We start from the raw sequence: 143,055 nt of genomic DNA, 5'->3' as shown, positions 1-143,055 counted from the left end.
TTTGTTGCCCACTGTATTATTCTTATTTTCTTCCAAGGAACAATGCCTCTCATAATCGTTGAAATTGAAAGGGCAAAGTTCTGGAGTGTTCTGCAGAGTCTTCCTTCTTTGTCCACATGTGGCAGCCTTGCATATTTTCTGCACAGTGCTATGCTATGTCTGGATTGCCAAGACTCTGACAATACTACCACGCAATCTCTATTCAGTCTACTTCAATCTGTTATTTAATCTCTACTCAATATCTACACATTTAGAGAGAAATGTCAGGGCTGCTTGTATGTCCCTGGTAATGACAAATGATTCTAAATGAATGTCTTAAGTCAGTATGCTGGTCATTACACAGTTAATAGAATAGGAGCACGTAATATTGAGACAGACATCAAGATTGCGCATTGTATCAACCACCACCTTCAGATACACTGTTTATTGTTTGTATTTGATGGAAGGTGTTGTTACTGCTCTCAGGAGGAGAAATGCTCTTGGGGAAAACGTGGCGGGTAATTATCGTTGTGCTTCAGATGTGATTGCTTCAGTTCCTTTTTCACATTCTCAGCATATCATATCCTGCCTCGCCTCATCTTGCTTTCACGCCCGCACGTAGAATCCCTTGGAATTGTGGGAGTGGAATTTTACCAGAGGGAGGCCTTGTTGCAGCCTTCAGCCACAAGGGGTCTCCCTCCGCTCAGGTTTACTCAGGCAGGCAGGAGGAAGCAGCATTCTTTCACTTCCTCTTTGTTTCTGCACTGAAAAGATTGTTTCATCACAAGAGGAAGAGACACCCATACTTGCTGTATTCTGATAAAGTTAGATGGCCTAACTGAGAAATGCTCTTTTGCAGAACTTGCTGCTCGTGCTACCCTCCTTTTACCCTCCATCTTGCTGCAAGTGCATAAAGCCCGACTAGGAATGATTTATTTATTGTTATTTTTGTTATTTATCAGTTAAGTGGAATGAGGAAGCTCATTTTTACTTTGAATCTTCCTTGCAGTGATAGAATATTGTGTTTTACCAGCCTTACCAGACAGTTTTACCAGGGAAATCCCTTTTTGTGTCTTAATTTCAAAGTGTTCTTGCAGATTAGATTTGCATTTTGTGATTTTACGAATGACTGATAAAGACTTCTATGCCAAAAAAAAACACACATATATACATAACTCTGTTGGCCAAATACTCTCAAACTGTGGCCTGGACTTTTAAAATTCTTGTTGTACACATCATAAAAGCTTTTATTTGCTTTACAGAATCATGCTGTTTGGTTGCCCCATTTGTAGTCTCAAAATGTGAGCATGGCAGAATTTGCAGGTATTTCTCATTTCAGAGGAAGTAGCAGACTTTGACTATAAAAGGAAATGGGAGACTGTTGAAGGAGTTATTTTGAAAGTGCCGTCCACGCAACCACATCCTGCCCTGAGTAGGAGGTGAACAGCGTGTGTCACCATGACAATGTCTACAGTCACTGCAGAAAGCAGTGAGCAGGGCGGCATCGTGTGGGCCTATGGGCTGTACTCACTGTGACCAGCACACACAGGGACAAGCAGTGGACAAGCAGCGCTACACAACAAACGCAAACCCAAACGCAAACCCAAACGCAAACTAAATGCAAAAGAAGCCTAAGTACCCGTGTATTTAGGGTAACCCCTTTCACCGTTTATTTATGTTCATGTGTATTCCAGACAGAAGTGTGAAACAGAGGTTAAAGAAAGCGCTCTTGCGAGAATTAATTGTACCACACCGAACATCCTCCATGCTAAAAATGTCAGCATTTTTTTAGTCTCACGTCACAGCACCATGACATGGCTGCCCTGGCACTGAAACTCTGGAGATAAGGCGTAGCAGAGATGTCTGGGCCGAAGCCGCACTTTCCGTCCTTTCTGCATGCGAGAGCAATGGAGCTAATGTCCCCGTGGGGGGAATGTGCCCAGCTAACCGTCGCTTCAACAGCTGTGACCTTGTACACACCCTGAGCTGCTGGACTGCAGCTGTATCTGGCCCAACAGGACTGCATCTAACACCAGTCGCATCTTACATACGACATCTGTGCCTAGGCCTGCGCTTTGAAATTCTATTGTCAAAATTAAGTCAAGATTTGCTCATTTTGGAGGGGGGGGGGGTCTGTTTTTTTCCATTTTCCTTATCCACACAACATGTGTGAGTGCTAATGAGACATCTCATAAAATGTAGATTTATTTAGGTTTATTCCTTAGTTATTATTATTAACACAAAAAGTGTTTTCTAAGCGGTCCACAGTTGTGATCACTTCTCAGTTACTTAACTGAGAAGTGTCCAGCTAGCTCAGCATTTTGTTCACGAAAATAGCTCACTTGAAAATTCAGATTATATGAATGTTCTCTGAAAGATGGTCACACTTTAGTTTCTCTATGTACTGTACATAGCAAACTGCTCAGCCTACTCTAATAGAACACATGTGGACCCAGATTCACAGTCAAGCTAACAGGGAATGTTAAGTCACAGAACTATCTTTGATTTCTAAGTTCAACCCACACACAACTAACATGCTTGGACCTGATTCAAGTAATATTATATCCTGCTCAGGGAAAGTGTATTCTCCCAGCATTCCCTTCCTTTACATTCCTGCTCCTGTTTACTTCCTCACATATTGGTCTCCTGAGCATTTTTATTGATTTAATAGCTCGCCATTACAGACATTTTGCGAGGGAAGACGTAATTATCCTTGGCCGCGCAGACGCAAAGCGGCCAGTATTTACCATTAATCTGACCCGGTGAGTCACAGCATTCTTCTCCCATGATCCCGATTAAGCGTGCTCTCTGAGGTGCGCGCCCCCCCTCCCCCCCCCTGCGCGCGACTGAGCGCGCACGGCAACGGGCTTTCGAACCCGCCCCCCTCCTTTCCCATTTCACGGAAAAAACCCTCGCAAACAACGTAGGCCCGATTAATCAGCCGCGCCGTCTGTCTGTGTGTTTGAGAACGGAACAGATTTATCTGCTTGCGCAGGTGATTTGTTGAGCCTGGTGGGGGGATAAATTTGGTTCTGGTTTATGATTCAGACATTTCTGTGACATAATGGACAAACAGGTGTACCGGTACCCTTGGGGTGGCGTAAAACTCAACTAAAGGAATGCCCTCCCAAAATAATGCAGAAAATGTTGCATTCTTTCCTTTCCTAAAGGCCTCTCCTCGTACACAAACATTCCCCACTCTGTGCCAGTGCAGACATGGTTAGACTTTGAAATACTGCAGGCTATGTGTTTGAGTTCAGTGAAGAATGCAGACATCTAAGGAACTATGTAAGCATGTGATGGGTATGGTCATTAACACAGTATACGCCATTTAAATTATTTTTTACTGTGTGCAGGCAGCTTCACATTAAACCAGGTGTCACATCGTTTGTGACTATTGCGTTTCTGCCAGGTGGCTGCATAAATCATAAACACATATGCGTGCAGACTAGTTAAAGAAGGCTGAATACTCTGAGAGTAAAGCCATTTCATGCTCTGGCCTCTGAACATTTTACTGTGAACTCCTCGTGAAAATGAGTTCATTGAACTCTAACAGAAAAATAAAGAGTATTTTAGAGTTCATTAACAATGAGCATTTCACTATGCGGCAAATATGCTGTGAGAAAGAAAAAGACAACAAACCCCCCCAGTGTATTTTTATATTATATTATATTATATTATATTATATTATATTATATTATATTATATTATATTATATTATATTATATTATATTACATTCATATTGTATTCATTAAATAGGTCATGGAATAGCATTTTCACATCTTACTGGATAGATTTGATAGGAGTCACACAGGAGCATGTAAGCATGTATGCGAGCAAGCTTGCATCATGCGGGTATAGGCAGTGCACACACTGACTGTAATCTGTGTGTGTTTCTCAGTTTCTCAGTTTCTCCATTGGAATGGTAAACAGAGGCGAGACATGGGTGACAGGGTGGGGGCGTGGTTCAGAGGTGACTGGAACACAATCAGGGTTGAATGTCTACAAATGCCTGTTTACACAGGTGTGTCACAGAACAGAGCAGAGCTAAGCCCTGATCACACCAAGCACAGAGAGCGATGGAAGCATGCCTAATTTTGTGAACACTGGACCCCAAACAATGTCCAAGTCATGCAAAGATATTGAATATCTAAAAACAAAGAATACTTTGAACAGCAAGATAGCTGCTTCCTTTCTGCAAATTAAGATTAAGGCTTAGTCATGTGCGTTTCAAACAACTTTATCAGCTCAGCGACAAAACATTGACAGTACATATATTTTTGGTGAGAACTTGAAGTGTTCATCTCAAAAATGTAGAATAGCAAAAAAAAAAAGGAGATGCAAAGTTTTTTTCTTGACACCAGTGAGACTGGAATGAGACTGGAATTTCAAAATGAGCACCTTATAGAATAAGTTCACACATTCTGTACTTATATGTAAATGTGTGTTCATGGGCATTATGCAGTAAAGAGGAAGGTACTTTCTGAGACCTATAATGGTGCAAGAGAAAGTTATTCAGTTGTAGCTACAAGTCAGTGAATGTGCAGTCTGTTCTTTCCGATGTGGGATTCAGAGATATTTCCTGGGGGCATGGTTTTTGCATGTGTGCTACAGTTCAACAGAGATGCCAGTTCTTTATTGCAAGGAACCACTCCTGACTATCAGAGCTCTTGAAACTAACACCACCCTGGGACCACACCTTGACTGCAGGTCACTCCTGTCCACAGAACCACACTCGCTTACTGATAAACACCAACCCCCCCCACCCTCCCCACCCCTCCAGCATTCAGGAATGTAGCCTGTTGTAACATGCCCATGATTTTTTTAAGGAAGTGAAAAGGAGAAGAAGAGAAGAAGTACCTTATTTTACATTAAAATCCACGGCATGAAATTTGCGCGCCATCCCCGTCAACTGTATCGGCATCAACACCACGTTCAGCACAGACAAAATAATACCCTTTACCTCCAGTCCTGAAGGGGTCTGCTTTGATCTGTGTTTAGTGAAGTGTGTGCCTCGAATAACTGAAGCCGGCTTGACCTCGTCTCCAGGCCCCTTAATGGCCGACGCTTGGTGCTTGTGTCCAGTGGTGCCGTATGGGGCGGGTGGGGGTGGGTAGTCGATTCCAAACACCCCTGCCCCCTCCCCAAAAAAAGAGCATGTGAATAATTACTTTCTATTGATCATTTATTACAATTGATGTACTGTAGGCATATTTTATTTACAATGTACGAAAATAACTGATGATTTATTTTTCATTGGGTACACTGTGAGATCTTTCCATGGGGCCCAAAGTCTCTGAGCAGCATGCTAACTCAGATAGCAAAAGCACAAATAGCTCAATACAGCCATGGGAAGACACTGGACTTTGCTTTGATACATTTTCTTCATGAAGTCAAACACAGCAGTGTAGCAGTAGGGGAAGTCATTCTTTGCTCTAGCTCGAGTGACACATGGCTCTCATAGTAATTGGTTACCAATTTTCCCTTTCTCAACTAATAAATGCATCCCAAACATACTATGTCAGATGAATTAGATCACATGCCATACAATCTGTATTATATACTGTATATAATGTTCTTAGTGATGCACATTTCTATTAGTTTACAATATATGTATATAATTTAAGCAAAGTTTTATAAATTATATGAGCACTGCATGATTTGCTTGAGGGGGAGAAAGCTATGATGAATTCATAGACTCTAGAAAACATAAGGATGACCAAGTGTCTGTGACCAAATTACTTTCCATGGGCTTGTAAAAAATGTCTTGAGACAGCAGAAGTGGAGTTTTTGGGCACCATAATGTTGTAAAAATTGGAAGAGAAAATAATCATCCATAAGCCTTTAACTATAGTGACATATTTGACATATACATACAATTCTTATGACCTCAATATAAAATTCAATTGGCAAGTGCCTTATGTTGAAAAAAACTATTGAATATCATGTAAGAATTATACTCAGTCACCACCACAGTAGGTATGTATTATGTATTTTTATTTGGCTACTGCTGCTGTAGCCAATCCACTTCAAGGTTCGACATGTTGACATGAGATGCTTTGCTGCATACCACTGTTGTAACACTTGATTATTAGAGTTACTGACAGCTTCCTGTCAGCTTGAACCAGTTTGGCCATTCTCCTCTCATTAACAAGGTATTTTTGCCCACAGAACTACCACTCACTGGTTGTTTTTTGTTTTTTTCAGCATTCTCCGTAAGTTACAATGTGACCATTAACATACATTCAATTCATATAACAATGACACAGTATGGTGCCAAGAAGTAATGATTTTCAGGGAGTCATATGATTTAGTCTGACTCATAAACTGACAATACAATTGGACTACTTATCTGAACTGAGTCAAATACTGCATGCCTGCAGATTGGTGGGGTGTTGCAGACAAGTAAACATTCTTTGATCCCAGCACAAACTTTGCCCTTGGTAAGAGCCATACAGTCAAGGGCAGATGCTTAACTGAAGCCACACTGAATGAGGCCATGGCAGCCCAGGTACTGAGCAAACAATAGAATAAGACTTGCTGTGTGCTGCACAGAGCTTACTTCATACTGCTTCATACTTCACTTCATGTGCTCTAGCTTCCTGCTTCCTCTGTTCTGGTGACCTGCCCGGATAGAGGAAGCGTACAACTGCAAAGGGAACAGAAATAGAGCAGACAAACATCAGGAGACAAAAGTTATGGCGGCACACGCTCCCCACAGACCTGGTTTGAATCTCTTTCGCAGGCTAGCGAACAGGAGGCTTGACTGATTTATGTGTCTCAGGGAGGAAGACGGCTGACCCGCTACATGTGCTCGGATACCAACACGTGTACCTGTATGTTGCTTCACACGCACAGTCACGGATGCAGACACACAAACACAGACATTTACAATATGAACACACGTGTATGAACACATTGTTATTATTGCATTGTCTCATTGTACTGCTAACAGGAGCCCTATTTCACAAACTCTCACCTCGGTCCTCAGAAGTTGCATTTCATAATATGACCATTTTAACTACGTAACTATGAATTGATATACTTTAAGAACATTTTTCATATTGTATGTCAAATATGTATTTATACCCTCCCTGGTCATGTAATCATCCATCTTACAATTATGCCTGGTAAAGTTTGCACTTTAACGCCTTCAATTTCCCAATAGTTGAAAAGTGATTTCTGTCAAATGTGGTTGAAAAAAAGAGGTAGGGACATGCAGAGAAATGGTGCAATATTACTTATATTGTGTAAAATAAATGTTGTCAGGCCTGTTTCACAAAGCATGGATACTGAGTTAGCCCAATAACTGTGAGTAAACCCTCCTCCACCCAACAATGTAGAACATGGACTGAAGTAAAAAGAGCTGATCCTCTGGGTTGAACTTGCAGTTATCTGGCTAACTCTGTAATCCTAGAGGCATGTTAGAAGAAACATGTGTATTACATAACACATACGGTTACATGCAGCTCCACAGAGCCTTGAGAATATTCCATCACATCATGTTTCATTTGATGGCAGACAAGCCATATTTGGAATTTGGCATTGATTCTGAGAGAAATAACACTGAGGCAAATTCCACAGAAGGTTCTGATCAAGTGCGTCTAATCTGCTGGAAGATACAGAGTCTCCATTAGCAAAAGCCCTGACCGAATAACTCAGTGCCTGCCTGGGAAGAGAACATAAACATTGCAGTATTGTCTGGATTTACAACATAGTAGTACAATATTACTTTTTGTTTTCATTTCATTGCAATGATATAACATAGCGTTCTGGGCACACAGTGCGTCGAAATAAGACTGACCTTATCTGGTCATAAAGAATTAGCAATGGAGTGACTGCTAATGCTACCCTTGGAACAGCGTTAATGTCTGTGCCGTCTTGGCTGCTCTGAACAGGCGTTCAGTCATATTGGATGAAACATTCTGCATGCTAAGCGCATCAGTTTGCTTCTACACTCTCAACCAATGCTATTAGCTGAAAAGCGCGAAACAGGAGACCTCCCTCAAAATGGAAGGGAGGTTGCGTTCAAATGTGAATTGACTTCATCTTGCGCCGCATTCTGCTGGAGGAGAAAGGCGTGTGTAAATGTGAGTCTGCAGTCTGGCTATCGTGCGTTTCACAGCTCTGTTTCTGCTTCTCACCACATCCTCTTTCTGCAGGGCTGGCCCTGTTTTCTGCATTAGGCTCTTGCTTATCTTGACAAGGAAGTGGGGATAACCAGACCGAGCACAGCAATCAGACAGGCACCATGCTGCTGTGAGTGAGCGCTTTTCTTTACTGTCACAAAAACACTATAAAAGAGTCACTGGAACAGCCTGAGCCCAGAGAGCTGATTGGTAAATGCTTGGGCTTCTGTGGAGCTAAGTGAAACCGCAAAATAAGTTTGTAGAGGAAACAGGAAGTGGCATGAGGCCAATGGTGTAAATGAGCGTTTGCACCATTTTGAATCATCAGACCTTTTTTGATCATTTGTACATAAAATGGCCCCTGACAGAGACTTGCCTAGTTTTCCAGGCCAGTAACTGTTTAAAGAAAAAGGTAATTTTCCATATAAAGATGTTTAATTATTCATTGCAGACTGATGTAATGATGAAAATGAAATCTGACACTTGCATGATCACATATTACATATCACATATTATCTTGAGCAAGCCAAATAAATTATGTTTAATGGTGTCTAGCTGTATTTTGTACTTCTAAATGGAAATGCAAAAGAACTACAATATTTCAGAATGGTATTGCAAATTGCACAAAATTGCAAGTATTTACTCAATCAAGTGCTGTAAACATACGATACTGTAATGATGCTGTTTCATTGTTCTAATAAAGTGAGGGGGATGTGGGGTAAAAAAATAAGATTTCTTATTTTGTTTCATTATTCAACGTTAGAAGATTTGTTTACCAAAACAGAGTGCTCATGCATTGACTTCATGGTCCTTCAGTAAATCACTAGCATGCTGGGACAAAAAAATTATACAGTACATACTTTATTTAGGAAATATAAGTGAATGTCTTCTGCTTTCTTCTGTCCACAGACCAGAACGGGTAGTAAATGTCTTCGGCATCAGGTGTCGCTACCCGCACATGACCGTTAGGTCATTTATTTTTTCAATTCATTATAAATCGAGGAGGCATACTTCTTGATGTTATCTAGTTGGCCGTGAAAGAATATTTCACTATATATTGCAAGTGTGATGCTGGGCATGATGTGAACCACAATCTTGCAACCTTCACTCCCAGCTCTATTCACCCAACAGGAAAACCACTTTTCTTGGCATTCAACAAAAGCTTTGTAAATACTGTTTCATTCAAATTTCCATACACATGCTTCCATAGACATTCCCATGTGATGCATACATATCTGCTGTGAGCCTATAACCCCAAGAACATTTTTATACAAAAAACCCTAAAATATTTACATCCTGTGATTGTTCAAGAATGAATGTCAATTTCTGAATTTAAAATATGGTCTGGAAAACACTCATCCATTTTAATCGTACTGGGATGAATGTTGCAGAAAAAACAGACAGTTTTGACCTGTTGTTTGAAATAGCTGCATAATTCAACACAGTGAGCTAGTGGGCTAGTACTGTGCACTCTGCCTCACTTCAACAGGAAGCCTGCACTTACATTTCCTTATACCAGTTCATAATGAAGAAGTGATTGGTATTCTCTGTTATAATACATGGCTATAGCAGAGGAACTTCTTTATGCATGTGCTTACTTTAATTTCATATGGAAATTAAAACTATACAATATAATTCAGAATTAAATATATAGATAAAGTGAAATTTCATGCATACACTTTTTCAGTCAAATGTACTGTATGCTGTAATTCAATAACTAAATAACCCTCTGTGGTCAGAGGAGCAGTTCTTTCTCACAAACCAATGATCACACAGCAAGAGATTCCCAGAAAAAGGAAGAGAAATAAACAAAACAAAAGGATAATAGCCAGAGAACTTTTCTTGGGTCAGTGAAGCAGTATTTCAAGTAGTACCAAGAGTTGTGAAATTCACAAGCAGGAAACATGACATGTTCGAGCTGTTGGAGAAGGGTTGATAGAAAAAAAGGAAATATATTGCTAGCCTCTTTCTGATCCTCTGTTGGCATGGCAACACTAACAGTGTCCTCATGGAGGTTAGATTTTGTGATGCGTTTATTTTGGAGTACTGCCCACATTCTTTCGAGATGAGATCATCATTTTGACTTAATAATCGTAACAGTTTCAACTTGAGCACCAATACAAATACATACAGTTACATGCAAAAGTGTTGGGCTGTGACAGAGTTTTTTGTTGTTTTGTTGCTGAACTCAGCACATTGGATTTGAACTATTTGCATCCATATTGGGTGATTCGTGTAGGAATTTCATTTTGTTCAGACACGTAGTCCACTGTAATAACATAACATGTTGTTTTTTAAACTTTTCTGATTCACATTTTTAAATGAAAATAAATTATCTATAAATTAATGGTTTTATAGATAAACTTTTATTTCCTGGAAATGGCCCTTGAAAAGATCTGCTGGAAGACTGTATGCCTGACTGTAGTACATCAGTCATTATACATTGCCTGAATCTATAAAGCATGGTTTAATGTTTAATAATTCAAGATACAAGTTATGTTTAATGTTAAAGATGTCTTCAATTTTCTAGGTGCACATAAAAAAAAAAAGATTATATATAGTCTTTCTCAGGAAGTTTAAATCTCTTTAAAAGGTTGTTAATAACATTATTTAAAGGTAGTCATTGGCTTTCTAATATGTAGCAAAGGATAAGTACCAAAACAAGGGTCAAAAAGCGAATTCAGGGAGGTAATGTGACAACAGAACTGCAGTATCTCACTCTGGGCTAACTATGCCTTTATTAGGATGTGGGAAAAACAGATGTGAGACAGAGTGAAAGAGAGAATGTATTACTGCAGGCACTATATATATCATTTCTGCATAATGCACAAATGTACAACTGTTTTATTTCATACATAAAGCATATGTATTTCATTTCATGAAGCAAACTGCTTTGGACTGAAATCAAAATGTAAGTTATTTTTAGTCTGTTTTTTGAGTTACATCTTTATTTTCTTACAGGAATTCCTAACGTGGCCTGGCTATAGACCAGGCTCTGAATTGCCCTTTATTTTCAGTTTCTTCGAAAGAATAACATTCTTCATGAGCCTATTTCTCTGGCTACCTCTAGAAGAGGTAAACATGACACAACCAGCCCATAGGCCAATTAGGAGGATGCTACTTCTCTGAATTGCCGTCACCAATTAACTATTTCTGTGCATGTGGCCAAACCGCGCTGTGTTTCTCTGAAGACAGTAGCGCCTGTCGCTCTGCCGGAACATTCCCTACAGATCTAATTTTGTTTGGAACGTTCCCTGCAGGAGAAATTTTCTAGGTGCAGTGAGGGAGACTGAGACAAACGCAACGTGACAAATGCATGTGACCTTTCATTAGGAGGAAACGGTCCCCGCTGAGAAGAGTGGTCCTCCTGCTGAGAGCCTGGCTCGGTCCTGTACAGACACTATGCCATACAGTATACACACAATTTTTTTACTGAATGCATACATTCACCCTGCTGCTGCAAACAAACAAAGTACAAATTCAAACCGGCAAACACACACGCACATATGCACACGAATGTGAACGTGCACAAAGGCACGGACAACCACACACACATACACACAGAATGTAGCCAATAGACGCTGGCCTCTAGCAACATGCAGTACAGTGCCGTGAAAAATGTGGCCCTTCCTCATTTCATCTATCATTGCATATTTCTCACACTGAATGGTTTCAGATCTTTAATTTCAAATTTATGGCAATGGGAACCTAAGTAAACAAAATACATTTTTAAAATTATTATTTCATTTATTTAAGGAAAATAAGTTATCAAACACCCATATTACCCAGTAATTGGGTAATTTCCTGCTTAAAGTTAATAATTGGTTGTACCACCTTTAGCAGAAATAATTTCAGCTAAATGCTTCCAATAATTTGAAGTCAGTCAGCATTTTGCCCCCTCTTCTTGACAGAACTTCTTTAATGCAAATTATTTTTGAACATGAACAGTTTCAGGTCCTGCCACAGTTTATATACATATATATATATATATATATATATATATATATATATATATATATATATATATATATATATATATATATATATACAGGAATTGAGTAAAGACTTTGAAAAGGCCACTTGTTTGTAAGCATTTGTTATTAAATACATGAAGTAATTGTGTTTTATGTTTACTCAGGTTCCCTTCTCTAATATTACATATTGTCTAAAGAATGGGCCTGGGTTTTCAGTTTTCAGATGAAGACTTCCACTCGGAAAAATGTTGATTTGTCATGTGAGGCGACTGTGTCCTGGTGTGTTCATTGGTTGGTTGTCACCCTTTGCCATCGTCCTTTTCCAACCAGACAATAGCAGGAGCGGCTTTCCCACCGTAGCTATGCTAATGAAGGGAGAGAAGAATGGCTCCCTCACTGGTGGTCAGGAAACAAAGGCTGGGATGACCAAAGCTTCTCACGAGCATCGTCCAGACTCCCACCCAGAGGAACCCAGTTAAAAAACACCTCCGCAGTCTGTCCTGTAGTCTCCCTGCCCTGCGCTTATGCTGCTGCCTCCACTACTGTACATGATAATGTTCCAGTTAGTTATTGGACATAGAATTACATATAGGATTGCAATGCTCATTCAAAATGAATCTTAAATAAATCAGCAATTTCTTTTTCACCACATTAAGAGGACTGATTATTCCGTGTTAGCGGACCAGTTATCCGTTACCATGGCAGTGCAGTTGGATCACTTCTGATAGGCTGAAGGAAGCGTGTTATCTTTCACACAGTCACACCTAAGCAGTGTGACTGCAGAAAAGCATGTCAGACAGATGCCTCAGGCAGTCTTTCTAAAAACCAGTCATCAACCTGTTCGTTTTGTTTTCACTTTGGTACCATACTCTAATTCATTACTATTTTAATTTGTGCATTTTCTCACAGCTTGAACCGTTAGAAGATAATATTATATATATGCTCAGTGAGCATTTTATTAGGTATTAATTTTTTAGACTTATTAAGTCTTCTGCTGCTGTAGCCTATCCACTTAGAGGTTTGATGCATTGTGTGTACAGAGATGCTCTTCTGCATACCAGTGTTGTAATGTAAGAGGGCCAGACTAGTCAAAGCTGACAGGAAGGTGACTGTAACACAAATAACCACACATTACAGTGGTATGCAGAAGAGCATCTCTGAACACGCAACGTGTCAAATCTGGCTAGGCTACAGTAGCAGAAGAGCAATAAGTCTAATAAATAAGTCTAATAAATACCTAATAAAGTGCTCACTGAGTGTGGATATTACACTATAGTGCATTACACATGGTAAATAAACAGTTTACCATGTGAAATGCACTAAAAGAGTTAGAGGTATAGTTACAATCATACTGTAAATATGCCACCATCACAGTGCTTTCCATAACACCTGTGTGATAATGGGATATGTAATAGGGTATAATAGGGTACTTTTATCATTCAATTTCTCCTTTAATATAATTTCAAAGGCAAGCTATGTTAACAATAACAAGGTATAAAATGGCACTATATTATAAGGGAATATAAGTAGGAATAATTTTACTTTAGCAAAGCAAATTCGCCTTTCAGTGCTAGTGGGAAAAAAAATCTGCCAATGTCTTCTCTGGAATATTGACACACTACACATTTCTTGACATGAACAAAGTGAAGTGAGGTATTGTAATGTTTTGTAATGTTCATATTGCATGGCAATTCACTATAAAAAAACATATATGTTTATCCATGGTACTGATTGAGATATTACTTAATATGTGTTGACAAGCCTGTGAATCACAGAGAAGAAGACATTGTGGAAGTTTAAGATCTGCCGATCGATTAAAAAGCTTTTTCGTTAGGCTATATTTTGCGTGGTTAAGAAGCTCTTTTCTTGCTGAGACTTAAAGTACTGTCTGGCTGGCAGCCATAGGTTACAACATGTTCCCAGAGCATCCTGGAAGAAGACAAGTACCGGAAAATCATCTCAGAGTACTCAATTTCCTCAGAGGAGGTGGACATTGGGAGTTCGCCTTAGTTTGCACTTCAGAGCAGATACATGTAGTTCACGAAAATGATTTTTAAAGAAGCTGGAAGCCAATTTTTGCATTTTTGAGGAAAGGAGGAATCAAAATCTTATCAATTCTAACTTTAAAAAATAACTGACATTGAAATATAACTGACATTCAATATATTATAGCAGAACTAAACTAACTATAACCCCTTGCTTTATAGGCCATATATGGATTTCCACATAAAAAAATTGATGAAAAACATAATTATTTCACATACAAACAAATGTCCAAATGTCATAATTTATTTTAAATGATTTAAAAAAAACATACATTCATTTCTTGCATAGATTTTTTGATCCGGAAGACTAGAAAATGCTAACGAACCATAGATATCTCTGAAAGGAATGACGACACGGCTTCTGAGGCCTATGACTGTACACTATAAAACATACAGTATGTATAAAATGATAATCAGATTTCTTACACATGGACCAGTACATTGTAAGAAAGTGAAATCAGTAAATATATGAATTATACAATTGTGGACAACTTTAAGATGTACATAAAACAGACTAGCTGGCTAGCCTGGCCAGTGGCACGTCCTGCTAAAATGCCACAGGATGGCACATACTGGGCCAAAGCATGACCCTGGGACATAGACTTCCAATCATCTGCAGGGTATCCCTCACCTCTTAAGTGAAAATCAAACCTTCTGGTCGATTGGGATCTCCTGGTCTGCTGTCAGCCAGGGTTGACAACAGTCCTGTCCTGTCACAGCTGGGACATCATATTTTATACCACAGTGTTTATCCTTTATCCCTTTGGAGAATAACTTCCTGTTCCTTGGTTACTATGTTCAGTTAAATACAATACCCCACCCCCCAGTGCACAATTTGATACACAATAAGTCACCTTACTGTGTATCAAAAAAAGCAAAAGGCCTCTAGTCAAACTCCAGTCCTGGAGGGCCGCAGTGTGTGCTTGCGTTTAAGGTGTTCTTAGCACCAGTTGTTCCATTAAGTCATTAAAATTTGCGAAAGAATCCAGGCACCTTGTTCTCAAGGCCATCATTGTTAGCTGATTAAAAGGAAACCACGAAAACCTGCAGACATGGTGGTCCCCTGGGAATTTAGTTTGACACCCCTGGTTTAGAGGATGATTCGGTGGAGCACACTTTACAGTCCTGAAAGAAAAATAATTGTAAATAAATAGGCTTGCCGAGGGTCTCAGCTTCTTCCGTTCTATATTCAGCCTTATAAGTGCAAACATAAGAGCATACCAGTACATTTAAAGGTGTCTTCAACACCTGCCTTGTAGTTATAAAGTAACTTTGTTCCTGCTGTCTTATCATCAAGCTCTAAATGAATTAACTGTCTACATATCGTTCTGCTAGTTCGTTTACAAATGGAAATTGGCAAAAGGTTTTCAAGACCAGGTTTTATACGGTGTTAGATACTGCCAACCATACTATTTAGCTTTTAGGCAAACTAGGCAGTAGGTATAGTCAGGGGTAAGAAAAAGGGGAGCATTGCTGGGCTGAATGACCTGTTCTCACCAATACCTTATGTTATGTTATGTTAAATAGAATAGCATTTCTATATATGTTCAGTTTATGTAATTCATAATTAAAATAATTAGCTAAGATTTAGGTACTATAATTAGATCTTCCCAAGAGCATTCCTGTGATAGCAATGATCTAGTTCAGTCAGTGCTTGAGAACTCACTCCATAAACCTGCCCCAAAATGCACTTTTGCTATGCTATCATTGTATGGAAACAAATGTAGAAAATTTCAGCACTCATAAATGTGCTTTAATCGGCCAACTTTGATTTCAAAGCCCTGACAGATTATATTACCTACAGTCGTGTATGTTCACCTTTCGTACTGTTTACAGCTGCCAGCCACACTGACGTAAATCTTTAGTGATAGCTCACTCTGGTACTGTAGGATGTAGAGAAGGGGCTTTTCTTTTTCATGATGCAGTCTCACATCTGTTTCTGATTTAAACTAACTCCCAAAAAGGGCAAACACACTTGTGCTGAGTGTGTGATGTCACCCAGTCCTGACATCACACACTCAACATTATTGCCTCAGCAGAGCTCTAAGGCCACATTCCACACCAAAAATATTTTTTTTACAGTGAAACGGGATCTAAATGGAATGCCCATATATCAGGAAATGCACCACAGTTTCCTACTAAATTCCCCATGGAGATACCAGTGTATTCTTGCACAGAATGACAAGAACTCAGAATGCTGAAAGATTTTTTGAAATACGAACTGAAACTAAAACTAAAATTTCTGGTAGCACTATACTCATATGCTGTTTCAAAGCTTTGGAAGCATTTATAATGAATTAGAAAGGGCATCTGACCACAACAAATTGAGCATTATTCAAAATTGAGTGCTTCCAGTACATCAGCTGTGCAAAAGTATACATAGTAAGCCACTACAAAATACTAGAGGCACATATTCAATTACAATTATGTATTATGAATTGCACTTGGACAGCTTATTATTTTCTCCATTAACAGAAATGAATGAAAATTTAATTACGGGATATTGACACTGGAATTACTGGAATGTTATTGGGAGAGATTAGAACTCCCAGCACCAAATCAGGAACAATAATCAAACTGGACAAATCAGGTGTGAGTGAATGGAAGTGGAGGGACACGTCAGATCATCGCTGGCCTAAAGAAGCTCTGATCGTACCCCATTCCAAACAGGAAGAGGGGGCCCCAGGGAATGTTTTAGAAGGCTTTTATTCCGGCTGTCTTTCTCCGCCTTAATTCACTGGCATTTCCTTTCAAATTATTCTTTAGACCCGTCTCCTCAAGAGTTAGAACACATATGATTCTCCGGTATCTTTCATTTTTAAGATCTTAAGATGACTGAGAAAATAGAACTTTGCTTGCAAATACTACATAAACTAATTTTGGGAATTGTAAAATATATTGTTCTAGAGAAAATCGCTGTGTCAGTTCAGGTCTCATTTTATTAATGCTCTTGTAGATAAAACCTTCAATGTCTAAGATAGGTTACTATCAGTGTTACGTGTACTCTTATCAGAGTTGATTTTACATTGAACTGTCTGCAAGAAAAAAAGAGTAGAGATAAAACAGATGCTCCTCCACTCAACATAAAGTGTGCAGTTTACTGTGAAGATTATGTGGTTTTCAGTTTATTGCTTTCATTGTAACCGTTTTTAATTTTAGAAATGTATTAGATGCTGCCTATCCTTGCAATTACTCCCCACAACATTTTACTGGTATTGCAGCTCTATATAAAATGTGTGCACGGAGAGCATTACTATGGATTATGGAAGAAAATTTTATATAAAATCCCATTCCAAATCCGATGTCATTCCAAATCTCAGGTTATTCTCACAGATGGCAGAACCTGCTCCAAGCTCAAATCCCTGTCTTGTTTAACATCAGTCAGGAAAGCTTATCTGACAAGCAGTATAGGCTATCCGTTGAATGAGTTAATAGCAAGTAATCTAAACCCAAAAGTAAAGGTTTAATCTTCATCATAGTGAAATAAATTCATCATCATTAAATTCAACATCATTAAATCAGTTTGATTATCAAAACAAGGCACAAAAATCTGTAGTACTTGTCATGTTTTGATTCCACCTGAAGGATACCCATAGGAATATAAAATGTGCATGTCTATAAGAAGAAATTTAATTCAGTAAAAAGCTTGTATTATCAGTCTCCATATTCTATTGTTAATCTCGTATAAGTAGAAGTAATACAAGACATAACAGTACTATTTGAGAATTAAATTCAAGTGATGATGCTGGATTAACCCTCTATATCACAGGTGTCAGAATCCAGTCCTGGATCAGGACCAGTGTCTGCAGGATTTTGATGTTTCAGCATCAGTGATTTGTTCAAATCTACTCTGTTCTCCAGGCCTGGATTGGCTGCTCCAGGACCCCTTTTTGGGACCCAGAAGATTGGTGGTTCAAGCCCTGGTGTAGCCACAATAAGATCTATGCAGCCTTGAGCAAGGCTCTTAACCCCACATTGCTCCACGCAGGATTGTCCTGTTTAGTCTAATGAACCTTAAGTTGCTTTGCATAACAGTGTCAGTTCCATCCATCCATCCATTATCTGAACCCGCTTATCCTGAACAGGGTCGCAGGGGGGCTGGAGCCAATCCCAGCATACATTGGGTGAAAGGCAGGAATACACCCTGGACAGGTCGCCAGTCCATCGCAGACAGTGTCAGTTAATAACTGTAATGTATTGCTCGTACTTTCTGAAGACCAGTAGTATTTATCAGTACACATGCATCAACATGCATTTTTTGGATAGGAGTATTGTAATACTTACTTGGTGAGCAGTCAAAGTGTAGTGTGTTGCTTTAAACGTATTGGTTTCATTGGTTTAAATACACTGTATTTTCTGTGATATATCAGAGCACCAGCTACAGCTAATGATTAATTATTAAGCAGGAAATGGCTCAACCTGCTGGGAACATCTGCACATCCCCCCATTGAAAGCATCACAGAAGCTGAGGAAAGCCTCCAGTCATCTTAAGACCCAGAAGTGCTGACGGGAAAGGCCGTCTGGTACTGACCAGCAAATACTAATTTTGCAGATCTGCAAAGCAGGTGTGCAAAGTAAAAAACACTATGTCCATGGGCAGGCAATTCCTCCCTGAAATTACCAATGATTTTTGTGTGCTAACATGCTTCACTTGCTCTAAGTGAAACTATGCTTTTTGTTACACATGGAATAGTGTAGATATACAAATTGCCTTTTTCAAATTCCCAAACATTTCAGTAGAGAAGATAATAGGCAGTGAGTATTGTGAAAGACAATGAAAAGTGAAACAGCACATCCTGACTTTTACAATGGTGTGCAGTATGTGCATCTGTGTATCTGTCCATAATTTGTTGAATGCATTTGCATTGTAGGCACACTGTGCATGAGTGTGTGCTTGTGATGTAGTTGTATGTGTGTACTATATGTGGATGTACACATAAAATAAGTACACAATTATTTGGTTTTCCTATGCAATTCATGGACATAACTTTTCAGGACACAATCAGAAAAGCAGATTTTACCTGCTGGCCAGACCAAAAAGGCAAACAGGAAGTGTTTTCAGCTTGGCGGAAACAACTTCCTGATACTGAAACAAGTGAACACACATCATGTGACTTTTAAAACAGATGCTTCTCTGTTTTGAAGGCTGTAAATTTTGTACGAGGTCACAGCGACCTTTATCAGTAAGCCCTTAATTATCCAGCTAAACCTAATGCCTCAAATCCACCACAACATAATAACAGTAAGGGCTATCTTTTACATTGTATTGCTAATCTAAAAGAATAGCTAATTATGTGATCATAAGCCAAGGAATAGTATAAAATATTGCATGCTTGAACGCACACACGTGTACAGTATGCATGCATGCATGCATGCACGGACACACACACACACACACACACACACGTTAAACTGCTGTTGTGTAATCCCCGGTCGCTGCTGCATTACCACATTATTCTAGCACTATTAATTCAGCAAGATCTGAAATCCAGCAAATGCACTGTCAACTCAAAAGTTACATGGACTGCATTTATAGTTTAGACAATTCACCAGTTACAGTTTAACTTTTCTTTAGATGTTTTGTATTGTATTGATATTGTATTGTATTGTATTGATCTGCAATTTATATGAATTGGCAATTATTAAAGTAAAGCATTCATTTTAAATTGTGGGCGTATCCCTTGTAGGTAAACACATGATACAAAGCTCATAGTGTGTTTTTCAGGCTTACACTTCCTTATTATTATAATATGATACACCAGCCTGCGTATCATAAATGCTATCTAACCTACAAAATCACAGAGGCAAGATGCAGTGCTTTGATGTCGTTATTTTTCTGTGGAACACAAATCACACATTTTGTGATGTTCATGAGAAGCGCTATCATAATATTTTGCATTGAACACACAATAGAGAATTCTAGAGCTTCAGCAATACTTGAACTGAGCCTAAATCTTCTCCGAGGGCACACCGTTGTTATGTCTGCTAACAGTGTTGTTCTGAACCAGCAGCTCCAAGACAAGTGCTGTTCTGGCCTTGCTGACAGACATGGGCAGACATGGGCCTTGGAGGAAATGGACCAGGTATAAAACATGGAGGGAGAGACCCATACTACAACAATTGACCGAAAAGTACAAAGTCTTTCTGAGTAAATTTGCTCATTCCTCTTTTACATTACATTACATTACATTACATTACAGGCATTTAGCACATGCTCTAATCCAGAGCGACGTACAATGAAGAGCAAATTGAACACAGGGACATGATGAGGACCCTAGAGGAAAGTACCAAGGAGTCCTAGCGTGACCACATAGATACAATTTGAACCCATGAAGAATACATCAATTTACAAACTAGCATAGCACAGTTGGCAGCTAGAATACCCCAAGTACAACAATATATATATGTGCTATTATAATCTATGGCATACGGAATGCATGCCACTGGCCTCGATATTGTCCTCCTTTAAAGAACCACGCTGTATTTCACCTCTGTTTACCCTAATCTGTACATTTGTAGATATAGTTTTGGCAGAACATTTGCTTTGGGATCCAGTAGTCTTTGTTTTCTGAGAATTAGTCACTGTGCAAAGGTCTGTGTGTCGCAGTATAAAATCTACTTCCTCATTTTACGTGTCAGTGTAGGCATGTTATCTGTTTGAACAAGTGAGAACTGGTTAGAGCCACAAGTTGAGCGAAAAGCTATAGCATTTTACAAGACTTCTAATATGATGAAAATGTCTAGTTCCGATTCTGAGAAAGTCCCTGACAAGTCAATGACAACACATTGTGCAGATAAGCCATCATAGAAACTGATAACAATACCTGAAATAGCAAAGACCTATTTTCTATTCCTGACCAATTTGGAATCACTAGAAGTGCTTCTCAATGCTCTATGCTTAGTCTGTACATTCCATACAATACTACAGGGTAGCCAATTCCCATTTTACACTGTATATTCCATATTGTATAACAGGATAGCTAATTAATGTGTTACACTTATATGGTACTACAGGAGGGGCAGCGACTATTTTACACTGTATATTCTTGTCCGGTACTACAGGTGAGCAAGTGAATATTTTACATTCTGCAAGTTACATAGAGCTACAGGAGAGAGCTAGTGCCTATTGGGGGAGAGGGGTTTCTCTCCCTGGAGACAGCTAGTAGCATGTGAGAATCTGAAGTATAACCAAATGAAATCGGGTCAGATTAAACCTACCCCATTGCTTTTCTCCATTGAGATGACTCTATAGGGCATAGTAAGTCGATGACATTCAGTAGTTGGCCAGCTCTTGTGTATGGCCATAGGGCCCATTCCGCAGTCACACTAAACTTTTTATTATTCAGCAACACAGGAAACTGAACTTATGAAAGCAATGCTGGGGGGGCGGGGGTACTAATCCAACCATTAAGCAAGCTCTTATAGAACTTAGCACTGGACTAAGCCCATAACCACATACAGTATAGCACTACATTGCTGAAATTGAGCATTAACAGCCTGCCAGTACAAGGTTGCTTGCTGAAGACAGCACTTTCTTTGTGTCCAAACAAAATCTGTACAATCTCATGACATAAATATATACACTCAGTGACGACTTTGCAATTAAATATTTAATCAGGCAATCATGTGGCAGCAATTAAATCCATAAAAGCACACAGACATCGTCAAAAGGTTCAGCTGTTTTACAGACCAACAGAATGGGAAAGAAATATGATCTAAGTGACTTTGACCATGGGCTGACTGTTGATGCCAGACAGGGTGGTTTGAGTATAGTAAAATTGATGATTTCCTGGGATTTTCACACACAACAGTCTCTAGAGTTTGCAGACAATGGTGCAAAAAGCAAAACAATATCCAGTGAGCAGCAATTCTGCGGGCAAATATATGTTGTTCATGAGAGAGGAGAAGGGCTAGACTGGTTGAAACTGACAGGTGACAGTAACACAAATAACCATGCATTACAACAGTGGTTAGTAGAAGTTAGTAGAAGAGCATCTCTGAACACACAATGTGTAACACCTCTAAGTGGATAGGCTACAGCAGCAAAATACCAATACGTCTAAAAAATAAGTTAAAAAAAATACCTAATAAAGAGCTCACTGAATGTGTTTTTTCCCAACACCAAATTGTATTTTGGTAAACATTCTGATTGAGTGGCCGCTACTAAATATAACTAATAGGGCAGTATGCAGATGGAAGGTGCTACATCAAGCAAGTCATCACCCAGTGAATGTTTCTCTGGTGAAAGTGAAACAATATATAGGAATTTAGGTGAAAACCCAGCTACGTTTGGTTGAAAAGTGAAAGTTTTCTAGCCAACAAGGACTTATCGTGGCTATATCTGTGTGTTTATGACAAAACATCTCTCAACCTAGATTTTCACCCCTAGATATTCCAGCTTTATCTCACTAAGTATCTATAGCGTGAAAGCATACACGGCATCAAATGATCACAGTGGTAGCAGTTTTGTTTTGAACCCTGATAATTGCACAATATAGCCTTGACACACCTACAACTGCCATAATTCTTGAATTGGTATACTATAATTTTGGTTAAGATTAAATAATTCTGCACAACTGAATGAAAAAATATAAAACGGAAAGGAAAAAGGGAAAAATATAAATAACAAGGAAAGTATAAAGTATGAGAGAAATCCCTTAATACTGTGAGATTTCAATAAGTGTTTGTGTTCTTCCTGGGAGCCGCAGTCCACAGCAGGTCCAGCGAGCGTCTGCCTCTTGTCCAACAGATGGAGGGCCGGGGGCCATGTTCCTCACCGCCACCTCTCAGCCCGCCAATCATTTACATCTCTTTCACTGGGGCCCACAGCCCCGATTCCCGTTCACCGACGCAATAATGGAATTACACTCTAAAGACATGCATGAAAACGCCATTCGATGTACGAGATTATGTTTAAAAGATTACATTATCCAAATCACTTAACAGCACTGCCGCTTAGTGAAATAACGGGTCAGTCATTAGCAGGCTGTTTTCTTTTTCTTTTGAAGAATACTGATGCTTTGCATGGTGGCTTCAATGATGACATAACATGCCATAGGTTCTCTTGCAGTTGTGCTTATGAATGCTGACGCAGTAGTACTGCTAAAGAAAGAAGTTATATAGCTCTTGTAAAAGGAAGTGACCAGAGAAAGTGATCACTCTATTAGGTAGACCTGCACACCAGCTTGTTTATGCAAATATCTAATCGGCAACTCAGTACTGTACATGGCCAAGAGGTTCAGTTTTTGTTCAAGCCAAACATTAGAATGGGGAAGAAATCTGATCTGACTTGTTCACTTGTTGATTCAATGATTGTTGGTGCCAGGTGGGGTGGTTTGAGTATCTCAGAAACTACTGTTCTCCTCAGATTTTCACATAGAACAGTCTCAAGAGTTTACAGATAATGGTATGGAAAAAACATCCAGTGAGAGGCAGTTCTGTGAGTGAAAATGGCTTGTTAATGAGATGAGGAGAAGGGTCAGACTGGTTCAAGGTAACAGGAAGGTCACAGTAACACAAATAACCACATACTACAGTGGTGTGGCGAATAGCATCTCTGAACATGCAAAATATTGAACCTTGAAACGGATGGGCAACAGCAGTAAGTCTAATATAGTCTATATAGACAGACCAATAAATCTAATAAATATCTAATTAAGTGGTTACTGAGTTTATATATACAGTAGCTCCAGGAAGTATTAAGACTTTTTTTCCACTTAATTTTGTGTGTCACAGCAAAGGGTCTGAATATGTATGTAAATGAGAAATTACATTTTTAAACACTTTTTTCCACTCTGTAATTATTGGTTATAATTGAATCTACAACATAATAAATGTGCAAAAAGTGAAGGGGCCTGAATACTTTCTGAAGCCACTGTATACAACAGAAACAGTAAAACTACCCTGAAACTGTCTACCTGGTTAGACTTCAATTCTCAATGTACTGTATGCAACCTTGGTATGCAATTTGACCTCTCCTTGTTCAGCACGGAAAATATGCTTCCTTTTTTTCCACCTCCAAAAAACAGTCTGCTTGAGGTCAACATTATGTACTGCATGCCAGATATGGGAAAAATAGTCCAGGATCAACCATTGTAAGGCACTTCCTTGTGTGCTTCCTGCTGGAAGAACACATAGTTCACAGCTTGTACAAAGTAGTCCTTCTTGAATACAACTATATATGAACATACTGTAATACCTGTGCACTGGTGACTGCTGAAATTCAGAACTGTTTTAACATTTAACTATGAATGCTGTGATAAGTAGCATAAGTACCTGCAGTAACAAAGGAAATTCCTGAACACAGCTTTATAATATAAAATGCACACTCCAGCTATTTAAATGCATTTACAGACATGGAAAGGGACTGGAAATATCAATCTCTTTGCTGTTTTCAAAATGGGTGGCAAAAGTAAACACAGTTTTAGTGATAAGGAATTATATTATCAACACATTTTACAGCAGTGGCCGTGAGAAGTAGTGGGCTGGCTCAGAATAATAAAACAAAGCTACTTTGACCTTTGGTAAACCTGCTTTACAACTAAACCCCTCTCCTCTGTGGCTCAGTGAGAATGACATCATTCTTTGACTGGATTCTGTTTCTGAGATTACCATTTTAAGCATGTAACCCCGTCATTATCCTGTGCGTATGTGGGGGTGGAGGACAGCAGAAATGTAATGGTTACGGAACTGGACTAGAAGGTTCATTTCCCTATAAGGGCACTCTTTACATGTACTGTACATAACTTGGTAATTTGATTCATTTGTTTATTGAACATGCATTCTATACTCTAATGCGACATTAAATCATCTAAGATGTCAACAGAACATGGTCAGTTTCCGAAGTTGGATAGTAGTCACTGGCCTACAATTCTCTAGTATTCGATCTACAAGTACGAGGACTCCCAATTTCTAAAGATGAACTAACTCGGACAGACATTGGTGGCCATTTAGCTGAGCTATTTAATTGTGTTCTACTTGAATGCATAGAACATAATGAAGGTCAAAAAATCCTTTATCCTCTCCATCTCCTCACTTTTGCCCAACAGCTTCAGATCAACCTGCCTTCATGGCTGAACTGGTTTCTACACTTACACACATTTACAAGTCATTGAAACTACCTTCACTATTAATGATTTAAGTTTTACTCTTGCTTAATAAAGACCATTACCAAAATGTTCATATTCTTCAGTAATCGTTCACAAAGGAAAGACAGAGAAAGCTGAATAGATCATCAGTGAGGTGGGGAGAGAATGTTCTTGCTGACCGCAAGGCATTCGAATTAACCTGTTTCATGCAGTATTTGCTCTGCTAGCTGTTGAGCTAACCAGTCACCAGACCAGGCTGTGACCTCTCTCATCAACAAGGTGTTTCCATCCGCAGAACTTCCACACACTGGATGTTTTTTAGTTTTTTTTGCACAATTGTGAGTAAAGTCTAGAGACTTTTGAAAATCCCAGGAGATCAGCAGTTACAAAAATACTCAATTGTCTGGCACCAACAATCATGCCATGATCAAAATCACTGAGATCACATTTTTCCCCGTTATGATGGTTGATGTGAACATTAACTGAACTCGTACCTGCATGATTTTATGCATTGCACTGCTGCTACACGATTTGCTGATTAGATTATCGCATGAATAAATGTGTTCCTAATAAAGTGCTCAGTGAATGTATATATTTGCCATATAGTTTTGCCTTTGCTTCTTTGTCTTTCCTGTTCCCATGAAGAAATGTGAGTAGATAGACTAGTTTTATCCATCAGTGAGGTGGGGAGAGAATGTTCTTACTGGCCGCAAGGCATTATAATTATCCTGTTTCATACAGTATATGTTTGCCTTGCTACTTGCTGAGCTGCCCACACCCTCCCCTCGCTTCCCAACTGTTGGGGGCCAACACTGTTTGGCCACATATTACTTCATGAGCAGACAGTAAAATGTTTATGGGACTGTGAAACAATACACTATCACAGGTGAAAGCAGGAAGTTAGTAGTCCAGATATTTCAGAGGCATACTGGACAGAACCCATTGTTTACATACTTTGAAGAGCCCTGGAACTGTACTAGTAAATCATACAGATAGTTATTATAGTGATAGAACTATAACTTGGCTGGGTGGATTCATTTTGTGTCCAGGTTGTTTTCAATTGTATTTTTGTGGATTGTGCCGACCTAGATCAACTTTGGCCACTAGTCTTATTAGTGCTTGTCAAATTGCAATCAAGCTGTGGATCTATGTCGTTTCTTTTGGCATTAGGTGTTAAATTCCAATAAGGAAGTTAACAATGACAGTGTCAAGAGGATATATGCAGAACTGAATTATACCTAGATCTTGACCTCTGATTAAGTAATATATAATCCTGCCAAGCTCCAACTAAAGATAAATATGCTGCATTTTACGATAAAGTTTATATATATTTTAGTTTATATACACTCTTTATATTTTTTAATAAGACACTAATAATGTTTATAACTAATTTCTTGTGCAATTATAGTCACTGAGATGCTGAAGAAGTTACAAGGTTCAGCAGCGAGTGATCTCATTAAAAGAGTATTTAACCTGCTGTTCTATTGTTTTGGATTTTTTGTTTTTATTTTTAAGCAGAGCGGGAGTATCATAGCACAGTCATTATGGAAATGTTCAGCTGGGGAAATCCAGCTTGGCAAGCCAATGTAGCCAAAACACTGAGCCTGTTTGAGAACTTTGAAAAACATTCAGTTGCATACATGTGCAGTGGAAACAAAGCTGTCTACTGAGCAAGTAAATAATACACAATTAATTGTATTTATGAATCATTGTACATTCAGTTTTAAGAAAAATGGACTAGATAGACTAGTTTTATCTAAGTCCAGAAAGTCCAAAAATGCCGTTGAACTACATTCCATGTGTGACAAAGAGCTAAATATACTGTACCTTCTTAATTAACACTTTTCTACACAAGAGACTAGGCACTTATGAAGTGATTGGATACGGCTTGTAATTAAACAGCAGGGTCTTAGACATTCTGTCTGCTAGTCAGTTCACATTCTAATTTAATGAATACTGTATGTTCAAAATGGCTTTAGTCCTTCTCCAAAATGTCGTGAAGCCACTCATAAGCATGAGGTATTATATATATAGTATGTATTTCATGGGGAAAGGACCAGGGTCTTTCACTTCCAGCTTGTGAATGCTATTGCTACTGACTCAGATTCAATATATTTTGCAACTAACTTTGAACAGTCAATAAGTGAGCATTGATTTGTTCTCAACTTTGACACATTCAGTAGTCACTGAAATATCTAGAAAAAATATACTCTGGAAGATCAAGTTTAGATTTCATTGAAACATATTACATTCCATTGCTGTTTACAAATGAGAGGCAATTCTCTGATCTCATTTTGGAAAGGTTCCAGGTTTTCAAATAAGCTTCTGTATTAGATGTTTACAAGCAATTGCTTTGTAATCTGAGCACACATTACATCACAGAATTACATTCAAGCAGGAGAATGCCTTCTGGAACAAAATAATTTGACAGTTCATTTTATTTACTATGAGACTTCATAGTTCAGTGTACAAAAATGGCCACAACAGTCACCAGATCTCAATGCAACAGAGCGCTTTTGGGATGTGGTGGAACGGGAACTGTAAATGCAAATATAAAGCAAAAAGAAAGGAATTTGATATAATTCACTTAAGTAGTATTCTATAGTTGACATAGGCGGCATGGATTGTGCAGTGGGTAGCACTGCCGCCTCACAGCAATCCCAGTCAGCCGGGGCCTCTCTGTGTGGACAGTACAAAGACATGCAGGTTAGGCTGATTGAAGAGTCTAAATTGCCTGTGAGTGTGTGAGTGAATGGTGTGTGTGCCCTGCGATGGACTGGTGACCTGTCCAGGGTGTATCCTGCCTTTCGCCCAATGTATGCTGGGATAGGCTCCAGCCCCCATGCGACCCTGTTCAGGATAAGCAGGTTAAGATAATGGATGGATGGACAGTTTATGAAATAGTTTCTATGCAGCTTCATTATTCACATTATAATTGTAAATACACTGAAATAACATGCATTTGAGATTTGGCATGCAAAATAAATTACACTCAGAAAACTATTTTTGGTGCCTGCAGTTATGTAATGGCAGTGTAGTAAATGTGCGTGGCTAGTACAGACTGCATTTGCAATTTAACGGTGCAGGCATGTCCTGGCAGGTCATTACATAACATCCACACAAGGGGAGTGTCTACAAACAGCCCTGGAAGGAAGGAAATAATCTCATCATCAAATTAAATTCTGCAGCGAAGCACAACATACATGAGGGAATTTCTACCTTTGCAGTTTGCCATTGGCTGAGGACCAAGGCAAATATGCCATTCTATTCCATTTTTGCAGCATGCCAGGGGTGTGGGATGGAGGGGATTCCCACATGACGATAAGCAATTCCTGTGTCGTCCTGAAGTCACAATGACCAAAACAGGTGTCCCTGACTACCACGGTTTGCAGGGGAATTGGTGGTGATTAAATTAGCAAACTAGAGATAGCTAGTGAGGGATAAAGGCTAAGGTGATGGTCCAATGCGCTTGGCCACGCGCGTGGTCTGGACCGGCCATTTCTGTGCTATGCTGTTGTCTTACATTAGGCCACGTTCGTGGTCTGGGCCGGCCGTTTCTGTGCTATGCTGTTGTCTTACATTAGGCCATGCGTGTGATCTGGACCGGCCATTTCTGTGCTATGCTGTTGTCTTACATTAGGCCATGCGTGTGGTCTGGACCGGCCGTTTCTGTGCTATGCTGTTGTCTTACATTAGGCCACGTTCGTAGTCTGGACCGGCCGTTTCTGTGCTATGCTGTTGTCTTACATTAGGCCACGTTCGTAGTCTGGGCCGGCCGTTTCTGTGCTATGCTGTTGTCTTACATTAGGCCACGTGCGTGGTCTGGACCGGCCGTTTCTGTGCTATGCTGTTGTCTTACATTAGGCCATGCGTGTGATCTGGACCGGCCATTTCTGTGCTATGCTGTTGTCTTACATTAGGCCACGTGCGTGGTCTGGACCGGCCGTTTCTGTGCTATGCTGTTGTCTTACATTAAACCCTGTGACCTGCAGGCTGCTCTCCAGTGTCTGTCACAGTCGGTTATGTCCCTGAGGAATGTCTGCTCACCCGTCAGGTCTCATTACAGAGCCGGCCCTCAGGAGAGCACAGACTGCTGTTTCGCCCTGGCCTCATCTGCTGTACCACCCCAAACGCATTTCAGGCCTACAGGTAACCAGCCATCTTCTGTTTGTTTTACCTTGAGGAAGCATGACCGACTGCTACTGTCAGCAGCAGTTACATGCAATCAGCAGGATTACAGATCATTTCAAAGATGGATCAAAGACTAATCCTTAAAAAAACTGTGGATAAAGAGTGATCCTCGTAAAGACGACAAGACATTCATAAACATTACTCTCAGCCATGTTGATGCCAGCTAATAAAGAGGAAGAGGAAGGCCGACATTTTTGAGGAAGCAGTCTTCTCTGATGTCCTCATCTCTTTTGTCAGACAAAGCTGTGGAGAAAACAAAAATGGCCTCTTTAGCAGCGATGGTTGACGGTTCCTGTGATACAGTAGACGGGGTTCTTGCAGCAGTAGGCTGGAGGGCCGTTAAGCAGGGCCAAACAGTGGCAGGCAGTGTTTAATTGTGTCTGAAATAGCTGTAGCGCAGCTGGGGGCAGTGTGCTGAGGAAGGGCTCCTGCACTGGGTGCACGGAACAATAGCTGTACACAGCTGACAGGAAGGAAGCTTCGTCATGCTGAGAGAGAGGCTGGGGGAAGGGCCTAGCCCGCCTTTTGACCTGTCTGGCTTATCCAAAGAGGATATAAACTTCTAGCCTGCCTTGGGTCAGCCCAGGACGTGCCCAGGGAGGCCCAGGTTATAATCTCACACGAAGAATAAGTAAAAATTAAAAATAATAATAATTATGGAAAAATTGATAAATGGCGAGTTTGTTTCAGGAATTGTACTCTTGAGGTTATTTTAAATAAGATGACATAATCTCATGTGAGTAGAACATGTATGAGTAGAGCAGGCAGATTTGGATCCTACCTGCTACCTTACACAGAGGAAGATAGAGCCCAGGACTGAGAGAGCAGAGTGAAGGCCAGCTTCCTTCATGGTGTGTGGCTGGAAATCTCAACTTCACTTGACCGGATTAATGTGCCAATAACAGTAACTGGCTTACAGCAATCCACTTAACCTGACATGTACTATTATCTTAGTTTTATACTAAAATAAAAAATGGACATCAAATAAAAGTGCAGTTATATCAAGCTTTCTACGCACACTATTACAGAAGGAAGACATTTATTCAGTTTATCTTATCACAATATCACATTTTATATTACAGTATGTTAGCCTAACAACACATAAACTCTGTTGTGTCAGTTTGCTACATTACCAATTTACTTAGCCAAAACCCTTATCTCACATGTAATTTATTACACATAAAACTGTATAATTTATTGAGGCTATGAACCTTGTTCAAGGGTTGAAACACTGTGTGCTACTTTTCAAATCATTATACATATGGCACCTGGAAGAACTGGCAAGTGGGTAATTCAGGGAAATACAAGAAAACTATCAAGACGCCTCTATTGACAACAGAATGAGGAACATCCTCCTGTGATGTTTTTCTTATTTTAAATTTGATTTAAAATTAAAATAAGTACCATTCCACCTATACCCTTGCCAAAGCGCCAAACTGCCACATCAACAGCCCACAGCATATGAAGGGTTTGAATGACCGCACTTTTGCGCCCAGCAGTTCTGCACTGCGAATGGCTGCAGCATCCGCAGATGTGCTGCGTTAAGCCTTTAAACACTGCGCTGCCATCGCTGCTTTTCTAGGTCAGCTAGGGAGGGCAGAGCACATCGGCACACGCCATAGGCCGGCCCTCGTGTGTCTGTTGATTGGACCTCCTTTGCAACGGTCAGCCAGTATGCACACTCAATTTAAAGTGACATTGACTGGCTTCGATTTCCACTTTAACACATTCCCCTCCCTTGCCGTTTTCCCTCCACGGAGGCATTTCCTGACTACATTTGTGACGTGCAACAAGCAAACTTAACAGGTGCTCTGCAAGGGAGTATAGCTGATGAATAAACCAAAAACAGAACTGAACTGCCCTCACAACATATATATGAAATGCTACCCTACATAAAATAAAATAAAAATTCCGTTGGTTGACTTTGGAACGTATATGAATAATTCATAACCATCCTAGCTTTGTTTCAGTGATAGTAAAAACACATCCGCCGGTCTTATTAAACCTCAAAACTCAAAAATAAGGGGATGTAATTGCTCCTTCCCCTTTCATAATTCTCAACAAAAACCCACTTGTCGTGGCTTCCATATTTCATCCTGCCATTTTGGGGATTCCCTCCTAGGAGCAAGGGAAGGGAACATCAGCATATAATTTGAAATCGAACCCAGCCATTGTCTCCACCTGTGTTGCTTGCTTTCTTAACCTCCCATGGATTGATTAGGAGGCGGACTGGAAGCTGTGGTTGACACAGTATTCAGAAATATCCCCTGGTCGCATCTTTTGTCCTGAATAAACATTTACCCAGAGAAGGATTTGTTGATATTACTGTACAGCAGCCATTTTACATGAGGGCTTTTGTACCACTTAAATAATCATCATCTTTCCCTGTGCAGTACTGCATTCATGCAAGTAACTATATCAAAAATGCTAAAAAGTTTGGAATTCTATGCATGTGTAGAATCTATGCATACATTTAAAAAAAAGGAAAAGAAATAGAACCACAACATTAATCATGGGTTTTTACATTTTTATTTGCATATCAAAACAAAATGTGCATTCCAAGAATTGAAATGGAAAAAAACAAAACAAAACACATTGCCCAATTTGTAAGCATTTTACAATTCGCCAGAAGTCACACTAATGTGGAGAGCGTGCGAGTCCTCCGATTGGTCGGCCACGCCCGTGCTCTTCCTCATATTGCCATGCGGAGGCGTTTGAAGCAGGCGACATGTCTGGAGAGGGGAAGGAGAACACAGAGGGGAGCTATGCCGTGATGAGGGTTGGCGGCAGGTTCTCTGTACAGACAGTCAGTAGTTTTCCTTCGTCCTTGCTGTAAGAAGGGGCTAAGGGCTATTGGGAGGAGGGTAAAGGGGACTGGGGGGTGAAGGGGGGGGGGGGGGGGGGTGTGCTGCACAGTCATCTGCTTTCGTCCAATCACAATGCAACTTAGGTTTTTCAGTTACAAAGTTAAACAGCTAAAAAGAAGTGAAAAAGAAGGCAATGCTTGTGGAATGTACAGTGCATGGTGGAACTTCAGTCTTCACGAGTCAGCCTTCTTCTCCTGCTCAATGGCTGCAAAAGAGGAAGAACGGCTCATTTTATCCACAAGAAAATAATGTAAAAGTAGCTCAGTTTATAATGGTTTAATCAATAAAAATTAATCAGTGTCAGATGTTTAAACACTACACAGTAAAGCATGCGTCTTGTGCATACTAATCTTCAGCAAAAAATGTTCTTAAATCCTATTTTCCCAATAACAAATAAAGCATAAATCAGATTTTCATCATTGTATGATCTTACTCTCTTTCGTTGGCAATGGATTTTTCTCCTGAGTCTCAGTCTTCTTCAGCTTGGTCTTGTCAAATTTGGTCACCTCCTCCAGGTCAGGCTTGTCGGACATGTTTGCAGAGTATCTGGTCAGATTAATATAAAAAGAGCATTTGGCTTAAAATGTCTCGACAGACAGACAGCTTGGGGTGCAGAACCTGCTGCCCTGCAACAAGGCATGAAATGGCACCATAAATCAAACATGCGCGTCTATGCATATTAAGACTCTAGGCAGCAGAACGTGCATGTTAACGGTTTATTAATTTACATCACATAACGGATGAAGTAAATCCCGGTTCTATTAGTTTCCTATACTGATGTCAATTTACATGACAATTCAAGTTCACGTGCGGTAGACGCGAAAACCGTCGACTAGTTGCAAAAATACACAAAAAGATAGGTTGACGTAAAGCCTTTAGTCATAATTAATCCACGTGCACATTATTTTTAACATTTGGAAATCATCTACGCAATCCAGCTTTGTTCTCTTTTTACACGCTCCCAAAAAAAAAAAAAAAAAAAAAAAACTCCAGTCTCCAATCTGAGGAACCACCGCCCTGCTTGGCATAGTCTCAGCAGACCATTTCTCGAACGGTAAATCTATTGTACTCCAAGCCTCATCCAAAATCCACATCCTGGGTAGGATCTTATACATTTTGATTTAGTGAAATTGGCGATATCTTCTAAAGGACCATATCAATGCCCTTAATCATGTATACGGAGTGCTTAACTTAAAAATACAAGTAGCACACTAGCTAAACAAAGAAAGCATCATCCCTCTTCCTTGTTTCTATGTACATTCTGTTCTCATGTATGGATACACACGTTTGGTTTGCATTCTACGTTTTTATCGGCCGTCGCATCTTTTGTCTTTTTGCTTCCACCAAACATGTCGACAGTTACGCTGTATGTGGGAATATTCTGGTTTACTCTGTACTTCCGCAAATCAAACACCATACACAATAAGTCCCCGTATATAAAATTAAATGTAATTGTATTTTGTTCGGATACAGACTGGATGCTGAAGACAAAAGTCTTAACACTCACCAGAGTCTGACTGACTTGCGCTGAATATATCGTCTTGGTGCAGTGGTGGACTGAAGCAGAAACGCACACCCCAAGGATATATACTCTGAAATATGCAAATATAAGCATGACGTCACGCCACACTAGATTGCATTGAAAAAGAGTAAGGATATTCGTTAAATACTATCACAAACAATGAAACTTCATACATTTATATTTTTTACCAATAATTCGCGATAGTAAGTTATTTACACAAAAGCAGTCTAATCGAGTTTCCGCATCAGTTTTGCGATTTACTCAAAGGTGACACCTTGTGGCTAGTTATATGAAAAAAATTAACAAGCAACCAACCACTGGGAACTGTCATTCTAACTGATTGTAGAAAGTTAATATAAACAAAAATAATGCAATAATAATATGTGTGCTGTACTGCTTTCCCTGTGGTGAATTGGATTTTACTTCTCACATATTACATCAAATGGTCCAACATTTTCCACGTTCATTTGCAGAGCATAGCATTTGCTACTGTTGTTATAAAGGGAAGTAAAAATACAGTACAGCCAAAGACGCATTCCCTTTTTCAGCCAGATACATGTAATCTTTAAAAATGGTACCCTTGTTGTTAAACAATTCCCTGGTTGCTAAAATAACAATCCATGTGATGTGGGAGTGCTTGTGGCTAATGCTTGTCTGCTTAGTCATCGCAGAGCAACACAAACAGGCAGGCATTTATCTCAGTCCACACGACTCCTTTGTCTCCTCAGGAAGTTATGAAATTGCAGATGCCATACTAGTTGACCTGGCCCAGTGGCTGCTGTCTTGGCCCAGCGGGAAATATCTAGCCAGGCTTCCTGTTGGCTGTGGAGGGTGGCACTATTCTGGCATCGCTGTCTGCATTTGACTCAGTTTCCACCCAAGAGACATAACGTCCTTTAATATCAGGATGGGAGTTGGTCAGGGCTTCCAGTCTGAAGGGCCATTGGCTTGCAGTCCAGCTGGAGAGAGTTGTTTGAGCTCAGGCGATGCAGCAGTATGTGGATATGGGCAGAAGCAACATGAAAAAGCTTTCTGTGAGGCTGGCATTGAAAAATCAGATAAGTCATCTGTAGACAATCCTCATTATTAGTGTTTGGAATCTAATAACTGGCTGGCAGTCGTCTCCCTAGGAACTTATGGATTCCTGGGGGAAATAACAGTATGTCCTGGGGAATAGGAACAATATGAGTAGCTCTTGTATTTCCATTTTGAATCACAGACCACAATCACTTATGAACTATATACAGTTCAGAAACTTACACTGAGTAAGAGTTTATATAAGGCTAATAAACTACTTCTGACATATGTACATGCAGCATATGTAACAAAATTAAGTGTAAATTCACTTGTGCCATACATGTATTCCCCATAATAACCACAGTAATCACTGAAATAATTGTGTTAATTAACTTGTTAATGCAAATGCATTTTTAATTTCCTCTCTATTAGTGAGATTTCCCTTTAAACAAATTCTTACATATTTATACACTCTGTAGCATATACCCTTAACGGTCAAACAAAAGTGTAATTATGGATATGAGTTGTTTATACTAGCGTATACTAGCATATACTGTAGCGTCTAGTTTTATTAAACCAGGACACATAAAGCAATTATAGTGCAGTTCACTCATATAGGTTTGGCCTTTCTAGCAGAATTACTTAGCATGACTTTAATGGCAGATCATTCATAATCTGTCATTTTATATTTTACTGACACCTTGTGGACACGGGTGTAAAATTGTCACTATCACGTTCACATATTTGAAACATTACTTTTAAAACACCATTACATGCTTGTTGTTCTAGATTTAAAGAAAATAGTTGGAAAAAGAACATATAATTTAATTGTTTAATTTGCATTACTAAAATGCATATATGGTAAAATACCAAGGGTACCTTTGCATTGGATTTTCCTCGTGACACAGTAGACATCCTCTGGTTACCAGCTATCTTTTGTGGACTGTAGGATGTAAAATAGTCACTGGCTCTCCAGTAATGATGTGTGGTCTGCATGGGGTAAAATAGTCACTGGCTCTCCAGTAATGATGTGTGGTCTGCATGGGGTAAAATAGTCACTGGCTCTCCTGTAATGATGTGTGGTCTGCATGGGGTAAAATAGTCACTGTCTCTCCAGTAATGATGTGTGGTCTGCATGGGGTAAAATAGTTACTGGCTCTCCAGTAATGATGTGTGGTCTGCATGGGGTAAAATAGTCATTGGTTCTCAAGTAGCACTTGGCCTCTAGGATGTAAAAGATTCACCATTTTACTTATGCAGTACTTTGTGGATAGAGTGTAGCTTTCTGCGATATAGATCTGGTCTGTTGGCCGTAAAATAGACTGTAGTACTGTGTGCCTCTTGTTAAATTGCCACTGGCTGACATTATGTAGTAGTACTGGATAAACTTCAAAAGCTGAAGTGCTCCTCATGTAGGTGAGGATTCCAGTAGTGACCTGGGTTGCACAAATGACATTCCTAACTAGGGAGAAGGTCCACTGTGACACTGTAGTGTAATGGTTAAGGCACATGACTGGGACCGGCAAGGTCGGTGGTTCGATCCCTGGTGTAGCCACAATAAGATCTAGACAGCCGTTGGGCCCTTGAGCAAGTCCCTTAACCCTGCATTGCTCCAGGGGAGGATTGACTTCTGCTTAGTCTAAATCAACTGTAAGTCACTTTGGATAAAGGTATCAGCCAAATGACATGTAATGTAATGACATCAAACACATCATGCAAACAGCCAATGGAACATCAACCCCCCTGCTCTCTCTGCCTGAACATATTGCCTGAGAATTGTAGTCCAAATTGATGCGAGTCTTAATCCTAACTGATGAGTATTCCAATATTGAAGATGAGTATATTTGCAGTAATTTTTGTCTCTATTCTTTGTTCACTTCTGATACTAAATCTTCCTTTATTGCATTCAGCTCACAGTTTGCCTCCTCCCACTGTTCTCTGCGGATAACGTGGAAATTTTCAACAAGCTCTCCAAAGACGTATCTTTGGAACCACGATAAGATATTTCGGGATCAGTCTCAGACATTCTTGTGCCTATTTTTATATTTGACTTGTGTCAGATTCATTTTCCCACAATAAGCAAGAAAAGAGCAGGATTTTAGATTAGAGTCTTTCTAAATATTTAACTTGACTCTTGACTCTGCTGTGTTAAATACATGTTCGATCTTAACATTGTCATGATATTTGAGGCTGTATCTTAAGTTGTTTTTGAGAATGTGGACAGATTATACACGTATCCATGAACTGATACCCAAACAGTTACTCTAAGCAAAACTGCTTACAGACTAATAAGACAGAACATTGTCTAAAAATATTTTTTTTCATCTAGCTTGAGCGTTATGGTTACAAGACTTGAGTGTAAATGGTGAAATTATCTTCATCCCTTCTGTTGAACCAAACGCATTCAGTCAATCTGTTGTCTTGTCTTGCTCTGGCAGCTTCTAAATTATTTATCATGCACTGATCAAAACTGAATAAATTATTCTAAATTATTATTCAGTACTCAAAATGGAGCACAGCTGAGCTTTTGTAACAGTCTCAACATTGTCTGCTGTCAACATTTGGTCAGGTGAAACTTCACCTTGTGTTATTATTTCTAGAATATGCCATTTGTCTCACTGTTACTGGGTCTGGGTCAAGTGGGTTGTTAGAAAATTAGCATTGTGCTGTTACTAACTTCTGACATTTATAGAGTTCATTTATACAAAAAACAGGCACAGTTCCAACAGAAATCCTTGAGGGACTCCACTTCCTGTGAAGACTCAAGAGGACATCAGCAATATTCTAAACATAACAATATTTTCAACAACAGTGTGCCAACTCACTTCAGAAAGTCCCAGTCCCAAAATAATTAATGAGGCCTCAAATACACAAAATCTCCAAATGAAAAAAAGAGCATTACAAAAAAATAAGAGAAACCACTCGCTTGATTTATTTTCTACCTCATGCTTAGAAAGACAGGACTGTGGTAATTAAATACATGCATTTTAACATTTCTGAAAATGTATGAATGTGATACATAGCTAGAACATGTTCTCATATTTCAATGTTAGAGTGTGTTCTTTTGTCATCCTGCATTTTATTTCAGGGTTGTTGACCAGGCTATAGTGCATGACTGCATTTATGGGTTTGTCATGTGATTCGTCATTGAACTGGGTTGCACACCTCAAGGCCTGGAACTTTGTGACTGAGGACTCAGTTTGCTCAAATATTCTTTTGGGGCTACTGGGTTAGCACATAAATTTGAGTTGGGTGGAAAAAATGGTTTTGAGGCAGGGGTCACATTGGATACTATGAGCTCTAATCAGGCATTGAATTGAAATGTTTGTGCAGTCAGAGGCCACACAGGAGACTCTTGACAAATACACCATGACGTGCGAGCCTCATAGCATGCTGGAATGTCTGAACAATGCACTCCGCAAGCCCGTTAGTTGTAGGACACAGAACAGATGAGCTTCACTCCTTTAGCCCTCAGGAATGTGGAAATCCCTACTGACCAAAAGGCCATTGTCACTTATGTGTGTAATTACATAGCAACTGAACAAGCCGTTCAGCACCTGTTTTGGTTCAGGTAGTGGTTGTACTGCCTCTGAGGCAAACCTCTGCCCACTCAGAGTGATGATCCACTATCACCATGTGCATTTGGCCTTCAAACAGACCAACAAATGTGAATCCTTTCCCAAGAACAGCCCAGCCACAACCAAGTGAGGAGAGAAGAGCTGCTCCCAGTAGCAAGAGCCAATTCTTGGTGTCCTAGCAACAGTCTTGTGAGGTCGTGAAGAAGGTGTATTGTGTATTCCCACTGCCTCTCTAGCTAATTCCGCAGTGCCATGGGAAGATGTTGCCCAAGGGATCTGGCCTCAGTTCAAGCTAAGGGCAGGAACTTAAGGAGATAGTTGACAAGAAACAGAAACCATGACAAGCTCTATTCCATGCCAGACCAAGGCCTCCTGATCCAGCACCACATCAGTACAGACCCATGTTGTCAAGCTTTGTTTTTATCAGGTGCCTGAAGCCAGGTGAGAGACCATCAGAGACACAGTGAGTTTAGTAAGGATTTTCACTGAATGAAGTATCCAATTTTGTCATATCCAATGGCCAGGTTTAAAAAATGTTTTTTTAATTGCTACATTATTATCACATTATTATTTACAGGGGGAGGGTCCCCCCAATTATGTGACCAGGGGGTGGGTGGTACTGTACTACAGCCCCTCCATGAAAATGCTACCGCCAACCTTGATGACGTGGTCATCCATGGGTGAGTCTCTAAACATAACAATATTCTCAACAACAGTGAGAATATTGCAATATTGAGATGGCTGTGCTTGGAGGCATTGTGGGAAACAGGGTAAATGGCAAATCCTTAGAGGTGCAAATTATTCTGCCATCCATAGGTCTGGTTCCCAGCATGGCAACAGTGCCCTGTCCAGGAGGGAGTCTGCAGGCTTTAATTGGTGCTCACACAATGTTACCTGCCAATGGCATAGGGTGTAACCCTGGCAGGAATTTCCCCATATGTGCCTCTTTTCTCTAAAGAACAAAAGCTCATTAAGTTTCCATTTGTCAATTAATTCATTTCTTGTTTCAATTAGCTGTGACATAGCATACAAAAACAGTACAGAATGCTTTAGAATAATCTTCACACTGTACACTCACTTCTAAAAGACAGCTTAACTCTCCTAGTATAAAATGGTGAACAAAAAGACAAAATTAACTTCAGTTTGCAATTATTTAAATAGTTTAATGAGTTTAAGTCATTCTGAAAGAAACAATGACATTTGTGAACATGTGCAAGTAATCATAAAATAATGTAGACTTGTAACACTGTGGTCAGTGAAATGTATGTGAAAAAGTTGGCATCAACTAGACATTAGAATCAATTACTTAATGGATTAATTAATCTAGGGTTTTTGAAGATGAAAATATGTTTAAAAAAAAGAAATATATTTTTTCATTATTGTTGCTATTGTAAAATCTAAGTCTTGTATGCATTTCTTTGTATATATATCATTTATCTCATCTGAATTTGTTTAAAAATCAATATTTTAACTTCTTGTATAATTAAAATATACAATACATACAATTATTGTATGAAGAAATTTGTGACAGCATCTGCTCAGTCCAAGTTCTGTCTTTTGTGTGTTGCATTAGGTAAAAGCATTATAATGAGGCAACATATGTGAATACACAAGGAAGGATTATATGTATATTCTGCTTCATATCTGGACTTATCTTGCTTTCTAAAGAAGGGTGAATACTTAATTCTTTTTACATATCTATAGTATTGTATAGAATATTTTTTTGTTTACATATAAAACAAAATATACATGGGGCAAGAATTATTACAGCAGTTCACATTGTGGGGATAAGGTGAACCCCCGTTTCTGAGTATGGCTTTGCGAAAGTTCAAGAGAAGAGCACAGCTTATTAAATAGTTTTCTGTTTAGTGTTGAGGAGCGTCTTGAGCGAACGTGTCAACGTGTTTACGATGGCGGATATAGCGGTGGATTGGTGCGCCAGAGCTGCGTAGCCGGGGTCACCAGGGTCGGTGGCTGAGGCCATCTCGACTGCCTCCAGCAGGCAGATGTAGTTGGTAATGACCTGCTCCACCTTGGTGGCCACCTGCCTCTGCTGCTCCTCAGACCTCATGGAGCCCATCAGGCGCATGCAGGCTTCGGACAGGCGGCACAGCACCCTGAAGCTGCCGGCCGCGTCCGGGAGCGTCTCCTCGGCTCTGCAGTGGGCCTGGGCCAACCTCCTGCAGGCGCTGCCCAGCTCTTTGGACTCCGTCGAGAGCAGTCGCTCATGGCAGCCCTCGCTGTCTCGGCGTGGCTCGGACGGGGATTCTGCACTCTCCCCGACTCTGGAGCGCACCAGGGCCATAAGCTCACCGGCATCCTGCCGCAAGCTGGAGAGCCCGCCGGGAAAGGCACACGCCCTGTCCTTCAGGGCACCCACGATGGCCAGTGTGGAGGAGAAGCTCTCGCTCGGGTCTGAGGGCGAGGAAACGGAGATGGCTCTCTCCTCTGTGACTCCTCGGGGTTCGCCGGGGGACAAACTTGGTGCCCCCTCCACGGACGGCGGCTGTGGGAGAGACCCCTTGTCCTGGTCTTTGGCGCTCCTGCTTCTATGGAAGCAGTGGCTGAAGGGCCCGTGGAATCTCCAGGTGCTGGTATCTCGTTTTGGTAAAACCCTGAGCTGCCTGGCATCCTTTGGCACTGGGGGCACGATGGAGGCTCTGCTGCGGTCCTGTTGGGCCGCTGGGATGGAGGAGAAGGAGCTCTGGGAGCGGCTCTTGAGCAGCCTCTTTCCGTCGGGCCTCTTCTGCGGCCTTGAATTGGGTGAGCGCGGGGACATCAAACACGAACCACCTATGACCGCCCTGGTCTTCTCTAACAGAGTGTCGAAGCTTCTGGAACCCAGGGACCTGCTGCTGGAACTCCGTCTCAGTACTCTGCCTCTTTGGGTGGGGAGCCTCAGGCTGCTGGTGTCGTGGCCTTGGTGGGGAAGGCTTGGGGGTGATGGTGTGACGCGGTTCTGCTTGGGGGGGTCGGAGGCCTCCCGCTTTGGCACGTCTGAGGGATGTGCGCTAACGTCGGATGGTGGTGGTGATGGTGGCGGTGTGGCGTAGGCATCGAGCTGCTGGGAAAAGGCCAAAGGTGTGTCTCCTCTGGGTGCTGAGCTGAGCTCTGTGCAAGCTACACTAGGGGTAGTAGAGAAAGAGAGAGAACCGTTAAGCACCTTGCTGAAAACACACTTTGCTGCATGGTCCTGTTCGGGGTGGGGGGTGGGGGTCAGACCCTTTCATACCTTGTTCTATCGACACTAATGCAGGAACATTTCCCAATCGACAGACAGGCCTAATTCACATTCCAGACAATAGAGGACCTTCACCTTCAGTGTGTAGACACAATGCAGCCTGTAAGTATTTGGACAATGGTACAATTTCTGGTCTTTTGAAATGAAAAGGGGGCAGGAAAATAATTGGACAGTTGGCTTCTCAGCTGTTTCTTATTTGTCAGGTGTATCCAATTACGTCAATCGTTCAGTATCTGGTCTTCAGTCTAGGCTTTTGATTGCCTTTGCTTGTTATTGCCGTCTGTTAAAATAAGTACCAGTGTTTTGCCAATCAAGTCAAGGAAGCCATTTTGAGGTAGAGCCATAAACAGGCAGAGACATAGGCCACACAATATGCCAAATAATAATACAAAAATATACTGTTTGGAACATCATTAAGGAGAAATTGAGCACTGGTGAGATCAGAATTTCCAAAGAGGCTGGTAGGCTAAGGAAGACCTCTACAGTTGATGACCAAATAATTCTCACCATAATGAAGAAAAACCCCCAAAAACCAGTCCAACAGACCAGAGACACTATTCAGAAGACAGGTATGGATGTGTCTAGAGCTGTGCTATATGACCTCAGATCAATATCATGAAAACTTGAAACATTTACTGTAGCTCAATAATGATACATACACTATTTTTGTCCATCGCAGCTTCCTGACAATAAATTAATGCTTGCATGCACCTCATCTTATCTCCACGTATTACAAGCAATTTTAGGAAATAATTAAACAAAACACAATCTTTTAATTAACATTTTAAAATATTTAATATATATATAGAGTTAAGTTACTTAACATAATATTTTAACATATTTACAATTAAGATTGAAATGAAGATTATTTACCATTAAAATATTGGACAATGCACATTTAATACAAATATAGGACTTTTGACTATTTATGATTTAATATAAAGTGCTTAATATAAGCTTAGTATAAAATGCAAAAAATTCTTGCATCTTATACAGTACATAAATCTTAAATATGAAATCAAATATTATGGAATGTAAGCTGTCTATCAAAAACTACATATGCTTGTCCACTGACTGGTGATTACTAATGTTAGCCGCACATATCACATTTTCTCTCATCTTAGCTAACCTTACTATTAGGGATGGGCTTTTTCAGTATTTTCATGGTTCGGTTAACTGCCAAAATGTAATTGATAACCAATTAAAAATCTTTTTTAGAACCCGTAATAGGCTATACAAGCACGCCCCAATAGGCTGGACCACAGCTAAAACAGTAAAAGTCAGTATAAGCACATTAATTACATATGTTGACTGTGGAATGATTGTTGGTGCCAGAAACTGCTGGGATTTTTCAAATACAATAGTCTCTAGAGTTTGCAGAGAATGGTGTGAAAAACTGCAGTGAGCAGAAGATCTGCGGGCAAAAACACCTTAACAAGGTGAGAGAGGTCAGTGGAGAAGGGCCAGACTGGTCAAAGCTGACAGGAAGCTGATAGTCACGCAAAAATAACCACACATTACAACAGTGCTATGCAGCAGAGCATCTCTGAACACACATCAAACCTCTTAAGTGGATGGGTTACAATAGCAGAAGACAAATAAGTATAAAAAATAAGTCTAATAAATATCAAATAAAGTGCTCACTGAGTGTATATATTAAGTGGGCTTTTGTTCTCCAATGTTAAGTGTTCACATTGAAAAACAATGATTTCCCACTGTAACATCTATAACAAATGTATTGGTAATAAATATGTCAGGCACGTTGTTTGAATAAATTCATACATGCATGTCATCCATCTACGGAAATAACGGTAGTTGTATTTAGAGCCATGTTGGTTTTATGTACAAGAAAATATAGAAACCCGCTTCCTCAGTTGCCACATTTGTTTGTAGGATATGACCAATTTTTTTGGGTTGGGTTTTGATAGTATCTGGGTGTGAGCATGATGAAGTCACCCAGATATGCGAAAAGTCAACAAAGATTTCCAGGGCATGGAGTGGAGGACAGTGGTAGTGGAGTGAAGGAGTATGCATTTTCTGAATAATGGGACGCAACTGATGTCATCAAAATCACACTGTGATGACAGATCTAATCACAGTCATTCCTACACGGATCAACAGACATGGATGTAAATGAGTGCAAAGCCAAAAGAAAAGAAAATGTACCGTTGTCCAAATACTTATGGATTACACTGTACATGGATTTCAGAACATGCAACTCTTTCCTTTCCAATTTAATGGGCAAGGTGGAAGAGCAGTATAGTATTAGATGTCTACCTAGTCAAGGCTGATGCTGTGATATGGGGTCTTAATCTTACTGTTCAGTTAAGAACATTCTAAGCACATATTTGTGAACTTACACCTTAAAGGGTTAAGGAGTTTATCAACCTGTACACCTCCCCCTCCTCCAAGGAGGTATTTTTAACACAAGCATGCTTCACACAGAGATCAGTGAAAATATTCCTCTTCGTAGCTGTACCTGTGGTTTCTTTAATCTTGGGCATCCGGTGACAGCCTTCTCTCACAGTGCCAAAAGCAGGGTCGGAGCCATTGGTGTTGGAGTGCACGCTTGGCAGCATTTTCCGGTGGAAGGCGAGGTCGGCGCTGGGGTGCAGATCCCTGGCCGGGGGCCCGCGGCTGGGGGTGCCGGGGCCCTTGTCCTCGGGCAGCAGCGGGCGCTTGCCGGGCGTGTCGGGGCCACAGAGAGGCGAGTCCAAGGGGGTGGCGCAGCTGCTGCTTCCCGTACTGCAGCCGGCATCCAGGGAAGAACACTGGGAGCTCGGGAGGGAGTGGTGGCCCTCCGCCTGCATGCAGGCGGTGTGCTTCACCAGGTGGTACTCACACAGCCGCCCCACTGTCTGCGGCCTGGCCTGCTGCTGCTCGTCGCCAGGCAACCCGCCCTGCTCGGGGAAAGCTGACGGTTCTTGGGCGTTGGGACCCGGGCGTTCGTCCTCGCCCACCCCAGCGGCGCTACGGTTGCCCGATTCCAGCGCGCCGTCCCGGGCCTCCGTCCTTCCCAGACCCCCTGCGGCAGAGCTCTCAGGCAGCGGCTGCCACCGCTGGCTCTTCTCCCGAAACGAGGTGCGCTCCTGGTCGAAGTGGTTGAGGCGGTGGGCGTCCCTGGCGCTGAAGGTGTTGTACTTGCCCGCCGCACGCTGCTCCTCGGCGGTGGTGTAAGCGGTCCTGCCCGTCTGTCGTTTGCTGGCAGCGGTAGTGGCGTTCACCTCGAACGGCCCCTTGGGGTCAGCCTCTCCCGCCCTCCCCCGCCGTCTGCCTTCACCCGAGCTCGTCAGCTTGCCCATCGGCATCTTGCTGAAGTAGTCTGTCACGGATTTTGTTTCCATGGTTTCGGGCTCCATCTCGATGTCTTCCGAGTGGAGCATCTGTTTGGAAGGCCCGGACGCGGGCGGCATCTCAGCGTCTTGGTGGCCCGGGATGTTGTGGGATGTCTTAGGGACGGGGTCTCCCACGCACAGGCTAACGGGAAACTCGGTTTTCTCCTCCTGGAGTGGCTGGTACCCCTCGGCGGTGGCGACCAGCAGACGAACGGAGCTGTCACAGAGCTTCTGGGCTGCGGTCAGCTCCGAGCTCTCTGTAATTTCTGAGGAATTAGTCTCGTTCCCAGAATCTGAAGATGACTCTGGGCTGAAAGCCCGAGACAGTGCTACACCTGTATGACACAGTGAGACAAAAAACTACTGAATTAAGCCTACACACATTACACATTAATCATACACACATTTGTTTTAAGAATTCAGATTTTCTTCATTAAAAATATTGAGGGGTCAGAAACTAAAATACTATATATCATAATAAAAAGTCCAAACAACATTCCCAAAGTCTCTTAAACCACCAAGAACTATTTTTAAAAAGTATAAAGCGAGTACATAATAACAGTAAAGTACCAGAAATTATTTGAGTTGGTGCAAGCATTTGATATTGTTGGCATTTTAATGGGAAACTACGGCAGATGGCATATTGTCAACAAGAAATGTTGATTGAGATAGAAAAAAAACAACAACCTGAATTTGCACTCGACTCTTGGTGAGTGTCTTCCTCTGATGCTGCCAGGGCCTCTAGGGCCTGTAAAGTGGAGACCACCGCGTTATCTAGGGCCTTCTCCGCGCCTTCATCCTGAGTGGGCACAGCGTCGATCAGAGACACGGGGATGTCCCCGCACGGACAAGGGCCCATGTCTTTGGGCCCCCGGGGGCCGTGGTGCTCTTCCTCGTCCGAGCTGTCCCTGAATCCGGGCGGCGGGGCGGCGATGGCCAGGTTGAGCGAGTGCAGGAGGACGTCGTTGTCCTCCTCGTCGTTGCCCTCAGGTGGCGGGAGGGAGGTCAGGTCAATGATGTCGTCGCTGGAGCCTGAGAGCTTGAGGAAGGTGGCTTTCCTCTTGGCGGCCTCCCTGTCCTCCTCCCCGGGGCCCGCCCCTCCCCCCACCACTGCCAGGTCCTCCTCGCAGCTCCCGTCATCCTCGTCCTCGGCATCGTCCGTGGTCTCGGCATAGCAGATGTCCCGCAGCAGAGGCTCCTCAATGCCCTCCGTCGTCCCGAAGATCTTGGCCTCCCCGATGTTGCTGTAGATCGCGTGGGGCGCGTACTGAAAGCCTTCCCCGTCCATGGACGGATCCATGGGCTTAAATTCCTCAGTGTTCTGGAGGAAAATGGCTCTCTGCTGTTCTAAGATCTCAGGACACTCATCCAACAGCCTGTGGTAGCCGAGATTATGGGGGTTTACGCTATCTAAGGGGGGGTCCCCAAATATGAAGGACACCTTGGCGCTCCTGGGAGAGTCCTGGGGTTTGTGTCTGGGTAAAGACAGAAATGGCTGGGGGTGCATACTGTGGCCCATCCTGTTCGAACATTCATCCATATACAAAGCATGCTGGGACTGCTCTGTAAAATAAATAGGCGTGACATTATTTTCGTTTCCCATGCAATCAGGGGACTCAGGGTCTTTGTGATAGGATTGTCTTATGCCCATTTGAAGGTTGGGGTCTTCGCAGCCACTAAAGGAGGTGCTGTAGGTCCACTCAATAGCTTGGTAGTTAAATTTGCTCTTGGGATCTTGGCCTGCAGCATAGAAATGACAAAATAAGCATGACCAACATATATGGGCGGCCTGTAGCATAGTGGTTAAGGTACATGACTGGGACCCACAAGGTCGGTCAAGGTGTAGCCACAATAACGTCCACATAGCTGTTGGGCCCTTGAGCAAGGCCCTTAACCCTGCATTGCTCCAGGGGAGGATTGTCTCCTACTTAGTCTAATCAACTGTAAGTCACTTTGGATAAAAGCATCATGACATGTAATGTAATGGTATAACATACTGTATGGTGTTCACTTCAGTTCACTTCAGAACAATGTAATTACGTAGTTGTACCAGTCAAGCAAACTGCACTATGTCATACAAGTACTAAAGATATCAGAGACAGTCAGACTACCTGGCATTGCAGCTAAATGGACAATCAATTATAAAGAGCATTACAGGGCATATATAGGCTGTGTTTGAGAAGGATAACCCACCCAGCTCCAGACTGCCTCCGCTGGTGCTGTTGGCCATGTTGAAGATGGAGCGCCGGGAGTCCACCAGCAGCCTATAGTAGCCAGCGGTCAAACATGCCAGATTCATGGCGTCACTGGACTCCATTATCAAGGTGATGGGCTGTAAAACAGCATTGATAAGATGAGCTTGCCATAGAAATGCACATAATAAAGATGAAGTAGCCAGGTCTGGCTCCCCCAGGCACTACGGCACGTCGAAGCTGTAAGGGCTCCTACTTACTGAGTGGTTTAAAAAATGTTTCCCATAACATAACATAACATAATGACAAGAACAGACCATTCAGCCCAAAAATGTTTGGGCCATTTTCTAGCCCCTACATGTATCTAATGCTTAATTTGATAGTAGATAGATAGTATCTAGTGCTGTATCAAGCCTGGCCCCAAATGTTCTGCCTCTACTACATGACCTGGTAAGATATTCCACACAGTGACTACTCTCTGTGTGAAAAAAAATATTTCCTAATGTCTGTGTGCAATTTACCTAATGCAAATTTCCATGTATGCCCCCTTGTTCTACGAACACAACACAGCCTGAAGAATCTCTTGTAGTTCACTTTCAATTAATCCCTTTTATGAATTTAAAAGCATCAATCAAATTGCCCATCAGTCTCCTTTTCCTAAGCTTGAAAAGATCAAGCATCTTAAGTTTTTTCCTCATAACTTTTATTTTGCCAGTTTTTGTACTGTGCTGCAAACAATGATCAGTTAAGTAAAAACCCAGATGCTTGTCCATTTTCTCATTGCCCTCAATCTCAGAACCCAAATGCTGAGAACTTGAGTTTTCCTTACTGACTGGAAACAGCACTGCTGCAATTGCATTACCACCTTCACCTACTGTGTTGATTAGTTACAGAATATTGGCTACATCCTGAGAGGCTGCCAGGTTTATAGTTTAACTGCACTGCTTTCACCAGGCTCGGAGCAAAGCGGGATAAACTAAGCACATTCTGCTGCCCTGGGACACGCTGTAGACTAGTTATTTGCAGCTGTTGGCCGGGGGAGTTTGGGTCTCATCCTGAGTCTTCCCATGAGAGCCTTCTGAGCCTGACCTTCACATCCAGGACATGCAGCTCCACGCGGACGTTCTTCTCGTCCTCGGTGTACATCTCGATGCGGTTGACGTGGCTGAAGTCGGCCAGCAGGGCCACCAGGTTGGTCTTGGTGTTGATGACGTGGCTAATGCCATACCTGGGGCCCAGGAGCAGGGTCACCTCTGTGCGCTTCTCTCCTTGCTGTGGGAGAGAGACATGAAACCATCCCTTCGATATGTTTCCATATTGAACTCATTTCCCATATACAGAGACCCCATCTACACTCACCGAGTACTTTATTAGGAACATTTTTACTTTATTACACCTACATATTCTTGCGTTTATCTAATCAGCCAATTGTGTGGCTGCAGTGCAATGCATACAATTATGTAGATACGGGTCAGGAGCTTCAGTTAATGTTCACATCAACCAGCAGAATGGAGAAAAAATGAGATCTAAGTGACTTTGACCACGGAAGTTCTGCAGACAGAAACGTCTTGTTAATGAGAGATGTCAGAGGAGTATGGCCAGACTGGTCAAAGCTGATAGGAAGGTGTCAGTAACGCGAACAACCACCCATTACAACAGTGATATGCAGAAGTATCTCTGAACACACAATGCATCATAACTTTAAGTGTATAGGCTACAGCAGTAGAAGTAAAAAAATGAGTTTAATAAATACCTAATAAAGTGCTCTGTGAGTGTATATCCGCAAAAGAAACCCTTCTTTATGTGCTCACTTACATAGCACATTTCACATATAGTATATAGAGACCCCATGTATCAATATAAGAATCCCTTTATGTGCTCCCTTACATAACTAATTTTTTCCATCTACCCATATGTCCACATTTCATTCCTTTGTCTTTTTTTGTGATGACGGATCGATCTGATAATATTTGATATCATACCAATGATAATAAGACATTACACTGACTTCAGTCTTACACATGTGAAATAACATGTCTAAGACTGTAAATTATCTTTAATGTACAATATATTGCAGGTTCTATTGAGAAATATGTTGAGTAATGCATAAACATATATTGCAACATTTACCAACTATTGGTACTTCAGTTTCAGTGGGATGTATAAGTCAACTAATGTTAATATTAAGCACAAGCTACACGAGACTTGTGTGATGCAGGAAAAGCTGTCAGCTGCACTGCCGTGGGTTATTTTCATACAGCCCCCCAGCCCAGAGTTTATTCTGCTTATTCACCATGGCTACGGTGTAATCCAACACTCAAATTCAATTCAACAAATATATATATTTTTAAATGTAGCTGTCAACTTGTTGCACTTTTTCAATTGTTGTCTGTTAATGCTCAATGGAAACAGAATGCTAAATGGGCATGTGTATTATTTTAGTGATAAGGCCACTCTTTAGCAGATGTGCAGTGAAGTGTGTCTCCATGCGTGGTTATAAGAAAATAATCTGAACCCTTTTGACCAATCAGAATCAAGTATTTAACTAATCCCTGTATTGTGAAAGTAATCAACTGTCACAAAACATGAACTGGCTGCTCAGGCAGAAAACAGATTTTAATTAGCTTACATAACCATAACTGTCAAAGATGTACCAAATGTGTGCTAAATGACTGCACCTGACTGTTAATTTGAAATGAAATGAATTATTCGTATAGCTAGTATCCAGTACATGAGGTGTAAGTCACCCATATATAAAGATATAGAGCAGCATAAACAATTCCACATTCTGCATCAATTCATTGCATTATGCTTGAGCAAGGATAATAGGTATTTACCAGTAAAGTTGATTTGAAGACTCTTCCCCCATATAATCTCAAATCACTGAGATACTTCAAGTAGTGAACCTTTGCTTGTAGAGCAGTTAACTGGAAGAGAAATTGCACAAAAGTTGGGCTTTAAATAAAAACATGTTAAAAATAAAAAACAAATATATATTAGGAAAAAGCATGTGACTACTGGAAGCGTATACAAACACTACATTGTGGTACATTAATAAACAAAGACTACACATTCGATTCCGCCCTGGGTGTGTCGAAGTGTCCCTGAGCAAGACACCTAACCACTAAATGCTCCTGGCAAACTGGTTGGTGCCTTGCATGGCAGCCATTCAGCGTTGGTGTGTGAGTGTGTGCATGAATGGGTGAATGAGAAGCATCGATTGTACAGCGCTTTGGATAAAGGCGCTACATAAATGCCAACCATTTACAAAAAGAATAAACGTACATATTGTGCACACCTGCAGTATCCACCAGGGGGCAGCCTTGTCAAATATACCCACACAGAATATGAGGCAGAATATAAAAGCATTCATTTTATCACTGGGGTGGAGCATGAGAAACAAAACTAGACAAAATGAGGAATGGAGTAAAAAACCATCCCTTCTAGTGGTCAGACATCTTAGATTTTAGGTGCACAAAACAATGCTGCATTGAGAGATAGGCAGAGAGAGATTAAGATATATAACATGTAGATGTCCACCTTTTTCCCTGGTGGCACTAGATTCTGGTTTGTTTTGAGAATGTGGTTCAAGGCTTTCTTGATGTTCTTCTCCTTCATACTGGACAGCACAGCCGGGGGGAGGAAAACTGCCAAGCCCCATTCTTTCCTGTGGAGGCATCCACCAAAACAGCTGCATTGTGTACTGGGTGACCATTTTAAGCAAGTACGTGTTAGCATTAGCATTGACTCCTATAGAGTATTCTTCATTACCAGAATCATAAATCTCCTAAAAAAAACCTAGATTGACGTATTTTTAAGGATTAGATCAATTAACTCAATGGCTATATTGAATAAAGCCTGTTATCTTTATGGTGAACCAAAAGGATGCTTTGAGGGATAGAACTCATCCTTTTTAAAAGCACCAATCAAATTCAAACACTGATGATTAATAGCCATCGCTGAATACAAGATAGTGTTATACTTCTTTCCATTTTCCAATGTGAACGGCACTGATGGATGGTCTGGACTCACTCAATGTACTTGAGCGAGACCTTCTGAGTCTGTTTGGTGCTGACTGTCAGGATGTACATCTGTAGGGCGGCCAGACGCAGTGCCATATCGTACTTCAGCTCCGACCCAAAACGCTCCAGCACCACGTCATTACAGCTCTACAGAGAGAGAGAGAGAGAGAGAGAGAGAGAGAGAGAGAGAGAGAGAGAGAGAGAGAGAGAGAGAGAGAGAAGAGAGAGAGATAAAGAAAGAGAGAGAAAGAGAGAGAGAGTGAGAGAGAGAGAGAGAGAGAGAGAGAGAGAGAGAGAGAGAAGAGAGAGAGATAAAGAAAGAGAGAGAAAGAGAGAGAGAGAGAGAGAGAGAGAGAGAGTGAGAGTCAGAGAGAGAGAGAGAGAAAGAGAGAGAGACTAAGTACCTCCAGGCTACCTCCCACACAAGTAACGCGACAGAGCACCTATATCGACTCTACGTTGCTTTTCTTGGTTTTCTATCTGGGTATGTACTCAGTAGTTGATTTCAACACTGATCATTTTACTGAGTAACTACTGTACTTTTATGTGCACACTGAATTCACAATTGAGGGGCAGTCATCCAATTTTGTGGAAAGAGGTCAAAGAGTTAATTCCACTGGTGACAAAGCAATGTCAAAACAAGACATGAACAGATTACTGGCCTAGATATTATTAGGCAAAGTATTAATCTCTAAAGAGATCAATGCAATGTGTACACAGTGCATAAAATATTCATACCTGAACATAGAGGTATTCAAAAGCCACTGCATCTCTCCTGAGCAGATCGACTGGGTCCTTTGGAACAAAGGTGATTCTAAAAAAGCACTTCATTTTGTGCAATCCTGGCCTTTGGGTCACCTGGTGCGGAGGCAAGGAGACAAGCTTTACTTGACCTTAAAAACCCAGGCGAAGAAAGCAGTTTTATGATAAATTGGACAATGCTGATTTTCATTTGGTTTACAAAATATTGGTCAGTAACTTGATATGATACTGGTGTGTGGCACTTAAATACCTTGCATAAAATTCTCAATGCATTTGAACATTATCTTACAAAGAACCACAGACAGATTACTTTCTCCCTGAATATTGAAGGGCATTTAATCTATGACATTTCACCCAGCCCCATACTAATGGCTTATTTAAATGACCACTGAAAAAATGCATAATGTGTGAGATGTATTCAAAACATGCACATAGTATGATGTGTTTTCTCTGTGTTGAGTAATGACATTCAGAAATTGAGACAACAGGCAAAGACTGGGAATTAAATGGGAAAACAATATATTGCTTAATTCCCATTTCAAAATGCTTGCGCTTTTTTGTGTTAGAGAGCCCTGGCTGTTTTGGCATCCAGGGATATGGCTTAAATTGCTATAAATTGGCTGGAATGTATTCACATTCAAATGAATGTGTTCAATTCAAACCACTCAGTGACGGATAAATCCAAACTCCTGGACAGAAAACAATCTGCTTCAAAAGTAAGAGCCTGGAGCCCTGCACGCCAGCAATCTTATAGCATGCTGCTCCATTGTGTCCATGAACCATTTAATGTGCAAATAACAAAACTTTCAAAAGGGATATTTATTCTTAATGTACCATTTTGAGTACTTTCAGTTCATGGACATCCCCCCCCCCCCCAGTGGATGTTCCCTTTTAAGCTACTTTCAGGGACTTTATGGCTTATACTGTATGCCTGTGTACTGTCATTCTGTACTGCTAACAGTCTATTATTTATAGGTCTTCTTATGGGCTCACCTGAGTTAGCATTTCCTGCTCGTGGAGGAGCAGCAGCTTGCTGGCACAGCCTTCTGCACGCTGCTCCAGTATCAGAGAAAAGTGCTCAATGCTCTTGATTGACAGCTTCTCTTGCAGAGTCAGGATAACATCCTTTGACATAGAAATGCCAGGTTTATACTTTGTGCACGTAAGAGGCATTGCATGACTACACAACTAGCAATGGCACTTGTGCTTGGATTTTTATTTGCTAGGATGCATGACTCATTACATTTAAAGTCACAGTGCCCTTCATAATGTTTGGGGCAAAGACCCATCATTTATTTCTCTGTGCTCCACAATTTGAGATTTGTTATAAAAAAATAATAATGTGGTTAAAGTAGACATTTAGTAAAGGACATTTTTATACATTTTAGTTTCACCATGTAGAAATTACAGCAGTGTTTATACATAGTCCCCCCATTTCAGGGCACTATAATGTTTGGGACACAGCAATGTTATCTATATATTTAGTATTTTGTTCTTGTCCTTGTATATCTGTGATCTATCAACACCATCAGAGTCTGGATATCTTATTTTCAGGTTGTCCTACAAGTGATACTATAACTCTCTGCATTTGAATGGAACTGGGGTCGGGACTAGATTCAGCTGTAAATTACACTGCTACAGTATGGAACACATTTGTTGGCTAAACAGCTTTAAGTCACAGAGGGTCCAAGGTATCAAATGAGATGTGGAGATATGGAGTAGATACAAAAATAATTGTTTCTCCTAAATCTTCTTCCTGAGGTCACCGGGAAAATTTGTCAGGAGAAAAAATTATTTTCAGCAGTAGGGTGCCGCTTTGCAGTGACAGCCATTTGGCTAGGAGGGTTAGTGATACTGAATCCATGAGAAAACTGTTTTGTAGTGCGGACACTACTTCATCTAGCTGTAGTCCTAACATAAATAAAATGATTGAAAGCCACAGGGACAAACCATGGAGTAGCTGGACGGTCCCAGTCGAGTAAGTAAACACCCCATATTAATGGAGGAACTAAAACAATAGCAACTAAGATTGGAGGGACATCAATTCTTAACGGACCGTTCAGCACATGTGAATGGGTTTTGGTTGCTGGGGCAAGTTCTACAAGACACTGGGGCCAGTAGTGAATGCTGTACCCCATAAAATAAGTTGTCAGAAAGCATCCTTCCATCCGCCCTATTGGGGTGAAGACCATCCAAATGAAAAAAGGTGACCCCCTTCCCAGAATAGATTAAAATGAACAATGATGGGAGTACTGTCAACAGTGCATCAACATTTTTCACTCTTGTTTCATTGACTTTCCTTGTCTCTCATAATCATCAACATTGCTGCCCTTTACTTGTCTTTACAAGCACTGTCTGAAGACTGAACTTACCTTGATGGAAGTACTGCTGTCAAAACGGAAGGACTTTGTCTGTCCATTTTCTAGGTAGACTTTCAGAACGTTTGGCATGAAAAGTAGAGAGTTATCCTTCACAGTGTCCTGGGAGGGAATTAATACTTTAGATGACTCAACAAAAGGGTTCCATTACAATGTAACTGTTTTTGATAAAATCCAAGCTGTTTACCAGATGACACTTTCACCCAAAAACACACACCGTGGACTGAAAATACATAGAAATATTGACATAATGGCAGCAATGATCAATGAAGGGCACTACCAGATTGGCCTACATATGAAAGATTCAAGGAGGAGAAAAGTGAAATAATGCCAATGTCCCAGCACTTCACTGGGTAACTCACATTGATACAGCTAAAGATTTAGCTGAAATCAAGAATATGAAATGCAATCTACAGTAGGTATTTCCAATGCATGTTTATCGATCACTGTTCAAGCGTATGCTTTGCCAGCATCTAAGGAGCCTTTAGTTATTATTTTATTGTAATTACACATATGCTAATAATTAGTGCTTGTAAATTTTATTTAATTTCAGAAAGGTTTACATCATTTATTAAAGATATTATCAAATGGTAAGTGTTTTACTGAAAACATAAATGTAATGTTTCAAATACAGTTTGTATTTCTTCTCATTTGTAAATCATTGGAAACTTAAAAAATATATATTTGAAAACAACATTCTAGCTATTCTCAGTATTATCAAAGCTAAGCCTGTACCTTTAAATAGTTAATAATCAGTTGTTCACTTCTAATGTGCTTGACTGCTCAAACACTTCATTCTGTATGAAAACTTACATTTGGTTCACTGAACGTGGTTTTCACATTGCATTACAGATACATTAATCAGATAAGGTGGAAAGGTGTGGTATAAATAACATTCCCTAAGATGGCACATCAATTAGATGTTATTTTTTCTTTCCTGTTTAACATGCAAATGTGTGGGCACACATTTATAGGACACACAGCATGCTATCCTTCTCCACAGAATACATATTTACAGTGCCATGACAAAGCATTCGCCCCTTTCTGATTTCCTCTGTATTGCATATTTGAGTGGTTTTAGATAACAAAATATATTAAACAAGTAAACATAAGTAAACACAAAACACATTTTCAAATTAATATTTAATGTATTTAACCCATTAATTATCACCCCTTTTCTTAACACAAGCCTGAAAATGACATGCCCAAAATCTTGAACCCTTTTGACTATAGGGATAATCCTGGTCTCTTACAGAAACTCGAACAGTGGAAATGGAAGATATTATGTATTTGATTAGAGATGCTTGTGGCTGTGACGAATCATCTTTCAAAATTTATGACAATATCACCAGAAATCAGCATTCTGTATCGCTTCTTCTAATCTACATCAATGAGCCAAAGCATTATGACCACTCATAGAAAAAGCAAATAACGTTGATTATCTTGATTAATGGCGCATGTCAAGGTCTGGGATATATTAGAAGGTCAGCAAACAGTTGGCTCTTGTAGTCGACAAGTTGGATGCAGGAGAAATTAGCAGGTGTAAAGACCAGGTGAATTAGCAGGTGACTTTGACAAGGCCAAATCGTTATGGCCAGACGTCTGGCTTGTAGGGTGCTCCCGGTCAGCAGTGGTGCGTACCTACTGAGAGAGGAGGGACAAACCACCAACAGGGTGTTGGGCGCCCAAGGCTCATTAATGCACAAGGGCAACGAAAGCTATCCCGTCTGGTCCGAACCAACAGAAGGGCTATTGTGGTCACACAACATTTTAATGATGGTGACCGGGGCAATGTGTCACACACACAATGCATCGCACCCTGCGTGCTGCATAGCCCATGCTAACCCCTGTCGACCATTGAAAGAACGTGAGCATCAGAAATTGACCTTGGACCACTGGAAGAATGTCATCTGATCCGATGAGTCCTGTTTTCTTTTAAATCATGTGGACGGCCAGGTATGTGTTCACCATTTAGCGGTGGAAGAGATTGCACCAAGATGCACTGTAGGAAGAAGACAAGCCGGTGGAGGGAGTGAGATGCTCTGAGCAATGTTCTGCTGAGAATCTCTGGGTCCGGGCATTCATATGACACGTGACACCTCCATAAACATTGTTGCTGACCAGGTACACCCCTTCATGGCAACGGTGTTCCCAGATCGCAGCGGCCTCTTTCAGCAGGATAATGCACCCTACTTCAGTGCACAAATTGTTTGGGAATGGTTTGTGGAACAAACGGATGAAGAGTTCAAGGTGTTACCCTGGCCTCCAAATCCAATCAAATCTCAATCCGATCAAGCATCTATGGGATGTGCTGGAACAACACCTGCTGGCTGCTTGGAGTCACAGGGCACCTTCAGAGGTCTTGAGTCCATGCCTGTGGGCCAGAGCCATTTTGGTGGGACGCGGAAGACCAACAGAATATTAGGCAGGTGGTCATAATGTTTTGGCTCATGTCTGGTATGTCTCGGCAGGGTTCCAAAAAGGCCATTTGACTCCAAAAGAACACATGGTAAATAAATGATACTATGAGTATTAAAAGGTGTAAAATAGGATATATTGCATATTACATTATCCTGTACCAAAATTCCCCTGAAAAAAATGTTCTCACTCCAAATACATTTTTTTTGGAAAATATCAACCATTTTGGGCATAAAGTCTCAAGGACTGTTTTTGCCGATCTGTAGCAGTCTCAGCGTACATCCTGAAAAGCTTTTGTTTGTTTACACAGGTAAAATAACCTGTGTTGCTTCATATGTCAATAAATTATACACTGTTGGAAATGTAATTTCATTAGCTACAATGCTGCTCAGTCATTACTATATTCCTAGCCAGTTGCTGAGCAGAAGTTACTGTTGTTGCTTGTATAAGGAGAGGGAGCTGATGTGATTTCTTTACAGATACTGGTCAGAGACAATGAGGTCCCATGCTTGTTTTGCCACCCCACATTTGACAAAATTAGCTTTGTTACTAAAGCAAAGGTTTTGTAAAATAGTTTATACAGATAGAACCATGAGTTTTAACGCTTTCAAACAGTATATCCTGTGACCATATTGAATATGGGCCGGTGCGACTTCTGGGTAATGACATCACTGTGGAGGAATTTTAGCTGACTCTTCTTTGCAGAACAGATTTAATTCAAACAAAATGTTTTCCAGCATTAACTGCTCATATCAGGTCCCAAACATGTTTACACAGGTTCCTTTTGCCCAATATTACATTTTGAATATCTGAAACCATTCACTATGACCAATTTGCAATAAAAGAGGAAATGAGGAAGGGACAAATACTTTTTCATGGCACTGTATCACAATTCCATCCAAGTTACTATGAGGCACAGCATGATTGACTACTTACCGGAACCTGACCGTTTATAATGACCTCTTCAGCGAAGCGCACCTTGACTGGGTTTGACTTTAACTTGGCCTTTTTTGCAGCGCTGATGAAGGCAGATTTAGGAGACTGAAAAGAAGACAGAGAGAGAACCACATTTGCAGATGGTCTGACCTGTCAGGAAAGCCAAGAGCATTTCCTCTGTTCTCTTCAGTGACACAAACCCCCTCATCTACATCCCTCCTCACAGGCCTTAGGGGTAGATGTGTCATGGCTCAGTATAGCATAAAAATGTATGAGCTTTAAGCAATGACATGTGACAGGAAGTAGCAGCCTACTGTGGCCACAGAACATTGTGTGATCGACATTGAGGGCCCCTTACTGCAAGTCTGTTCCACTTCGCTGCAACTCCCATGATATTTAACATTTATTTAACATTTATGTGGCATGTGGAAAGAACACTACCACTCTGCTCTCCCACCCCTTACACATGCTATGATATAATAACCATCTGTACAGAGCTCCTGCTGCTTTATCCTTTCATAATGGCCAATTCAGCTATTCTGTTAAGACACTTCTATGACATGACATTACATTACAGTTATTTTAGCTGACATTTTTATCCAAAGTGACTTGCAGTTGATTCGACTAAGCAGGGGGCAATCCCCCCTGGAGCAATGTGGGGCTAAAAGCCTTGCTTAAGGGCCCAACAGCTGTGCAGATCTTAGCGTGGCTACACCAGGGCTTGAACCATAAACTTTCCAGGTCCCAGTCAACCCAAAGTAGCGCGCTCACATCTTTTGACGAAAGCTGGGAATGTGAATATGGTGGGCACCCTTGATAAATATGCACAAATGCTGTAAACTAAAAAATAATAGTTATTGACATACATGATCAATAATGATTCAATGGAATCAAACAAAGTCTTACTTTTTTCCAATAAATTATTCAATAAATAATTTCTCCAAAAAACAGGTTCTACAATTATTGGCACCCCTGGCTTAATACTTTGTGCAAACACCCCTGGTGAAGATGACAGCCATATACTTTGTGATATAGTTAGAGAACAGATATGAAGGGATTTTCGTCCTGCTGGACAATCTACCTATGACCAAGCCTCATAATTCCAATGACATTTGACAAACTGAAGATGCTTGGTTTTGTTTATTGTGCTCAGTAAAGGCTGTCTTCATGCCACCCTTCCAAAGTTTCATATGGAGGTGCTATTTTAGGACCCCAAGACACAACATTGCAATTTCTGCAATTACTGAACTGTGATCCTTGGGTTACTTATGGCCTGCCTCACTATCTTCCTCACCGTCTGAGGGGATAATATGCACTTGCGTCCTCTTCCTGGCTAGTATGCAAGCATTCCATATGTTTTCTGCCCTCTATTATTGCCCTTACAGTGCTAAGTGGTATGTTTAATCATTTATGTATTTTTGTGTACCCATTACCTGACTTGTCTTCAGTTCTTTGGAGTTTGACAAAGGGCTTTTTCATGCTTGTCACCTCACTTTTATACTCTAGTGAAACAGGAAGTGATTGAAAGACACAATATATATTTCCTTTAGGCTTACTTAATTAACTAAATTAAGTAAAATTGTATTGGCAATTTAAATTTGTTTGATTATATGTACAATAATTGTTACCAATAATTTTGGCACCTGTGGTTTTCCGAATAAAATGAGATTGCTAAATAAAAAAAGCATTGAAACATCAGAGTAAATGCATTGAAATAAAAGTATATAGTTTTCCAATATGTTTAAACATAAAATATAGATCATTATCCCTGTTGTTTATTATTTGCAGCCGTTTGTCTCTATTTTTATTGAGGGTGACAATAATTCTGCAGCCAACTGTAACTGTGCTCTGTAATATCACATTTTATAGAAATCTAAATAAGAAATATAATCATAATAACAGGAGTGGTAATTCAGTAAATCAGAGTTGTTATCTGGATATCCATTTGCCCACAGTTTGATACCTTCTGCTGTAAGGATGAATCTACAAGTCCAAAATATAGCATACAGGATTTTGTGTGTGGGTGTTGCTTCCAAGCAACATTAGGTTCAGGTTTATTATTACAACACATTACGCACAATATCCTCTTTTATTAATGTGATTAGAATTCTATATGCGCATGTGGAGGAGTACACTCCCACGGCTCCTGTTATCGACTATCAGACTGGGTCAGCACTGCTTTGTCTGATAAATGGGAACAATTAGAGAGTGTATTAAAGAGGCCCAAGCTCTTTCTCCAGTTTCTTGTGGCATCAAGCAGATCTTATATTTTCCAAACTGTTTTTATTTCTCTGAATTACCTCAGGAGCAGAGCAAATCAGACACTCCTCACTCTCCTGATGAGGAAAGTATATTAACATTAATGTATCATTTCAGGAATTGGGGTACAAAGCAGCACAAACCAAACAACAAGAGCAGGCCAATATCCCATATGGTAATCCATATCATGACATAGACAACGGTCCCTTACATACATTATAGTGTTATGTAGAACCTAATGATGGAGCCTACCTTGGACTGAGTAATACATATAAACATGACAGATGTTTCACTGAGCCAAATTCAATAAACCACTTCAGCATTTAATCTTCATCATAAGACATTTATACCCTCATTAAATTAATTTCATGCTGATTAATGTCAGTTACAGTTGTCTGTCTTGACCTATCCTCCTCCGCCAGTGGTGGTCAGCATTTGAAATGCAATACATTCATTTGAAAAATGCATTTATATGCATTTCATATTGGCTGTCATAATACTTCTCTATCGGTTTATACCTTGTGCCATGTGTAAAGGAGCCTAAGCCTCCAGTGTACATTTTAGTGTATGTTTGCCCATTCCTTGTGCTCTGCAGTATTCCCAGCTTGGAGCTGTGGTACTAAGCCAGTGCCATGTTAGAGCAATTCATTCTTTCCATGAAGGTGGCAGTGCACTTGGTGGCATTGGACACCATTTGGATCAACATGCTTTCTGAGAAAAAAGGCTGTTTCAATGAAACAGCCCAGAAATCATCAGGGAGTATGGTTGGCAATGGAGACAAGTGTACACTACGGCACGACACTTAAAACACAGATTAAAACACACATAATGTGGTCGGCAATTTCTGCAATCAATCAGATATTGATACTGTGCTGCCTTGGATTCTTTCTGCAAGATCAAAGAAGCTGGTTTGAATAAATTCCTCAACGGTAGGAGCACTTACTGGGTAAGGTTGAATAACTGTCAACACAATTGATTCCTTGCAGCTTCTAAGAGGAGAAATAACAAACACATTTTATTCAAGGTTAAATCTGACATATGAGCATCCACTACATACAGCAGAAGCATTATGCAGTTACAGCAGACATTACATATCTCACTTCTTTGTAAACTGACACTGGTCTTGATGGCCACAGATACAATAATGTAAAATCGAATCTTTATACAGGGTGTTCCCCAGTGTCCAAATTCGCAACCTGGCTTTCACAACCTCCCATAATTATAATTATTCCCCTGTTTAACTGGCAAAAAAAACTATTCTTTACCTTTCCATCTCAGCTAATGTGTAGTGAGTATTCAGGAACAAAATGGCTATCATGCATCACCCAATGCTACACATTGGTGATGGCTGAGGTGAGTTTCCCTCCTCATTACTCTTTGAGTTTCAAGAAAAAACATTATATACCATACATGTGAGGAATTATTGTTATTATTACTATTATTACTGTCATACAGACATTTTCATGCAAAGGAATTGTCATCCATTTGAAGAGCTACAAGCTAGCAGAAAGAAAATGTAGTCCCTGTTGGGGTACAGTCTTTCTTTCTTGAACAGTGTGACCATGGTATTCTAGTTCTGAGGCTTAGCTGGCTTCCTTTCAGCATTTGTGGCCATATGCCACTTGGCTCAGCGCTGTACAACGTGGGTAACTTGGGGACTATGCATGCTGTAAAATCACACTGTTACTGACAAACTTCCACACAATGACTTGGAAGATGTACCCTTATACATTTGCTGTTGAATTACAGTTAATTATTGCACTGTAACAAGAGCTGCTGTCATACAGTCATCACTTCAGATGTATATATACATATGCATATACAGATGCATGCACAAATGCACACACTATACCTTCACTCATACATACAGATCAAAAACAATGTGTACTCAGTGACCCACATTTGGGCATGCAATCAATAGAAATTCATGAGCACTCCGGTACTCGGACGGTACAAAACGCTCAGCTTTTACAAGATGAGCAGGGCTCCTGGTGTTCTCAAACCAGTTATATCAGTGTTTGTCTTGTTGATTATATAAATTCATACCTAAAATGTGATATTTCATGGACAAGCTAATCTCAAATAGCAAGAATGACACAAAGTCCAGGAAAATAAATCATATTACTGCTATGCCCCTTCTTCAGGTCTTGCTGCTTTTTAATATGTCTTAAAATGTCATCTGAACAGAAGTGAATAATTCATTGCACATTTCTGTTGACATTTATAAGGAATCAATGTTCATTTCATTTTATTCTAATGCTTTATTACATTTTATAGAAAGGTTAAAACAGGTTGTGTTGTGAAAAGTAAAAACTATGTTTTCTATACAATGAAACTTGTGAAAAAAAGCTTGGTATGGAAAGAAAAAACTTTTATTTATGTCCTATTGTAACCTATTGAATCAAAAGATTGCACAGAATTGCATGTTCAGAAATCCATCCTCATATCTATTTAATGTTTATTCAAATAGTTGTGCTGCTCTGATTTTGAAATATGTGATAATTTGTGGGTTTTAAGTGTCATCTCTGGGTGCTGTCTTGCTAGGTTATGATACCCATTGTGTGAAATTTGAAGTGTTTTGCATTTTTTGAGGGTAATCTGGAACATCGCATCAAATACAAATCACTGACATTCAAGGGCTTTGCTGGGGTTTGGTAAGAGGGCTTGTCAATGGAATAACGGCTGTATAAAATTAATGCCAAACAATTTAAGCTTGCGTACCGTATGTAAGTACCTATCTGTGTGTATGTGTGTGTGTGTGTGTGTGTGTGTGTACAGTACATGGAAGCTGCTTTGAGGCAACAGAATGCAGCAAATATTCTCCTCTCCATTTTAACTATCTATATATCGATGTCACAGGCCCGTAGATGGGAGTGAATCAGGTCTGTCTCATCACATCTCGCCTATCTGAAAAGACGGCTTTACCAGGACATGTTCCACAAATGTCCAGAGAGGTAAACACTGCCCAGTCCTGTCACTAACAGCTGAGCTGGTATACTATAACTGGAGCTCATCTTGACCATGACTCTACCACGTTACCTGACGAGGTCGATGACTCGCTCCCTGGCTGCTGTGCTGACAACCTCCTCGTTTATCATGACGATCTGGTCCCCCGGGATGAGCTTGGCCTCTGAAGGACCCCCTGAGGGACACACACAAACCAGAGTGTCAAATGCCCCTTCTCACTGGCATCAATAAAGCAAATAAGGTCAACTGTAACTCAAAAGCTTCAAAAACATAATGGCTGTACAGCTTACTATACCTCTTTGTTTTCACAGTACTAAAGAGTAGATTCGCTTCAAGCACCGCCTGCACAGTGATTTGAAAACCAAATAATATTTGCTTGTTTGCCATGACATATTTTTGCAGATTCGACTGATCTTTTGCTGGAATTATGAATAGTGAATATTTCCACTCCATACATACAGTAACACAATCACTAATCGATTCAGTTAATTTATGTAGAGTATTTTCTGTTTAGAAGCTGACTTTTTCTCGTCAAAAATAACTGATCCATCAGTAATATGTTCTATAACAGGACCATTGATTGTCCGTTGATCTCTGTCATTATGGTTCTGATTCTCACCATTCAACTCTGTACACTGTCCAAGAACCTCCAAGACAGGAAATATTTCACAATTTTTTTTTTAATATGCATGGATTTTCAGTCCCTGCTCTCAGGGAGTACTGTTTGCCTGTGATAATGCAGTTGTCACAGAAGCCATCTCTTTCTACAGAGCAGAGGCAAGCGAAGGAAACATGGCAGACATTTCAGTGACCCAAAACAACTAGATGGATAAATCAACTATTTCTCTTTCTGTTACTCAGAATTGTGTCCTTAAAAAAAGGAGAGCCACAGGGTCTGATGGTTTTTGTTTTCACCTTACAATCATATACCAATCAGAGCCAATGAAACAAGATGAGTTGAGTCAACTGTGTAATCAGCTGCTTTTAATTGAACAATTCAATTAAGTGCTGAGTAACAATGAAAACCAGCAGACCCCGCAGCTTTCCTGGGCCTTCCTCGCCCTGGTCTTAGTGGTTTTATAAATGTGGACTCCTTTAATGACGGAGGAACATATTCTAATTGGAGTCTTCAAAATATGAGCCTTCTGTGTTTATTGTAAATCCATGCCAATGCTGCCCACTAGAAAGGTTACAAAGGTTTCTGATATTCATTCCAACTCTCTAGGTCTGTAGTGTCTAAAAACTTGATGGACATGATGGTAAAACTTTACTTGAACCCCTAATATAACATTGTAATGCAAATGGCATAGCAGCTGTCACAAGATGGCATAACAAATTGCCATTTCCATTAAATTGTTATTTAAACCCCTTTGTTTGTTCAGTTCCCCACCAGATTGTTTTGTGTCTTGTCCATACCTTCCAGCGTTTTCTGATAGACTTCTGTTACGACCTGTTTCATCCCCGACTTCCGCGTTTAGATTTTCCCGTCCGTTTGCTTTTGACCCGCAGTGTATCAACCTGTTTTTGTATACTGACTTTTGTTTCTGGATTCTGTTTTTGTCTGCTTAGCCTGCTTGTTAACAACCCTTTGCCTGTGACCATGATTACATTTTTGGATTATCCCTGATATACCTGGAATTCTGAACCGTTGCCTGGACGTTCTGCCTGATCCCTGCTGTATCTATTTGCTGGCTATTGACTCCCGCCTGTCTGACCTGCATCTTGATAATAAAGACTTTTATTATAAACTCCATGCATTGGTCTCGCATCAGGATCGCTTGTTCTACGGACCTGATAAAAATGACATTTTATTAATGTCATTTATCAAAGCTTATCATTGAAATATTATTTTTATATTATTTTATTCTTTTTGCCCTCATTTATGTCACACCTGAAATCGGTAAACAATTGTAAATATTGTGTTTGTCTTCAAAATATAAAGAAAACTATAGATTTGTTGCTATTACACAGTATTCTCCAGTCCACACAACACCTCCATTCACTTCAGTGGTCCTTTGCCAGCATAGATGAAAAATGTAGCTTTGAAATATACACCACTTACCCTGGGGTTAGGACATAAAAGACCATGGTTACCTGGTGTGACAGAGCGAACCACCACTGGTTTCTCGCTTCCAGCTACAAAGCCAAACCCCAGAACAGGGTCCCGCCTCATCTCCACCTTGCGGGGAGCTGGGGGTATGAAGTGGCTCCCATCTAACCGGACCTCCTCAAGGGAGCTGCTCTTCGGTACGTGACTGTGGAAGAAACACACAGGAGACTTCAGTTCACTCAATGTCTCTGCCCTGAGTGATAAATGGAAAACCAATCAGGTGAAAAATTACACAGGCCACAGACACAAGCAAGCAAGAGCACAAGCGCACACAAACACACACACATGCTCAAATACTTTATTAGGTATTTATTTAACCATTAAGTCTTCTGCTGCTGTAGCCTCTACTTTGAGGTGTGATGCGTTCTGTGTTCAGAGATGCTCTTCTGCATACCAGTGTTGTAATGCCTGGTTATTTGCGTTACTGTCACCTTTCTGTCAGCTTTGACCAGTCTGGCCCTTTTTCCTCTGACATCTCTTGACAACACATTTATGCCAGTTCTTTTTTTGTTCTTCACACCATTCTTTGCAAACTCTAGAGACTTTTGTGCATGAAAATCCCAGGAGATCAGCAGTTTCTAAGATACGCAATCCACCCTGTCTGGCACCAACAATCATTCCACAGTCAAAGTCACGTAGATCACATTTCTTCCCCATTCTCAGACATTTGGTCTGAAACAGCTGAATCGCTTGACCATATCTGAATGTTTTTATGCATTTAGTTGCTGCCACATGATTGGCTGATAAAATATTTGCTTTAACAAGCTGGTGTACAGGTCTACGAAATTACATTACATTACATTATTGGCATTTGGCAGACGCTCTTATCCAGAGCGACATATAACAAAGTATAGTGATCACTGAGTGTATATGCACCTGGTGATCCTCCATATTATGCCTAGACCATTTACACCAGGGGTGCCCAACCCTGGTCCTGGAGATCTACTCTCCTGTAGGTTTTCAATCCTACCCTAACAAAGCATACCTCATTTAACAGCTCGAGATCTCCTTGCGAACCAGTAGAAACTGGTATGCCAAATTAGGGTTGAAATGAAAACTTACAGGATGGTAGATCTCCAGGAAAATGGCTTAGCACCACTGATTTACACTTTATGATCTACTCTCTCTTCATGATCTACACCTTACTGAAATGACAACCCAAGTAATGAATGTGGAGAGCCAGTGGCAGACTGGCCATAGGGCAGGGTAGACAAATGCCCAAGGGCCGCCTAATCTAATGGCGTTATTATCTGAAGTCAAGCATTTCATACAAACAGATTATTATACATGCACATTGTAACATAACATAACCATTATGAAGTTAATTTCCACAGTGAATAAATGTAGTGAAAATGTCATTATAAAAGCAAATTAAATGGTGAAATTGATCAATGAAAAAGTCACAATTCCCCCTTGGCTCTCAGAAACATGACTCTAACAGAACAGGAAAATGTCATTCAGACTGATTACAATAATTTCTACTTTAAATGGAGAAGGACAAAATGAGCTTACACAAAAAGATTACTCTCCTGTTATTAACAAAGCGAAACACAGAAGCAACATAAACCTCTAACAGTGGATAACGATGCATGATTAACTTGGAGATCCTTAGTCGGGTTTGCATCTGTGGGGAGAAATTGAGCCTTGGATTTTCTTCAAGAAATGTAACCTTTTATCATGTCAGTTCCTCCATTTTAAATAATAGCAAGAGCCTGTGTCTTGCAAGGCCTTGCATGCTCTCTCTCATTGTACTTCTATTAACATGCTCTCACACTCGCATAGAAGGTTGAGAAAATAATTTGTCTCCTCAGAAGTACTGTACATCCACAGGGGTTTTCTTTCTGTGGCATTTTCCCTCCTCCTTTCCTTTCTCCTTTCAAAGGCAGATCTCCTCGTTGCCCACACTGCTCGCTAATTAAAGCAGTGGGCCCATGGAGACAGTGTGCAATTCACCATCATTCCTGACACATGTTCCACCTCACAATGAAAAGCCACAATTAATCTTTCAAGACCCTGCTAAGGAGTGCAATGTGCTGGTACCCTGGGTAGACATTCTCACAGTAAGCCAAGAGGCAGGCCTGTTTGATAACAGACAGTCGAGTAAAACAGTGTGGAGGGGAGGCAAAAACTGAATTCATATTAAGATGTTTTTTTTTTACAAACCCATAGGCTTAGCTAGGCTACAAAAGCAGTCCCCCTTAGGTGTTTTTTTTCCCTCCAGGTTTAGTGGTGGTATTGAATTCTCAGGATGTGGCAAAAGATGTTGTGGAATTTGAGACGCATGGAATGTAATTCCAGCACATTTTATTTAAGTCCTCTTAAGAATGCTGGGCATATTGTCTCTGTTTTTTGGTTTTGGTCGCTACATGACAACGCCACAGCAGATTGCACGCAATGAAAAAGCATATGGCTCTCTGTGTCCAGGAAGTGAACCGTCTCATCTCCAGTGAAGGCCACCTGCTATAGATGGCCCCCCTCCCAATGTGATGACAGTCTTGCATCGTATACTTACTAATCATCACCATTAGCTGTTAATGGCTTCCCAATTTGAAGTAATTTCCCACAGCCACTGACACTTTTACTGTCACTGTTATCAAACCACATTGGTGCTATTGGGTATGCTATTGCCAAGCTGGAATAATTCAGATAATTATTTAAAATGTGATAAAGTGTTAGGTGAATTCTGAACTGTTTCTGCAATTTCTGCTTAATCATAATCTAATAAATGTGTGTGGCTGTCCATAGCAAGGTTTGAGTCACTATTGTTGTAGCTGTATCCCTGTTGACTGAAATACCTGCCAATCATTCAATGATTCAGTTTCACGTGGACACATTTTTTGTAGTTTTTTCCTCTGTACTCCAGCAAATAAAACAATTCAACGTAGTTATAGTGCAGGTTATTGGGTGAACCGTGTAGGAATTACAGCCCTTTTTAAACATAGACCCCCACATTTTAGGGGGCCAAAAGTAATTGGATAAATGAACACAAACTGAAATAAAATCATCAATTCAATATTTTGTGGCAAATTATTTGCAACCAATGACTGCCTGAAGTTGACCGGTACTGCAGCCCTCTTCAGCTTCAGATTTGCCTTCAGTCTGGTCTTCAAAGTGAAATACATGCTCAATTGGGTTGATGTCAGGTGGATGACTTGGCCAGTCAAGGACATGACACGTTTTGGTCCATTTTCACAACCTTATGGAAAAGGACTCAAAGAAATGTATTTTTTGGTCAATTGTTGCTTACCAGGTAATGCTCCCTCCTGTGTCTCCTATTACCTGGCAGATTAAACTCAGCAGGTGTTGTTGGTGAGGCCAAACCCTCTGCTGACTTTTAGAGCCATTTGTCTCACCTGTCCCATTACAACCATAGTGCCCCATAGTACTTTATTTTCAAATTCTTCCCCATCACTTTTTACCTTATGAAGACAGACTGCCTTCTGTATCCTACTTATTTGAACTAAATTTCACAGCACTCACTCTTTTTCTACCTTGGACAATCTGGAGCAGCAACCCTCTCTCAGTGTAATTCAGGCTCAAATGAATCCTACACAACCAACGGCCCTGCTATATGTGGAAGGACTTTGTTTGTCCTACACACTATAATGCAGCACACCAATGTGAGGATATCGATCAATGGCCAGTCCTTTAAACCATACATTGAAGTTCACACAATGATCTCCCATTGAGTTCCATGCCCAAGGTTAACCACTCCCGTGATACGACAGAATATGAAGTTAAGTGATTAGCAATTCATTTGGAAATGTTTCAGTAGCACTTTGTATCCTTTTGGGCTCAGACAATGTCCTGGCTTCAAAATAAATTCAGTATTTCCAAACCTGCTTTTGAGTTACAATACATCTATATATCTAAGCTTCCTGTGTTGATTAATTCTGTCAGTAACAGTTGTCAGAGAGATTGCAATCTGTCCAATGATCCAATCAATAATGTGATAGATGAAAGTAACAAGTAACTAGAACACATGGCAAATGGGCTGCATTTATATAGCACATTTATCCAAAGTGCTGAACAATTGATGCTTCTCATTCACCCATTCATACACACACTCACACACCAATGGGGATTGGCTGCCATGCAAGGCACCAACCAGCTCAGTAGGAGCAATTGGGGGTTAGTTGTCTTGCTCAGGGATATTTCGGTACACCCAGGGCAGGATCTAACTGCCAACTCTCCGACTGCCAGATGACTGCTCTTAGCTCCAGAGCCAATGTCACCCCAAATTGTGCCAAACATGCATACATGGAAAAGAAACTGCCAATAGGACTTGAAATTCAGTGGCTGTTGTCTTGCCAACATTTCCCTCCTGTATTAAGACAAAGTCAGGACCTTTACGTCATTACTTTAACTCTTGAACTAGACCTCTGCTGAGATGTCAATATCCTGAAATGCATGCATGTCCTGATCCATACAACATTTGCCTAATGGATGATCTACATGTACCATAAATATGCATGGAATGAATATCAACAGTTCTGCTCAATTATTTCCTTCAAAAGCTGCTCCACCAAAAAGAAAATATATCCAAACAGGGAGCTTCATCCTGTTAAAGCAGTGACCCACAGTCACGACTGGCCCATGCATCATGCACCAGGGCTTGGACGCCTTCAGTTGGCCAAAATTGTGCACCAGCAGCCTCTGCTGTTAAAGATACAAGTCCGTAGATACAAGCCCACCTTTTAAGATGCGCATACAATGTCTTCCTCTGGCTGATATCCATCAAAGGCTGACTTGTGAACTGGTGTGTGATAAGAAGGGATGGCTTACATCACATTCTTTGGAATCGATACTAGAGCTTTGTGTTACACGTATAAACAGGAAGTATGAGACCGAATATTATTGCAAATGTCATTACAGGAAACTGTTTAATGTGCATAAGAAGTCAAGGGATGACAGGCAAGAGTGTTGCTTATTGCCAGATTTGAATGGCTTTGATTGCTATCCTGCAGCTTCTGGCATGTCCTATTAAACACCTGCACACCCTTCCACAATTGACATTTACCACACTTGCCACATATAAACAAAACAAAAAATATATAGGACAAAGTGTACTACCAAAGTACTGGTATTGTTGCTATTTATTATTTGGACAATTCTACCGCAGAAAAAAACCTTTTCTGTACCTACTAATATTTTTTTAATCAGAGTATGTATATTTACGCACTCACACACAAAACACTGAAACAAGATTTCCCTCCGCTGTAGCAGCCACAATTACAGCAGAAGCAGCCTTTAGACTGAGAGCTCACTTGTAACAAAGCAGTCCTCTTAAGCACTCACATTTAATTAACATGACGGAATCTTAAAAATGTAATTTCTTACCTGTTTTTGTCCCCTTCCTTAGAAATGAGTTACGCCTCACAGCATATTGCGCTGAGATTTTCTCTCTATGGTGTGATTTAGTTGAAAGGGCTTTCTCTGCTGGTGACAGCAAAGCTGCTGCTCTGCAATTTTATACTCTCCAGAACAGAGCTTGGCAAGTGTGCACTATTGTGTGTGTGTGTGTGTGCGTGCGTGCCTGCGTATGTCTGTGTGTGTGTGTTGTGCATGCACGCTTGCATATGTGTGTGTGTGTGTGTGTGTGTGTGTGTTATGGTGTTGGAAATTGGGTATGTGTGTCTGCTATTGTGTGGATTACATTTGGTGTGTGTACAGTATGTGTGGGTTATTCTGTGGATGCCCCTGTCGAATGGGTTATTATGTGTATGTATGTGTGTGTACATGCGCTTGTGTGTGTGCATGCGTGCATGTGTATGTGTGTGTGTGTGTGTGTGTGTGTGTGTGCATTCATGTGCGTGTGTCTGCATGCATGTGTGTTCCTGTATGTGGGTGTACTGGTAGGGGATGTGGCTGTCTTGAGATGCTTAAAGTAAGGCAATCAGCAGTATAAGTACACAGTAGAAGACAGTGGGAGCAGTGAAAGGTCTAGAATAAATACACACTGCAGGATACTCTGAACATCTGTAGGATTACTGCAGCTGTGCACTTACTTGATGAATAGGTCCCTCCCCTCTCTATTGGAGCCCATGTCCCATCCGTACGAGGGTGCCTGAGAAGCACTCCAGGTCCCTGAAGGGGTTGGCCAGCCCGGGGACTTCATCTTGTGGCTGAAATCGAAGGGAGCACAGACGTCAGGAGACTGGACACAAGCCGTAAATATTACGGTTTGGAGTGCCACTTCCTGCTAATGCAATGACTTTTATTGTACTGATGTATACGATGATCTGACACTGAGTCCTATGCCAGTACCAGCGTTTCTTCAAAACATGTCTCCCAGAGGACATGTTCATGTGTATGTAACATAATCTGTGCAAGAGTGTCAATGCTACTTAGAAGATGCTACTCCATTAAATTTCTTGTGAATGTCATCTCTAACCTTGTAGGCTTAAGGTCATTTTACAATTCACTCATCAGATTCTTAATCTTATTTAATGGTTATTGCGCCATGTTCCCCACCCTTCCAGTCACTTATTTGAAAATGCCTTGCGGACATGAAAAATTGAAAATGATTGCGGGGGGACTGCTTCTCGTCAGATGTGTGGCTTTACCCTAACTAACCTAATACTTTGCATCTTCAAAAATTCTGAAGTGGGTGGAAGCAGGCCATAAACTGGTATTGCTGTACACTCTAACACAGTCCAGAATCATGAAAGTTGTTCACTGTTTTATTGTAAAGCGTCATAAGCCAAATTCCTGAGCCGCAGTTTAATAAACCAAAAATGGTTATGCTTCATTCCAGCCTAGTTTTAGGCTGAAATGTGTGCACGTTCATACAGTAGATATCACAAACGAAGATATAATTAATCAATTTCAAAAATTATTCCATGACACATATGAAACTGCATTTAGTTAGTAATCTGCCCATTTGTAAGACATCAAACTGATTTTACACCCACAATAGAGACAGTATGACTACTTTGTGTGTTTTCAATTTTTGACTTTGAAATTGAAATTGAAAAGGTGCAAATTTCAAGGCCAGGCGTAAAATAAATCCACGACTGTCATGTGCAAATAAATGAAATCCATATTAACATGAGGCAGTGTCCTTCAACTACCTCATGTTGAGTCTGGCACATCTCTTTTGGAGGGGAGAGAAATACTCAATTCTCAGTAACAACCTTGAGTCATGGTTTCTTGCATTTGCCATGCATTCTGCCTGGACCATATGGGTTGTATTGCATCAATGCATAAATACATTTTTCGGTGTAATTAATCAATGCCAGCTTTATAAAATGAACAACATGCACTATACCCAACCACACTAAATTACAGGCATCTGACAGCACTTATTCTTCACTTTTTGCCATTCAATGACTAGGGAAAGTATGCATGAGGGTAGATGCTTTTCAGAATTTAATGCCAATGTGTTAAATCAACCCAGTCATGTATTTAATCTGCTATTTTGGAGAAGGTCTACAGCTGCTGTAGAGAGTCCATGGTCCAGTGTAGGGGATAAGAAGCACTGTTGTATGCCGCATTTAAGAACACGAAGCCAGAATAAATATACAGTCTTATACAGTCAATATTGGAAGAACAGCATGGCCAATTCCATTGTTTTTGCTATACACTGAAGACAATTGAGTTTGAGGTCAAAAGATGTACATGAGATGAGTAGGGGTAAATTATTTGGGATAGCTAGTACAACAACCTGGAATGTCCTGAACAAGAAAGAAACCACTGGCATACTGGGGAACAGGCATAGAACAGGTCGACCAAGGAAAACAACAGCAGTTGATGACAGAAACAATGTGAGAGCTGTGAAGAAAAACCAAAAACATCAGTCAGTGACATCACAAACATTCTCCACAGGGCAGGGGTGAAGGTATCTCAATCAACTGTTCGAAGAAGACTCAGAGAGGAGCAATATAGAGGCTATACCACAGGATGCAAACCACTCATTAGTAGCAAGAATTGGAAGGCAAGATTACAGTGATGAGTCAAAAAAGTTTTATGGACTGATGAGACCAAGATTAACCTCTACAAAAGTGATGGAAAGGCCAAAGTGTGGATAAAGAAGGGATTTGCTCATGATCCAAACATACAAGCTCATCTGTGACGCACAGTGGAAGAACTGTCATGGCTTGGGCTTGCATGGCTGCTTCTGGAGTGGGCCCACTAATCTTGGTGATGTAACTTGTGATGGTAGCAGCAGAATGAATTCAGAAGTTCAGAAACATTTGTCTGCCAAACTTATGAAGAACTATGTCCAAACTAATTAGAAGGAACTTCAACACTGCCAACACAAGGACTTCATTAGGGAGGAAAAAGAGGAAGGTTTTAGACTGGCCACAGGCCCAAAAGAAAAACAACAACTGAAAGAGGCTGCAGTAAAAGCTTCACAAAATGAAGAATGCAACAGTTTGGTGATGTTAATGGGTTGCAGGCTTGATGCAGGTATTGTAAGCAAGAGATACGTTACTAAGCTATTAAGTGTTATTTACTTTCATTTACATAAATACTCTCTGTTCCAATACTTGGAAAAACAGTCTCCCCTGTTTGTTAAGCTTCCTATCCTGGTGTGATAATGGTTTCTGGTATATACATAAACGCATACATAAAAAGAGTTATCCTAGATCTGCCTGGTTTTTGTCTCCAGTCAATCGCAGTATTAAGGGTATGCTGCCTTCATAGTCGTATTGTGGATCATACTCTTAAGTTACTAGTATCGGTTTTTAAATTGCAGGTCTTCATCCATTATGGACTAAGGCACCCAATAGAAAACCCATAGTAAGGCCTAGGAATCACAATGCGTTTCAAGGGTCATGTAACCCGCAGGTCGTATCCCTTTGTTAAGGGAGATGTAGCGTGTAGGTCACATCCGTTAAATGGTGTCAGTTCTATCCAAATATAGTGAAACCTGCCTTGGTGGTCACCTTTGTGTGGCAGACACTTGCACACTTCCATTACCACCTGGGTAGGAGTTTAGTTTGAACCTCAAAGTATATTAACATAACACACTGTTAAAGAATGGCGCCTCCGATCATTTATTTTTGCTGGAAATGAAGTGACAGCAGTTCCAACCAAAGCCTCCCACTTCATCATTTAATCCCTCTCATCATGCAGCAAACAAAATTGACACAGTTTGCGGAATAAGAGGATTTAACAGCAGAATGTATGAAAATACAGCTTGGTCTTGGTCTTGGTCTTGGTCTTTTGCAAAGATTTTCAGGTGCACATATGACGCATTCAGGAAACATGCGTCTCATGTATAAAAATGGCGCTCGAGTCTGAAACTTAAGTATGCGTGCCATTTGGGCGAGTCATCGCAAGGTGCATTCTCTCCTTACCTTAAGGGTGGATCGCACAAATAAAGGGTGGAGATATTATACGTGTGGCTGATTATGTATTCCGTTGAATTGACTAAAGTCTGCACATTTAACAAGGGTCAATTTGTGTGTGAAATTTCTCCACCTCTAGACAGATACCTGTCAGAGACAGGTATCACGGGCAGCCTGTAGCGTAGTGGTTAAGGTAAATGACTGGGACATGCAAGGTCGGTGGTTCTAATCCCAGTGTAGCCACAATAAGATCCGCACAGCCGTTGGGCCCTTGAGCAAGGCCCTTAACCCTGCATTGGGGTGGATTGTCTCCTGCTTAGTCTAATCAACTGTACGTCTGCCAAAATGCCAATAATGTAATTAATGTAATGTATTGGCTCCGAAGATGCTCTGAAATAATCTGTGCAACAAAAATCACAGTATTCAACTCCAAATAATCATCAAACAGAATATTAATAGGCATATTAAATATTAATTAATGATTGCATAAGGCTGGGTGTTTATTTTTTTATAAACATAATTCATAAAAATTTACCAATATCTAATGCGAAACAGTAAGAAATGACTGAAAGTCATTTGGACAATGGTACAATTTCTATTATTTTGGCTCTGTACTCCAGCACATTGGATTTGAAATGGAACAATGATGCGGTTATGAGATTAAAGTGGTGACTCTCACCTTTAATTTGAGGGTATTTACATCCATATTTGGTGATCCGTGTACAAATTATAGCCCCTTTTATATCCCATTTTAGGGGGCCGAAAGTCATTTTCTCAACTGTTTCTTATTATGTAGGTGTACTTAGGAACTTGCTTAGTGCAGATCCAAACGAACAGAAATTGTTTGACAGAACAGAAACTGGCATTTCTCCCAGGGCATCCTTGCAAAACATATTGTTAATGGATCTCCCCTGGTTACATGAAGGATTGCAAATAAATACTTACATAAATAAATCCAATTCCTAGATAGGCTGTCATTTTCCCAAAGCAACTAAAAAATCAACTGGACCTGATAAGTAAGTAGTATGTAAGAAAGATAGACCAGTGATGATTTTGACGTTGAAGTTCATTGTCTTAGTCTGTTGCATTAGCTATTTTTCAGTAATGGAGATCTCGCACTGTGAAATATTTGAAAATGGGCACAATTAATTTAGAAGACACCTAACTGCATAAATACCTCCAATACAAACTGTAAATGTGACAACCAAAACAATACTGTACAAATGCTAGTTTAGCACTTATCTATGCCATAATTTACTAAGTGCATATTTTTTATGCATTTGAATATTGGGCTTGATACCCAAAAGTCCAGAGAATTTGCTATTGAAAAACCCCAACCCCAACAGCTCAGTGTTTTATGTAAAACTTAACATGATCTTAACATTAGTTATGATCTTATTCTCTCCAATCCAACTAATCAGAAATGGCTGAGAAGCCACCCGTCCAAGTACTTTTGGTCCCCTAAAACGGGGAGACAATGTATAAAAAGGGAGGTCCTACACGCATCACCCAATATGGAAATAAATGCCCTCAAATTAGAGTCTACACTCTAATGTTACATCAATTGTTCCATTTCAAATACAATCTGTTGGATTTCAGAAATTGTACCACCGTCCAACTACTTACAGATTAAATGTAGCTGACAAAAATAGATGAGCTTCACCAATTATGGTACAAATTTATGACAACCAATTAATGATTGGTGGATAATTTTTGCCTATACTTCCAAGCTCCCTCTGGATATTAACAGGAAGTAATATCCACAAATCATCATCATCATTATTGATGTATCCAGCAAAGTGGTGTTACAATTCTACATAATGACTATTATTTTACACAATAATATATCCTTTTGCACTTTATGCAGCCAAGTAGTCTGATCAAAATGCATGTTTGTCTCTAGCATGACAGTTATGGGAAAAGTCAAGGTAAATGGGAAGATAAATGGAAAAAGCAGATGTGGTTTGCAAGCATAGTAAAAGCCACTATTTGTTGATATTATTTTGTGGTGGAAGGTAGAAATATATTTTGCATATAACTTTTTTGCGTAACATTTTGTGTTTAATTAAATTCTTTGGCAAGCAGTCATGGAAAAGTGGAATAATGGGCGGCCTGCTCAGTTTGCAGATAAACATAAAATCCATTAAGTGTAACCCAACAGCAGATACATCACAACAGAACTATCTTGCCCCATTTTCCCTAAACAGGGAAAATAGAATATAATCTTTAAAAACAAATGAAAATGACAGAAATCTCATTACAGCTTGAGAGGTGTTTCCTCAATGTCCTATTCATTGTTATAGTAACCAACATGTTGCATTTTCCTTATATTTACTGTAAACTGACCAGAATAGACGCTGACAGTAAACAGTATACCATAGAATACCATACAAATTCAAATGAACTGTTCCTTCAACATTGTTCAGACGCTGTGTCAGTTAAGAAAATCATGCAAAACTAACTGAAAACATATCTGCACAAGGCAACATACAAAACCAGAGTACTGCTTCATGCTAATAAGGCTTTTAAGGGGTAGAGAGAGTCTCTTGAATAGGTATGTGGTGAGGCTCACCAGTGTAAATATAAGTTTATTTTGATGCATATAAAATATAAAACATAGGTTGGAAATGCTGGCATTTGCTACAGTGTTGTTAAGGCCATTTCATTTCATATGCACAATGTCAACATAGGGCACATAAGCCTGTCCTGCATTGATAAATGCAGCTATCAGTTTACTATCAAGATGTATACCTACAGAAAATATCACACTTTCTTTCTATCTGCAATGGTACAGCACAGCCGCTAGTTTTTATGCAGCAGTGAGATATTTTCATCGCTGCTTCATTGTAACATACAGCTACGAAAACAGCATCGCAAGCACTCTGATATAGAAAGTACATTTGATCTCTATTGGACTACAGAGCCTGCTACAGTTCAATTAAAAAAAAAAAAATAACTAAGTACCCTTCTTGTTTTTGCTGCCAATGCAGGACTGAGCAACTTACTGAACAGTGTAAGGAACATTGCAGTGATGGGTGCTACCAGCTGTATAAAACACATACATCTTTGTCCCTTCCAACAACCCAAGTAAAGAGACGGATGACAAGACTTAATGCTTTATATCCTCAGAACTGTAGGTACATTTGGAGCTTTTTGAGGGAGGAGTAATTCTTCAAATGCTGATGTTGTCCATTTCCTCCTGATGTCACAGATCAATTTGAAAGGCTTCCAAATCAGTTTTAAAAATTGCACACCTCAGCACCAGCCCAGTTGTGTCGTAGAATTTGATTACATGCCCCTATATAGTTATTTACCCAATGTCAGGAACAGTAGGAGATTCCGCATGCCTGGCCACTGTTTAGTCTTGCTAATGCTAATCATTGCAGCCCTTGTTTTCTTGCACGCATGCCAAGATTGAGAGTGAATGAGCCGTGGTAGTGTACTGCGGCAGATCTCAGAGGAACAGCAGAATTTTCACAAAACCTGAAACACAGCCATGGAACCAGTTTTGTCTGTTTTCATACTGAAGTTTACCAAATTCCAGACGGGGAAGCATAAGATGGTAGCTGTCATTTTCCTGACAAAGTTTGCCTCTAAAACACATGGAAGCTCAAATAATGTCTCATCACATTACTTGACTTAGGCAAGATTTAGTCAAGGATATTGTTATTGGTTTTGGTCTTCTAGGATACATTGACAATAGTGAAAAAAAGAAAATGACCAGTGTTATCCTTTAAAAATTCAATTCTATTATGAGTATGTACTGTATACAAGTAAGTCATCATATGCTTTATTTTTTTATAATTAGCTATTTGCTGTTTTCCTGTTTGAATATACTACTTAAATCCATATTGGGCTAGTTCAATACAGGCAGATGCTTACTTGTGCAATTATTAGTGCCATATTCTAATGCTGCTTTATAAAACTGAGATATCAAACTAATGTGATGATAAAACTTGTGGGAGAACCTATGCACTTGTAAATCGGTTTGGATTAAAAGCATCTGCTAAATGACAAAAATGTAAACAAAATGTAAAATGAAATACACTCAGTGAGCACTTTATGAAGTATTTATTATACTTTAGACTTATTAGTCTTCTGCCGCTGTAGCCTATAGGTTGTTGTATATTCAGAAATGCTCTTCTGCATACCACTGTTGTAATGCATATGGTTATCTATCACCTTCCTGTCAGCTTCGACCAGTCTGGCCCTTTTCCTCTGACCTCTCTCATTCTACCCGTAGAACTGCTGCTCACCAGATGTTTTTCACACCATTCTCTGCAAAATCTTGAGACTGTTTTACATGAAAATCCCAGGAGATCAGCAGTTGCTGAAATACTCAAACCACCCTGTCTGGCACCAACAATCATTCCACGGTCAAAGTCACTTATTTGCATTAACAAGCTGGTGTACAGGTCTACCTAATAAAGTGATCACTGAGTGTAGTCTTATGTACTTTCCTTACATGTTCAGAAGAGTGGAGCAATGCAAGTTATTTCTTTTTTTTCTTTAGCTTGAGCTGAGCTACATGTAGCAAGGACACTAAATACCTTTTAGGATCAAGGAGCATGTACATCATAATCATAATAACACAATAATATCAATTATTACATGAACATAATAACCACTAATAATATTAAATCTCAAAACACTTGGATACCATGCTATGAACTCAGTGAAAATTTCACTAAAAGCATATGTAAGGATGGATAGCTAAACAAAGCTGCCCAAACCCATACAATAGACAATAAATGAAAATAATAAATTAATAAATTATCACACTAATAGAACAATGTCTTGGGGTTAACAGTTGAAATTTAAATTTTTCCAATTAGAAAAGCAAAATGTTATACTCACTCTGCTTGTTGCCTTTGTAAGGTTAATAAGTACCGAATACAAACCTCTGGAATTCAGACACTATCATTTATCAAAATAATTGGTATCAAACCACAGGAAGTATTTCCACGTTCTCTACATAATGTATATGATTTCACAGCTTTCTGAATAGCGGCCACAGCTGCAATGATTCAGCATTACGGAGGTGGACTTGACATTAAGATCTTGCGTCTGGTGTGATTAAATGCTGCTGAAACCCCTGCTGGTTTTGTCCTTCTTCTGGCTGTCATTCATAGATGAGGGTTTGTGTACAACGATCCCTGCTGGGAATTAATCTCATATCCCTGGCCCACTAGCCTCAGATGTCCGTCTTGCAGTTGCTTCGGAAAGTCACTCACATTTTTGCACACTTTATTGGGTTTTCGATTTAATTTTAAGTGGATAAAAGTGCAATTTTTGCCCATCGATCTGCACACTATAACCTATAATGACAAAGTGACAACATGGCTTTAGAAATTTCTTAAAAAACTAAAATTAAATATCTCTTTTATATAAATACTCAGACCTTTAATTCAGTACTTTGTAGAAGCCCCTTTGGCAGCAATTACAGCTTAGAGTCCTCTTGGGTACATCTCTACAAGTTTTGCACACCTGAATTTGGGCAGTTTATCCCATTCTTCCTCATACTCTCAGCGTCCCTTAAATGCCATGTGCCAGCAACTACTTCACTGGTATCAGCTCATTATTGCAAACCTAGTCTCACTCTAATATAGTCTCACAAGGTAATTTATATGGTAAAACAATCAGATTATATATGTTTAATTGTTCCAGTCACAACTAATAAATCTCACAATGTTGCAGCTTGAAAATTACTATTCTTACACAGGCATAAACCTGGTCTCTTTTAAAAGGTAACCCTTGGGGGTATATTTTCCAAGAGTCACAATTGCACTAAATATTACAAAAACAGAAACAGAAACTTAGTCAGTACTTTGTAACTATAACAGCTTGTAAATGCTTCCTGTAGTCAGCAAATAATCTTTCTATTGTCTATTCTTCCTCACAGAATACCTATAGCTCACAAACATTCTTCGGCCTTCTTGCATGCACGGCATGTTTGAGATCTCTCCACAGATTTTCAAAAATATTAATATTAAATATTAATTGAAGTATTGGCCATTCCAAAACTTTGGATCATTGTCTTGCTGGAATACCCAACCTCTCTTCAACTTCAACTTGACCTTTGAACATTAGCCTCTAAAATATATTGATATTTGGTGGAATCCATTCTTCCTTCCACTCACACAACACTTATTGTGCCCCAGCTGCCACACAACCCCAAAGCATAATGAATCCACCTCCATGCTTCACAGTTGGCAAGGTGTTCCCCTCTACAAAGGCTTCACCCCTTTTTCTCCTGTGGGAGAAAAATATAATGTAGTACAATGTAACCTAGGATATATGTATCCAGATATGTACAATGCATATAGTTAGAAAACTGCTTAAAAGAATATTGTGCTTGTGACAGATAACCAGCAAAAATGTAAGGGAGGGGTGAGTGCTCTGCCACAGCTTACGTCATATGGGCATATGTGCAGGGGATAAAGCAGAACACGCTTCCATTGTTGGGTGCGCTCATGTGCTTGTTATGATAAAAAATAATGAGGAGGAATCGCACCCGAGGTCGGTTCCTCCTTACCTAGACTAAGGAGGAACCACGGATGATAAATATAACCTTGAAGATACTGTAGCAGTGGGCTAATTGCAACACAAATGTTATATGACTTAAGGAGCAGATGTGGGCCTAGGAGTACAACGCGTGGGAAAAATACTGAGACACTGTCTGAAGATGATTGGCTTTCACAGTAATGTATTCATGTGATAACTTAGGATGTGTAATGGCATAAGAATAGACACCCTGTCTGCTAAAATCCAGAGTGTTTTCTCACATTGGTGTGAGGCATTCTCCGTGCTTTGTTATAGGGTTAATAAAGCTTGTATTATTGAAACTCTCCTTGCTGTGAAAGAACTGGGTTCTTTTAAACAGGAAAGGTTGCTTGCAAGAAGTCTCTCCTAAATCAAGGGGAATTTTCCCCGACACTCCAAACATACTTTCTTTGGTGGTGGCCAAAAAGTTCAATTTTGGTTTCCATCAGTCCAAAGCACAGTTTTCCAAAAGGCTTAATTTTGTGTTGAGGTCGTTCTTTCTGGTAATTTTGCCATGTCGTCTTTGTTGTTTAAAGTATATTGTATTGTCCTGTGAACAGCTAGACGTGTGTCTGCTACCTTTTTCTGCAGCTTCTTTGCAGAGATGTGCGGGTTGCTCTGAGCATTTATCAACTTGAGCCCTTCTATCTGAAATCTTTCTTGGTCTTCCAGACCTTGCCTTGGCTTCAACTGTTCGATTTATCTTTCATTTTCTGACAGTGTTTCTGACAGTGGAAATACAGTGGTGTGAAAAAGTGTTTGCCCCCTTCCTGATTTCTTATTTTTTTGCATGTTTGTCACACTTAAATGTTTCAGATCATCAAACAAATTTAAATATTAGTCAAAGACAACACAAGAAAACACAAAATGCAGTTTTTAAATGAAGGATTTTATTATTAAGGGAGAAAAAAAAATCCAAACCTACATGGCCCTGTGTGAAAAAGTGATTGCCCCCCACCTGTTAAAACATAACTTAACTGTGGTTTATCAAACCTGAGTTCAATTTCTCTAGCCACACCCAGGCCTGATTACTGCCACAGTTGAACTTTTTGGAAGGTGTGTGTCCCATTACATCTGGCGTAAAAGTAACACCGCATTTCAGAAAAAGAACATCATACCAACAGTAAAATATGGTGGTGGTAGTGTGATGGTCTGGGGCTGTTTTGCTGCTTCAGGACCTGGAAGACTTGCTGTGATAAATGGAACCATGAATTCTGCTGTCTACCAAAAAATCCTGAAGGAGAATGTCCGGCCATCTGTTCCTGACCTCAAGCTGAAACGAACTTGGGTTCTGCAGCAGGACAATGATCCAAAACACACCAGCAAGTCCACCTCTGAATGGCTGAAGAAAAACAAAATGAAGACTTTGGAGTGGCCTAGTCCTGACCTGAATCCTATTGAGATGCTGCGGCATGACCTTAAAAAGGCGGTTCATGCTCAAAAACCCTCCAATATGGCTGAATTACAACAATTCTGCAAAGATGAGTGGGCCAAAATTCCTCCACAGTGCTGTAAGAGACTCATTGCAAGTTATCGCAAACGCTTGATTGCAGTTGTTGCTGCTAAGGGTGGCCCAACCAGTTATTAGGTTTAGGGGGCAATCACTTTTTCACACAGGGCCATGTAGGTTTGGATTTTTTTCTCCCTTAATAATAAAAACCTTAATTTAAAAACTGCATTTTGTGTTTACTTGTGTTGTCTTTGACTAATATTTCAATTTGTTTGATCTGAAACATTTAAGTGTGACAAACATGCAAAAAAATAAGAAATCAGGAAGGGGGCAAACACTTTTTCACACCACTGTATGTTTGAAATGTTGAGAGTTTTTGTAGCCTTCTCCTTCTTTGTGGAAATGAACCATGGACAACTTTTTAGAGGAACCCAAGGTTGTTAACACCAGACAGAACAGCCACTGCAGTTGGATATATTAGAAGGCATGGAGTGACTTCCGAATAAAAGGTTCAACCCTGGAATTATACTCACCTGACTCATTTAAGCCCTAACGAGTAAATCACAGGGGTCTAGGCCTTGGTAATGACCTTTGTAAAATGTAACAAAGAATAATCCAAAAGGGTTCCCAAACGTTTGCACAGGGCCCTTTTATTTTTTAATATAATTTATAAACAGTCAAAAATGAAAATAAAAGCAATCTTGCTTTAACATTTCCAGAAAGGTCTCATGTTTAACTCCCTCTTAAAAGTTCAGGTTTGCTTTCGATCACGTACAGATTAATTGTAACAGACATTTAAACCAGGGATGCCCACATTTTCGGACCCCACTGTATAAAAGATAATAGGGATTCACCAAAATGGCGGTGGACACGTTAACTCCCAAGTCCACCACTCCACAAAATGGAGTCTGTAACATGAGAAAAAAAAAATCATTCAAAACGCACACGCAAAATGCACAAATATGTACAGCACTCTTCCAGAACCATTTACACAAAGACTTCAAAAATAAGAGAGAAGAACCATGGGCCACATACAGTATCATGCAGTTACTACTCAGAGTGCTGCAGAGGTTAACCAGGATCCATAAACCTTTTTTGACATGTAGGTCCTTACTCGCTGTGTTCCAGTGTGCTTTTGTCTTTTTCTTCACTGCTGGGTCACAAATTGCAACTGCTTCTTTCTTTTTGCTCCACATATTACAAAGAGCTCATGCTGATGGCAAAAGGAAGCCATACTGAAATCAATGGAAAATGCATTCAACATAAAAATAGATCAAAACACACGGATGTGGCTGGTCTAGGTTAGAATTCGGCTGCTGATGACAGGAAAAGGAAAGGTTTTAGTAAGCGTTTTTGTGCCGTGAGGTGCTTTGTAAGTATATGAAGCAAGGTTGACTCAGCTGCTCCCCCTGGGAGGAAGGCATTCATCTCTTTCCCCCAGTGAAAGTGATGAGCATTAATCAAACTCCACTCTGGAATCACCCTCCGGGCGGCAAACTTATGAGGAAATATTCCGGCATAAACGTGTTCTTAAACAATAATGCTTCTTAAATAATAATGCAAAAAGCTTTGGGTAAATGAGCAGCTCCTGTTCAGAGAAGCAGCTGTGTCAGTAACGGTTCTTACTGGCATACAGTGTAAGTGATTTCTGCCATTTTCATATCAAGATTACTCCATAATGAACGGCCGAAATATAATGGCAGGTGAAATTTACAGGAAATATCATTTTTGCTGCAAATCTTAACCCGTTGTAGAACCCCCTTTTCTTAAAACAAGCTTGAAAATGACTATCGCTTGTGGACTGTGCAGACTCAAATGGTAAATGACTGCCTCCTAATTCATGCTCACGAGAAACCTTTTGAGCACACCTCAAATCCCTTTATGGGCTTCATACAAACGCATCAATACATTGTCACTTTTATTTTTATCAGACATCTCAAGTCTTTTGAAAGTCCGGGAGTCTTCTGGATTTAGGCATGAGCTCCCTGCCCAGGAAATGCGAATCTCCCGAAAATATAAGCAGTAATGTTAGTACTGTGCAGTGGGACTTGCTATCAAATCGCCAGCCAGAAAATGTACAAAACTGAATTTAGTTAGCTAATAATGCGGCAGTTATCTAATGTTACCGAAAGCTGGCTAGCCACTTAATTAATGATTAGCTACCTAGGCTAATCTCTCGCAAACGCAGCTGACTACTGTACTCACCAATCGTCTCCTCTTGCCCTCCTCCACCGTCTATTGGATCATACAGCATATGAATTCAGTTTATTGGGCACATGCTTTTCAGATACAGTACAGAAATAAAAAGGCCCACACCCAGAAGAGGCCCGAACAGATTTTAGAATAACAAATACCAGTAGACAAGCAAGGTATTGGGGAGAAGTGAACAGACACAGGCTGCCAGTGCATCAAAGTAATGACTGAGCATGTTTGTTTTATAATATTATAAATGAATTGAACACACCTGATTAATCAGAAACAGCTGTAAAACAGTTTGTCCCAAACATTATGGTGCCTTGAAAATGGGGGTCTATGTATAAGGGTTGTCCTTTATGGTTCTCCCAATGCAAATACCATCAAATTGAAGCTGGATGCACATATTCATTGTTTCATTTCAAGAGTACAGAGCCAAAAATACCAAAATAATGTGTCACTGTCCAAATTCGTATTGACTGCACTGTATGTCTTCTAACAGACACAGAATAAGAAAAAGAAAAATGCAGAATGATGTATAATCTATTGCAGAAGTTACAGGCTTCTTTATATGCCATTATCTAAACTCAGAACCTCTCAGCTTACTCTTTTCAGTATATATTTTTTTTACTGTGAGACTAACTTGATTCAGAAAGATTTATATGGTTTCTTGTTTTTAATCTCTCATGAGCACAGGGAATCTATTGGAACATTTTGAGATGAGTCTTACTGTGAGCCCGATGATCAGTTCTACCTCTGCACCATACCAGCCATGCTACATGAGCATCTGTTGTCTGAGCAGAATGCACAGAAAGGTCATAGTGCTCTGTTATATGGATCCTAGGGTGCTAGGATTGCTATGGTCCTAGGGGCTGTCAGAAATCCAATAGGAGCTCTCTGTTTTGGCATGCTTTTACTCTGTGCTGAGGCCATCAGTCAAGTCTGATGGTACAGTGGGGTGCAAAAATGTGGGCACCTCTGGTCTGTTACAATGAATCTGTATGTGATCCAAAGCAAACCTGAACTCTAAATGGTACAGAGTTAAACGTGTGACCTTTCTGCAAATTTTAAAGCAAGATTCCTTTTTATTTTTATTTTTTACTGTTTATAAATGATAAAAAAAGGGAAGGGCCCTGTGCAAAAGTTTGGCAACCCTTTTGGATTATTATTTGATTACTAAGGCCCAGACCCAGGTGATTTACTTGTTTGGGCTTCAATGATAGCATACACAGGTCTAGCTGTTCACAGGACAACAATACAGCATACTTTAAACTACACAAGACCTACATGGTTGAGTTGCCAGAAAGAATGACCTCAACACATAATTACGCGTCTGAAGTATGCAAAAGAAAACAATGAGCCTGAAGCCTTTTGGAACAATGTGCTTTGGACTGACGAAACCAAAATGGTTTTGTCACTTTTTGGCCACCGCCAAAGAAGGTATGTTTAGATAAAAAAGGGTGAAGCCTTTGGAGAGAAGAACACCTTGCCAACTGTGAAACAAGGAGGTAGATCCATTATGTTTTTAGGTTGCCTGGCAGCTGGGGGCACAGGAAATGCAAGTGGAAGGAAGAATGGATTCCACCAAATATCAATACATTCTAGAGACTAATGTTCAAAAGTCAGACATTGAAGTTGAAGAGAGGTTGGGTATTCCAGCAAGACAATGATCCAAAGCATACCTTGAAATCAACCATGAAGTACCTCCAGAAAAGACAGATGAAGGTTTTGGAATGGCCAACACAGTTCCCAGACTTGAATATTATTGAAAATCTGTGGAGAGATCTCAAACATGATGTTTGTACAAAGAGAGCAAAGAATAGTTCTGAGTTAGAGATGTTAGGAAGATTGGGGAAAAATAATTAGCTGGCTACAGGGAGCATTCACAAGCTGTTACACAAGTACAAATTGACAGGGTTCCCAAACTTTTGCACGGGGCCTTTTTCCTTTCTGAAACTGAAAAGAAGATGTGTAAGAAATGTGTCATGTTTAACATTGTACCATGTTTTTCGACCAGGGGTCAATTGATGAAATATGAGCTCACTTCCTGGTTGGTGCCTTCACTTGCCGATTTTGATTAGCTGTGATGGACTTATGCTTTTGAAAATCAAAAATCCATCTGATAGCTTTTGTGGCTTGGTCTGAACATCATCTGTGCCAAATCTGGTGAAGACTGGATATAATTTGTGGCCTTTCAAATTTTTCTGTATATCTAATATGGTGGAAGGAATTCAAAGGTACATAATTTTTTTTAAATCGGGCATATTGCTCAAAACTTACATGCATAAACGTGCCTCCAATTTTGACCCGTTGGTGGAGCTAGAGCACTCGAGAAGGAGACATGAATCTCGGTGAAAAGAATCAGTCAGTCTACCAAATTTCTGTATAAATTCCCAGAATAAAAAGATGATGATGATGATGATGATGATGATGATGATGATGAATAAGAAAAGGTAGAAAACTGTGTGCCAGTTCCGCAGCTTCACTGCTTGGCCCCCAATAATGAAGGAATGTAGTAGAATCACAACACTATGGATGGACTATGTATAAAGAGGGATGTCATTCCTACATGGATCACCCAATATGGCTGTTAATATGTGACTAGTGAAAAGCATTTACACTAATAATTTGCTAAGTTTAAAAACAGTGAATTCATTGTCTGTAATGTGATAAGGTTAAAAGTTAAGCGATAATCGTATTATCAGTGATCTGAAAAACGATCTTATTCTGCTATCCTGGTATTGATTACTCATGCCTGCCTTTGTGCAGTAGGGGGAGAACTCGCGCAATTTTCTCCATTCGTGATAAAGCCATCAGTGGAGAAACACATTGTTGAGTCACAATTATTACTTCGTCCCCCTATTCGATAATTGTTGCCGTTGATATGGTTAGTATACAGTTGCAAGCTCTTTGTCTATATGTTGACATCGCAGGAATGTAACTGTTGAGCGTTTTTATGGCGTTTCCTTCGAGTTTTATCCTGTAATTGAAGGGAGAATAGCGGTTTATGTTGGCGTTTTGCTAATACTGAAGTTAAGCACACGTGAGGCACACGTCCTGTTAGCTTACCCAGTGCTGGATATATCACGCTGATGAACCGGTGTGTTGGAGAATATGAAGTAAGATCTTTATCTAGGTTATTTCAGAGAAATGGGTCTAATATAAAGTACGGTATATACCTAGATAGGATGGCTAAAGACACCAGTGTGCTATATCTATGGCTAGTAGTTTTGAACTGCCCAGTTATACAATTTTATGCAAGATAACAATGATGGACATTAGTTAACGTTTTTTCTGCTTATGTTTCTAGTTAACTGTTTGTATTGGTAGCACGCAATAACTTTTTCAGTTTCTAAGCTAATGTTGAATTTAGATTGGCATTTATAAAAGAATGCATTTTGCAAGTGTAAAAGAATAATATGTAAGAGATTGAACACTGGAAAAATGTATTGCTTATTAGCCTACTTATTGATTTGTGATAAAGCCATCAGTGGAGAAACACTGTGAATCACAATTATTTTGTCCGCCCTATTCAGGAGTACAACAAATAGTCCACTGTAACACCATATTAATTGTTTTATTTCCAATGTTCCAGAGTACAGAGGCAAGGTGTGTTCAGATTCATCTTTTCAGATTCATTTTCAGTTGTGTCTTTTTTCAAGTTACAAAACATTTCACCCTTTTTTTATTTTTTATTTAGTCATGACTCAGTCTAATTTTTTTTTTTGCTACACCTTGTACATACATGCTGATCCACTATTCGATGTGCCTTCACCATTAAACCAGAAAATATAGTGATATGCATCTCTGTTATAGCAACCTATGAAACTCTGAGCCAGCCTTGTCTTCCTGAGTCATATCATGTAAAAAAAGAAAAAGGTTTAGAAGCCAGGTATAAATACAATTCCTCAGATCTCTTCACACATAACAAGCCTTTACATCATACAAAGGTCGCTATTTCTAATTTAAACAACACTTTACAGAATATTTCGGTTCAAATGCTGTATCCTCCTGATTGACGTAATGGGTTGAATCCACTTTCAATGAGAGAAACGATCATAAAAACTGAGCAACCCCTGAAGTAAGACATTATACTTCACTTGCAATAAAAAAAGGTGAAGCATGGTGATTCACCAAATATGTTTAAATTCAGGGCCATCGTAGTGGATCACAGACTTAACAGCCTGCTTCCCTCGCAGGACGCAAAGCTATGGAAAAATATATAATATTGATATTCAGTTCTCGCCATGTGGCTGGAAGCAGATTTAAATGGTGATAGAGCTGAGTGGATCACTTCAAGTTGGTGTCCATTTAGAAAGGCAGAACAAATTAAATGAAATCTACTGATTGTTGGCAAGGTACACACTCTTCTCTTTTTGACTCACCACATTCAGGTTCCAAAGCTGATGTTTTTTGTGGCAGTAAACATTTCGATTTTCCAAAGAGTTCCCCCCTTAGTGAAGATACCCTAATTGTGTAGCTACTTTACTTCAAGCTAGCATGAATTTGAACCATCATATTTGACACAAGAGTAACCGCTTATTACGGCCGCTGAAGTAAAACCATTTTAACTACAACATTGTGACTGCTAAACAAAAAATAGATGAGATGAGAATTATTACTTTTGTACCTCTATATATATTTACCCTAAAACACCTCGATGGGGAATATGGGCATTGATCAAATTGATGGTTACAACTAACCCATTGGTTAACCATCCCCTGTCTCCCCGACTCTTGTTGCAGTTAATTCTTTTAATCAATGATAGTTAGATTAACACTGAACATTTCACTGCATAGAGGGTTTTTTTTATACTTGTTTATTTGGCCAAATGGCCAAATGAATGCTAAACAGCATAATTGTCGCTCATTACCAGATATTGTTTTGTTTTTTTGACAGCACAGTGTCACATATTTATTGGTCCTCCGAGTTGACAAGTGGTGAAGAAAGTCCTATCAACTTTGCCCTTTGTAGTTAAAATTATTATATTATATAATACAATAAACTGTGATGTATATAAAACCACAAAATGGCAATGCCAGATTAAGCTAAGTGATCTAAGTGACTTTGACCATGGAATGAGTGTTGGTGGCAGACAGGGTGGTTTGGGTATCTCAGAAACTGCTGATCTCCTGGGATTTTCACGCACACTAGTCTCTAGAGTTTGCAAAGAATGTTGCAAAAAAACAAAAAAAAAATCACGCGAGCAGCAGTTCTATATAGAGAAACACCTTGTTAATGAGAAGTCAGAGAAGAATGGCCAGACTGGTCAAAAGGTGACAGTAACACAAATAATCACACACGACAACTGTGGTATACAGAAGAGCATCTCTGAACACCCAACGCATCCAAACTCTGGAGTGGATAGGATACAGCAGTGGAAGTCTAAAAAATCTCATAAATGCATAATAAAGTGCTCATTGAGTGTATGCGAATAAAATACATATGAAGGTAATTTATTTTTACATTTTGTAACAACAAATCTGTTTTAGTATAAAAATAAGATTTTCTGATCACTCATGTGTCTGGACAAAAATATATGCAGATGTTTTGTATTTGGAGAGATTTGGGGACACTTGAGGACATCTGGTTGCAGTTTAAGAAAAACTCATGTCGCCCATTGATATCTTTACCAAATCTTGTATACAAGTCGACATCAAGTTTGTGCGCCAATACAAAGTAGGTCAGGGTTGGTCCGTGACTTATAAATCGATATACTCAGTGCTAAACTATAAAGACATAAGGTTTTGTAATTTATTTGTATTTTAGTGTATCTTCTGTGTACACTGTACATGTTCTGACATTAATTTGTTCTGTCTCAAATAACCGAATGGTACAAGCCTCTTCTTTAATTTAAGTCTTCACCCATGTGTGTGCTGTAAATAGTTTTAGCTATTTTGACACTTTTATAAGACTAGTACAAAATAGGTGTCTGGTTTAGGAACTGGATGTGTGATCAAAACATTTATGAATTGCTCAAGCACAAGGGTGGGCGAGGAGGGTCAAATCCATTTCCTGATTTCATACCACCTTCTGTCCTTTAAATTTATCACATGCATAATCTGACATTTCAGCTAAATTTATTGCTCCTGAATGACAGCTGATAACTTTTTTTGTTTCTCTATGAAATGCTTTACAGTGGTTTAATCTAAGAGTGAGCTGGCATTGGTGCGTAAAGCTAATTAGCTTATTAAACCAAGATAGTTGGTGGAAACAAACACAAACAAACCCACTGGCCGTTCAGGAATTTTAATTGGCCGCCCCAGCTATAAAAAGTTACCTCATCAAAAATCCTCTGTAAATCCCCTTCCAAAGAATGTCTGCTGGGAAAAAAAATTATGTAACAGGATAACACATGAGTAGGGTAAGCCACAAATAAGTGGATATGTGTTGCTTGGAAAGTCAGCAATGGTATAATAATGGTATATGGTGTATGCATGCAACCCTTGCCTTAAAGAGCCCCATGTATGGTTTTCACTTCAGGTGAATTAACTGGAGGCCCAATTGATCAAATGGAATAAATGAGTTATAAAACCAGCAGACTGAGTCTGGAGCAAGGGTTGCAGGCTGTTTGAAGAAAACATAAAGTCATCATTTCCAACAGTGAAATACACTGAAGCTGGACCCAGATCATGGAATGACAGGTGCAAACAGATGACACAATGAGGATGAAGAGAAACATATACATTTGAAGGAAAATGTTAAAGAAATGTAAAAAGAAAACCTGGCTGCGGGTTGACACATACCAACTTCTCAGCTAAGGCGAAGGGAAATTATGTGTCATTCATATTTACTGGAATAAGGAGGCCATCTTCAATATCCCAGGCCTATTCTACAACTGAAGAATGATTGCCCTTCATTCTGTCATCCCACTTTGACATGTCTGACACTGAAAATTATATGCTATACTACGACAATAGATTTTGTCAAGTTTCATGAATGGCTGAGTTGATTTTACATGGGAATTGTTCAAAAGTACCATGAAGACAGTAAAAGGCACTTGACACATATCATTTAAGATATATGTTAATGTCATGATGCAAGTGAATAACTGAATATTTATCCACAGGTAGAGATTGCAAAATGGATAGTTTTAAAACATGTACAGTCAGGTCAAAAAAAGGCTTGAAATATTTCAGTTTATCTAATGAATCTAGAATATATGAAAGTTTACATTTTTGAATTAAATTCCGGAAACCTTTTCCACAATATTAATTTTTTTGAGATGCACCTGTATAGCCAAAAATACAGTGAAACAGGAAATACCATTTAATTTCCAATAATTGTTTGGGGTGCCAATAATTTTGACATGTTTTTCTGAAAAAAATGAGATTACTTAAACAAAATTGAAACATGAGGCAAAAAAATAAATTAATATAGTTTTCCTATATGTTTGAACATAATATTATTATTTTGGTTGGTTATTATATTATATGTAACATTTTTTCTTAATTTGTATTAAGGGTGCCCATAACTCTGGAACTGACTAGCTTCAGTGTGGTTCTACACAAATACTGCATACTTCAAAACAATCAGCTGCAATTAGTCACAGGGATGAGTCAACTCTGGCACATTTGACCCCACCTCTAACTTGGTTTCAACATTACATTACAAAACCTTCTCTTGGGCTCATACTACATAGTTATAAATATTATGAAGCAATTTATTGTGGCAGCCAGTAGCAACAGCAATATTCAACCCCCTGGGATCCAACAGAAACCATATACTGCCAATATGCTGGTGTGAATCAGTTAGCATGCATTAAGTCAGCCTTTACTAAATGAAATCAAATTCATCATGAAGCCTGGACGAACATGACCTAACTTTATTCATTTCAACTTCAATCAATTGATTAAACTTCAGTTTGAGTATGTTACACAGTGAATACAATGTGTATAATCGCTGATTGTGCATAAATGTATACCGTGTAGTCTGTAAGTATTTGGAGAGTGGTACCATGTCTTTGGCTCTGTACTCCAGCACATTGGATTTACCTTGAATCCACCTTTAATAATGTGGGTATTTTCATCCTTATTGGGTGATACATGGAGGAATTATATCAGCCACACATGCCCAAACCATAACACCCCAACCGCCATGTTTCATGGATAAGGGGTGGTTGGATACATTTATTTTAGTTAGCATATTCCTTGGCCTGTGTCTGACTGTTTTCTTTTTATTTCTCATAATGGCTTCCTTGAATGTCATTGACTGTGTCACAACTCTGGGCCTCATGTTGACAAATGCTGATAATAGGTGCCAAAGACAATCAAAAGCCTAGAAACAAGTCAATACTGAAAGCTTTCTTTAGGAACATATTTGACCAATAAGCAACAGCTGTGAAATCAAGTGTCCAATTTATTTTGGTCCTCAAAAATGTGCATAAAAAGAGATCACCCAATATTGATGTAAATACCATCATTATGGGCGAAAGTCTACACTTTAATCTCATATCCACTGTTTAATTTCTAATCTAATGATGAGTACAGAGCCAAAAGAACAGAAATTGTACCACTGTCCAAATACTTCTGGACTGCACTGTATATGAAGTGTCTTAGTAAGGTGTTGGGCCACCAAAAGCCGCCAGAACAGCTTCAATGCGCTTTGGCATAGATTTTACTGGTATCTGGAACTCAACTGGAGGGATTGAACACGATTCTTCCAAAAGATATTCTCTCATTTGGTATTTTGATAATGGAGAAGCACTGTCTAACACTTCGGTCAATAGTTGTTCACTGGGTTGAGACCATTTTCATACTCATGATTTTCATACTCATCAAACCTCAGAGTGACCTCTTGTGCCCTGTGGATGGAAGCACTGTCATCCTGGAAGAGACCACTCTCGTGAGGAGAGAAATATTTCATATATGATAAAGGTGATCACTCATAATAAGCGTGATTTGCAGTGACCCTTCTCTCTATGGGGACAAGTGTACCTCAGCCATGCCAGGAAAATGCCCCCATAATAGAACCATTGGATCCCATCACTGTAGGGGTCAAGTACTGTTCTTGCTAACACAGTCTGATCACATCCTGCATTGACATTGAGTTGCTCCTCTGTTCTCCTTATATACCACTGCCATCGAATGTGTGCAATTTTTGAGCCTATTTACTGATGTCTTTCTCATAGGTCTAAATGCAGATGTCCAATGCCTATTGCAACACTAGCCAGTTGAGCAGTCTTTGAGACTGAAGCTCCTGCCATCCGTGCCCCAATAATCTTTCAAAGTCACTTTGATAATTTCGTCTTGCTATGTTGATAGAAAATCAAGGTTAACTGGGTCTGCTCAGGATTTTTATACATGCCACAGGGCATGATCGGATGTTAATTGCGTCATGCAGTACACCTGTATGGAATCATTGCATCCGTTATGTCTTTCCACTCATTGAAGTGGGGGTGTGTGAATCGCAATGTCATTTTCCCTGCACAAGCATCAGTATCAGCACTTCCCTTGGATTCTGCAGGACACTTGTAGCGTTCTATAGAAACAGGCTTAGGATTCTGCCAACACACCTACAACACCGGGCGTTACAATAGCAGGCTACTGAATTAGTGATGCGAAGAGCTCTTTTTCTTTTGCCACGATAGATGTGTGGAAACATTTTTGCGAGTTTGGCCCTGCCCTGGGTCTGTTCTTGAAACCAGGATTAGCCTAAATTATCTGGATCAATTATATTGAAATAACAGAACATTGCTAAATGTGCCAAGTTCTTTAAATCACTCGATTTAAGAGATTTAAGATTTAAGAACAAATATTTTTGTATTTGCATGAGGCACAATGATCCCATACATACATCAGCACTTTCTTTCTTCTTAATGTTCCAAACAATTTATTCTGGTAAACCTATTGTGTGACCCACGTATGTGTCTGTTTTTTTTCTTAATTCTCAACCTCACAATCGCTTCATTGGCATACATTGGAACTGTGGTTGACCAACACCAATAACAGATTCCAGGCAATTAAAAGCCTAGAATCAAGACTAGATACTGAAATCTCTTATATCTGCACCAAGGAAGTGATTTAATACAACTTACTGATCAGAAACACATGTGAAGTGATTTTTCCTGAATATAATGGTGCCCAAAATGGGCTGTACTTCCTACACAGATCACCCTGGATGTTTCCAATGTGGATGTTTACTCTCAAAGACTTAAACCTCATATTCATTATTTCATTTCAAATGCAATGCTGCAGTACAGAGTCAAATCAACAGAAATTGTGTCACTACACTATGTAAATAAAAAGTAAATACTTACGCACTGCATTTTACACTAAGTAAGCATTTTAGTAGGTATTTATTAAAGTAATTTTTAGACTTATTAAGCCTTCTGCTGCTGTAGCCTATCCTCTTAGAGGTTTGAAGCGATGTGTGTTCTGGATACCACTGTTGTAATGCATGGCTATTTGTATTACTGTCACCTTCCTGTCAGCTTTGACCAGTCTGTCCATTCTCCTCAGAAACCTCTCATTAACAAGGCGTTTCTGCCAACAGAACTGCTGCTCACTTTTTTTATTTTTCACACCATTCTCTAGAGACTCTTGTGTGTGAAAATCCCAGGAGAGCAACAGTTTCTGTTATTTCTCAAACCACCTTGTCTGGCACCAACAATCATTCCACAGTCAAAGTCACTTAGATCTAATGTTTTCCCTATTCTCTTTGAGATCACATTAATCCCTATGCCACACAATTGGCTGCTTAAATAATTGCATGAATAAGAAGGTGTACAGGCGTTCCTAATAAAGTACTCAGTGAGTGTATGTATGTATGTATGTATGTGTGTGTGTATACTCATACACGCTGGTTGGCTCAAAGTAACTAAGCACAGATCAACATAAATCATAGGAGAGACTGTTTGCTTTCTTCATTTAACCACTCATATTCCTGCTTATCTGATTGTAATTCAGCAAGTGAGTGCCAGCTCCCTCATCCGGCCATCCGTGAGGAAAAAGCTGCTTGTATGAGATTGTGCCCCATTATTATAAAAATCTATACTGCTTCACTACCGCCCTCCTCTATTCTGTGTCCTGGAAACTGATCTTTGTGCACTCCCTCTACAGTGAAAGCAGTTTCAACTCAGCCCTCCTCTAATCAATCTGCAAATTCCATTGAAAATATAATCCAGTTACAATGAAAATTGTACATGGGAAGGCCTGATGATGGGGGCAACACCTTGCAGTTCCTCTTGAGATATCGGGATATCAGGAGTAAGTGAAGTAAGAAGCCTTCACCAACAGCAGTTGACTTGTGAATTGTTTGTTTTGATGTCTAAAAGAGCTAACGCCTTCTACTGTGTACCTGTACGCTGTTTGATCCTAATGGGAAATTACCTTGAACAAAGTATAATACCCTTCAGGAGGCTCTGTTATATGTTATCACTGCCACTTCACTACTTAGTTTACACTGAGTTATAAAACAGTGCAACAAAATATTTTTCAGTAATTGGCATTGTTGGCAAATAAATTGTCAAGCCTAGCAGTAACTATTGGGAGCCTCTACCTTGCTGAAACCCTTATAACATACTATCGCTAGCTGCTCACGTGCAAAATAGGGCTACGAGAAATGAGTCTACCCGGGGAGCGCAGATGGGCCAATTATTTCAAATAAATTATGTTCAAACGTTAATTCGGGAGAGACATGAAATAAAAAAGTTCTTCATGGTTTGGTTCGATCATTACCAATTTAGTATTTGATCAGACACAAAGGTAATCAGGGGAGCTGGCATAATTATCAGTTCATCAATTTAGCTGGTATAAAGTTAACTGGTATAATGACCTGTTTACATTGTGGGGAAGGATTGTCTGCATCTGCACTATACAGTGAGGGAAAAGGTGAAATTACATTACATTAAATTAATGGCATTTGGCAGATGCTCTTATCCAGAGTGACATACAGTTGATTAGACTAAGCTGGAGACAATCTTCCACATGACCAAGTTAGTATAGCCTACCACATCCCAAAGGGTGATCTCTGCAACAATTATGGATTGTAATTGCGGTTTTTATCTGTTCCTGTTTGGGCGATGCTAATATTTTCTGAATGGTGGGGTCCCAACCTTTTGATCAGCAGCAGTTTCTCTATCGATGCTAAGAGGTTTTTTAACCTGTTTTGGTGACATTATCATAAGCTGTGATATTTATTAGGCTACGTCTAAGCTTCTAAGTCTCCTAGTTATAATGAGTCTGCAACTACAGCTACAACAACTATGAGGATATCTACACATAATTAGCCAATTGGCACATAGCTATGATTTCTGTGCACTGCACTTAACCTTTATTTGGCCATTACCGGACGTGGGGCCAAGATGATCAGGCCCTACAGGCCAACATAGAAAATCCAGTATGACATGCACAGAAGGGGTTCCCTGTCATACTGCCAGGGCTATGGGTTGTGGGGCCGGCCCCACTGACAGATAATTACACCAAGTGCCATACGATATAGTACAGAGTGCACAAACAATTGTTTTTACTTTGAGTGCATTTTAAAAGAGAAATGATGGATTCCTTGGGTTGAGCAATTCAAAAAAAAAAAATTTTCATTGAACGTGGCGGCGTAGCGTAGTGGTTAAGGTACATGACTGGGACAGTGGTTCAATCCCCGGTGTAGCCACAATAAGATCCACACAGCCTTTGGGCCCTTGAGCAAGGCCCTTAACCCTGCATTTCTCCAGGGGAGGATTGTCTCCTGCTTAGTCTAATCAACTGTATGTCGCTCTGGATAAGAGCATCTGCCAAATGCCATTAATGTAATGTAACTGTATCTTCAGAGATAAGAAAATCAATGAGTGATAAGAATGCAATACCGCCAACTAGTGGTGGTGCCGGGCCCCGAATGCAGAGACGCCACTGAATAGGTAATATGTAGCACCAAACAGTGTTCGTCAGCCAGCATACGAGACAAGTAGAAAACATACCCAGACATCAAAGCAAAACAAAAGTAGAATCACATCAAGTAAATATTTAATGCACATCTACACTAATTACGCTGGGAAATGTATGTCCCATGTATAAAGCATGACATATACATGAAGTTTGTGTAAACAAAATCATTAATATTTTTTTAGTAGTTAATAGTTTGCTGTTTAAATCTAGAGCTGCACTGCAATGCAACTGTTCAGTAAAAAACATCACCTTTTTGTCCGCTTTGTTTGAGTCTCGCATTAGACCCAACTGTATGCAAACAGATGAGCGTGCACATGTTGTTTGTGTTAGCTTGAGGGAGCTGAGGCCTCCTCAGACAGATGTCCAAGGCCGTGTGAGGTTGCAGCTCCAGCCTGTGTGTCCACAGCGTCCCACAGCACTCTACCTGACAGCAGCTGGAGCTCTGCCAAGGTGGGAGGTAGTACCTCAAGGTGTGTGCGTAATTGGCCTGTCCTCAACTTTATCCCCCTTCAGCCAGATGAAGATGAGGTAATGGCAGGGCCTTTTTCAAACCTACTGTCAGTTATCAAACCCATGCAGCATGCGTTAGCACACACTAAATGAAAATTGGAACCCTTCAGAATACATTTGACATTGAGCTTTCTTGATTTAAAATTTGATGTGGGTGTTTGACATGTTGTATTACGTTTTGCCGTAACTTGTTTCAAGAAAAGATGTAATTAAGCATTCCTAATGTTGTGGATTATCAAGTTCAGGTTATAAATGCAGCCCTGATTGATGATATCACCACGTGACTGGTAGGGTCACAAGAAATTGATGAATTCAGCACTTAGTTAATGGAAATGAAGAATACTGCCCCAGGGTTGTCCCAACTTGATTTGGTTGAGATCTGGTAAGGCCATAGCATCCTGCTCCTTAAACCACCGGGCGACTACTCATACTCATATTGCAGGCACTGCCATTTTCAAAATCACTCTACTCTTTGCAAGAATGAAATGTTTTGTCATAGGATGAAGATGATTGTTCAGTACCATTAAGCAATGACTGACATCCATATTGTCCTCTAATGGGATGAGTGCACCCAAACTACGGCAGGTAAATGCACCCCACGCCATTATGAAACCCCAGAAACAATTTCCATTCTTTTGTTCACTAGCTTTTTATGTATTGCTGTTATTATATATTTCAACTTGCATTATCCAGCTTATTTAATTTAATATTGTGTCAATAATAATTATCCAGTAACATAGACATTGTTAACATTCACAATACTATTCATTTTCAAAGTACATTGTATCTGCTGGTTGAACTACCCAAACAATGGTTTTCATTAGTAAATACACCAAGACACAATTCCTTCCAGGGCTTTGGTGAATAAGATAAAATAACTGAAGGTGGCCTCCACCATTTACAAATTGAAAACAACTGCGTTTCAGCAAAAAGCAAGTATTTATAGTAGAGGTTCATATCAATGAGGTGAAAAAAGCTGATACAGTATATAGCATGCTTGATATTGATCTTCCCACCCACAAGCAACACACATATTCCTTTCATCATTTTTCAGTCTTCTTTTCGGAATTGGGCTAAATCTTCATGTGCAACATCACAGACTTTTGAAACACACTAAACTTCCAAGCCTGGTGGAGATACTGAATAATGTCACTATTGTTTAAAGCCATAAGCAAAGAAACATGGAACTAGGCTGTTATGTATATCAGGGAAAAAATATGATAATTGGGTGATTTTTGCTGATACAGATTTGTGCACTGAACACGAAGCACTGTCACTTAGAAGACACCCGACACAAAGTGTCTTCTTTTCTGCTTCAGTTATTTTCCTACCACTCTTCCTTCTCTTCTATTACCCTCTCCTAGCGCCCGTGTGAACACACTGTATGTCTTCTGCATCTAAGTGCACTGTTCCACAACTCCCACGACCGCATAAGAGTGCACGCAAGTAATACATTATTTGAACTGCCTTATACTTAACCTATCCAGCTGTGGGTTCTCATAGACCCCAGGTCCAGTCCCCATCTTAATTCGCCTTGTGCAAGTACCACCCTCATCCCAAATTCCTGCCTCTGCCAGACAGGAGCATCACCCATCATGCAAACGGCATGCAAGGCGCGAACAGCGGTTCACGCCACATCCAGAGCACACTCACCCTGTCAGTTTTGCCATCTTCACAAAGCCAAACACATCCATGCGTGCGGACAACTGCACAGCTCAGGCAGGAGCTGGGGGGGGGGGGTGGTGGTGGTGTATGTTTGTGGAATATATTTTACTCCCGCTCCCTGGCATCAATCTCGACTGACGCGAAAAAAGAAATGATTCGGCAAAGGGGGATAGAGGGAGAAAAAGAGCAGAGACGGATAGAGGTGTCCGGTGGAGAGATCAACCCCCGCACTGGAGCTGGCGCGTGGCTCGCATCCACCCCTCGAGCGCAGGAATCCCGTGCCTCCCCTCCGGAAAAGGGATCTGGGGGAACGGCTGCGAAGGGCTACATCCTCAGGCAGCCTCTCCGTCAGCTGCTTCCAGCCGCCTCCGTTTTGTTTCCATTGCGGTGGAATGGTGTGCGGCGGCCGTGCGGGAACAACAGCTTTGAAAAGAGAGAGAGAGAGAGAGAGCGCGCGAGAGAGAGAGAGAGAGAGAGAGAGATGGGGGAGGGAGTGAGGGAGCAGGAGAGGGAGGTGGGAGGAAGGGGGGGGCAAGAGTAGGGGGGGATGTAAATCACTGCTGATGGATGCTTCTAGCTTCTTGGTTTCTCTCCTCACTGCTGCAAAGGACAGAATCATCAATTCCCTCTCTTTATTCAGGTTTCTTTTTCGAAAAAAGAACGGGGGATGGCAGGGGCAGAGATGCGTCGCGAAGTGAGATAGGAGGAATGGCAGGGTGACAGAGGAAGAGAGGATGACTGATGCGTAGAACAGGGTGAAGTGCTGAGGTTGCACTGTAGCACAGAGACCAACTGCAGGCAGTGGGAAAAAAACCCTGTCACTGCTTTCCCCCTGTTGCTAAGTTAAGCAGCAGAGTCCTCGACTGAAGCAGGTGTGCCGACCAGAAGCAACCACCAGCAGACTTTCCAAAACACTCCCAGAGGACTGCTACTTAAATGGAGAGCCAATCCTTTCGTAATGACAGGAACAGCAGCAAAGTATCAGTTCAGTATCAGAAAACATAATGGAAATATGATAATGCAACTTTTTCACACCCAGAATGGGGAAAATGTCTCCCACCACCAACTAGGGATTTCACGCCATATAGGATTCACTTCAGCCTGACAGAAGCTTAATTCCTCAATTAATATAGGGCTTTTCTCACCAGCTGACTCAAAGTGCTTTACAGTGATGAGGGAGTAACTCTCCTTAACCACCACCAATGTCTAGCACCCACCTGGGTGATGCAACGGCAGCCATGTTGTGCCAGAATGCTCACCACACATCAACTGATGTGGAGAGAACATTTGTTTTTAGCAAATTAAATCAGGGGATGATTAGGTAACAGGTTAAGAGAGTCAGATTTGGAATTTAACCAGTACACCAGGGAACCCCCTACTTTGCGATGAGTGCCATGGGATCTTTAATGACCACGGTGAATCGGGACCTCGGTTTAACGTCTCATCTGAAAGACCTCCTACAGTGCTGTGTCCCCATAACAGCACTGGGGCATCAGAATTTTGCATGGAGACCCAGATAATAATGATGCATGATTAATCTATGTCGCAGAGGCTGCACAATTTCATGAAGGCTGGGGGTAACTATCTCTTCTGTGTGAGCATGTCGAACCCATGACAGGCAGCCGGCAGAATTCTGAGGTGAATTATGTAATTATCGTAATTACATATCCTCCTGTAATCCTATATGTAATGATGGTAAACCATAATAATGCATATGTAGGCGCATGCCACTCTACACAGGAGCATGCTAGGCCAATATGCAACAATATGACAACACACACAGACCCATACACGCATGCACACACAGACAGAAGAAAAGCAGAAATAAATCTGGGTTTTCCATATTGAATCAGCAAAGCGGTTACAGCAAAAGATGAGTACAAATAATCCAACAGTTTATTTTCCAGATTGCAATGTGTCACCAAGAAATCTTCGCCTTATTTCCATCTCCAGTGTCATTGTGATGTATTGGACACAATGCTTTGACGTGATTGCGTACTTTGAAACTTAGTTCTGCACCTGCTCACAACATAGCTTGAGCTGGTCATCCAGCTATCTGCTGTTTAAAAACCTAACTTGAGCTGTTTTGGTACCATTAGCTATCGAAAGCGCATGTCTTCACCACTTGGATAAGTTTCTAAGTGTATCAACCTAGCTAGCTGCCTAGTGTAATTCACAACTGCATTAACCACTTTGATAGGTTGGAACTGTATCCACCTAGCTAGCTAATGTCACATCATGTTTAGTACTATTAGTTCAGTAAATGGGTGCTGTTTTAGAATTCTGAAATACCTTTGGTAAGCCCAAACGCAAGTTTCATTTAGGTTGGGGCAGTAGGGACATGTCCCTGCCACTTTTGGGCAACCTTTTAATTGTCCATACCATAAATTTTTAAAAATTGATTGTTTTCAGTGAAACTATTTAATTGGCTCCACAAAGTTTCCCATTTTGCTCTCCGCGCTTTCGCTACTTTGATTGGCAGGGTAGAGCCAATCAATTGGGCAGATCCAGGCACTGCCTCAGTATAGTATTTTTAGCTAATGTTAGCATAAGCATAGTGAAGCCAGTCAGGACATATTATGAATGTGACCCATTATTTCATCAGTAGGAAGTCGGTTATAATGTATATAATGTAGCTACAATACAAATATAGTTTTTACTTTGGGCGGACTATTTGTGCCAGAATGAATTAAATAAATACATTCATGAATAAATACATTTTTTAAAATTAATTAATTAATTAAAAGTGAAATGTCAACATAATATTAAAAAGCAATTTATTTTCCGCATAAAATTATTCATGTCCTCATTTCATTATTGCTGGACCTGTAGGGACCGGGCAATAATAGTGTTTTCTACTCTTGAGTGACTGACTCATAGTGGTTTCGTGTTTCATTGGGCGCTCCTGCTTAAGGAGATCTGCCAGACAGTGGCAAATTTGCATATGTGATTTAGTTTTTCCACAGTTACTACTTGTTTGCACAACCACCACCAGGTGGCAAATGTGAACACTCTAATCCATTGCTGTCTGAAATACTTGCAACATACGCCAAAACGCCAAACTGCTTAGCTAGCTGAGTGTTTATGGAATGTTTTAATGTGTTAACGAAAACGTTTTTTGTTACTGGTAGTGAGGCTGGCAGTACAGATTGTACATTTTTTTTATTCGGAATTACTGATAATATATATCAAGGTTAAGTGATTCAAAACAAAATGTATTCATGCAAAGAGTCAATGAGCGATAAGAATGCAATATTGCCTGTGGTGGTGGGGCTGGGCCACACTGAGACGCCACTGCTCATAGTTACCATTCAGGATCACTTTTCGTAGTCATATAAGCAGGAATTATGTTTAGTAGACCATACATATTTTGAGGACACATTACTGTAGGTAGTAGCCTGTTTTGGACACAGGCTAGGGTCTTTTGGGTCTCCCTGGCTGTGGGAGGTAACAGGCACAGCTGACACCAGCCCTCTCTGCCCCTGCTTCTGCTTCCCCTAGGGCCAGTATTAAGACTTGACCTATGACTACAGCCAAATTGTCAGATTCAATCCTTCTAACAACACACTTGCTGTATGTCCACGGCAGAGTGAAAAGGCAGCAACAATGAGAGGAAACACCATAATTCTAGAACATCTGGACGAAGGGTTATGTGCTAAGCCAATAACAGCATAAAGGCTGTGTATTATTTACAATGTATAATGCATAACATTCTTCTCAACACACAAAAGTCACATCTTTACCCCTAGCAGGATATCTATGTGTGTGACAGCCAACAGTTAATTTGTCCAAGGGTAAAGGAGAACTATTTTCTCTGTTATGTGAATCACAAAAGCATGAAACGAAGCAACATTGCTGCTGAAATTATCCACTGCACAATGAAAAACCCTGAGCTGATAGTGGTCCCTTTGATCTCCATCAATCCTATGTTAGGTTTTTTACGGAGACAGAAATTCCCTGTGGGAACCAGTCATGGAAGGGTTTTCATATAATCAAGACAGAAATACTGTCAGTTTCAGAGACATGTCCAACAGTTAGATAAACTGCTCTCTCAGTTATATAAACCAATCAATTTTGTCCTCGAGTCAAGCATGCTTATGTCACATTAGGCAAGAGAGGGGAAAATAAATCAAAGCTAAAGCGATAAAAAATCCAGAGACAGAAATGATTGCTTTGTTCAAAAAGTGATACTGCTTGTATTAATGATTAATAACAGCAACAACAACAACAACAACAATAATAATAATAATAATAATAATAATAATAATAATAATAATAATAAATATTAATGATTCATTTGTAATGATTCTATTATTTTAATTTTAATTTACAGATAAGAATTCCCAAGATGTTTTATGTTCTGGCTAAATAAACCTGACTGAGGGAAAAGGCAATCAAAAAAGGTCACTTTGTGCTTGTGTGCGCTGCGTTTACATTTGCGTTTAGTATTCCCCTTGTAAAGCACATAGTTTGAAGGTGAAATGTATGCATATAGATTATAATTAAAGTAGTCTCAGTCTGGTGGTAAAGGGAATATTTTTCAACATATTATATTTAAAATGAATCCACTAATAATCAGGGTGATTTTCATTTTCATTTTTTACATTTATTTTTATTTGCAGTGTTCCTTTCCATCTCAGTTTAGATTTATTTTAGTTATATGAGTTTTGCTTTCAAAACATATTTTTGATTGCAGTGAAAGTTTGCTCGCCTAATATATACAAATGCAACTCTATGGACAATAGGAAATCTTATTGAGCTGACTGGCCAAGAGAAGACCATCCAAGATTTCCTCTGAGGTCATTCCTATCTGCAACCCATATCCCCAAATAGAGGAATGTCAATGACACTGTATGAGGCTGTCAGAATATTAAACACACTCATCAATAATATAATTTCACATAGCACCATTAAATAAAAAATATAATATTAGGAAGCTCAGGCCAATATGTTTGGTTTATAACTATTTCCCCAGACACACAGCAACAATTCTATATTAAAGTGCCACTGCCTATTAGAGTTTTAATAATGAATGAAAGTGCCTTTGTTCAGTGACAACTGACAGAGGAAAAAGGCAAATGCTCGCTTTGTATTCCGTGCGAGGAGCCCATGTTTGGCAAACCGATGCTCTGATGGGAGAATTACGAGTTCTGATCACAGGTCAGCACTGATGTCTTGAACAGCCTATTAAAAAATAAACCTGATAACCTCAACATTTCGATCCAGGAAGGCTATAGAAAAGCAGGTGGGATTAGCCAGTCTTCTTTCAAATCGGCACGTACATGTGAATCTGCTGCATAATTCTGTAGAGAGGTTGTCTATTTCTTGTCTAAGGGAACAGAGGAGGAACCTTTACATGGGAAGATGCAGTCAATTTGAAGTCAAATGTGGGGGGAGGGGGCATTAGTGTTTTCATTCAACTACTTTACTAGCCATTTTTTATTTTTATAATCCTGTGACCACATAAGGTACCATTAAGATAGCATTTCCGAATTGTGGTCAACACATGCCAGATATATGACATTATTGTGGTCAACATTTAACCCCAAAATCCAATGGATTATTAACCACTCTTAACTCAAGAACAAAAAAATTATGATTGTAAGATATATTGTAAAATCGGAAGATACAGTATATTTTATGAAATATTATGAAATAAACTTACGTTTATAGTTTGTCAATGAACACAATCTACTCTGCAATTGGTAACATTAGCTTCCAATCACAACAATTATTTTCACTCGGAATGTATTCCTCTCAGTCTCCCTGTCGAATCATTGGATTATGGATCCGAATAACAGAAAACCACCTGCCTCTTCTGAAGGAAGAAGAAGAAGAAGAAGAAGAAGAAGAAGAAGACTTGCCCTGGTGACAGTGACTAGTACAGAATCTTGTGTTTTATGCACATTGTGGGCTCTAGAGGTTAAACAACTGCTTTTCTTGAACTGAGAGAAAGACACTACCTGAACTATCAACTTGAAAAAAAACATCTGTGAATCAAACTGGCCAATACACATTTGGCTGATGACATTGGCCACAATAAGAGTCACTATTTCAGATTTTTAGAAAGCATTCTGTTGATGAATTAAAGCAAGAAACTATTAATAAATGACAGATTTATCACACATACTAACCTGTGCTCAGTAAGCATTGGATCTGAGGAAGGACAATGTAGGTTTTACTCTGGAAGTCCAAATGGCCTCACATGCTGTATATGACCTATCCTGGGGGTCCTCCACCAAATGTGGAATAGCCATAGTCACAGCAAGCTGCTCTCAGTCAGATGCTGATTATATCACACTCTCTTAAAGTTCTCAAATATATATGCCCCCTAAAACTAATATAAAGCACGGTACAGTACAACTGCAGTACAGAGGTAATCCCCTGCTGTGGAAAATAAGAGGAATGTGTTCATAATGGCTGCTGCTCTGCTCAATTATTAACCATGCACTGTACAGTACTGTACAAGCTGTACTGAGATGCCAACCCTGGTGTATTGTAGACTCAGAGTATACTTACTATTTTTTGTTATATTGTATCAGGGAAATATTTTGCATTTGATCTGTTATATAAGGTGTGATACCCCTGACCTACAGACAGTGTGTAATCATTTATAGATGCACAGCAGATTTACCAGGGTTAGTTCAACTGTGAGTTTATATGTCCAATCAGAACCATCCATCCATCCATCCATCCATTATCTTAACCCGCTTATCCTGATCAGGGTCGCAGGGGGGCTGGAGCCTATCCCAGCATACATTGGGCGAAAGGCAGGAATACACCTTGGACAGGTCGCCAGTCTATCTCAGGGCACACACACCATTCACTCACACACTCATACCTACGGGCAATTTAGACTCTCCAATCAGCCTAACGTGCATGTCTTTGGACTGTGGGAGGAAACCGGAGTACCCGGAGGAAACCCACGCAGACACGGGGAGAACATGCAAACTCCGCACAGAGAGGCCCCGGCCGACGGGGATTCGAACCCAGGACCTCCTTGCTGTGAGGCGGCAGTGCTACCCACTGCACCATCCGTGCCGCCTCAATCAGAACCATGTGTAATAATATACAATAACAATATTCATATTATTATGAATATAACAATACACTAGGCTATTTCTGTATGCTGACTCTCTTGATTTTTCCCTTGTACTGTAGACTGTTTTGTCTGTTTTGCTCTAACTCTCCTTCATCTCCATTGCACCCTTGTTTTTGGCATTGGTGCCCTACCTTTTGGCCATGGTACCCAATTCCATTTTTACTTGTTAAAGGTCAAAGTGGCCTTGCCATAAAAATGACTAAATAAATTGTGTGTTAATATAGCTTGCCTGGGCATTGTCCATGCAGGACACCGCTCCCACAGCTGAATGATTGTTCCCTGGGGAAGATGAAAAGTCCATCATTTTAGGGCTTTAATAATGTTTAGAAAATTGGTAACAAAAAACATTTAAGGCCAAAGGACAGTAATAAAATCAAGATAGAAATTAGGTAAAACAACAGCAGTAGAAAACGTACTAGCTACTGTCAATCAGTATGAGCATTCAAAAATAGAATAAACTTCCAACATTTATGACTTATTTTTTGGAGCCATTTTTGTTGATAAAAATATATTAGAAACCGCTTCCTTCTTGAGCATTTGTGGTCGCCTAATGACATTAGCCTATGTGGCTATCAGTAATTTGAATTTACCTACTGTATACAAACAAAAAATGCAGAGAAAAATCCTGCATGAATATGATCTATTTATGCCAAAAAATACTGGACAGAGAGATATATTTTCAGGCTGATTATAACATTCCAACAGTAAGATACATTATACTGCTCAATTATATAGGCATGAACTAATATGCTACATACAGGAATGTGTAATGATTACTTGCTTAACACAAATGCTAATGCTTTCTTCATTTTTGTCTTATGTTGATATTACCTTTATTACATTCTGATTATTTAGCTGATGCTTTTATGCAAAGCAACTGACAGTTTATTCGACTAAGAACAATCCCCCCTAGAAAATTGTGTTTTATGTTTTATTTTGTTTGTGTATTTGTGTTTCTCATGTTTTATTATGGGAAGCACTTTATTGTTATAAGCATTTTATTGTTTGAAAAAAGTACAATTTAAAAAAAAGCTTAATTGATTGATATGTGACAGATAAAGCAATATTTTCACTGAATCAATTCTTAGATGGCAGTCATATTTAATTGATTTTATGTCAGCAACACTGTATGCTATAGTTTCAGTAAACCATGTCCTTCTGGAGCGACTTTCTGAAAAGAAAGCCCTCACATTGAAAACAATATATATATATATACAATATAAAAACAATATATACCTAAGAATAGAATAACATACTTGCCTTCCCTATTTCACCTTTTATATTCAAGCATGATTACATTATTTTGTTTTGATTTGCTTCAATTAATATTTCAGATGCCCTTTGCCCTTTCAAAATGTCTTTTCCCTTTTCAGTTTAATTAAATATAAAATGTCCTCTAAGAAGATTATATCCATTGAAGCATCAATGCATCTGAATAAAGTGCATGTTTGGTGGATCATACTTCAGTCTTCAGCAAACAAATTGAATACACTGACTGCAATGCACATATCAATTGATATGTCCCTTTGTGCAGGGGTACTGGTGTAATCTATCAACATCAATTTGCAAAGTCAAAGAGGGAACGTGCAATGCCATATTGAATTAGCATCACAAAGCTTCTCTTTCCACCACATGTCCAAGTAATTGAAAGCCAACACCAAGATATATTCCCATAGGGCACTGTCCGACTGCAAATATGAGTAAATAAATATATCATTCCAAGCCATCTCTCAGAAAAATATGCACACTTTTCACATTTTATGTATTTATGTTTTCAGGGGCACAATCTAATACTCAGAAAGAGACTACAGCAAAGCTGACTAGATTCCTTTGGCAAGTAACATTCAATTTTAACACAATTATACTGTATTTGAATTTAATACCAGCCTCAATCAATTGGAAGCCTACATAAACTACGTATGTCTTGATTCAACTGCTTTGTTCCGTGTCTATGTGATCTGAATCTGTCTGTTACTGTATCTGCTATGTAGTACCATTAGTTATGACACTGTGCTATTGGAAATATTACTCATTATATTCTTGAGCACAGTGTCCTTAAATCTTCATGTAGGTTTATTTGGTTTACAGAGAATGGTGTTGTGTTTTAAGAAGTCTTCTTTTTACTTAGCAGGTCATTCAGGCTACAGTTTTCAGTTTGGTTCATGCATTTGAATCACTGTTCTTGTGAAAGGAGTGTGATTAGGTAACTGTGGGAGTATAAGCAGGAATGATCCAAAAAAGTTTAAAAAAGACAGCACAATAGAAGACTTTTTTGGTCTGTGTAAAACCTTGCATTACTCTGTGTACTTCTACATTGTGAACGTAATTCACTCTATATCACACTTATAGTGTAAACCAGTATGCACACCACAAAACATGCCAACTCTTGAAGTTCAGGTGTCTTTTCAGTTTCATAACACACAGAAAGAAAGAAAGAAAAAAGAAAGAATGGAAAAGAGAACGATTTATGCTAGATACATTTCATTTACTGTGCCTTCCTTCAGCATTCTACAAAATATCTTACAGTATATTATAATATTAGATATCATGCACATTCAAAATAAATAATGAAAATGTGCAACTGATATATACCACTGAATTCAATTCTATTCAGCTTTTTTCCACAGACAGTATGCAGTCAGCATTCACCACAAGTACAGGCACTAGAATCAAATGTGTGTAATCATGCATTCATTTAAGAGTGAAATTCCTCATTTAATACAAGAATGACAAAAAAACTGTTCTGCCAAAATCACACTGAACTTATATAACACATGCTACAATCCATCCACAACGACAGAATGTACTGTACAAACACTTCTTGCCAAATGTTAAATATAGTCCTTTAGTTGAAATAGTGTTACCCTCAAACAAGCTGTATGTATGTGTTCATTTCACAGCTTCTGTTGAATGTTGTGCATGGAGAAGATCTACCTACATCAACTAAATCGCGTCAGATTTACAAGTAATGCTATTGCTAGTAATGCAGTTCTGAAATACAGAAAAATTCTGAGTGACAAGAGCTCTAACTGCTCAAAGAGTATTAGTAAAAAAATTCAAGACCACTGCATGGTGGCTTTGCTTTACTCACTGGATGACTGTGAAGACGCTGAGGTCAGGGTCGCAGATGTCCATCACTAACGCCTGGGTCTTAATCGTCAGTCTACGCTCTTACAGTCCAGGAATAAGGTTCCTCCTTCTGCCACCCCCCACCCCCTTCCACCTGTCCATTCCTATCTGATCCGAATGTTTCAGTTTATGGCCCTGAGTTTCGTCCTGATCATCTGGGCCAGCTTGGATAAACAGCCCCGACTCTTAGCTGGATGGGAGTGGGCATCCTTGGGGAGAACTCATTCCTTTTGCCTCGATAATGAAACGGGTTGACCTTCCAGGTCAGCAAGCCATCATATGAGAGGGATCGATGCTGAACAGCTGCACGCGCCCTAACATGCAACGCTGACACGTCAACAAGATTGCCAGAGAAGAGGAGAGGAAAAAATCTGGATATCTTGTCAGAGTCAGTGTTTTCCATCACTTCCAGCACAAAAGGACAGATTTCTCGTGAAGGGACGGAAACCCAGATATGCCTGTGTCCCAACGCTCACATTACAGTACAGTACAGTTCATACCGATTTTTAATTGCTCCTGTCATCAGGGGACAGAGGCCTGTCAACCTGCTATACAACTTTGACAAGCATGACACACTGTAGATATGTTTCTGGTCACTTACCACACCTGCAATGATAAAGCTGGATTTCAGCAGTGCAAATAAGGGGTGGGCATATGGGGGTATTTGGAAGCATCTACTGATCTCAGCACTTTCTCTTACTGGCCCCCTCCAGTGGTCGAAAGTGTTAAAATCTGCTTCACTCACTGATACTAAAATGTTACTGTCTTCTCATTTGTTTTATATTTGTTTATCATTCATAACTGTTTAATTGTTTCTGCATTTCTAATTTAACATCTATTTAAGGTACGTGCAGTAGCATAAGTGGAATAAACAGCTGAAAGTCAGGTTGTCCTCATGATGTATGCACATCAGGGGTGGGAAGGGCAGGTAAACCTCATGCTACATCACTACCACTGGAGAGTGTGTGTGTATGTGGGTGACTATGTAAATACACTTGTATGTCCTTTGTGTATATTTTTTAAGAAAGAACAGATAGTTCAATACAGTCCACATGACCGTTTCTCTTGATAGTATTTGTATTTAGTTGTTTGTATTTAGTTAGCTAACTTTAGCTAAACATTAGCTAGTGGTGACACTAGCTACTTCTGTGAACAGCAGTAGATTTCAGTCTGTTCTAACTGTTAGCCTGCCAACAAAATTCTGTAACATAAGCACGCATACTTAAACACATCTCATTGTCGTTTTTAATTTTATCAGCCATCTCAAGTCTTTTGAAAGTCTGGGAGTCATTTGGATTTAGGTAGGAGAATATACTGGTACAATCTCCTGAAAATATGAAGCAGTAACGTTAGCACATAACATAACATAACAAATACAAGTAGATAGGCAAGGTATTTGGCAAAAGTGAACACAGACACAGGTTGCCAGTGTATCATAGTAATGCCTGAGCATGTTTGTTTTATAATATTTTCAAGGTGAAAATCCTGCATAGTATGCTTTTAACGTATTTTTTATCCATAAAATGCAAAGCTAAGATTCTCAACAAGCCAACCGTCACACTGTAACACTTTTTCTGATGAAGAAAGTCAGTCCTTGGTGTTAAAATATGGGTGGGGTTTCCAAATCAATTTCCCAGATAAATATTTGATTTTAATTTGAAATATTGTCTTTTCTTTTAATGGGCTTTGTGAATGGAACATGATATATACATATACAAGAAATAGACCTAACATTTCCGTCATAAGTAATTCTAATACAAAATACTCAGGAATCCTGTAGGGGTGAGCGAGTATGGCATTATCTGTATCTGTATCAGTTCAACCAAGTATATTATCCATACTCCGTATCCATACTCTCATTTGGAAGTAGGCCTGGTGTAACCCAGACAGGGTCGTTTAAACAGTCTCCGTACTACATTGCGATTTGCAAGGTAGCACTCCAAGACTTTCACCTTTACATCCAGTTATCTGTCACTTCTGTATTTTTTTTTTTTTTTGCCATTCAACTTTTTTCTTTTTTCTTTGATAAATTTTGTTTCAGATTTCCCCCCATTTAGTAGCCAAATATACCCTATCTGTTCCAATCACCCATGTTGCTGTGGAAACACTTCAGCGGCCCCGTCGCTCAGCGGCCCGGGAGGATCAGGATATTAGAGAGCGATACGCCTTCCACGAGCCGCATCGTCGCCAGTTCCGGCGGGTGCTGCGGCAGCAGAAATGCAAATACTGTACATAATACACAACGCATATGGGGAGAAATGTGTATTGTGCAGCTACGCACGATCATTCTGCACTGATCAAGCTGTTTTATTCTGATTAAATGCTTGGCATGTAAACACACACCTTTAATCAGGTCCATTTATTCATCGTGCATTTGTCAACAGTCCATTCGGAATTGGAATAAATTATTCGGAATGGATAAATCGTCTTCATGTAAGCACGGCTGTTGATTGACAGTGAAGGTAGCTAGCAAGTGATCCTTTTTTGCCTGCCACACACAGCTATTAATGTTGGTGTATATGTATCTGGCTTTATTGAACTGAATGAAACAGTCAGATATCCAATGCTAGAGAAATTGAAGATTAAGCTAGGCTTTTAAAAAAATCTAAACATTTATTAAAAGCACAGCACTCATATCGAGGGAAACTTCTACCCTACTACTCTATGGTTAAAGCTCAGCCATTATAATACACTGTATGGTGAAAGAGCTAGGATCATAATGATCATAATAGACAATTGACAATGGAGATGTCAACGTTATGCTGTGTCATGCTTAATAATAAAGTTGTGTTATACTTAATAATAAAGCTGAATATGACAGTTTAATTTCAATGGAGAACAAAAACTTGGACTATGGACTATGGTGAATTACTGACAAATGCATAATCATTGTTGAAAAGGGCAGGGCAATAGGTTGCTGGATTGTCATAAGACACTGACAGTAGCACCGTAGTGTGGTGTAGTGTAAATATGTAATGGGATACATCCAGTCATGTGGCATGACACATGCCCCTGGGCCACAGTGCTGTCGCAATGGCCTGATTTTCCATGACACACACACACATACGCACACATACACACTTTAAAATTGTGCAGTCTTGTTTTGTAGACCCGTGTCAAATGAGATAAACTGATCTGCATGCACCAATAAGTGAAGTAAGTAAATGGGTGAAATAAAAATATTGCTGGAAACACAAATATTTTCCATCTGGAAAGCTCTTTAATCCAAGGCTATTTCTGGACGGACCAGGCCTGAGACGTGTGGGTTGAATTATTGAAAAGAACATTGCATGAATATGGACAAGAAATGTTCTGCACAGACTTGGGACATGACCTGTGAAATATCAAGACATAGAGCGGCTGATGTTACGTAAGAAGGCACGTGGCTCACGCTGACAGCGGTAGATTGCCTCTTAAATCTCCGTGCCAATTTTAAAGTGCCATGGAAATGACTGGTTATCTGCCTATCTGTCCGAATTGCACTGAGCATTTGGGATACTTTAGCCATATGCAAGCGAATGAGTACAGACATATTTCACTGCAGAAAATGCCATCCTGTGAATTTAATTCCCAGACTTGCTGCAAAAGTAATCTTGAAGACACGTGTTTTCATCAGATTGCGGCTTCTCTTGGGGTTTTAATTTTCTTTTCTGTAACCTTTATTGCCTTATTCCTGTCCAACTGCAAGCATCCAAATTTTGTAAGGTTTGTTAATAGTGCATATTTTGATTTTAAAAACCCATTGTTTTATGAAGGAAATTCACAGTTCCCAATGAATATGTTTTGGAATCAAAGCATCACATTTTAAATAAAGAAAATCACAAGAATGACAAGGAAGGCCATGGCTCAACACAGAACATAATATATTATTACATTATTTACCAATAACTTAAAGAAAGTTAAGAAATCTCATATTAAAAACCATGCAAATATATTCTCTGCCATGTAAATCAGGAGATATTAATAATACTCAAAAGATTGTCTCCAGTCCATAATCAGTGCTCAATTGTTATAGTCTTACTCCCTCAGCACGGACATCATTGAAACCATCATAAGAATCCAGCAAAAGGAAAAGGAAAAAATTACTTTCTAACTCAGTGAACCATTTTCTAATCCCTTGGTTTCTTTATGAAAGAAAATTGGCAGAATTCTAAAAGCAATTTTAAAACCGCTAGGAATTGTAAACATAGGAGAGGAAATGCAGTTCATGATGATTGAGAGCAGTTTACACCTGGTGCAGACGGACAAATTAATTCCTGGCCGCTGCATCCCCTCAGTTTCAAATACAATACAAAACATTAGCTTTGCACTTACCTCGTCTAAAGCTACCCAATTCTGATTTTTATTGATTAATTAATTGTTGTTGGTAGTAGTATCACAAGCTCATTATTGTTGACAGACTGTGACTGTTTAAGCTTATTCACTGTGATTACACTAGGGTGACCAGATGCAAACAGTCAAGTGCAAATAAGTCTCGCCCACTAGACGTGCACAGTATAATATGAATAACTAACTAATGTTATTACAAAATAATAATTACTGTTATAGGCATGGCCATTGGGAGGATTTAAAAATGTAATTAAAAATGAAATAAATCTGCCTTTGTTCAACCACATGATATGTCCTTTGCAATCTTGGAGTTTGGCAAAATGGCAGGTCGTAGCTTGCTACCACAGTTGGCTGACGTGTATGAATGGGAATGGTGCACAGAGTGACACATTCCTATTATCTCAGCTGTAGCGGCTTTGTCTGTCTGGCAATCATCTTTGGGTATCATTTCTATAGGGTATTTCTATATCATATCCATAGATAACTGGATAACTGCACTGAATGCAACCCGGAATCCCACTGAATCTGGAACACAAACTGAAAATCCCCCACTGTTCTGGGGTTTACACAGCTAACACAGTAATCCTGCTTTGTGATACAGATCCCTGGACGTTTGTTTCGGCAATGCAGCATTCCGGTATGGCTCGCATGTAGGCCTACAGCAGCGCTTCAACTTGTAGCCTATTCTCCTCCATGTGAAACGGAAAATGAGTTTACCAAAAGATGCACAAAGCTCTCTGAGCATTGCCTGGGACCGGTCTCACCCAGGCATATGTCATTTGCCATTCTTGGTTGTAACTGCATGTTCATCTAATTTGGCTTGTATTCATCTTGAGATAATTCTGACTAGCTTCAACATTGTGTCTTGTTGATGTTTTTTGATTGAAGATGATATGAGGTCATGTGTGGAGAAGAGGAGGAGTAAGTGCTAGATGTCCAAGCAGAGATTATTATTGGATCATAACTGAAATCGATCGTTTCATGTTTATGCGGATTAATATAAACTTTCGTTATTTTTCTTCAAAATGTGGTACATCATCTCAATACGTGGGACAAGGTCTAAAAACAGGAACACCTGGCAACCCTAAATTACACATGTCTAATTAGGAGTACTCTAATTGTAACCTTATTCTTTATGATGATTTCTACAAGTAATTTTTACAGTACTGGGTTAACTTCCATTTTCAATATGCTCTAGTCATATATATAAATCTTAGATTTAATGTCAGCGATGACATCAATGTGAATACATAAATGCTTTCTTTTCAGTGCAGATAAGTGTACACAATTTGTATCATTGATGATACAGTGTTTATGGCAGATTAACTATCATGATGAAAATGTCTATTTTGAAGAGTATAACATGATTGAGAGAAAGATTTGTGACATAATATCAACACATTCATGAAGTTTTTATTCATGTTCTTTTTTAAAGAAAAGTGTTGGTTTGTTTAAAGTACAATCACAGGCATATCTTTGAGCACCAGATTGTGGTGAGGCCATATTACACAAGCCTCACAGTCATGACATCAATTTCATGACGTCAATGAAATCATGTCCTCGCATTTTAATTGAAGCCATTCCGTGCTTTGGTCCAGTTGGTTTATGAAGAGGCCTTCTCACTGTAAATGTCCAAGTTTATGAAGGAGAGCAAGCAGTGCATGCAACGATTTGCATAGAGAGATGAGGGTAGTACTAAGCAGAACTTTGGGAGAGGCTGCTATGGAAATAAAGGGAAGTATTACTCTTCTCAATATCTGAAGCACACTAATAATGCTTGCAACAATTTATGATGAGATCTGCATTTTCACTGCAATTATCTATAATAAAATGGATTCAAATCCACAGAAAACAATGAATATGTTTTTATTTATGCATGGTGCTTTTTGATTTTTCAAATTAAACAATATACACTTTATTAGGTATTTATTAGATTTATTGGTCTTCTGCTGCTGTAGCCTATCCACTTAGAGGTTTGACACACTGTGTGGTCAGAGATGTCTTTCTGCATACCACTGTTGTAATGTGTGGTTATTTGCGTTACTGTCTCCTTCCTGTCTCCTTCCTGTCTGGCCCTTCTTCTCTGACCTCTCTCATTAACAAGGTGTTTTGGCCTGCAGAATTGTTGTTTCGTATTTCGCACCATTCTCTGCAAACTCTAGAGACTGTTTTGCGTGAAAATCCCAGGAGATTAGCAGTTCATCCACCCTGTCTGGCAACAATCATCCCACAGTCAAATGAGATCACATTTCTTCCCCATTCTGACATTTGGTCTGAAAAACAACTGAACCTCTTGACCATGTCTGTTTGTTTTTATGCAAATAGTTGCTTCCACATAACTGCCTGATTAAATACTTGCATTAACAAGCTGGTTTTTTTTCTCTCCTTTTCTGCTTTATCTCATATCAAAAATCTGAATGAGGTGATTTACAATTAGATCACCTCTGGTAGCTGAAATCCACTGCAAGATGGGGAAAGCTCCCTCATGTCGTTGACAGCAATAAATAAGTCAATGGTTTTCTGCATATCATATCCCAGATATCCTATATCAGCACTTATGTCCACAGACTCCCCTCCCCTAGCAGCCACAAGAGGATAGTGTTCAGTTTAATCAGCATTTATCAGTAATGTAAGAGATAAATCAATATTTGTGCAAGGCAGTGCTAAGGTCACAAGGTAAGGCTGTTTCCTAAAATTCAGCTCCACATTAGAATTATTTGAAGTACATATTCAGATATTTACACATATTCTTTATATTCGAAAATATGTCATATATCATGATGGCTTGTGGTTCTTTTTGTTTGAATATTTTACAAACAAAAAACATCACTATAAAACTTTATCACTATAAAACACTATGTATGCTCTACAGAATCAAGACTGACAGTTATAGTGTGCTCTATACAGTTAGGTTTGCTTAGAATTTTTCTGTCCAAAATGATGATAAATGTAGATTTTCTGAAACATTTTCTTATGCAATTATGCAAACATTATCAAACACCGGATGTGGCAATTGAATTTTACTTACAGTAGTAGCCTTTCCTTGTCTAATTTAGATTGGCAAAACGATGGATAGATATCTGCCCTGTTTCAATTTCTTTAAAATCTGACCTGTTCTTGCTTGACTATCCGCACATTGCACTCTGAACGAAAAACCACATGTATGCCAAATTAATAAACATGCAGACATAGAAAAAAGCAATTAGTCTCATCCAGACTATCAAAGGTGAATTAACACACTTGAAAAGTACAATTTCTACATGCTTTCATTACATTCTTATATTGGGTAAATAATACAATTTGTAAAAGTTTCATGTCTAATTCAAGACAGATTATGGCAAGTCTAAATGCAGCCTTTATATGTAGTAAATAGTATGTGAAATGAAATAGTCATTGCAACTCCTGTTGTTTTGATACCGATAGAGGTGTCCTCTCTGCCTTCCACAGGGAATGTCATGGTCCTTGTATAAATACTGTAAACATTAAATGGACACTGACATCAATATTCTGTAGGCAGTCATGTTTCAAAGTTGATCCTTCTACTTGCAATCCAATACCCTGAAGCATCACTATTGTTATGACTGCCTCTGTATGAGCTTGACTATGGTCTTGTTTGAAGTGTAATATGCATTAGCTCTCAGCCAGAAACAGCCAGAACAGGTGGTGCGAGAAGAAGAAAGGGGAGATAAGGAAAAAGGGCACATGGGATTAAGCGGGGGTGTGTAGGGTTAGGGCTAGGGCTAGGGTTAGGATTAGGGTTTGGTCCACTCTTCTTGAGAAAACTGCTTCAGTACTCACAGGGTTCATCGTTGCCTTCTTCCAACTTTGAGTTTCAACTCTTTCCAAAGTTGTTCATTGGGATTCAGATCAGAAGTCTGTCCAGTCCAGATAGCAGACTCAATAAATCTTAAATATGAACTTGAAGTCTGTCTTGCTTGAGCTAGACAGACAATTATTTAAACATGCAGTCTGGGCAACACTGCGCTTCATTGTTCTTCATGTCCATTTAACAAGAGGCTATGATAATGGCATTCAGTGAATACCTGCATACAGTGCAGTCCGTAAGTACTTGAACAGTGGTGCTTTTGGCTTGGTGCTCAAGCACATTGAACTTGAAGTGAAGCAATAAATAATGAAGTTAAAGTGCAGACTGTCCCCCACAGCGAGGTTATGGTAACCAAGAACCAAGGTACAAATTATAAATAGCTACATACCCAAAATATATTGTGAGCATTGAAGGATATTGGTTTGGTGTGACCTCATATCATTTTTTAGAAAAGCATAACAAATCCACTTCACTGGAGCTGTTGCATCAGCCAAGATGGTTACTTGCTTACTTTTCTAAAGCCTAATAATGAGATGAAAATCATTCCGCCTGCTGATTAATATTATGCTTGTGCTTGGTTTTTATCAGGAAAACATAAAAAAAGGAAAGATGCGTATGAGTTGTGGAAATTAAAAGCTTTTTTAGATAAAGCCAAGCACTGCAAGCAAAAAGGTGTAGCTACACCAGACAAGGTGTAGCACAGCCATTTCATGGCTACACTAAATAAAGAATAAATATTTAAGCATTAAATGAATAAATGGCTTACCGGTAAGTTACACACTAATGTTAGATGTGTGACACAGATGTGTTACTTGTTTGTCTGGACAATACTAAACATTGTCACATCCCATGTTGCTCCCTGTTTAGCGTTTTCTGTTTCATGTCATGCAGTTCTATGTTTTGTCTGTACTCCTGTTCCGTAGTTCTCACCTCATTCATTCATCTCACCTGTGTTTTTTTACCTTTATCACACCCCTTATTGCGTCCTGTTTGCCGTTTTCTGTTTCATGTCATGTTTTGTCTGGACTCCCACTCCATAGCTCTCTCATTTGCTACCTTAACCTAAGATTGTTTTTCTATGTACAAACTTTTTTCCTGTGACCATAACCACGCCAATGCCTCTCTCCACTGTAATAGTTTGCCAATGGTTGAACTTTGCTAGTTTGGACTACAAAATAAAACATCTGTTCTGCCTACTTCCTGGTTGTACTTGGTTTCTCCATTCGCTGACCTGACAAAACATAGGCAGTTACTCAGTGCATTTTGACCGAGACTAATGAGAATTATATAATTACAAGACTGAACTACTGGAAATTTAATAATATGACATATGATTAGTATGAGTCTGATAATTATCTATAATTAGGCCTACACAACCAACCGAGGGAGCAATATGTTTGCTCCACCGTTCAACCAGATAATTCACATCTGCTCAATGTTTACAGTTGGCCACATTTCTTATTTTTTCCAGTCAAGTTCCAACTCACCAGTCTTTATAATGCATACTAGAACACCAACGCAACAATAAACTGAAGCAAGAGGCACACCGTAAGCCATAATGTAGAAAGCAGCTCATAGTTCATGTTACACAGTTTTATATGGGCTCTCTGTTGGCATGGATGTTCACTAACAGAGAACGTAATTTTGCCACATTTTGTGCCAGCACAATTCGTTTTTACTCTTATTCGAGCCAAGCAATTATCGAAGAACAGGGAACTAATAGAATGTTAAGTGATGTCACTTGTTGATGTGCACCTTAACCCAGAAATATGAATCTAGAGGACAGAAATTATTAGTTAAAATAAAATGGCATTCGGGTTATTTGTTCTCAACTGCACACACATATTCAGAAGACTGAAATTTCAGAATAAGATATTGAAATAGCCATTAATTTATGTAAGTGTGAAAAATGCATGAAAGTAATGGCATGGGAGCTTGGCTCAGAGGCATGAAGGCTCGATGAATAATGGATGACTTGTTGAGACAGCGACCCCCAGAGAGCATGCCCAGTACAGACAGCTCGGATAGCCGCATGCCACCGATACTCCCAGATGGTGAGTGGAGGTGGTTTGGAGCCAAGTAGCTCTGCTTCTCTGAGGTTTCCAAAAAAAAAGAAAACAGACACAGCTTTTTGTTCAGTCAGATGCAAGCAGTATTAACTGAAATAATGAAAAAGAAAAAAACAGGCCATTTCCATATCCCCCTTTCTTTGCCTGACAAAATTAATCTGACAGAGTGGTGCAGTGCAGGAGAGAGGATGTCCAAGATGGCCATAAAGCAGAAATTACACTTTTAGCCATTATGGTTCAGAACACTTGAACACTTTGACCAGTGGGGTGAAAGGCAAAAGACCCTGAAACTGAACCCTGCTAGCCAAGCCAAGCCAAACCATGTAAGATTATAGCCCAGTCTGGCAGAAAAAGGTTGGCTTGGGTCCACTGCACTTACCTGCACTGCTAGTGGGAGGAGCCATACAGAACAGTCCACCCACTCACCAGTCAGCACTGCATCTGTGCCTCTCACTGCCCGTGTAGCAATTCCACTCCGCCTCCTGCCAATGATAATGTTCATTTTTTCTTTTGTGAAGAAAAAGTTGTTTATTTATTTCACTAGAGCTGGCAACATTAACAGCGAGCGTAGGCCTTGGACAATGGAATATAAAGGGCTTTATGGCCACCAAAAGATCTGAGAAGCAGAGTGATAATGCACTGCTGAACACACAACGAGATTAATTTCATCAGAACTCTCCTCCATGCCTCAGTTGAGGCATGGGTGATTCATGCTGTAGCAGGCATTGGAGGCGGGCATGTAGGCTGATTCTGGAGAAATTTTTTTGGAACTCTGCCGGAGCCCTGGTAGAAGGAACACACACACACACACAAAAGCAAAATATAGCATGACCCTATCTTTTCATTGTGGCTAGCAGATTCATTATTCTGAATTGTGACATATATCGTCACAAATTTATGTCACAAATATTGTGTACCACTCAACATGAACCAATCACACTTGATGACCAACACGTAAGGGATAATACCTTACGACAGTGAACTATGAACAAGTCAGTTATGCGGAAATAACAGGCCGACAGGGTGGTGCTATTTCCTCAGAACTGACTCTTTCATAGGGTATTATCCCACTTCTAACATGGCTGTTATATAGTAATGTAGCTATGGCAAGAACTGAGAAACAATTGCTAATTTTGCCTGCTGCAACTAAAAGCTAACTGCATCATCACCAACGAGAAGTTCAGTCGCTCACCATCGCTGGAAAGTAAATATAATGTTAGGCTATTAATTAACGTTTTCTCGCAAAATAATGGCAAGCAATTAATAGAAATTTGATACTGTATTCCAGACTATGTATGGCTGGCCCTTCCCGTTTTGAACTGAAGCATAAAAAACTTCAGTCTCTCGTTCAGTTTCAGAGTTTTTTATGGTTAACCGAGAATGAGGTTCTATTCTCCAGAAGAACAAATTGCTATTTTTATAGAAGGATGTAAGAGCCAATAGAAATCAGTTTGACAATTTTGACTTACGCTTATGCTTTGTAGAATCTGTCAGTAAAGATAAGTGCATTTTATGATTAACAAGTAAAAAATAAATCCCATCAGTTGGGGCTAGTTGAAGATTATTTGGCAGGATTTGCAGATTATTTCTGAAAATCATGTTTGCATAACCCCCACTGATCTTTCTCAGGAAGAAAGACAAAGGGGTGCATATTTGGGGGGAATGAACAGTCTAACTAAAACACCTGATTCTACCATTTAACAAAGGAACACCCTGTGTTTCTTCCTTTTGTCATCTCTAGATCTACTGTAGTTAAAAAGGATTTTGGCAGATAGCAATCAAAACATCCCAGTGAAAATTTTGAACCAGCATCAACAGCCAATACAGAAAATAGGGAGGAAAATATGTTCATGATCTCTGCAAAAAAACTCAGTGATTTTTCCAGAATGTAAATATATAGATGTCAATATTTGAGCACATTAGTTCAGTAGTTCCCTTCTATCTAAGGCTTTCTATGTTGTAGGCCATAAATTGACTGCATTCTGATCATCACTTCAAATGCCTCTTCACAGACCTCTATTAACCAATTCAAATTATGAACACATTTCACTGGATAATTTTTTATGTAAAGTGCAACCTTTGAGGTCATCCATTATTTTAGGTTGTTTAAATGTGTTCACCTGAAAACCACTATAATATAAATGCAATATAAATTTTTTATGCATGTACATAACAACGTCACATTTATTGCATTTATCGTTATGTCAATGTCTGGAATATATGAGATGGGAAGTAAACAGTTTGCTCTCGTAGTTGACGTGTTGGTTGCGGGAGAAATAGGCACGCATAAGACCTGAGTGACTTTGACAAGGGTCAAATCGTTATGGCCAGACAAATGGGTCGGAGCATCTCCAACATGAAGGCTATCCCATCAACAGAAGGCTATCCAAACTGACAGAAGGTCTACCGTCAGATTCAGAGTGCCCATGCTAACCCCTGTCAAAAGTACCTGCAATGGGCATGCAAATATTGGAACTGGACCTTGGAATGAGGTCGCCTGGTCCTATGAGTCCCAGTTCTTTTACAGCATTTGGGACAGCCGAGTATGTGTTCCCCGTTTACCTGGGGAAGAGATTGCACCAGGATGCACTGTAGAAAGAAGACAAGTCGGTGGAGGGAGTGTGATTCTCTGGGCAATGTTTTGCTGGGAAACCCAGGGTCCGGGCATTAATGTGGACGTCAATTTGACACGTGCCACCTACCAAAACATTATCGCAAACCAGATACACCCCTTCAAGGTAACGGTATTCCCTGATGGCAGTGGCCTCTTTCAGTATGATAATGCGCCCTGCCACACTGCACCAATTGTTCTGGAATGGTTTGAAGAGCATTACGAAGTGTTCAAGGTGTTGCCCTGGCCTCCAAATTCCCCAGATCTAAATCTGATCGAGCATCTGTGGGATGTGCTTGAACAACAAGTCCAATCCACAGTGGCTCCACCTTGAAACTTAAATGATTTAAAGTATCGTCTTAGTGCCATTACCACAGGGCAGCTTCACAGGTCTTGTACAGTCCATGCATTGGCGGGTCAGAGTTGTTCTGGTGGCACACAGAGGACGAACAGCATATTAGGTATTATTATTAGTATAATATTTTGGCTCATCGGTGTATATTGAGATCTACTTTGTCTACAGCTAGTCTTCCAAAGGTTCTTACATTGGAATAAAAATAGGACATTGGTCTTCATTATTATTTAATTAATTTCTGCTTAGAGTATGCTCTATGGAATATCATAGTTACCAGACAATTGGATCCAATCAATAATTGCTGTCTTTCCTCCCAATCAAAAACGCATCACATTTCTGACCACTGTCCGGTAGTATTAGGTTACCATTCTGACCGGACAATTGAATCATCTGGCAGTAAATAAAAATCTGAAATGTAGTAACCCCTCCAAAAAAATAAACTGATATTATTATTAATATTAAACAGAGAACCTTTCAATTACTATCAAAACCCCTTCCTTCACCATTATCACCTATTATGCCTAGAAATGCATAATCATAAAGACCAAAACTATTTGTGGATGTTATTATTACTCTTATTATTATTATTATTATTATTATTATTATTATTATTATTAAATGCAATCACATATTCAGACAGCAAATACACCCCAAGTTGTCCATGTTCTCATGGCTATTCTTGTTTCCCCTTTTGACTCTTTTATGATATGTGTTTGGCTGTGTATTATAAGATGTAGGTAAACCTGGCTAAAGATTAGATGGTGGCACATTCATGAATGCTACCTCCCTTATTTGTTCTTTTGGTAGTTCCCAACAACAATGCAAAATCAGTTCACAATGTTTTTTGGAGTGGCACAAAGGAGACCACCTGTATGATTATACACTTATATAGTATATTTTAAAACAGGTGCAGACAGTGATTGTTAATAATATCAATTGATATTCAAATACTTTGACCATCATGTGTTATATTTCTATTACTTCATTGTATATTTCTTGATAAATCGATCTGGAGACAATAAACTGTGTGACCCATCATTTTGCATGTTAACATAACAAAGCTGATACTATTTGCCCAAACGTGGCTTAATCCTGACATCTAGTGGTAACTTGTCACAAGAACATTCTGAAACCCCTCAAGTCACCTGCTCTTATGCATACTGGGACTACTGGGATTACTACTACTACTACTACTACTACTCTTTTTAATCTTTCTAATTCGGAGCAGATTCAAGAGTTCAAATTAAGCCGTGGAGAAATATCAGTGGACACATTTATGAAAGGAGCAGTACAACAATAATGGGGAGGAAAGCAAACACCTCTGATGTCATAACCTTAGCAATGGAGCAGGTGAAATGTCAACTCCCTGCACCACAGCATAATGTGGGAGGAGAGGCTGCTTGTCTGCACTGTGTTGAGATAAGCACTTTGTGCTCAAAACTCTTTTCTTAATATCCACTCTTATTTTGACTCTTCCTGCCTCCTTCAAACAGCACAGTTGTTGAGTTGATGTGACCAGTCTTGAAAAAAAAAAACAAGGAAGCAAAACCATACAAATGACCTTTGTTGCCAGGTTACTGAATTAATACAGTATTTTCTGCACCATTTTCTGCAATGAAGCATTTCTGGCCGGGCACACTGAGCTGATTGGCTTGGTTCCTGGAATTGAGTCCCAGGAAATGGATGATCAACTTCCTGTTTAACTTCAGCACACGCATCACTGACACAAAGCCCTTGAAGCCAGCTGTGGGATAATGTCATAGCCATTGCTTCAGCAAAACTGGGCTCCAGGCCATGTTGATGAGCTAGGCCTGTATTCAGTCTCAGTTTACTTCAGTCCGCCGTCCAGAAAGCAGACTTCATATCTGCCTATGCCTCCCACCTCAACCTTGACTTTCTTGCTTTAACTGAAACGTGGCTCTCACCAGAGAACACGGCCACCCCGGCTGCCCTTTCCTCTGCCTTCTCTTTTTCCCACACACCCAGATCCTCTGGCAGAGGAGGTGGCACAGGTCTCCTAATCTCATCCTCATGGAGATCTAGTGTCTTCTCCTCATCCCTCTCCTTCTCCTCTTTTGAATTTCATGCGGTTTCTGTTACTCTGCCGTGCAAACTGCTTGTTATTGTTGTTTATCGCCCCCCGGGTCCTCTGGGAAACTTTTTGGATGAGATGGACATCCTCCTCAACTCCTCACCTGTCAATGACACCCCCCTGATCCTCCTGGGTGACTTCAACCTCAACTCAGAGTCCACCCAGTCTACCTTTCTCTCCCTCCTCTCTTCTTTTGACCTTACCCTCACTCTTTCCCCTCCCACCCACAAAGCAGGCAACCTTCTTGACCTCATCTTCACAAGGAGCTGCACAACAACCAACCTCTCTGTAACACCACTCCATATATCTGACCACTCCTTCATCTCTTTCTCTCTTCCACTCTCCTCTAACACCCATCCATCTCTCCCACCATCCACTGTCACCTGTCGACGGAACCTACGCCACCTGTCTTCCTCCACCCTCTCATCTACAATCCTCTCCTCCCTACCATCTGCGGAGTCTTTCTCTCGACTGTCTCCCGATGATGCGGCTACAACTCTCATGTCCTCCCTCTCATCTTCCTTTGACTCTCTGTGTCCCCTCACCACCAAACTAGCTCGGGCCTCCCCCCCCAGTCCTTGGCTTTCTGATGCTCTACGAGCTGTCCGAACCGAACTGCGGGCGGCGGAGAGAAAATGGAAAAGGTCCTGTCTCCCCAGTGATATGGCTTCCTTCCATGCCCTCTTATCATCTTTCCATTCCTCTGTCTCTCTAGCTAAATCTTCCTTCTTTCACTCGAAAATTAACACGGCCGCCTCTAATCCCCGCAAACTGTTTTCAACTTTCTCCTCTCTTCTGGCCCCCCCTCCCCCCCCACCCCCCTCATCACTCACACCTGATGACTTCGTCTCCTTCTTTGAAAAGAAGGTCGATGCTATTCGCAATTCCTTCTCCCAACCCTCCACCCCTGCTGACCCTCCTACCCTCCCCAACTCCCTAACCTCCTTTTCTCCCCTCTCTGACGCTGACACACTGAAACTCCTTACTTCCCACCGCCCAACCACCTGTCCTCTTGACCCCATCCCCTCTCCCCTCCTACAATCTATATCTGAGGACATTCTCCCTTCTCTCTCCTCTCTAATCAACACCTCCCTCTCCTCCGGCACCATGCCCTCTTCCCTGAAGAGGGCCAGAGTCACTCCCCTCCTCAAAAAACCTACTCTTGACCCCTCTGCCCTGAACAACTACCGGCCTGTCTCTCTTCTTCCCTTTCTCGCTAAAACCCTGGACCGGGCGGTCTGCTCCCAACTGTCCACTTATCTTCTCCACAACAATCTCCATGACCCCAACCAGTCTGGCTTCAAGAGTGGCCACTCCACTGAAACCGCCCTGCTCGCGGTCACTGAGGCACTCCACTCTGCTAAAGCAAAATCCCTCTCCTCTGTCCTCATCTTCCTCGACCTATCAGCCGCCTTCGATACAGTCAACCATGAGATTCTGCTCTCATCGCTGTCTGGGATGGGTGTCACAGGTTCTGCACTGGCTTGGTTTTCCTCCTACCTCTCTGGTCGCTCCTACCAGGTGACTTGGAGGGGCGCAGTCTCCGACCCTCAACCCCTACGAACTGGAGTCCCGCAGGGCTCGGTTCTTGGGCCTCTCCTCTTCTCGCTATACACCATGTCTCTTGGTTCTGTTATCTCTTCCCACGGCTTTTCTTATCATTCCTACGCTGATGACACCCAACTCTTCATTTCCTTCCCCCCCGACACCCAAATCACCACACGGATCTCTGCCTGCTTGGCTGATATCTCTGCGTGGATGACTTCCCATCACCTGAAGCTCAACCTTGCCAAAACTGAGCTTCTCTACATCCCTGCTAAGTCCTCTCCGTCAATCGACCTCTCATTGACTGTTGAGGACTTTGTAGTTTCCTCCTCCCGTACGGCAAAGAATCTTGGGGTGACTCTTGATAACTGCCTCACCCTGGCTCCACAAGTATCCTCCACTGCCAGAACCTGCAGGTTCTTTCTGTATAATATACGCCGTATCCGTCATCTCCTGACTGAGAAAGCCACCCAGCTCCTAGTCCAGGCGCTCGTCATTTCCCGCCTGGATTACTGCAACTCCCTCCTAGCCGGTCTCCCAGCGTGTGCCATCAAGCCCCTCCAGCTGGTCCAGAATGCTGCAGCCCGCCTGATCACCAATCAGCCCAGGTCGGCTTATGTCACCCCACTTCTCATTGGCCTCCACTGGCTTCCCATTGCCGCACGCATCTGTTTCAAGGCCCTAGTGTTGGCATTTCAGGCTGCTAAGGGGACTGCCCCACCTTACATACAATCCCTGATCACTCCCTACTCCCCAGCTAGACCACTCCGGTCTGCCAGCTCTGGTCGCCTTACGGTTCCCTCTCTACGTGCACCTGGCGGTCGAGCTGCACGTTCACGCCTGTTTTCCGTTCTGGTTCCTCAGTGGTGGAATGACCTGCCTACCACTGTCAGAACAGCAGAATCCCTCCCCCTATTTCGACGCAGACTCAAAACCCACCTTTTCAAACTCTACCTTAGTCCTCCCTCCTGATTTCCCCTGCCCCTCCTTTCTGATATCCCTATCCTTGTCGAACCCCCCCCCCAAAAAAAAAAAAAAAAAAAAAAAAAAATGCACTTCTGATGACCACTATGTTTAGAACAGCATTTCCTGTGTATTTTGCTAGTTTCTGGATGTGATGCTCTGACTTATGGTAGAACCTATGCACTTGTAAATCGCTTTGGATTAAAAGCGTCTGCCAAATGACTAAAATGTAAAAAATGTAAAAAATGTACTTCAGTAAGCATCAAAACAGGTGGTCATGCTGCAGCTGACCATCCCCTCGGAGGAGTGGATGGAAGAGGCCAATGAAAGATAGTGAAGTATACAGACCTGGACTTTAATCTAGTTAATCCCAGTCTAAATGAACTATATTATGCCATTCCAGACTTTCTGTCTCACTAGAGTATGAAAAATGAAGTAACAAGCATGTAAAATCCCTTTGTCAACCATCAGCAAGGGAAAAGCCAAAGAACTGTCAACTATGAAGACACAGATGGCAATTGACCACAATTGATCACAAGTCGGGTAATGGGTCCAAAAACCTATACAAATGGTTACAACGGTTAATGGTTGGCACTGTAAAAAGGTGTAAAACATATGGACTGGTTGCAAACATGCCAGGAAGGGGATCCCCATGGATGGGAACGGTGTTATGTTCCTGTGTTCTGTCCTGTGTTAGTTTATCATTGTTTATTATCATTATTCTTGTAATTTATTATTTTTCATATTTCATGTCTGGTGTTCTGTTTATATTCATTAGTCTTTGCACTTGTCTTCCCCTGTGATGTCTGAGTCTGAATGTTTACTAGCCCAGTCACTCCCCTGTCTGTGTGCCCCTCTATTCGGGTGTTTACGGTAGTTCCAGGGTTCAACCTTCCTTCCAATCTTGCATTCCTTACTTCCTGCTTTCTCTCCATTTCATGTTTGTACATAGCACTAATATACTAATCCCAACAAACATAGAAGTTGTACAGTACTAATTATACTAACACACTAATATGTTTGTCAAACTAACAAACTAACATTCACTAGTTTGGGGTATTTATAATTTAAATCACTTAACTAACTTACTAACGCATCTCCAGTTTCAATTCTGTTCTGTAACTCCGCCTCCCTATTCTATCACTGATTACTTGCTTAGTTTCAGTGAACTATTCGCACCTGTCTCTCCTTATCTCTGCATCTCTTGATTCTCTGCAATTGTCTACTCCCTAGTCCGGAGCCGTTTGTATTACATGTGTGTCTTTGTGAATCCAGTCCGCGTTTCCGTTTCCCCCTTGTTATTGTGCCATTACCCTTTCATGTGTCTCACCTGATGTTTATTTGTTAGACTGCCCTCACTCCCATGCCCCGCCTAGTTTGTCTCATTCCCCTGTGTATTTATACCTGTCCTTTTCAGCTGCACCCTGCTAGTTCGTCTTGTCCTGTTTTCTGAGTCCCGAGCCCTTTATTCCTTCCGCCAGTTCTAGCCTCCTTGTTTCCTTGCCTTTATGTATCTGGATTTCCTGTTTTGACCCCTGCCTGCTTCCCTGGGCTCTTCTTTGCTTGTTGTGGATATCTGTACCTCTGCCTTGTTGGACTGACCCCCTGGTTTTTGACCTTGGCCTGTTTTTTGATTCCACTCTGCCTGCCCCTGCTGTTGCAATTCAATCTGCCATTTTTTTTTTTCACCCCTGTCTGCTTTTGGTTCCTCTGTTCTCCCCGGCATAACAAACGGAGATAGCGAGGGAGGCCATAAGTAACCCAAGTATCACAGTTTAAGAATTGCAGAGATTGGTTATGCCTTGGGGACGCCAAGCCTTGAAAAAGCACTTGGCGTCCAGGGTGGCACAAGGACAGCCCTTACTGAGCAGAATAAAAAACAAGCATCTTGAGTTTGCCAAACCTCATTGGAATTATGACTGGAAGAGAGTGCTAGGGTCGGATGAGACAAAAGCTGAAAGTTTTAGTGATATACACCATCAACATGTTTGGCGGCTAAATGGAATGCATACAAGGAGAAGCACCTCATACCTACTATCAAATATGGTGGCGGTTCATTGATGTTTTGAAGATGTTTGCTGCCAGAGGTCCAGGGGCACTATTTAAGATCAATGGCAAATCCTAGGTAGATTGTCCAGCAGGACAATCACTCCAAGCATACACCAAAATCCACTAAGAAATGGTTAAGTAAAAACAATCCAATGGCCCTCTCAGTCTCTTATTACATAATTCTTCCACAGTAAGAAAACAATAATGTCCTAGGTAGAACAAAAAGCAGATAATCACTTTCTGTATTCCCCTCTCCTTTTTACTCAGGCCAGCATGCATGGCTTTGCATCCCTTCCACATTAGGCATGTGATAGACAGCAGAAACCCTTTCTGACCTCATCTTTCATTTCCTCTGAGAGGACCAGCTATATCTATCCATGCTGTGGTGTACAGTTAAGGCATTGGACGTTGGTCCTGCCAGATCTTAGCATGGCCGGTGTATAATTGGGCCGCCGTTCCAAGGGTGGAGGGAGGTACTTGGTGGGGAGGATCACCGCATGCAAGTGTCCCTGATCACCTCAGAATCATGGTCCCCTTCTATACAGCTTAGAGCAGTGCTCCTCTCTCCTGGTCCTGGAGAGCCATAGGGTGTGCTGGCTTTTCTTGTTACTCATCACTTCATTTAATCAGTTAATGTACTTAATTGCACAGTTACCTCACCTCACTTGGTTTATTGGGTCTGAATTGGTTGCTGCTGTTAAGGCAAAAACAAAATCCAGCACACCCTGCGGCTCTCCAGGACCAGGAGTGAAGACCACTGGCTTAGAGGAATATTGATTTGAGTCTCTCATTGGAGCCGCATGAGCCTGTGTCTGCTAAGCATCAGCGTGTTTGTTCTCATACTCAAAACTCAAAACTGATTCAGTAAAATCCTCCTGCTGGTTATGACCTACACAAAGCTCAAACTACATTATTAAGAACATGGCCATAAGAATACACAATGAGAGGAACAGCCATTTAGCCCACTTAAGCTTCATGCTTACTTTGTGAAGGCAGGACTTGAATACCCTAAAGAACCTGTTCCAATATTGGATTTGCTACTAAAGTGATGGTGTTAAATGTTATCACATGAGGTTAATAGTCATTGATATAGAAAAATAATTATTATTCCCCTATTCAGTAACCTTTCAGAATCAAAGTCGCATAGGACATGGAAATGATCAAGCACAAAATCAGAAACAAATCAAACGGAGCGAGAATCAAACAAGTCAAACAAAATGCAGTCAATCAGGCAAATTCAATAAAGTCATCACAAATCCACAATCCACATGTAAAGGTTTTTCAAACACAAGAACCGGATATGGAAATGGCCAATCTGGGGCAAAGCGGAAGTAAATATAGATGTTATTACCTATTTCTTCTCACAACATGCGTCTGTGAGAAGCAAATGCCCAAAGCACTAATAATATGGCTGCTGACTGAAGCATATAAAAACCTTTGGGAAAAGGGGACTTGGTCTATTTGCTGGTTGCCAAGTAACTGCATTTCAACAACTGCACAAAAATGATGAGAACTGACATTTCAGCATCTATGGTTATTTCAACACCAGTGCACAGTCAGCAATCTGTACTATTATTCCAGCACCACACTGCACCACACATGGCCTTTGTAGGACAGAGAGAGACAGAGACAGGAGGCTACTCAGAGAATCTGGTAAAGGCTTTCTTCCAAAATAAGCTGAAGCCTGGGCTTAGGTAATATACTAATAATACAGTAATAATAGCTGGGCTGCCTGTTCCTGGAGATCTACCTACCTGCATGTTTTCACTTCAACCCTAAAAAAGCACACCTCATTCAACAATACTAGAAAATATGAGGGTTGAAATGAAAACCTACAGGATGTTAGATATCCAGGAGGAAAAGTATGGCATTGCAAGGTGAGTATAACTTTATAGATTTATAGATTTCCTTAGATTTATACTCAATACTTTTGCTGATGTATCCTAGCTTCCTGTTGGCTTCCTACTGCTACCACACATTGACTAGAACCTGAAAGTCTTTTTCAACTTGCGCACATTCCAATTTTGTACCACCCATGAAGTAATCCTGTCATAAGTTTTTATTTCCCACATGTAGAACTTTACATTTAGTTATACCGAATTTAATCTGCCCACTTCTGGACTCTATTTCAAACTTCCTGGATTACTTTAGTAGATTCCAAACTGTTAGTTCAACCTCCTAGTTTTGTATCATCTGCAAAAGGGTCTTGAAGTCCAGGACCACTGGGGCCTGCTGCCTTATTTGTCTTTAGTTTATGTAATTTATCTAGAACATCTTTATCCCCGACTCAATATCGGCTAAGATATACTGAGTATTTAATATGCCTTCCGGCCCATTGGAAACCTCCTCTCTGGTAAAACTCTCAACAAAATAGCCATTTCATTGAAGGCATCAACAATATCCTATTTCTTATACAGCAGTTCTCCTTCGATATTCTTAATGCACTTAACCTCCTCTTTAACCTTTTTTTTTCCTACTGCACTATTGAAAGAAACACAAGTGGCTTATTACATGTAATTGAAAGTGTTACTTTTTTTAACCTTAGCACACATATTGCAATATTCAGTCTTATTACTGGCAGGACTGTCCTTCTTATACATCTAATACAGTTTATTATTTCTTCGCAAACTTACATACAGCTTTATTCACTCACTATGGTGACTTCTTTTTCAAGATACTTTACGGTACCTTTGGAATTAATGTACACTGTGAATCAAGTATAGCCATTTCGCCTGCTTTTCATTCACAGCCCTGCAATCCAGAACTTGTCCCTAGTCTCCAAAATACATTTTAGTCATTCGGCAGACGCTTTTAATCCAAAGTGACTTACAAGTGCATAGGTTCTTCCACAATTTAAAGCAACACATCCATAACTAGTAAAATACACATGAAGTGCTCTTCTAAACATACAGTCATCATAAGTGCAATAATTTTTTTAGGGATAGGGATATCGGAAAGGGGGGAGGGGGGTTTCTGATTTTCTTCTGATTTACTCCTGTAATAGGAAAAACATCTCATGTTTATTTTTAATTGCCCATGTTCTCCTAAGGAAACACTACATGCGTGCCTCCCGGCGGCTGGAAGGAGATCGACATGCCTTCTTCGGACCGTGATTCCTGGGCAATCAGGAACGCTTGTGTGAGACGAACCTCTCTGCTGAGTTCCGCCCCTCACTCGGCCCATTTTTGCCACTTCCTCATGCACCATACTCGGATCTGGCAGGACCGGGCGCAAGACTGGTGTGCAACTGCATCAAACAAAATTCTGATGCCTTAACTATCCTGATTTGGTAGTGGGATTTGCAACATGAACGTGGTTGCACTATACATACGTGCACACACATACACACACAGACACACGCAGGCACACAGACATACCAGTACTCACCTGCAACCTCTATAATCTCTATAAGGAAAGACAATGTCAATATTAAAATTAATATAGTTATATATTCAGTGCATCTGGAAAGTATTCACAGCGCTTCACTTTTTCCACATTCTGTTATGTTACAGCCTTATTCCAAAATTGATTAAATTTTCCTCCAAATTCTACACACAATACCCCATAATGACAAAGTGAAAAAAGTTTTTTTGAGATTTTTGCAAATTTATTAAAAATAAAAAACTAAGAAATCACATGTACACAAGTATTCACAGCCTTTGCCATGAAGCTCAAAATTGAGCTCAGGTGCATCCTGTTTCCACTGATCAACCTTGAGAGGTTTCTACAGCTTAATTGGAGTCCACCTGCGGTAAATTCAGTTGATTGGACATGATTTGGAAAGGCACACACCTGTCTATATAAGGTCCCACAGTTAACAGTGCATGTTGGAGCACAAACCAAGCATGAAGTCAAAGGAATTGTCTGTAGACCTCCGAGACAAGATTGGCTCGAGGCACAAATCTGGGGAAGGGTACAGAAAATTTTTTGCTGCTTTGAAGGTCCCAATGAGCACAGTGGCCTCCATCATCCGTAAATGGAAGAAGTTCGGAACCACCAGGCCTCTTCCTAGAGCTGGCCGCCTGTCTAAACTGAGCAATTGGGGGAGAAGGGCCTTAGTCAGGGAGGTGACCAAGAACCCGATGGTCACTCTGTCAGAGCTCCAGCGTTCCTCTGTGGAGAGAGGAGAACCTTCCAGAAGGACAATCATCTCTGGTATGGTAGAGTGGCCAGATGGAAACCGCTCCTTAGTAAAAGGCACATGGCAGCCTGCCTGGAGTTTGCCAAAAGGCACCTGAAGGACTCTCAGACCATGAGAAACAAAATTCTCTGGTCTGATGAGACAAAGATTGAACTCTTTGGTGTGAATGCCAGGCATCATGTTTGGAGGAAACCAGGCACTGCTCATCACCTGGCCAATACTATCCCTACAGTGAAGCATGGTGGTGGCAGCATCATGCTGTGGGGATGTTTTTCAGCGGCAGGAACTGGGAGACTAGTCAGGATTGAGGGAAAGATGAATGCAGCAATGTACAGAGACATCCTGGATGAAAACCTGCTCCAGAGCACTCTTGACCTCAGACTGGGGCAACGGTCCATCTTTCAGCAGGACAACGACCCTAAGCACACAGCCAAGATATCAAAGGAGTGGCTTCAGGACAACTCTGTCAATGTCCTTGAGTGGCCCAGCCAGAGCCCAGACTCAAATCCGATTGAACATCTCTGGAGAGATCTGAAAATGGCTGTGCACCGACGCTCCCCATCCAACCTGATGGAGCTTGAGAGGTGCTGCAAAGAGGAATGGGCGAAACTGCCCAAAGATAGGTGTGCCAAGCTTGTGGCATCATATTCAAAAAGACTTGAGGCTGTAATTGCTGCCAAAGGTGCATCAACAAAGTATTGAGCAAAGGCTGTGAATACTTATGTACATGTGATTTCTTAGTTAAAAAAAAAAAAAATTCCAAAAGTTTCAAAAAAACTTCTTTCATGTTGTCATTATGGGGTGTTGTGTGAGGAAAAAAATTAATTTAATCAATTTTGGAATAAGGCTGTAACATAACAAAATGTGGAAAAAGTGAAGCGCTGTGAATACTTTCCGGATGCACTGTATATACATAAAAATGGACACAAAGCTAGTGTGTTGAAATGTAAAGTGAGAGTGGTTGCTATGGAGGTGTGCACATGATTGAAAGCTTGCTTCTGATTAGGTGAAACCATTGCATAACAATTGACCCCATGTCATATCAGACCCTGCTTTCCACTAGTCAACCCATCTTGGCGGCACCTTTGAATGGCAGTCACCAACATGGTGGCCGGTTTTTATGATTCCCCTGGGTGGCTTACACAGGTTTTACTGTTGTTTTCTATTTTAATGTCTGTCTGTAATCTGCTATAATTGGCTATTGGCTATTGTCATTAACATCTTCTGCCCCAGCAGCTACCCCTCTATAAGATCTCTTCTTCTGGGAAACAGGCCCCCACCAGCTTTTTTTATACAAAACTGCTGGGATAGTAACTGCTTAATTACTACACTTGTGTGGAAGCACCTGCTTTCAATATACTTTGTATCCCTTGTTTACTCAAAAGTGCTTTCTTTATTTCGTCATTTACCTGTAACATGGTCTTCAAACAACACCTTGATGAGTTAAATCATATTTTTCCACACTGGTAAGAACAATATATATATATATATATATATATATATATATATATACACATTATCCAACATACATGCAAATACGCATGGGCAGTTTAAAATGATCATTTACACATTTTGTAAATAACACTTTGAGAGGTAAGTGTTGTGTTGTCATATCACCACTAGAGGGAAGTATTGTTTTCTGAAGAGCTGAATGCCTTAGTTCCCATTGAACACAAAACGAGTCATGATATTCAATGGAAAAGCATGACAGCTTTGAGCTTTATTTTCACTGGTCATATAATGCCCTGATAACACAGCATGTCAGAGAGCAGAGCCACCACCACATTTTTAACATGGCATTTACTGTGCATTTATTATCCCATTTAATAAAAAATATGTTCAAGTTACATTTAAACACATTTAAACTTGTATTGTGGGCCAGGGTAAGTCTGCTTTACACATTGGATAATAAGGTATCAGTTGATGTGTTTGACTGAAGGTCCAGACAAAAAGAAAGTGGTTTGTTCTGAATAAAATATGTATTTACACTGTTCCAGAGGCAATTGCAGACACTAACCCCACCAATTCCAATGTTATAAGCTATACTCTCAGTTAACGTAAAATTATTGCAATTAACAACACATTAGTGGTTAACTGTGAACTCTGTGACCTCAAGTGGAAACCCATCAGAAAGAGTTAGCTAACTGAGTCTGGTAACCTAATTGCACACTGTTATTACCCTTATGTGAAAGGTGTGAACTGCAGACTCGACCTCTACAAGCAAAACAACACAAACTAATCACAGTGATTTCCTGAGAAAAAAAATGGTGTTGAAGCAAAACAAGCCCATAATATGTATCTTACCAAAGTGCACAATAAAACCTTCAGTATTTGTTTGACTCTAAACAGATTTTTTCGTAGTCTAGTTAGGGCCAGATACTGACATTTTGTGGGTAATTGTGCAGTTTTTGTTTTACAATTGCTTTTTTTCAAAACCCTCTACACAGTTTTATGCACCAACATGTTGCTTGGCACAACTGTTAATTTCACAAAACAAACAAAATGCAGCAAAACAACCAATACGCTGCCCCATAATGGCTTTCTTGACTGTCATTGGCACAACTCCGGCTCTCATGTTGACAAACACAAATAACAGACTCAGAAGGCAATCAAGAACCTAGAATCAAGACTAGATATCAAAAGCTTTTTTTTTTTTTACAATTGCTAACAAGCTTTTTTCAATACTGAATTAACTTTCTCAAAACTCTTTTTAAAAAAAACCTCGTTTACATACAACTCTCTGCACCAACTTGGAGCCTGACACAACAGTTCATTTCATTCCCAAAATGTGCCAAAACTAGAGTGTAGTTCTGGCAGGCCATGGGGGTCAAGCTGCTCCAGCTGAATCAGTTGATGGCTGAGCTGATTAGTGATGTTTGCCTATCAGAGTCCATTCACATATTAAGGCAGTCTATTTAAACAGCCTCCTCTTACTCATTGGTGCTTCCTCCTGCAGGCAAGCTGCTGCATGTTGCCGGCCAAAACCTTTCTGCTGTGCTTATGTTTGCCAAAGACTGGTAGTCTAAAACACCCTCCACCACCCCATCTCCTCCCTTGCATTTAAAGACTATCCCTTACTGGCAGCACAGTGGTAAAGTAATGTTGCCTCACAGCAAGAAGGTCAATGATAGCGTCATAGATGAATTTACAGTTACTTAATATTCCATTTAAATGGTTGAATGTACATGTCAGGGGTGGGTTTCCTGATAACGTTGGATCTTCGGATTAATGAGTGTGTTAATGAGGTTCCTAATGAAATGTGAATAACGGTGCTCAAAATGTGAAATATATCGCTTTATCATTAAACTAGAACACTTTCATTTTTAAACTAATATTAAAACAAAACATTCCACAAATAATAGACTAAAAATTGCCCACCCCAGGCGTCATCAGTGAAGTGGTCTCACGGTTTAAAATATATTCAGATTGCTAAATTAAGTATCGTATGTACCTTTGGTTCAGAATTTAATACACTTTCCTTCCAAATCATAGGCTATTCAGATAAAGTTTGTATGGGTAGGCTATACATGTGTTCATGTAGTTATGATATTTACTCTCAATATTGGTTAGCCTACATGAGAAATAATTGACAACGGATACGTCTGGTCCATTGTCTCTATTGGTCAGTTTGCATTCCAGCCGTTTCCACAACATACACAGGGGTAAATTGAATGTTCGCTCATCTTTTAATATTACTCCGGGTTTGTAGATCACCGTTATGTACTTTGTAATCGAAATGAACGTAACTTGAAGTTATCATCATCTCGCCACTAGTAGCCAAACAAAGTAAAATAAAATGGGTGAGTTTAAAGTGTCCTTTGATTTGGAAATGAGTAGGAACAAAACAAATACAACTTAGGAAACATCCTTGGATCGAAATACCAGCAAGACTACCAAACCCCGGCAACACTGATATATTTCAATAACTGCACGTTATCTGGCAGTGTCCTGATAAACGTCTACAACAAAAACAAATTACTTGTGTGTGTCAGTGTCGTCTAGCAAGCTAACTAGCTAACGTTAATGCAGTGGGGATACATCTTTGTAATAGCGTTGCATACCCCTGGTATATCGTGGATATTGGCACAGCTAGGGGGTGTAACGGCATTCCACTTCGCGTCGTGCCTAACCGTCCCGCTAGCTGTGGCAATATCCACGATATACCACGGGTTCTCGTTCCATAACGCTTAATTAGGTGACTATAGACTGTGAGCATAAGCATTGTAAGCATGCATTTTGCTTGTGCTGCCAGAGAGGGCAACTGCAAGCAGTATCTTAAAGAGGTTCTTTGCTCTGATCCTGATCGCTCATTACTTACGAGGTAACAAGATAGACACTTTCATTACGAATGTGTTTGGGAAACCCACGTTATTTTAAGATTAATTATCAGATGCATTTAAAGAGGTTCTTAGCATTAAGATGCTTTTGGGAAACCCACCCAAGTTATTTAAACAGCCGCATTCACATGCACATATGAGACTTATTAAGCAGTGACTCATAATTTGGGGAGTAGGTTCAGAGGATGAGGTGATATCATATTGCAGCATTTTTTATGAGCCCACAGATATGTCTTGAACATATTCTGCTGGTGAACAAGCTGTCAACAAACATGCTGTCTATTGCCAGCTGGCTGGGGTGAAAGGGAGATACAGTGCTAAATGGGAAGACTGGTCTCCCAGGCATAAGTGCCCAGTCTAAAGCAATTGCACTTTTGGCTGCTTTAGGAAGCACATATACTGGAAAATAGCCCTTATTTGTGTTTGTGCTTTGACAAAAAACACTGTGGTTAGATCAAATCCAAGAGGAAAGGCAGTGATGCTGTGAGCAGGTGCAGCTCAAAAATATAGAAAGGACTAAACAATGAACTCTTGGTCTCAGTTAAAATGTTTTGATTTTATTTATTCTTTCATTTTGTCTTAATTAAATCATTAAACCATTGTCAGGCTCTCAACAGAATGCGTAGAAGTCTAGAAAAGACAGACTGTCTGGAATTACCCAGGAGGGCGACAGCACATGTTTTCAGTTTTCACTGTCGTGTGCCAGTCCCCAAGAAGCTGAGGGCAGAAAGTGTCAAGACTCAGGGTCGAGGAACCAATAGCAACCAGGAAATGGAAAGTAATGGAGTATTTATTTAGGGAGGTCAGACAGGCAGGGATCAATCGTTGGCAAACAGGTACAAAGAGGATAATCAGAATTGTAGTCGGGGTCACTAGCAAAAGTCCAAACACAGGGCGACCAGACACAGCAGGGACAATCAAAAATGTGGTGGTGGTCACAGGCAAACACAGCTAGATGTTTAAAAAAAGTTAAATCAAAGTCTGGTAACAGAAAATCCAATCAGAAACAGAAAGATAATCAAGAAAGCGGAAGTCGGGGTACACAAAAGTGGTAAGAACAGAGAACAGGCAATGAGAAAAACGCTGGAAGGAATGGCTTTAATCTGGTAAAGGCTATGAGAAACAGGACGGGTTAAATACACAGAACGATTGGACAGAAATGACAAACAGGTGCGAATGAGGAAACAGGTAATGATACACAGGTGAACTGAATGACAGAAATTAATGGAGACTACGGAAAGCGAGATGGGACAATAGGCGCAAAAACAACACAGGGAAAATAGAAACCGCTTACCAGACAGGAAAGTCCCAGAACATGTTCTAGAATTGGACAGGAACGGTGAGTAGATCTTCTGAGTTTTGGCTCCAGTGTGTTGCATTAACTCAGAAGGAGGTGTCTGGGCAGTCGGAACCATTTTATATGGTCTACGGTCGGAACCGACTTGTGAGCCTCACCAAAGAAATGGACTCAGCCTTTGAAGAAGCGCTCTCTCAGAAGTAGGCTGCACCATGCATCAAATCTTCTAATAAAGCAATACATGTAGACTTTGTTTACGTGTTTTAAGGAATTCATATTTAACTTAAATTAAGCATTACTTAATCAGGATTACCTGAATGAAACATCACCCATTTTAATGTTGAATCGTGTTGTGTTTTTTATATGATATGAGTATTTACAATATTCAATTGGCTTAATAAAATAATTGTGCCTCTCTCAATGAAAATAAAATATGAATGGAATAATAAAAGAACATAACATGCTTTACAGCCATGTGCTTTCATTTCTGCACACAATATGAACAGCTGAGAGCACTCTCCATTCGGATCCTACTAAAAAACTGACATCCAAAAACTTTGAATCCCACATTATCTGTGTTAATGCATTTCCAAATGATTTACAGTGAAATAAGTTTGGCTCACGTTTGATAAATGAGGCCCAGTGAGTGTATATACATATATGCATCCATACCATAACAAGCATAATCAAAAACCAACAATTTATCGGTGCGCCAAAATCATATTGGCCCATTAGTATCAAATGTTTGGTTGACAGATGGCCTAGGGTATTGTATTGTATCCCTGCCCTTATGTTGTTTATCAATATCACCTCTTCAGCCGTTCCATATAACATCTTAGATACAATCCTGCCAAATAAATCTTGGACACCAGGCAATGAAAAGGGAGTGGTAAGATGCAACATCATGACTTTTCCTGTGAGAGATGAATGAACAAGATTAAGAAATTAATGTACGTGATTCACAGGTCAAATGCACAGGGCCTTGGAGAGAGAGGAGTGGGAAGGGGGTTTATGAATATGAAAGGAAGGGGCAGGCAGGAGAATGCACCAGTACAAACACGCTTCCTATTTCACCAACAGGGCTTTCTTTAACTGCTGCAGCACTCTGTTCCAAAAGGAAGAAGCAGGCCTGCTGTTAGCTGACACAGTGCATCTGTGACACTCGATTAATCTGAGTATATGCTCTTCTTTATTGTAAAACATAGCCTGAAACATAGCCATAGCTTATAAGTTGTGTTGAAGTTTGGAGTAAATTCATATTGCTACACAGTACAAGTTGGTATTTTTGGAAAAGTAGAAAAAGCAATTCCAGACATTTGACTTAACTAAACGTTCAAAAGCTTTTTCAGGATTTTTTGTTTGACAAAGTTTGCTGTCACTTATTCTTTATTCATTATTATTATTAATATTCCTTACGTCAATAAAGAGTATTATATCAAAACAACATTTAATTTTCAGCACCTTAGTTTAGTCTACCATCTTCAAGGGAAGACGCAAAATAAAATATATACAGTATGTATTTTTCATCATTGTAAAAGCATACCTGACCTGCGAGTCAGTGCTCTTGCAAAATCAATTCCGAAAATCAAAGGAAAACATTCCATTTCTGTGTACATGAATGCTTCAGTATTTCATTTTCTTTCCTTTTGCACCTCAGAGGCCAAATTCCATACTGTAGTACCATCCCAAGTCCAGAGCAGAAAAGCGACTTCATGAATTAGTAATATGCATGGACAGAATCCTACGGTTTTTTATATTCGCCTATTGCACTGGGACTGCTAAATTGTCCAATTCTTTCACTTCTACTTCGGTCTCCACTTGTGTTCCTTCCCCTTGTGGTTCTCCAGCTGAAATATTCAGGATGCTTTCTGACATTTGCTTTGCAGTAAAACATTATCGCATCCAGCACTCTTCTTAACTTTAGACATGGAAGAACTGGGTTTCTTCACTTGCTTGCATAGGGAGTGTTTGCTTATTTATGGTGTATGGTATACCGTAATATTATTCAGGAATGTTTCTGCCAGAATATGAAATATTAGTCTACACAACAATTTGACAGTCAATAATCCTGTCATAAGATAGAACATCATTCACGTGATTTCCTCTCATTTGAAAATTGCTGAAGACGTATTATGATAGATAGATGTTTTCATGTCATTGTCCAAATTTATAGCCTTGAAAATGCATTTTATTTGACCCTCTGGTATGGGACTTTACAGTAGGTTATTGGTGAAACACATTGTCACAGCCAGCTCAGTACCTGCAACTTCAGAGTTTAACATAAGCCATGTGAGGCTAATGCTCACCCCTAACTTAAACAAAAGATGCTAAAAGGAAATAGATGAGTTGACTTCAAAGAGGCAGAATGAAAAATATATCAATATGGTTTTCGAAAGGATGCTTGTCTGAGAGAAGCTAGAGACATAAATAAATGAAAAATAGACATAAATAAATGAAAAATAGATTCTCTCACAAGGTCCCTGTTGCTTTTTTTTTAAGCAGTTCTGAGTCTTTTCACACTTTGACAGTCTTCTGCTATAATTGGAGAAAACTGCTGCCAGATTTTAAATCTTTGTTTTTCTCACTTTTACGCCTAATTTATTAAAGTTCTTGGAGGACCTTGTAAAATGTATGTTGCATACAAGTTATGTGAGCTGGGGGTTGCCAATCAAATACATTTTGGTATATGTACTACAAACTGTAAGGACTGTCCTCTTGGAAACAACAAATTCTGATCTACTCGTCTGTCTCCTTAGATTCTTCTGTTATCACTGTGTAAAGCATTTATCGACCTGACATTCACTCTTTCCATTTAGCTCAGATTGTTGTGAGCTGCTTCTAATGGTCAGTGCTGATGTCGCCAAGGGACCTGAACCATTCTCTTAATTTAATACATCAATTTTTTTTATATACAGCACAGTATTTATTATACTTATTTTTTAAACTTATCAAGTCTTCTGCTGCTGTAGTAATTGGTCGTTTTTCCCCCCATTCTGATGGTGGATGTGAACATTACCTGAAGCTCCTGACCATTATCTGCATGGTTTTATGCATTTCACTGCTGCCACACAATTGGTTGATTAGATAATCGCATGAATAAGTTCCTAATAAAGTGCTCAGTGAGTTTATATGTCATATGTCAGCTATGTGCATGCATGCACACACCCTATTGCTAACCTACATATCAGTTCAATGATCTGGATTTGATTTAATTTTCAGTCTATAAGTACGCCTATTTGGATAAGGCTTTTTTTTCTTCTTTTTTTGGCTCTGTACTCATGCACATATGATTTGAAATGAATATGAGGATAAAGTGCACACTAACATTTAATCTAACATCCATATGACATTACCCATGCAGGAATTGCAGCTGTTTTAATACATAGTGCCCACATTATGTGGGACTAAAAGTAATTGGACAATTGGCTGTTCCGCTATTTCTTGGCCAACTGTGTGTTCCAACATTAGTTCAGGAACAAGCAAGTTTAAAACGGTCTAGAGTTCTAGATTTGGAATTTGTATGTGTAACGTGTAGTCTGTTGTAGTTGTTTCCCAACACGAGGACCAAAGAAGTGTCAATGCCAGTAAAGCAGGCCATCATGAGGATGAAAAACTGGAATAAATTAACTGAGCTGAGCAATAGCAGCCAGCCTGGTAGACCA

At 40.1% G+C, this 143,055-nt stretch overlaps 2 protein-coding genes across 3 annotated transcripts; both read right to left on the bottom strand.

The window, feature by feature from the left end:
• Positions 1-31,916: 31,916 nt before the first annotated feature.
• Positions 31,917-33,884, bottom strand: LOC133124059 (thymosin beta-11). The gene is made up of 3 exons (XM_061234914.1): positions 33,781-33,884; positions 32,707-32,819; positions 31,917-32,478 (listed from the first exon to the last, which is right to left on the bottom strand). The coding sequence occupies exons 2-3, from the start codon at positions 32,804-32,806 to the stop codon at positions 32,447-32,449; spliced, it is 132 nt and encodes a 43-aa protein (XP_061090898.1). The 5' UTR covers positions 32,807-32,819; positions 33,781-33,884; the 3' UTR covers positions 31,917-32,446.
• Positions 33,885-39,532: 5,648 nt separating this feature from the next.
• Positions 39,533-99,923, bottom strand: LOC133124225 (FERM and PDZ domain-containing protein 4-like). Of its 2 annotated transcripts, none has more exons than XM_061235223.1 (17): positions 99,537-99,923; positions 71,019-71,135; positions 64,995-65,155; positions 62,973-63,075; positions 60,877-60,922; positions 57,675-57,779; positions 54,315-54,422; positions 52,936-53,067; positions 51,919-52,038; positions 51,191-51,327; positions 50,699-50,825; positions 49,996-50,085; positions 48,248-48,430; positions 47,160-47,298; positions 45,654-46,706; positions 44,111-45,301; positions 39,533-41,510 (listed from the first exon to the last, which is right to left on the bottom strand). In XM_061235223.1, the coding sequence occupies exons 1-17, from the start codon at positions 99,575-99,577 to the stop codon at positions 40,240-40,242; spliced, it is 5,124 nt and encodes a 1,707-aa protein (XP_061091207.1). In that variant the 5' UTR covers positions 99,578-99,923; the 3' UTR covers positions 39,533-40,239. The 2 variants fall into 2 exon arrangements, with proteins under 2 accessions (XP_061091207.1, XP_061091208.1); XM_061235224.1 differs by having other exon boundaries at positions 41,382-41,515.
• Positions 99,924-143,055: the final 43,132 nt, after the last annotated feature.

This window comes from Conger conger, chromosome 3, assembly GCF_963514075.1.
Source record: "Conger conger chromosome 3, fConCon1.1, whole genome shotgun sequence".
In the NCBI taxonomy this organism is placed as follows: domain Eukaryota; kingdom Metazoa; phylum Chordata; class Actinopteri; order Anguilliformes; family Congridae; genus Conger; species Conger conger.
Note: the sequence above shows the minus strand (reverse complement) of the source record. Positions and strands in the feature narration are given on the sequence as shown.

Bases quoted from the DNA above. Each gene is read 5' to 3' on its own strand.
- LOC133124059 (XM_061234914.1), bottom strand. From the start codon at position 32,806: ATGTCCGACAAGCCTGACCTGGAGGAGGTGACCAAATTTGACAAGACC. The intron at 32,479-32,706 runs GTAAGATCATAC...CCTCTTTTGCAG, and splicing joins TCCATTGCCAACGAAAGAGA to CCATTGAGCAGGAGAAGAAG.
- LOC133124225 (XM_061235223.1), bottom strand. From the start codon at position 99,577: ATGGATGTGTTTGGCTTTGTGAAGATGGCAAAACTGACAGG. The intron at 57,780-60,876 runs GTAAGTGCTCCT...TCTTCTTTTCAG, and splicing joins CAGTTATTCAACCTTACCCA to TCTCCTAAATCTGCCTTCAT. The intron at 54,423-57,674 runs GTAAGTAGTCAA...ATTCCCTCCCAG, and splicing joins TTATAAACGGTCAGGTTCCG to GACACTGTGAAGGATAACTC.